This window comes from Triturus cristatus, chromosome 1_2 (genome assembly GCF_964204655.1).
Source record: "Triturus cristatus chromosome 1_2, aTriCri1.1, whole genome shotgun sequence".
NCBI classification, from domain to species: Eukaryota; Metazoa; Chordata; class Amphibia; order Caudata; family Salamandridae; genus Triturus; species Triturus cristatus.
The window spans coordinates 328,977,243-329,114,513 of record NC_140580.1 but is presented as its reverse complement, the minus strand read 5'-3'; the positions used below and the strand labels follow the sequence as shown (position 1 = coordinate 329,114,513).

Here is a 137,271-nt window from a genome sequence, read left to right as displayed (position 1 = left end):
GAGAAATTTGGGTCTGGATATTATTGGACCATTTTCTGTCTTGCCTCGACAAGAAGCTTTTGGGATTGTTCTAATTAATTACTTTTCTAAGTGGTCCAAAGTCAAGATGGTAAAGGATGTCACCTCAGAAAAAGTAATAGAATGTTTAGATGAAGTTTTTGTAGGGAAGGTATTCCCCAAGAAATCATTTCTGACAATAGGCCTCAATTCGTTAGTAGCAAGATAGAGTTTTTTTTTCAGACATGTGGAATTATGCATAAGAAAATTGCAGTATTCCACCCAGAGGCAAGCTGTCAAGTTGAAAGGTTTGACCGTTTTATAAAGGAGGCTATTCAATTATCAGTGAAGAGTGGTTTAAATTGGAGAAATGCTTTAGTCTATGTTATTGGCATATAGAACTTCTCCTAATTCTGTGACTTTAGTCAGTCCTTTTGAATTACTGAGGGGACGCACACCCAATACCAAGCTAGTTCCTTTGTGGCTGAAGAAGAAGCAGAGCAAGCTAAGTGACTTTACTGATGTTGATTATGAAAAGGTTCGGTGCAGGGTTGAGGAATATAAAGAAAAGATGAAGCAAGATATGAAAAAGAAGCAAGGGTCTGTTAGCAAACAGGTGGTTGAGGTTTGATCTATGGTGTGCATCAAGAGGAAAAATGTGGTGGGCAAAGGTTTTCCTATGTGGTCAACTCCCAAAATAGTCATTGAAGTTTATTAAAATGCTGTAATAGTGGATGGAGGAAGTGTATGGAATCTAAACAGAATCTCTTTGTTCAAAGGAGGGACAGTCATCGATGATCATCATGAAAGAAATGTGTTTCTTGACATTAAGGAACAAGACTGCACCAAAGTTTTGGACACGTGTTCTGCAAGGAATACTTGTGGTCCTCCTAGGTGCATGCGTTCTCGTCACCCTCCTGCCAGATTCCAGGATTATGTCATGTGTTAGAATATATTTTGTTTTATATACATGATGTTGTTATTCCCTATTATGTATTTCTCTCTCTCTTCCTTTTCTTGGTTTCCTTGTTTTTTTGTGTGGTTTTTTTAAGGGTGAAGGTGTGTTGAGTGCACACGAGCATTATCTACCTCGTGTGTCCTCGTCTCGTGCTGTTGGTGAGCATTAGCGCAACGCGGTGTGTTGCGCTCATGGTCATTCATAATGTCATTGTGGTTGTTCTGCTCTCGTGGGGGAGAATGTTATGATTAGAAATGTCGGGTGGGTGAAGATAGGGTCTACAACCAACTGTATGTTCATTCGGTAACTGGCTTTTGAAGAGAACATTTCTCCTGCAATAAAGTCGATCTTCAACTACAATCCAGAGTCTGTAATTACTTGCAATGCCCAAAGGGAATTCGTCTTTGGGACACCTTCCTACAAATGGGTTGGCCGGTTGTGCTTGTCTTGGATGGGGCCCAGGCTGGTCTATTACCTGGGGCAGCTGATTCTGGGCCGTAGCCATTGAGGCGGGGTCTGGATCACCTTTGGGATCCGGGAGACACGAGCAATGTTGTGAGGTCTGTTCCTGTTGGACGGGCGGGGATGCTATGCAGGTCTTGGCACCTAAAATAGGTGGGCATCTATAGTCGTTATGTTGCACAATGTTTGTCTGAGGGTGGGGGGCTTCTTTGTTCATGTTTGTGCAGTGGTGGCAATTGAACGCAGTACGCTGGGGGGTTGGAGGGTGCCAAAATGTCCTGATGATGGGGGGTGATTTTAGGCGTCTGACCTGGAATGTCAGAGGCTTAGTCTCCTACATGAAAAGATACAGGGTGCTAACCTTCCTGAACTGTCATGGGATTAGTATAGCCTCTTTGCAAGAAACACATCTGATGACGCTGGGGCTGGGCGACTGGCGGAAATGGAGAGGTAAGATTTTCCATTCCTCCTTTTCTACGTGCGCTAGGGGGGTACTCATCTGGGTGGCCTGGGCACTTCTTCATTCTCCTTGATATATGTTGAAGCTGATGTAAAGGGCTGGTATGTGATCCCGCATTGGGCACTGGACAGGAAGAACATATCCATGCTTAGTACGTATGCCCCGAATGCAGATGACCCACGTTTTTGGTGGGGCAGGAGGTGGACATGCCCGTTTTCTGGTTCGGGAGATTTAACTGTGTACGTGACAGGGGTCTAGAATGCGTACCTCTCAGGGAGGGCACAAAACCCCTCATGACCGAAATGCTTAGAGGAGTTATGGACAATCTGGGTCTTGTGGACATATGACATACACTCCATCTCACGCAGCGGGCTTATATGTGCTACTCCCTGACCCATAACACACACAGCTGGATGGATAGGATTCTAGTGGGAGGACTTCTGGTGGCAGAAGGCATGGGTGTAACTAACCTGGCTAGGTTGCTTTTGGATCATCTGCCGTTCTGCTGCATCTTGGAGTGGGGGGACTGGCACAGAGGCGAGTGGCATTGGAGAATACCGGCGTAGATATTCGCAGACCTGGTGGGGAGGAAAGCGCTGTCCCAATACCTGCAGGATTATATGGACATTAACTGGGGCACAATGGCACATAGAGCAACAGAATTGGAGGCGCTGAAAGCTGTGCAGCAAGGGACATGTATGGGTCTAACCTGTGATGTACGGCAGCAACTTCAGGCTGAGCTACAGACAGAGGAAACTGATCTAGCCGTGCTGCAGGCGAGGTACTGGACAGATCCCAAATACATAGGAAACAGAAGTGGAAAGGCACATAGCAGATATATGGGACAGACGGGATAAATATACTTTGAGACAATACAGACAACAACTGCACAGGGACAGAGGCAAGTCAGCAGGCTGGTAGCTTGGATCCCGCACAGGGAGCATGCATCATCCCCAACAACTCAACTGGTGACCCCAGACGGTGCAAGTGTGACTCCTAGGGTGGGCATTGGTCCGCATTTCAGGGACATCTTGAGCACAAGTACAGGGAAGACCCCGGGTAGCTCTGGACCATTATACATTTTTCTTGGAAGGTCTGGGTCTTCCAAGACTTGAGGAGTCCACAGCTGAAGATCTAGGTTCTGCCGCTGAGCTTGAGGAATTGTGTGCGGCCTTGCGTATGTTGCCTTGGGTCATGTCTCTAGGAGGGGACGGGTTCCTGGTGGAGTTTTTTTTCAGAAGTTCTCTGCTGTGGTCATGCAGGGCCTGCTTGAGGTTTTCCTTGAGGCGCAGGAGACAGGGTTACTTCCACCCATCAGAGTGGGGGACATCTGATTGTTACTTAAACCAGGAGGGGATAAGACTGATCCTGTGGAATATAGACAGCTTACTATGATTAATTCCACCATGAAGGTCCTGTGCACGCTGTTGGCCAACCACTTGAACCCCATTATGGCCAGCCTGGTTCACGACGACCAATGCAGGTTTATCCTGGGTCGTAACACCTGGATGAATCTCAGGAGTTTTTCGCATGTAATGCATGAGGTTGAGCATTGTAGGGATGAAATGGCCTTGGTCACGGTTGACCTGGAAAAGGCCATTGACCCTCTTGATTCGGGTTATCTGTTTGAGGTTCTGCAGGTCACGGGCTTCAGTCGCCAGGCTCAGTGCTGGATTTGGTTCCTTTATACTGAGCCTAGTGCCAGTGTGCAAGTGGGACAGTATGTGTTGGAGAGCTGGGTTTTGGGCAGGGGTAAGAGACAGGGTTCCCCTTTGTCCCTGCTCCTTTTCGCGCTTGTGATGGAGCCCATGGCAGTGTGAGCTAGGCAGGAGCTGCGGGACTGAGGCATAAAGTTGGGTGACATACGGCATTTTGTATCGTTATATCCCGTGCACATGCAGCATGGTGCGTGCTGACTGGAGACTCTAGACAGCTGTGAGAAACGTATGTTGGTGGCGATAGTTGATATTGGGCAGCTTTCAGCAATGTTTATGGAGTGAGCAGGGGCCCCCCGATATAGCAACGTTCGTAGTAAGGCAGACCGCAAGAATCTGGCAAAGACTTAACACTGTGGTGTTGAGGCGCGCCCCCTTTCCCCATGAGTTGCCGGTGTGGATACCAGCATCGATCTGACAGATGGCTGAAAATATGTCCTTTCTGGCTGTGGGCTGTTAGAGGATATATACCCAAATGAGCACTTTATCTCATTTGAGGATGGAGGGCAGAGTTTGCACTGGGGCTTGGTCACTTTCTGCACTTCCCCAGATTGTCAGAGTTGGTCAGGCAGACCTGGGCCACCTTTCCAGCAGCGCCGGTGGCGTCTGACACTCTGGGGATCTTACGGTCCTGTGGGCTGGGTAGGCATCTAATATCCTTGCCATATAAAGCTTTAAGAGCGTATGCAGTGGCCAGCCGGTTGCATGCTGGGAAGCATGGGAAAAGGATCTGGGGGCACCCATGGAGGATGGGGACTGAGCACACGTTTGCGCGCTCACGCAGTCTATATCAAGTAACGCCCACGTCAAATTGATCTATTACAACTTTTTGCATCACACTTGCCTGACTCCCATGACTCTTCGGAGGATATCTCAGACTCGGTCTGATCTCTGCTCCGTTGTGGATCTCAGGGATCTGACTTCCTGCATCTGGCCTGGGACTGTCATGCAGTAAAGGATTTTTGGGTGCGGGCGGTGGGTGAACTCACTGGGGTTACTTCATTACAGGCTGTGGTAACACCGCAATGCTGTTTATTGGGGGATATTAGAAGGCCTAAAAGTCGCAAGATGGCACATAACTTCTTGCAGCTGGCGATGGTTTTTGCTAGGTGTAGGATGGCCATCAGCTGGATCGGTCGGTGCATTCCTGAGAAAGAATATCGGCATAAAGATGTGGGGGAATGGATGATAGCAGAAGAAATTCATATGAAACTTAGCAGGAGGGATTATAAGGCAGGAGATGATATCCTTCTGTGGCGGGATCTGGGCGAAAGGTTCTTGGCCCTGGATACTGATTTAGGAAGTGATGATAGCGATGGCTACGAACATTAGCCCTTTGCTGGATGGGGCCACCGAGTAAGGTGTGGGTAGGCTTCTGAGTGGCTAGGATGTGAGCTTGTTTTTCTTTCCTTGGGAACAGAATGAGACTGACAATTGCATTATGGGCACTGTTCATTTACCTACCTGGTGAGTACTGTGATTATTGTTATTTCTGCTGCAAAGTTGTTTTATATGAAAATGAAAAATAAAGATTAAAAAAAAAACATTGTTCCTGACAGACATGCAAGATTGATGATCTGGTAGTGGCAGAAATAACTAGATTCAGACAAGCAGAAAGATAGGAGGCAGGAAGCCATTTCAAAGAAACACAGCACGTTTACTGCTTCCTGCAAACAAGAGAAATAATTGAAAAAACACGTACTCTTGTGGGGTGCCTCACACAAAAGGAAATAAGAGTTCCCAGAAAGCAAGTACTCAGTCAGTCAGTCAATTTACTTTATTCAATACTTATAGTATAAGATCATAAAAGTATAAAAGAAGATACAGTTTAAAAACATCTATACAAAAAAGCAAATTATATACATAGAGGGATAAAAAGATAATTGCATCATAACAAACACCATTAGAGAACAATTTATAAAAGCCAGCTGATAGGATCAGTTTAAAATTAATTCTCAGTTATTGTGCAATCTCCTAATTTTTCGTGAATGGATTAAAAAGGACGCCACGGAAATACAAACCATAGGACATTGTTTAAAACAGTATTTACGCATCAAGGGCAGAATAAATCTTTTACGTGGTTCTGCATAAAATTTGCAAAAAAAAGAGAATCTGTAGATTTGATCGTGCAGAAACACCATCGCATGGACAGGATGGTAATTCATTTATGGAATAAATTCCAGCTGGATGGGCCAACATACATGGAATAAAATTAAAATGAAACCTAATTAGAAAAAATCCGTGACCTGAATTTTTCACAGTAAAAATGTAGGCTGTTGGCCCTTCCTGTAACATTGGGCTTTCTAAATATGCTTTGACCGATACTTTTATACAGTTTGCTTTCAATCTTACTTCAGCCCTTAATTTCAGAAAACGTGATTTTATCTCCCTTTTAGAGAACTTCAAACAGTCCCTCGGGACAGCAAATAAGTGTTCTAAACCTAAGGAGGCAAGAGTAGATTTAATATAGGAGATCCATGGAATATTATGGGCATTTTCCAGGGATAGGCAGTCTTCAATTAGCTTTTGGGTGATATGGATAGATTCCCTTCTCCATATAGAATGCCACAACATTATTGGGGCCAAGGCAATTGTGTCGGTCAGATATGGAACATCCAATTCTGCATGGGCAATACAATTGGAGCAGCTTACTGGGAGGCTCACTAGTTTTTACCAAAATGTGTCCTCTATGGTCTGTAAGGCAGAGGGGTTGATATATCCCCAAATGCCTGCCCCGTAAGTTGCTACCGTCACTGATTTTGCTGCGTAAACCTTTTTTGCCATGTTAGTGGGTTTTACCACCAATTTTTTAATAAATGAGTGGAAAGCAATAATGGTTCTCTCTAGTGATAAACCCCTAGTAGCAAGCATATTTATCCATGAAAGTTGCCTATCAAACGTTACACCTAAATAGGAGAAGGTATCAGAATGGGATATTTTCTGGCCAGATATATGGAAGTTTGGAACCTTCCTGTTTTTGCGGCCAGTAATTAAAATTAATGACTTGGCCTCATTAGTTTTTAGTCCTAGTTTTTGCATATAAGTTACATAGACGTCTAGTAACTTATGAAGGGCAAGGCCCGTGCGGGCAATAAGCACTGAGTCATCAGCATACAGGAGAATTGGGGTGCAAACGTTGTTAATTTTAGGAACGTCTGGTATTGAGTACAGTAGGGCAGATTCCACCCCATTGGTGTAAATAGAGAAAAGTAATGGGGCGAGCACACAACCCTGCCGGACCCCCCTATTAACTGGAAATGTCCTGGTGCATTCCCCATCCCTCCCGTATCTGACGTAGGCCATGGCTGATGAGTAGAGCTGCCTAATAAAAGATCAAATACACTCCTCTATGCCCATTTCTTCCATTATCCTCCAAAGATGTTGATGTGCCACGCAGTCAAATGCTGCAGACAAGTCCATAAATGCCAAGTATAATCTATCAGATTTTACTTGAGAGTACTTGGCGATTAATAGGCTTAAATTAAGACACTGGTCCTGAGAGCCCACTCCCTTTTTGAAGCCATATTGGACCGGAATTAAGACCTTATTATTGGCTGCCCACTCCTCTAGTCTGTTTAAAAAGACCCTTCCCATTAGTTTTGCTGTGCTATCTAGCAACGATATTGGCCTATAGTTTTTGGCCTCTGCTTTGTCCCCTTTCTTGTAGATTGGAACTAAGATAGACTTCTTCCATGAGTCTGGTGGGCCACCTTAGATATTACATGAAAGACATTTGTCAGCACAGGACCCCATAAGTCCTGCTGATCAATGAAGAAATCTATAGGGGTACAATCCGGTCCAGGCGCTTTGTTGCCAGAGCACTGCATAATGGCTTCTCTTATCTCCTGATGATCAAAGATCAGGGGAGAAGTACTAGGGTCACACATAGGTAAAAACTGCAGTTTCGCCCCCTCCATATTAGGATCAAATATACTGGAAAAACATGTGACCCATGATTACTCGTCTATGTGACCGTCCAATGTTAATGCTGATGCTGGTTTGAGGAAAGGGGCGTTAATAATACTCCAGAAATCCCTAGGATTTTTGGAAGTGGCAGCTAGATGGAGTTGTTCCCATGCTTCTTCCTTTAGGGATTTCATTCTGATCTTCCTGGCCTCATTATATTGGAAACTGCATGTTTTTACTAGGGCCATATCTCTGGTATTTAACCCAAGGACCTGATGCAGGGCTCTTAGGGACTTAGGGGTCGATTATGATGGTGGAAGGACTGCCACCGCCAGCCATGCGGTGGCAGTCCTTCCGTACGCTGACCGCAACTTTCCCCCCGTTAAATTAGGATGGCGGGGGGAATCTCACCACGACCGTGGCTATCGCAAAGACCGCCCGCCACGGAACCGCCACAGGCAATCCTCCAGATTGCCTGGCGGAGCGGTCAAATAGCCAAATTCCGATGAAGGCTGGCGGGGATTGGCTTTGGGGGCCCGTTGCGGACCCCCCTTGTGTTGGGGGAGGCCAGGGTACACTTTCTCACAGCACTACGTGGTAGGCACCGTTTGGTGCCTGCCACGTAGTGCTGTGAAATGCACAACATGGCATGCTGTCAGCAGCAACCGCCGCAATGTTAAGATGCAGGATCCGACTGCCACGGTGGCAGTTGCATCCTGATCCGGTATGCGGGACCGCTGCATGTATGGTGGATGGTCCCGGTTTATACCAGGATGGCGGACGGACTCCAGTCCGTCCGCCATCCTAATGAGCCCCTTAGTGCAGTATTAGTCAAACCATCCCGGCCCAACTGTTTTAGGGCTCACTTTTTTTCTAAATAGCTGGGATTTGATCTCTGAAAGTATGGAATCAAAAGCCATGATTACCTGTGTTGGGCTTGATGTTGTTTCTAAGCACGTTGTAATGTTATTTTGATTTTTTGCAATTATATTCTGGACAAAAATTGATTTATTTATCATGGCCCATTTTAGGGTAATCCCATTTGTTATAGTTATCGTTGGTTTAAAGTGATTTGCTGCCGCCTCACATGTGTTCCTGCCCAATTCAATTCGGCAGTAATTGCAGTGTGATCACTAAAATTTAGGTACTTAACCTCACAGCTAGAAATGAGTTTTTTAAGGGGTTCGGCTATAATTATATAATCAATTATTGTACCCTGATGTGGAATGCCAAATGTTTTTTGCAGCATTCCAGATGAAATATCAGTCGGGCTCCAAATTTCTAAATTAATAATCACTAGTAATCTATTTAGTGCTTCCCCATAGTGGTTATGATTAAACTTATGTAAGGGGTCACCCTCATCATCATTGAAACCACATGCTGTTGAATTAGAAAAATGACAGCAGTGTACATTAAAATCTCCCAACACAAAATATTTGGGGTATGTTTTGAGGTACTAAGGCAATTAATAATATCATCCTCCAGCTGGTCTACAACCTTTTTCAAATCCCATGTAAAATTGTTATAATAAAAATTAACTAAAAGAATAGTGTCCTCATCTGGGTCTTTTAAGAGCAACAAATGATTAAAAGGAGAGACATTATTATATGACATGACTTCCAGACGTAATGTGTTTCTACGTAGAGTTAAGATCCCTCCCCTGGCTCCACCTGATCTTGATGGAAGGGCAGCAGTATAATAAGAGCGATAACCATGTATGTTAATTGGCCCGGTTTCCCAAGTTTCCTGAAAACAGATTAGGTCATACATAACGACAATATTTATCCAGTCTGGGTTTGACAATTTACTACCCAGGCCAGCAATGTTCCATGACATAAGTGTGATGGATTTTGCCTGGTCATATATAGTGGGTACAGACATATTAGCTTGAGAATCCCGTGTAGATGGTTTTTTAACAGGAGTGAGTAATCTCCTGTTCAAACTATGTCAATCACAATCCTCCAAATCTGATAACACATTGATTGTGTGTGGGAGAGGACACAGGGGAAAGTCCCAAGGAATACTGTGGATGGTTAAATATTGGGAAAGAGGCACAGTCCGGGGCAGGTGGTTGTCGGCCTCGCAATGTAAGGGTGTTGAGTCTGTAGAAATACACCAGTGGTAGTGTGAATATCTGGGCAGGCGGAGTTGGAGCTGTTAGGAGCCGTTGTAATAAGTTATGAACCATATGGGGAGAGTTAAAATTACCCACCACACAGTCACCCTTGAAGCATTTTTCTGAATCCCCTACCCAGCCTACTCTTCTGGCCATTAAGATATGTGACAATGTCGCCCCCTTTACCCCCAGTATATTTGTCAAGCCAGTGACTTGCTTTAAACATCAATTGTTCTTTGGACTCTTTTTGGTACAGGGTAGACTGGGAACATTGGATAATATTACAACATAAGGACAGGCTGCCGGATGCAGTGCTAATTTCATATAATTGTCTTTGTGCTTCTTTTTTCAGATTCAGTCCGTGGGTTCGATCTTTTCCCAGATCTTAGAGGAGGCAGAGACGTGTCCTTAAAATTTCCTTGAGATGTAGAGGCTCTACTACTACATAACTCCAATAACATCTGTAAGTGGTTCAGATACATCGATGATATCCTTGTTTTCTGGGAAGGCGACCAAACCATTTTGGACAACTTTCTAGGGTGGATGAACCAGCTGAACCCACACTTACGATTCAAAATAGGTTTTAGCAGTGAACAGGTCTCGTTCCTAGATGTGAAACTCAATGCAAAGGGTAGCAGGCTGGTCAGCTCACTTTACACTAAACCAACGGATAGAAATAGTCTGTTACACTTTGACAGCGCGCATCCGCGCGCCCTGAGAGAAAACTTACCAATTGGGCAGTTCCTCTGTATACTCAGGAATAGCGCTGATCTAAAAGACTATAAGGAGGAAGCAGAAACACTGTCCAGGAAATTGGAACAAAGGGCCAATCCAAAAAGGATAATTGAAAAAGCCAAAAAATGATCTCGGAATACACCAAGAAAGGCTCTTCTGGAATCCGATCATAAAGAAGAGAAGGATACAGCATACAATTCCTCATCAAATGATCTAAAAAAAAAATCATCAATAAAAAGTGGTCTGTGCTGACATCCAACAAACTAACTTTCGAAAAACCTATGTTTTCATTTAGAAGGAATAGGAGCTTAAGGGATACACTAATACATACCAACTTACAGAGATCCAAAGTAACTCACCAATTGACACTCTGGAATAATCCACCAGTTACGGGTCACTACTGTGTGGATCCTGCACAGAATGCCCCTTCACTGAGCACACCAAAGAGATTGACCTTGGGATGCATTATGCATGGGAACAACAGCCGCATAGTAATTGCAACAGCGACAATGTGATATACCTGATCAAATGTCCATGCCAGCTTATGTATATTGGCATGACTGGAAGGAAAGCGAAGGTGCGCATAAGTGAACATAGGAGCACGGTCAGAAGAGCTGTCACGGCCACCAAACTAACGTCTCACTACCTTGAGAATAAACATACTGACAAAGATATAAGATGGATCATCATTGAGAAAGTCAAGGGAGATGGTGACCTTACCAAGAGATTCCTAGAACGAGAACAACGGTGGGTCTACCGACTAAAGACCCATATCACTGGATTGAATGACTACATACCATGGAATCAACTCAATAGAAAATGATCAATGCTGCAAAAAACAGGACTAGGTAACAAGGGGAGTTAGGCCCAATGGGCCAGGTTCTGACTGGGCCATATATAATTGTGTAACAGGGGGGAAGGCCAGGACCTGTGTTGCTTTGGCGTCTTTAGATTAGCACTAGACCAAACTATTTACTTTCATTTGATCTGGTACATTAGTGAGATAAATCATAAACAAAACATCATAATACCTATACACGAAATATGATTTAGATGCTAAAGGTAACACAAGACTTCTAAACTAATAGTATGTTATGTTTATGATTTATCTCACTAATGTTTGTCTATATTGTGTATCCAAAACACAATGTTGTTGTTAAATGTTTTGTTAACCACATGTACATAAGCTTTTTCTGTATATAGACTTCATTGTCTCTTTCTGTTTTGAGTATGCAACAAAGCTTCAAAAAAGGTTGAAGAAAATGTATAAATAAAGTACCAGATCAAATGAAAGTAAATAGTTTGGTCTAGCGCTAATTTATAGACGCCAAAGCAACACAGGTCCTGGCCTTTCGCCCCTGTAATGCAAAAAACAGGACAGCACGAACCCTGTTCTCCATAGTTAAACCTTTCTAGTTCACATCCATGACTCTGTACCAATTGCAACATCTGTAATTAGATACCTAATGGGGCAACCTTGCTGAATTCCAGAATGGTTTAACATAACAAAACATACGTATTAAAACAGCCACTCACGATTAACCCCTTCGATGCTGCGCAGATTCCGCCGCTGTGCTGACGGAATCTTGCGCGGGCGTGGTCATGACGGAATGGTTCCGTCATGAGCACAGCTCAACCGTGGGTCATGACGGAACCATTCCGTCATGAGCACCGAAGGGGTTAACATTCGTCTTAGACTACAGAGATGCTGGATTTTAAGACACTGTAGTGGCTTCTGCCATCTAAAGGAAACAGACCTGATTTTCAACATAGTTACATTATAATCTAACTGGCCACTTCTACATCACACCAGGTCTCAGCAACGCAAGAATTGGATTTGAATCGGAATTTGATATCCACACGGTATAGCTGACCTTTGTATATAGTCTAGCACACTTCTGTTTTATTGATCTCTACGCGGCACGTACCACCGTACATTACTCACTTCTGGGAATTAAATGTCCCAGAAACGCTTAGGCTACTAACTTGTGCCCTGTGTCCGCATCATAATTATATCATTTAGACACAAATACAATGAAATGTGCCTAGCACCAGTTATGTATTCTTACATGACAATAAGTAGTGTAGAAAGCATTTCTCTGTCATTTGTACTGTTTACGGCAACCTCCAGCCGTTATGTACACAATACAGGGATCTAAATTTCCCAGCGTACCTCACGCTCTACGGCGACCGCGTAGCGTGGCCACTACGTGATCCCCAAGGGGGCGTGTCCAACATTGGCTCTCCCTTGCTATCGCGGGTCTTTTTAAGCTCTCCCCTCCGGTCACTCTTTGCGAAAAGCCTGGGGACCCACGCCAAGCAGGATTCGTAGCGGGGCAGGACCCTTGGAGGTGTGAGTAGTTGTAGGCCTGTGGGCCATTTTGTCAATTTCAGGTACGAGCCTATTTGACTGTAAATCTGGAGGCGTTTACCAGTGACAGTAACCCGGATTTCTATCTCTCGTTTATGTCTCTTGTTATGTCTCCCTTCACATATGCATTTCTCAACATGCTGGGCTATGTATAGCTATCACATAATAGTGTCTGACTACAGGGCTACCCCCATTCACAACGTGAAATACAACCTTTCCCACATCGGGGTAAGGAATGCAGGATGCATGTATTGTATGTATGAAAATCACGGCAATTGGTAGCAGCGTTTTGCTGTTTTGGAGTGGATGACATGTTTGTTACAGAGTGATTTACACGCACAAGGATGCAGATACTGACAGGATGCGACAAATGCCGCCACCACACGATCTTTGATCACATAGTTGAGTGTGGTAAAGTTAAACAGTAATATCCTACACACACCAAATAGGTATGTTGTATGATGTGTTTTGTCACCTTCTTGTAAAAATTACACAGGGGCATTGAGAAGCACATCTCACAATGGGAAGTGGCAGGTTTTCAAGAAATGATACACTATGTCTGGTTTCATTGCTTTTATTTCCACAGATGGAGCTCCAGAAACAATAACATTCTTCTGACAAGAAAAGGAGCAGCTATCTGCCCTTATTAAAATACAGTATAGGGAAATATCCTTAGTATTGTCTGTTCCAGGGAGGATTTTTTCATCGCCCTGAAGAAAGTCCAGCACCCTTCAGGGGCATTGGCGGACTGAAACATGTTGGCACTAGGGTCTTAGGACCATAATATCCTAATCAACCCTTTCATCTCTAAATTTGAACATCCCTGACAGATCCAAGAATAAAGGGAAACTGGAATCTGTCCGCGGATTTTTAATCTTTATTCCCCGTGGCCATTAACTTCTCTAAGAGTTCCCTGAAATACAGTCGAGCCCACCCTGACTTTTAGGCATCAGGGTGACCCGACGATGAAGCATGACACCACTAGGGTGTGTGAGGGTAAATAAAACAAATGATTTGTTTCCTTTCCCACTTCCTAGTGGTTCATTATCCTTAGTTTCACATAGGGACTTCCCATCACTGTTGGATCAGGTTCCATCAAAACAAAAGTCGTGAACACGATTTATGTACTAGAGGAGTACTTTTTGTGGTCTAGTGTTAGCACATGGGAGGGTGTACTCCCTGTTTGAGAGTTCCTCTCTGCCCTTATGGTATTGAGGAAGTTCCCTTTCTCTTTTTGCCTTTTTGTGTACCACGTTTCAAGCAGCGGACAGCTGTGGGGCGTCTCATAATATAAACAATTCCTTACGTAATACTCAGATTTATGTAAAACTGTCAGATCACTTGTGATTACTTGCAGTCACTCACCCACTGCACTTCGCACTATCAGCGACTGCCTCTCCTGCACCCACTGGACAATCACTATGAGTACAACACCAGGACCACTAACAATGTCTGAGACCCTGGGTATAGGATATTCAGATGACATTGCATCTGCTATTATGGCCACCCCGTCATTATTACCGGATACAAACATAAATCAGAGTCTCAATCAGGCACAAAACTGGGATGAGTTGAAAGAGCTCAAGCATGCCCAGAAGAAGATCTTGCTCCATGGAGCAATTATGACGGAATATTTACGAGGGAATGCGGCACCTACAGGTCTTCTAGTTACCAACGCTCCTAGGATTTTCTTGGATGACCCGCTTTTTAAAAAAAGAGTGGTCACTAATCATGTGGTGATGTACATGCGATTGGTTGATCCTCATTATAAACACCGCAAAACGTCTCTCTGAGGCTATCCTGGTTAAGATCAAGACCAGTGAAGACGCACTAATGACAGAAATCAAGATCACCCTCTTCAAGAAGAAATTGGAGGAGGTCAATAAAGAGATTGGGGAACACAAAGACTTCTTGATGCAGAGCAAAGTTAACAAATTACAGAAAGACCTGAAAATATTTGCTCACGAAAAAGTGTGCCTCTACATAAAAGAAAACTATAAAGGCCAAGACAACTCAGATTCAGGATCCTCATACCTGGGAGAATCCAGTAATTCTGAATTAGAACAGGATGGGTGGTCCAGTGATGGCTCGAATAAAAGCTGGAGAGGCAGACCAAGAAGAAGGAACTTCAATCAAGGTTACCCACCACCCCAAATGTACCCATGGCCTAGTCCATTTGGTCCAGTACCGTTCCAGGGGCTTCCCCGGTATCAAGCAGGGCCCTTCTTCCAACCCAACTACAATCAGAATCGTTTTTTAGGACAGGGCAGGAGAAGAGGAAGACGGGTAAGAAGGAACAACACAAACAAAAAAGTCCAATGGGAAGACGAGAGGACACCTGTGAGTACCCGGAGCCAGACCAGAGGCCAACACCCCAGCACCAGTGCAACACGGAACTAGTGGTCAACCTTACGGACCACACTCTGAGCATGGAGGAAATTTCCATCCTTGAAAGGGCCTCGGGTTTGTAACCACAGCATATCTTGATAAATTTCAGATACGCTGTGAATTAAGCAAATTTTTCCGTAAAATTCGTATAAAAACCTTCTTCATGGACAAAGAGAAACCAGTTGAAGACAGTACTCATACCACATAACGCCTCAAATCCAATTTTTCCCCACCAGTGTCCTTTATGCCCCCAGAGGTAATCGCCTTTGAGGAGGGTGTCTCTAAAGATATTGAAGAACTACAACCCAGAAGCGGCACTTACAACAATCTAAGCAAAAAAGAGAGAGAGGCCCTAAAAACCCTGAGCACAAGAACGGACATCATTATTAAACCAGCGGACAAAGGGGGTGCAACAGTAATCCAGATCACTACGGCATACAGAACAGTCTGTAAGAACCTTCTGGCTGACACCAAATATTACATGAAAATTTACAGAAACGAACGGCAAGGCTCAAAAAAACCACTAGCACATTGACTGCCGATGCACTTGACCGGAATTGGATAACGAAAAAGGAACATGATTCCCTCAATCCTGATGACCCCAGAACACCTCTGTTTTATACAATACCCAAAATACACAAAGGCAAACTGTCACCTCCTGGCAGACCTATGCTGTCTGTGATAGGGTCACTTTTAGAACCCCTTTCCAAGTACACTGATTGGTTCCTACGTCCTCTAGTCACACAGAATAGGTCATATGTACAAGATACCAAACATTTGCTCAATCTCCTGACAGATGTTACATATGATCCAGCACATAACATCATGGCGTGCCTAGCCGTGGAAGCACAATATACTAGCATTCCACAAGAGGAAAGCATCCGCGTAGTGGAAGACCTTCTTAAACAGGAAAATTGGGACTGGGATGCCCCGGTTAGCTGGGTGCTCACACTGATGCGCCTAGCACTGACTGAAAACTTTAGCTTTGATGACCAGCTATATCTTCAAGTCCATGGAACTTCGATGGGCAGCACATTTGCGCCAAGCATAGCGTGTCTGTATGTGGGCCAATTAGAAGAACAACACCTTTGGCCCACCAACCCTTACTCCAATAACATCTGTAAGTGGTTCAGATACATCGATTATATCCTTGTTATCTGGGAAGGCAACCAAACCATTTTGGAGAACTTTCCAGGGTGGATGAACCAGCTGAACCCACACTTACGATTCACTATGAGTTTTAGCAGTGAACAAGTCTCGTTCCTAGATGTGAAACTCAATGCAAAGGGTGGCAGGCTGGTCAGCTCACTTTACACTAAACCAACGGATAGAAATAGTCTGTTACACTTTGACAGCACGCACCCGCGCGCCCTGAGAGAAAACTGACCAATTGGGCAATTCCTCCGTATACTCAGGAATTGCACTGATCTAAAAGACTATAAGGACGAAGCAGAAACACTGTCCAGGAAATTGGAACAAAGGGCCAATCCAAAAAGGATTATTGAAAAAGCCAAAAAAAGATCTTAGAATACACCAAGAGAGGCTCTTCTGGAATCCGACCATAAAGAAGAGAAGGGTACGCTTATAAGTGTCACAACATATAATTCCTCGTCAAATGATATAAAAAAATCATCAATAAAAAGTGGTCTGTTCTGACATCCAACAAACTAACTTTCGAAACACCTATGTTTTCATTTAGGAGGAATAGGAGCTTAAGGGATACACTAATACATACCAACTTACAGAGATCCAAAGTAACTCACCAATTGACACTCTGGAATTATCCACCAGTTACGGGTCACTACCCGTGTGGATCCTGCACAGCATGCCCCTTCACTGAGCATACCAAAGAGATTGACCTTGGGATGCATTATGCATGGGAACAATGGTCGCATACTAATTGCAACAGCGACAATGTGATATACCTGATCAAATGCCCATGCCAGCTTATGTATATTGGCATGACTGGAAGGAAAGTGAAGGTGCGCATAAGTGAACATAGGAGCACGGTCAGAAGAGCTGTCACGGCCACCAAACTAACGTCTCACTACCTTGAGAATAAACATACTGACAATGACATAAGGTGGACCATCATTGAGAAAGTCAAGGGAGATGGTGACCTTACCAAGAGACTCCCAGAATGAGAATAACGGTGGGTCTACCGACTAAAGACCCATATCACTGGATTGAATGACTCCATACCATAGATCAACTCAATAGAAAAATTTCATTGCTGCAAAAAACAGGACAACACGAACCCTGTTCTCCATGGTTAAACCTTTCTAGTTCGCATCCATACCTATTGCAACATCTGTAATTAGATACCTAATGGGGCAACCTTGCTGGATTCCAGAATGGTTTAACATAACGAAACACACGTATTAAAACAGCTACTCACGATTAAAATTCGGTCTTAGACTACAGAGAAGCTGGATTTTAAGACACTGTAGTGGCTTCTGCCATCTAAAGGAAACAGACCTGATTCCCATCATAGTTACATTATAATCTAACTGGCCACTTCTACATCACATCAGGCCTCAGCAACGCAAGAATTGGATTTGAATCGGAATTTGATATCCACACGGTATAGCTGACCTTTGTATATAGTCTAGCACACTTCTGTTTTATTGATCTCTACGCGGCATGTACAACCGTAGATTACTCGCTCCTGGGAATTAAATGTCCCAGCACGCTTAGGCTACGAACTTGTGCCCTGTGTCCGCATCATAATTATATCATTTAGACACAAATACAAAGAAATGAGCCTAGCACCGGTCATGTATTCTTACATGACAATAAGTAGTGTAGAAAGCATTTCTCTGTCATTTGTACTGTTTACTGCAATCTCCAGCCGTTATGTACACAATACAGGGAACTAAATTTCCCAGCGTACCTTACGCTCTACGGCGACCGTGTAGCGCGGCCACTACGTGACCCCCGAGGGGGCATGTCCAACACTGGCTCTCCCACGCTATCGCGGGTCTTTTTTAGAACTCCCCTCCGGTCACTCTTTGCGAAAAGCCTGGGGACCAACGCTGAGTAGGATTCGTAGCGGGGCAGGACCCTTGGAGGCTTGAGTAGTTGTGGGCCTGTGGGCCGTTGTGTCAATTTCAGCTACAAGCCTATTTGACTGTAAATCTGGAGGCATTTACCACTGACAGTAACCCGGATTTCAATCTCTCGTTTTTGTCGCTTGTTATGTCTCCCTTCACATATGCATTTCTCAACATGCTGGGCTATGTATAACTATCACATAATAGTGTCTGACTACAGGGCTAACCCCATTCACAACGTGAGGTCCCTCGTGAAATACAACCTTTCCCACATCGGGGTAAGGATTGCAGGATGTATGTATTGTATGTATGAAAATCACGGCGATTGGTAGCAGCGTTTTGCTGTTTTGGAGTGGATGACACGTTTGTTACACAGTGATTTACACGCACAAGGATGCAGATACTGACAGGATACAACAAATGCCCCCACCACACGATCTTTGATCACATAGTTGAGTGTGGTAAAGTTAAACAGTAATATCCTACGCACACCAAATAGTATGATGTGTTTTGTCACCTTCTTGTAAAAATTACACAGGGGCATTAAGAAGCACATCTCACAATGGGAAGTGGCAGGTTTTCAAGAAATGATACACTATGTCTGGTTTCATTGCTTTTATTTCCACAGATGGAGTTCCAGAAACAATAATATTCTTCTCACAAGAAAAGGAGCAGCTAGCTGCCTGTGAGGAGGATCAGGAGCATACGGGTGAACAACCCGATGTTAGTATGCCCAGCTGGATTCCTTACCGTCCCTGCGATGAGGGCGATGAAGCTGGTGGAACTTGGTCCCCGATAACGAAGAATCTTTCCCCCCCCCCACAGTATGCTGGACGCAACCCGAAAGACGTTTCACCCGGAAGCGCCGGATCGAGAGCAACAGAAAAACCCGGAAGTGGGTCCCACTCGCGCGCTAACTGAAAGGAAGTCGGAGTCAGGAGCAGACGCCGGAGGAACCAAGGACGCAGACGAGGAGAATCCAGCCGAAGACTCGGAAGGTCCCGACACCTGGAGCGAGGAGTGGTGGAGCCCCGAGGACACGCACGAGCTGCCACAACTCAGGAGAGTTGTGGCAGACAGCGGTACGTGTAGGGAGCTGCGGGAGTCACAGCGGAGAGAGGAGGGGGGAGGCGGGTTGGGTAATTCGGGAGACATAGAGGAAATCCTTTTCTCTCGTTTTTTTTCCCCTCTTTCCTCTCTCGCCTTCCCGCAATTGTTTTAGAGGTTAGCCTAAAAGACCTCCAGCCAGAATAGAGTTAGCGCACGCGATTCTATCAGATAATCATCTCCTACCCCTGGTTCTTTATCTTAGCACTCACAGAGAAAACCCTCACACGTATTTTATTTACATCACCTGTGGTATCGCCATCTCGCATGCGGTGTGGTGACGGACTTGTTTACTTAATAGACAGGACATGGTCAGTGACCGCTGTTTTTCTTTCTTTGTTTGAGCGTACTCCGGGGACCCCATACCAAGAGAAGTACCGAGAGTTACATCTACCACCTGACGACCCACCTGAAACAGGACCCCTGGAAGATCGCTCCAACGAATTTTCTGTATTGTCTCAAGCCAGAACGTTTGGTTATGGACTTTGCTCAATCTGCTTAAAACCACGTCCTTTCTATCACTGCGGGTTATTAGTTCCAAGCAATAAAAGCCTTGCAATATTCACCCTAAACGGCGTCCTCGCTTCTGTTTCCGACCCTCACTCCGACACTGCCCTTAATAAAATACAGTATAGGGAAATTTTCTTAGTATTGTCTGTTACAGGGAGGATTTTTTCATAGCCCTGAAGAAAGTCCAGCACCCTTCAGGGGCATTGGCGAACTGAAACATATTGGCGCTAGGGTCTTAGGACCATAATATCCTTATCGACCCTTTCCTATCTAAATTGTATTATCCCTGACAGATCCAAGAATAAAGGGAAACTGGGATCTGTTCGCGGATTTTTAATCTTTATTCCCCCTGGCCAATAACTTCTCTAAGAGCTCCCTGAAATACGGTCGAGCCCACCCTGACTCTTAGGCATCAAGGTGACTCGATGATGAAGCATGACACCTCTAGGGTGTGTGAGGGTAAATAAAACAAAAGGATTTGTTTCGTTTCCCACTTCCTAGTGGGTCATTATCCTTAGCTTCACATAGGGACTTCCCATCACTGTTGGATCAGGTGCCATCAAAACAAAAGTGGTGAACACGATTTATGTACTAGAGAAGTACTTTTTGTGGTCTAGTGTTAGCACACAGGAGGGTATACTCCCTGTATGAGAGCTCCTCTCGGCCCTTACGGTATTGAGGAAGTTCTCTTTCTCTTTTTACCTTTTGTGTACCACGAGGCTCTACTACTGTCACTAGCTGGATTTAAAGCCACGGGGTTGGAGCTTTGAGCGGAAGATTGCGACTAAATAGAGGGGGGAATTACAGAAATACCTTCTAAATTGATATTTCTGTTCAGTCTTGATGAGCCCTGATTAGCTAAGCAGTTAGTATGATAGCCAGGATTATGGTCGTTTTTGGTTCCAGCTACAGAGCAAAAAGACTTGATACTAGCCTCAATTCTGGAGAGACTGTCTATCAATGGTTGCAGTAAAGTTATGAATGACTTCTATCTTTAAAATCAAGGATTCTGGAGAAAATGAGGAGAGTGCATTAGAATCTTGGGATACAACAGTCTTCTCTTTTATTAGCTTCCCTCCTCCTCTTTTCTTCTTTAATGGAGGTTCTGATGCGCGGGGGGGGGGACCACCTTTGTTACAGAGTCAGTCAAATTGACACACACACCCATTTCTCCCATGGATAGCCTATGTTCAACAGATAACATCTCTTTGTCCAATACATCAGTGGCTTTTAAAAGAAAGAGTTTAAAGTGTTCGTAGGCTCACCTCCATTATTTAGGATCGTCGGTATGCCTTTCCCCATCTTGTAGTCAGAAACCTATATCTCTGGGCTGCTTCTATCGCACACGTTGGGGGGGGGGGCACAGATGGGCCAGCCCTTGGCCTGTGTGTGTCCCGTGCTGTGGGTGCCCGAAGGTGCCTTTAAGCGCCTCCGGCACGTAGAAGATGGCGTGGCGCCTCCAGGCGCAAGGATCGTCTGGAGATGCAGTCCCCCAACTGTCTCCGTACTGGGAAAGTGCTGGTGCGTGAGAAGGAACAGGCTTGTTAAAGAATAGAAGGAGCCACTCAGAGAGGTGGGAAACAGGCTATGCTCCATGGGAGGAACAAAGACATGCAAAACAGCCTAAAACAAATAAAGCCAGCAAATAGAAAGTAATCAAATGTAAGTTATAAAACACAAAGCCAATGGTACTCACTGGGTGAAATGAATTCTTAGGGAAGCTTTCAGCATGTTGCCAATATGGCTTTGCAACCAGACAGGCTTCAACCTAAAAAAGGACAAGGAGGGGCACAAGCACACCTGTTCCACATTGCTAAATTCACTGAGAAGGCAGCCCAGAGCCCGTGCCCCTCTCAACACCATGTTCACTCCTGTTAGCTATCTCCCACAAGCAAGGGGCTCCAAGCCACGAGCTATGAGGAAAGCTTACAGACAGCGTCAACACCTTCCATCTGCAAACACCACAGTGGCGTTTCCTGAAGAGCTCCGAGTCCAGTAAGCGCACTGCGTCATCACAGTGTTAATTAGGTTGTTTTTACTTTATTCTCTATGTGATTTGTTCTTTGTCTTTTCTACTATCTTGCTGGCCTTCGGTATGTCGGCAAAAGCCATTTTATGGCGAAGCTCTTGAATAATCAGATTTGCCTGTAAAATAACCATTGTCATACTATCTGTATCTCTCATTTTTGTTTTCTATTTGTTTACAAATTTTTATGACATGCTATCTTGTATTTGTGCTTATTTAAGATTCAGAAATCTTGTTAAAACATTTCTCAGCTGTCATTTTTGATCCACCTTCAATACCCTTGGTTTGGGCCCGAAACTGTTTGTCGATTTGCTTACAACTACTACGTGATTCTGATTCTAGGTTATACAAGTACTCTAATTTTTTTTTTAATGACATCACACACAGGTACATTTTTATAGCGATATCGGCATCCTAAATCTTTGATGCAATGGTCCCTGAGTAATTATAGCTTTCTTGCCTCTTACACTAAACAAACCCCCCCCCCCTCCACACCTGCCTGGGCCATGCACGCTGACATGTCTACCATTTTTCACTCAACTATAGCTGGGAACATTGTGTGCACTTGATGTCCTTATTAATTAATTTTTCTTATCATGCTTTATTCGCACCAAGGTTGTTTTCTTTTCGACGCAGAGCATCTCACCGATTCGTACTCCGTGCCTAGGTAAATGGCAATCCTGTGCATTTAGACACAGTATATACTTGAATCTACTTCATTTGTTTCCTACAATTTTTTAGCTATTGTCACTAAAGATAACGGTGTATGGCGCACTTACAAATTTCTGATATTGGAAATTAATTGTACCTTTTCCAATGTTTGCAGTTAGTAATTGATTTCACCCCACTGATGTAGCTAAGCTATGACTAACTCATTTGTCATACCAATGGATACATTTCGAGACAGTACTGACCCTGTCCCACAATTTCTATTCTAGAATAGTGCACAAAATTGTATTTTGAATATAGTCCTGATGATGAAGATACTGCTTAAATTTGGGGTTGAAACACTGAATGTACCTTTGTGTTGGACTGTTGTTTTTATTAATTTAATCTTTGAGGGCTAAGGATTACCATTTGTCATGCTTAATCATACCTTCTGATGGTCACAGCTAAAGCATTTCCATTATTTGAATTACTTCGTTCACACCATTCATAACACCGTAATTATATATTTTGTTCGATTTCTATCTTTGAATAAGATATATTTTTTGTTTCTTGACTTTAAAGTGTGGTTGTGGTCACTGTACGTAGTGGTTATTTCCTAGATATTTGTGATCTTGGTTCCCACATTAATGGATTCCCACAATTTGGTAATATCACATATCAAAGATTGAGAAGGATTTTTTTTCCGTCCAAAGGACTTTGCCCATGGATATTTTTGTAATAGCTTGGTCCACGAAGCACCACTGCTTCTTAGTTCCCTTCTCCCACCATTCGGCCAGGTAGCTTAATTGGGCTCAAAACAGAAAAAGGTATGGTGACTATGCAGTGCTATTTTTATCAGTACTATAAGTACAAATCACTGATACTTAGATTACCAAGATTCTGGCATGCATGGGGGTAGACTCAGGAGAAAAAGAAAGACTAATCTTTTTGGAACAGGAAGCTTCGCTCATATGATGTGACTTGCTTCATCATAGGTAACCTCTCCCCGCCCTGGTAGGAGAAAATCACCAGGGTGGACTCAACCTCCTTGTGGACCCGATGGAGGGAGTTCTTAAATAAGATAGTTTCCCGGACAAAACAGGGGGATCCAGATAAAGTTATAAATACCTAGAGGTAACCGGGTTTTCACCTTTATTAGTGGTAACATCTGGTACATCTAAAACCAACTACGCTATTGAATGAGAGCAGAATGGCTCGGACCATCGTCTAATCGCCAACATGTTTCTGCCCTAATCGAAGTCACCTCTACCGGTCGGGGCGGTAATCAAGGCTATTGATACCCAGAAACCTAGACTAACGAATAATCAATCATAACAATTTTAAATCATGCACTAGATGGACCAAAATGAATCCTACCTAGTCACAGTGCTAGTAAACCCAGAACAATATACAAATAAAAGTCGGGATTTTTATCAACCAGGCATCAAGAAAAGGCACGTTACATGCTGAGGTCAAGGACCTCATTTGTGGGTCGCACTTTAAAAGACATTCGAAAACACAGAACACACATGAACACATGTAAAAGTGACAAACAACATGCACATCGGTTTGATTAGTCCCAATTCTTACCCTCACTAAGGGGATACCCGCCATCTAGTCTGGGGAGGGACAGTGTTCTCTGTGGTCACACACTAATTTAATATGAGACAACCACCAGTACTTATCAGCAATACTCTCTTGTCTGTATATCTCAGCCTGCACATTTATAGTTCACATATAATGCTGCCCCAGTACACTGGGCTTAACAGGAGCAAAAAAGGGAGGAAAAGCTGGTATGGTCACAATTGTAGTGGCCAAATTGTGATAGGGTACTACCTCTACATAGAGCAAACCTCAAAATACCAAAGGCAGATGTCTGCTATGGAGAGGTAATAGTGATTTAACCTCCATAGTACTCATGTCATCAAGAGGTACATTGTGCAGATACACCCATCATCGGTCTTCACCCTGCCGCAGGTGCAATTGCAATGATGGCCAGAGCAGCTACTTGAGGTGGTGGAATGATTAGTTGATTCGTCTCACCTCACTGCCCCATTGCAGTATAGGCATTGTAGTTAGCATGTACACAGCCGGGAGAAGGGGGGGGTACTACTATGCTGAAAAAGGCCTTTGGACTTGGCCTCTATGTAATCTTGCCTCCACGGGGGCCGAATTAAGGTAGCGATGCAGGAGAGAGATATCTTGATACAGCGGTATAGACCATTGTTTCAGCCCAAGGGCAGACAGGATTGCAAAGCTGCTTAAAGTGGTGGTAAATGTAGTCCACTTTCTGCTGCCGTATGTGTGTAGGCCTATCGGTGCTCGTGCCTGCTGTTGCGGCCAAGTAAAATGTGGCTCTAGAGCAGGTATCGTTCCCAGAGCAGTGCCCTATGCGGCCATGAAGACTGTCATCTCCTCGTGTATGCAGGGGTGGTTACTGCACCACTACAGCCCTTAGGAGATTTAGTCCCATGTGCACCTGAGAGCGGCTCCATTCAGAAGATAGTATTGTGGTTAAAAGATAGCCAGCTATATGCCGATGGAGCACTATAGTTATTGCAGCTAAACAGCTTTCTTTACACATATAGCTGCCATGTTTAAAGACCATTGCGTACAGAAAAAGAGGTGGTCACATCTCCGTATTCTGGCATTTCCGTCTATGAACAATTGTAGCTCAAGGAAATCCATTTCACACTTATGATAACGTATTATCAGTTTTACATTAAATATGTTGTCATTCAGTGAGGCATGGTAAGCAAGAAGATCACCCACTGAGCCATTCCAGATGATTAAAATATCATCTATGAATCGCCCGTAAGATATGATGTTATTGGACCAATTCTGGGATTCCGAGTCTCAGGCATGCTCCGCCTCAAACAACCGCATGAACAAGTTGGCGTAAGGCATATTCAAAAGGAACCATTCAGATTAATAACGAGATTGAATGTTAAGCCATTCCCCGGCTAACAATGGATGGTTAAATAGTAATTGTTTAACCATGTATGTATGATTTAGTTGTGTCCGGTTTGGACAAATAAGGAATAAAGCTATTGATGGAGCGCAAAAACCCTAGTAACGGGGAAAACAAACCCCGTACCGGTATCCTCCCCTGCGTCACAGACCCGACGTCACACTAACTCATTCACACATGCAGTCATTGGTGGGGCCCATAACACCAACACTCACACTAACCATTCACTGGTCTGCACGCAGTTGGAGGGATGAACGGTTCGAGTGCTCGACTTGTGAGGGGAACACCTTATAACCTATAGGGAAAGAAAAGTTAATTTACAAAATATACATCAATATCCCTTCCACCTACAGATCTCAATCCTAAACATCAAGGCACTCCTCCCACATGGACCAAATAGTTGGATTGGTTGATGGTGATCTAGAACCAGCTAAAACACATTTCAAGATTTAGATCTTACCCTTCTTAATAAACCGCAAACTCATTTCTTGTTAATCAATATCTGTTTATCTAAAATTTCTTGTAGAGTTAGGTTCGCATTTGGAAAGTTTATATCAAATTTCAAGTAACTCGCAGAACATCATATTTATCTAATCTGGCTATCTGAAGTCCTCTAAGTCATTGGGTCTGCATACTCAAATCTGTCGTAATTCGTCTAAAAGTTCTAAGTTCTTTGCTCAGCACGCTACTGTCTCAAAGGATCGGTAAAGACCAGAGACGTGTAAGCATCTGTCAGTGCCCATAGAATTAGGAAAAGTTTGCAGTCATTAGATAATTGGGCAGCATCCGGACCATCTAGGATTCAGGAAAATGCAGCAGTCACCCTAAGTAGTAGAGTTCGCGTAGCGTCACCGTCGTCGTCGTTGTTGTCATCGGAAAGAACGATTGAGATCCTCTCTATTCTTCCGTGTATTTTTATAATAAAATCAAAGCAAGAAGATACATTTCGTTATTTTAATACGATCGTGATTGGTTGGTTGAGATTGTCCGATGGAATCTTTTCGGGATTTTGGTACAGTTCAAGGGGTGATGTCACAAGTTAATTTAAAGTCAGTCCGTTCGGGTTTACTGTGAAAGTCTATTGTCTTTCGTCTTGGCCGTCATCCCACAGTGTCCTTGCTTTGGTACACGGTGATCAGGGTTCACGACGAGGTCTGGAAGACTTTTTTGCTTGTGCGCACTTCACTCCATGCCTCGTGGGACAGTGGCCACTTCGTCGCGTCAGCGGCCATTTTGGAATTTAGGCCCAAACGCCAACTTAAGCGAAACAAACACAAGAGTAATTAATGCATAGAAATAATAAATCTAATGTTAACCCGTTACTAATCCCTCTATGTGCTTGTATTTATCTAGCGAATAGCAACATTTAAAGCATTTATATTCACCCTTTTGGTCCTCCTCTCGAGCAACATTACAGAGACATCACAAAAGCAACATATATCATGCAGTATTCTATTTATTACATATACTACTGTTAGTATGCGTACGGATTTTAGTCATAAAGGTTATTTAGCCCTGCAATATGCAATCCCACGTGTAATTTGGATATTAGTAATGTTGGTTTAATATTCCTGCAAACTCATTTAATAATATTATAATTAATAGATTATTCAATTAGTATTTTCGTGCAGAATGGGGGAGGTATACAAAATGTTGTACTACCCGCTCCATCAATTCCCCCTTTGGTGATTTTATCACCACACCATTAAAATTTTGTATCAATTTGTCAAGAAAGTTAAATGAATTCTTTTAATTAGTTTACATCTCTGTTTCCCCAATTTCTTCTCTTCTAGCTGTTTTATACATACTTTCTTTCATCTCTTCTAATTCTACTTCTTCAAATTCCCTCTCTTGTCTCTTATTCTGTCTTCTTTTCAAATTTTCTCTTTATTTTCGATCTTTTATGACACAAACAGCCTAATCTTAAAATTAATACTATAAAAATCACACAGGTTAATGGAAATAAGATCCTACCTATAAAGGTACCACCTAAGCTTAATAAGAAATCTTTAATAGAAGAAAGTTTCTTCCCAATCTTTTCCCAAACACTTTCAACCTCCAGTGGTGTAATTTTCTCATGCAATTCAGTTATATTTTTAATGTAGATTTTCAGATCTTTACTTTCGTCAGGAATGTTTGTACAACAATGTTGAACTTTCAGCATTCCACAGACTCCACCCTCTTTTGACAGTAATATATCAAGGGCAAGTCGATTTTGCACTACCATGGCACGCATGGCAGCCATTTCGGTATTTACTAATAAAAATCCTCCAGCGGTGCTTGTTGACAAGCGATCCACTACTGTTGATAGTTTTCTAATTTTGTGTGCATTCAGAGATATTCCCACTGCTGGTATCAATGCTCCAGAAGTGTCTCCTACAATTTCTGACCAAGTTTCTCTCTTTCTATGAGCTAATAGACTACCTAATTTATGTACACCATCTTCTCCTCTTCCCATGTGGAATATCTTTGGGACAACCAGACCTACATAACATGTGCCATAACAATGATCTGGCAAACGATAATATGCCTTGTTCCCACAGATAAAATATAACCCAGGAAAAACTGGATCATTTCCTCCTTTAAATCCCCATCCACCCATGATTCGGTATGTATCATGGCACTCACTGTTACCTACAAAATAATTATCATATGCAGTTTGATTCCTTCCAATACACAACTTTCCTTTCTGAGGCCAATCTAAAGCCATAGTTGGACTAGCTTCTCCCCTCAAGTGTTTTTCCATTTCAACATCCCAGACTGTCTTTTCCTCTTTTCTCTCAGATGCTTTCTTTTGCATTTTCAATCTCCTTTCTTCAACCATATCCAAGAACGTCTTTTCTTCTTTCTTTAAACTGCAAGTCAAATTATTTCTAAAAATATATTCTAATGTTAGTTCTTAAGAAAAATTCACCTAACACCTTTGCAGGCTTTACTTTATTTAATTTGTTAATCGCAGGTACTTGTGAAAATATGTTATCTACATCTGAAAAATAATATTCTAACTTCCCTATTTGGTAAAACAGACTAGCTATTACACTACATGTTATTCCATATGTTACTGGGAGGTGATGGTAGGCCACTCCCTCCGATACAGATGCAGGTAGCTGCATACAAACGTAGCAATCCCTCACATCCATTGTCTTTACATATTCGTACAAAAGTTTTGAAAACACATTGTTAGAGAAATCATTTATAGACCTGTCTTTATGTAGATAGTTTCTATCTATTCTAGTCGGATATACTTTCTGAACCTTCTCTATATTAGTTTTATTCTCACTATGTCCTTCTATTGTGTCTATTGTAACCTTAAATGAAATCAATAATGCTAACACACTCCATAGAAGCATTAGTAATCCTGTACAACAATAACACATTTTGAAAGGAGCAATTTACGGTGGGCTTGGAGGGAAAACATGGCGGCCGCGGGTTAGCGCAGGTCGCGCGTTTCCGAGCAGTACCTCCCTACGAATGCCTTCCTGATTCTTCCTGACTCGTTTCTCCGTTTTCGCGGCGGGCTTGGTGTGTTAGGATTGGCGGGAGCCTTGCTTCTGAAGTTTGTTCCCCTCCGGTTTGCTCCGGTGTTCTGTGGATGTGTGCCGGGGAGAAGCCACCTCTTTCCCCCTGTCTGCTAAGGTGGAGTCGGGCAGCCGTGGAGCTAAGACGCGGCCGCGCAGTGGCGGCTCGTGGATTTTTGAGACGGATCTTCGGCGGCCCCGCAGGAGGGCTAAACGCTGTTAGATGTCGTAAGCACTGCATGGATGAGGCCGGGGGAGACTGCAATCAGGCTGAAGAGTTGGAGACATCAGCCCCAGTCAGCAAGGAAGTAAGTCGGAGCTCCGGTAGGGTCCCAGAAGCTACAGAAGGTAAGACTCTGATACATACGGATGGTGCGGAGAAGGCTCATAATACCTATGATAAGCCTGTCAAAAGTAAACAAACCGGTAGAGGGAAGATAATATTTAAAGGGGACAGAAGCGTACTCCATAAGAAGACCCTCAGTAAAAAAGAGAAAGTAGCAGTTTTGGCAAGGGCGGCTGAGAGGGATAGTGAACAATTTGAAGTGGAAGAAGCCTGGAGGTGCTCCCCGATAGGCGAGGGGGAGCTAAAGAATAGAAGGGCAAGTCGGAGTCAGGAGGGAGAGGATAAGGAAGTACAGAAGCGCGTTAGAGGGAGAACTTCCTTACAGAAAGGGGAAAAGAAACAACAGAGCAATACAGTTCGAACAACTCCCTCCCTGCGCTCCTTCTTTAAGGTCCTACCTCAAGTTTTGGAGATCTGTGCTAATAAGGACACCTTGCCATTCTTTGCTGACCCTTCTCCCGACCCTATGTCTGATATTTTCGATATAAGGCCTTTAGCTTGTGGTGAACAAGCACCCATCCCCCAAGAAGCTAGTACCGTAGTGGCGGGGGCCAGCAGTGGCGTTGTGACATTGAAGGTTATGGAGACAGGCTGTGATCAGAGCACACTGGGGGAACTCGCACAAACACTAGCAGATATGAGGGAGGAGATTAGATCTGATTTCTCAACCTCTAAGTTCAATCAGGCGGAAATAAGAGCTACGTGTGAATCCCTTGAAAAAAAAGTTGATGATCTTGGAGGGCGGATTGAGAATCTGGAGACCTCTGTTGAGGTCTTGAAATTGGGCATGGAGAAAGCCGAGGATAAAATCCACTCCTTACAGAGAGAGGGGGTTGTCCTGAAAGAAAGGGTTGAGTCTCTCGAGAATTTTTCGCGTCGGAACAATCTCCGTCTCCTAAAAATTCCGGAGGGAAAGGAAGGAGGGGATATTAAGTCCTTTGTGATCAACTTGCTAAAAGCCTCTTTGGTTTTCGATGAGGATGTGGAGACTTTAGAGAAAGATATACAGCGGATCCATCGGGACCCATTCCGGTTAAAACCCGGAAGAGATAAACCAAGGAAAATTTTGATCAATTTTCAGACTTACGCCTTGAAGTAGAAGCTATTAAATCTGGCGTTAAAAGAGAAATCGGTCAAGGGTCCTGAGTTCTCCTTTGAGGTGCGATCGGACCTCTCCAAAACCACACTGGACCGTCAGTGGGAGCTTGGCCAAAGAATGGAAAAATTCCGATCATTGGGTGCTACAGTACAGATGAGATTTCCTGCCTTTTTGCGGGTGATGTACAATAATAAAATGCTTAATTTTAGATCTCCCCAGGAGGCAGATGCATGGCTGAACTATACTTTAAGGAGCTCTCAAGGGCGAAGCTAGGTGCTTGGATTTTGAGTTATCGCCTTTTTGAGTTATGGCCATAGTTCCCTCTATAGGTGGGATAATTATGAATAACTATGTAGGGAAAGGTAAAAGGAAAAAAAAAAAAAAGGAAAAATGTTAAGAAATCAATAGTATTTCTATTATGGTCACAGATACTTGGGTGAGGAAAATGAAATTACTAGGGCTTTTGTGTAAAGGGGGAAAAAAAAATAATAATAATAAAAGGTGGAAGATATCTTATTCTAAGCTCTTCAGTCTATGCTCTTCCCCTGTGATGGCATACTTTATGGGGAATCAGAAGGGTAGCTTGTGGATCATGCAGTGGTGGACGAGGGTACTGCTCAATGACGCAAATCTGACAGTCCAACAGGTCAGAGAAAGTAAGGGAGGGTTTTCCAGGGGGGGGGGGTGGTGGAAAGGGGTGGTTGGGGATGGGATTAAATCAAAAATTCTCATTTGTCAGATCTCTTTAAGACTAAGATGTCCCCAAATTTGGCTGAAATTTCAAACAATCCTTAATCGTGCACAGCAAGTTAGATGGAAGGGATGGTTAGCGTGCTTGGGTGGTGGTGGGTAGCTACTTGTGGTTATGGCTGTTGTACAGTATTTATCCTGGAATGTTAATGGTCTGCGCGTGAGGAGCAGAAGAGATCGTATTTTCCAGTATTTGAGAGATTCCCCCGCGCAGATTATTGTCATTCAGGAATCACATCTTCTTAGGACTGAGGCCTCTGAAATTCTGGGAAAACAGAGATGGATCGATAAATTTATATCCACGGACCATAATGCAAATATACGTGGGATCATTATCATCTTTAAAAAATCAGTGAAAGTGCAAATTTTGGGTCATAAAGAAGATCAAAGTGGTAGGTGGATTATAACTCGAATCCTGGTACATGGGCGGGTCTACACACTAGTAGGATATTATGGGCCCAATCAAGATGATCCCTATTATTTGGATTGTATAAGAAACCATTTGGTTACATCTCAGGACCCTATAATATGGATGGGAGATTTCAATATTGTCATCAATACCAAATTAGATAAATCAAGTAGTTCCAGAGCCCAAGTTCTATCTAACTCCAGACAAACATTAATCTCAATTATGACGCAGTTGGGGCTAGCAGATATTTGGAGAGAGCGATCGGGAAACAAACTGGGGGTTTCCTTTCGGAACTTTAAATATAAGCATAAATCCAGAATAGATTATGCATTATTTAGTTTTTCACTTAATAATTCGTTGATCTCAATAAACTATCTCCTGTCTCACTTGTCTGATCATTCGGCCATTTCATTTTCTTTAAGAGGTGATCAGCAGCCTAGATATGCTACGTGGTCCTTCGACCGTACGATATTACTAGATGATGATGAAATCAAGCATTTAGCAGATGAAAGTAAAATCTTTCTGGAGATAAATTTGGATTCTGCTGTAATAACTACGGTGTGGGAGGCACTGAAAGCATTTCTTAGAGGCGTCATTACTAACAGAGCCTCTTATAGGCGGAGGATATATAGGGAGAAGCTTACAGCTTTAGAAGCTGAGATGAAGGTAATAGAACAAAATCTTGGCCTCTCTATGGGCTCAGTTGCTGAGCAAGATAGGCTCTTGGATCTTAAGAATCAGATGGAATTTATCCTTCAAGAGAGAGTTACAAGGAGGTGGGAGGCGAGTAAACTTGCCCAGTTTGAGTTAGGGGAAGTTGCAGGAAAGTTGCTGGCCTGGAAAGTGAAAGCAGATCAGGCTAAAAACTATATTAGAGAGATAAAAGTGGAAGGCGAGACAGGCCTTAGATCCTCTAATTTAGACATAGGCAACGCTTTCCTGGAATTTTTTAGGGATATCTATAAAGAGGACATCGTTGAGGACCAGGATGCAAGAGATTTTTGGCTGGGGGAAATACTTCTGCCAACTTTCACCGAGATTCAAAGCAAATACTTGGAGAAGGAAATCTCAGAGGCCGAAGTCATCACAGCCATAGATTCACTTAAAAAGGGGAAGGCAGCAGGTCCCGATTGCTTACCTGGTGAGATCTTCCGGGCGCTTTCACCAACCTTGGTCTCAACGCTTACGGCCCTCTTTAATGAGATCTTGATCAAGGGCAAGACTCCTCCTAAGTCATGGAATGAGGCAACCATTGTGCTGATACTTAAGCCAGGCAAAAACCCATGTGAGTGCGGTTCATATCGGCCAATCTCACTCCTCAATAGTGATTATAAAATCTTTGCAACTATCTTGTCAGCAAGATTAGGGAGTGTAATTGGGTCTATCATACACCAAGATCAGAAGGGATTCATTAAGGGGCGACAACTGGCTGAGTTGACAAGGGAGCTGGTTGGCGCAATTGATATCGCCACTGCTTTTTCCATCTCCTTGGCAACCCTTACGTTGGATGCTACTAAAGCGTTTGACAGGGTTAATTGGAGTTACCTGGACGCGGTTCTGAAGAAATTTAACTTTGGTGAACATTTTTGCCGTACTATCTCTCTGTTGTACGGAGCACCATCTGCTAGACTATTAATTAATGGAGTCTTGACAGAGCCTTTTACTATTATGAGAGGAACTAGGCAGGGCTGCCCTCTCTCTCCCTTACTCTTCGATCTGTATATAGAACCTTTTGCGCAGGTTCTGAGAACTGACGCGAATATCCCATCATTTAGATTCGAGGGGTGGGAGAGGAGGGTCGCTCTGTATGCAGATGATATTCTTATTTTAACATCTGACCCGGGTCTAGCATTCCCAACGGTTATTAAAAGGGCTGAGGAATTTGGCCGTTTTTCTGGGTATGAAATTAACCCTGGAGAAACAGAAATTATGGCATGGAACATCGCCAGTGAACATCTGAAGACGACTTCCTCTATGAGATACCTTGGCATTTGGATAACACAAGATATTGAAAATATCGCACAAAGCAATATGGACCGGGTATTTAAGGATTGTCGGAAGCTTTTAAAATCATGGGCCCATCTCCAACTTTCTATCATTGGGAGGGTAAATCTCATTAAAATGTCTATTCTGCCCAAATACATATTTCTCTTTAATACTATCCCTTTGGTTTTTGACTCTAAAATTTTGAATAGATGTCAGAAAGAGATAAATTATTTTATTTGGAACTATAGAACTACCAGGCTTGCATGGAAAAAGCTGAGGAGGAGAAGAGAGAAGGGGGGGCTGACACTCCCAGACCTAGAATATTACGCTTGGGCTTTTATGTTTTCGTATTCAAGGATGCTCTTGAAGTCTCCATCTAATATTTCATTGGGGCTAATGTATAACGCAATGCTAGTTGGTGCGGACCTACCATTAGATGGTTTTTTGTTTAAATATGGAGACCAAAAATTCTTCAAAAAGGTGAAATTAAAAATCTTAAAATCTTTGGCTAAGGCCTGGGCATCGGTTAGGAAGAACCTGGGGCTCTCTTATTATTCCAACTATGCACCAATCTGGGACTCCCCAGGCCTACCGGCCTGGCTGAAAGACCGATTGGCCACACCTTTGAGGGATGCAGGAATTGTAAGGTGGGAGGAACTTCTGTTAGAAGGTGATATTATATCTTGGGACGATTTGCAGGGTAAGGTCGGATCAGGATTGGCAAGATTAAAGTATATACAACTTGTAAGCTGGGTCAGGGCTCTTGGCGAAAAAGTGGTTCCTTTGGGGGCTATTAGCAACTTGGAACAACTACTGGTAGAGCGGCAAAGGGGAGGTAAAGAGGTTACCTTGTGGTACTGGAGTTTGCTCGAAGATATCGACGGCGAATTCACCCTCCCTGGAGATCTTTGGGGAGAAGATTTGGACTATCATTGCAAAGAGGACTGGATTAAATCTTTTTCCATACTATACAAAATTGTGAAACCTGCATGGTTTAGACGGAATCATCTTTTCACAGTACATCGGGCCTACCTCTCCCCGTTAAGGCTTTCAAAGTACCAGCAAAATAAAAAGTGCAATAAATGCAATCTTTCCAATGCATCGGATATTCATATGTTCAAAGACTGCCCCTTTATCGCCCGGTATTGGGATGAAGTAATAACATCGCTGAATTCCATTCTAGATGCCAACCTGATTCTTACCTTGCCATTAATAGTTTTTGGCTTAGACCCCAATATCACGGGCCAGGCCAGACTCTTTTTATTCTATGCAATACTCCTGGCTAGAAGACAAATTTGTAAAGTCTGGGTTGACCCATCTGTGCCTCAGCATGCTGGCTGGTTGACGTCCCTGATTGAGACATCAAAGGTGGACTTAGCCAGGCCACGTAACAAAGGTAATCGAGCATTCTGGGACATTTTGATTAATCGCAGATAGGGCGCCGGGGTTTTTTTTTTTTTTTCCCGGGTCCAATGATTATGCCTAAATAAACTCCAAGGATCTAGGGTCTCCAATCTCCGGTTTTTCTCCATTTAGATCCTATAGCTGGTATTAAATCCAGTCGGGATGTGTCTCCTTTTTCTGGCTTATCATCATCCGCCAACATGTCATCGTGCTTAGGCTCGGTTGAGGAATTAATCATGTCTTCTACCGGAGGGCACGCTAGGTGGTTGGTGTACGCAGAGAATGAGGGATATGGCAAATGAGGACAAAAAAAAAAGAAATAAAAAGAAAAAAAAAAAAACAATAACACATTTTAAACCATCTTTTTAGAAATACACATTTAGCTTTTCGACTTTCTGTGTTTGCCATTTTTGCAAATGATCAGTGTCTTTTGACTTAACCTCTTCTACTTCACAACTAGTTTTGTCTAACCGAAGGCTCTAAGCACCTACTTGGTTCTATCAGTTATGTCTTTTCCTGTATTCTATTTTCTTTCCATTAGCAGCTCTTTCGTCTTGTTCAGTTTGGCATATGATCGTCTTTCACTTTTCTCTCATAATCTTGATACAGAACTTCCTGAACATCCGTCTCTTCTCCAATATCGGACAAGATAACTCTCAGGATTTCCGATTCTTCGTCTTCCTCAACCACTTCTGGTACAGTCACCTCTGGATTTTCTTGACTATCCGCCTTTTCTTTTATTTCAGGCAGGGCCACATATGACCATTCTGGTGACTTATACTTCTGGTTGGGCTTTCTTGTTCTTTTGTTTTCGTCTGCTGTAGTTATTTTCTCATTTTTGATTTTTCTTGACTTGATACTTCATTCACCTGCTCTGCTCTTGGTGAATTCACTTGTGTCGATATCTTAATCTCTTTAACTTGTTAGGCCAGATTTAATCTCTTGCTGATCTTTTCGATTTATTTCCTTTATCATTCTTTTCAGCTCTCCATGCTCTTTTTCTCAGGACTCGACCTTCTGGTACTTCCTCATCACTTTCCTCTGATTCTGTTTCAACTTGCTTTTTGCTTTCAGCTGTTCTTCTTTCCACTACTTCTTTTAATTTCCCTACTTCTGTCCCTCCTCGTGTTTCTTGCACAATATCTTCCTGCTGACTAACTGTCCCTTCTCCTAACTGGATGTTGGAATTCCCTACAACTCCTCGGGGGTCTTCCGCAAGAATCTTTCCCTCACTTTCTGTATCTGGCACCTGTTCATCTATTTTTGTTACTTCAGGTGGAATTTCTCTCAGTTTTTCATCAGGAATTTCCTTATCAATAACTTCTTTGATTGTCTCTTCACTGCTTTTCTCTTTTCCAGAGCATACCGGTATCTGTTCAGTCTCTGAGTCAGAAATCTGCAATCTTCTTCTCAGGGGAATATTCTCCAGGGCAAATGTCAAGTTTGCCTCTATCTCCCCCCTTTCAGGATTTTCTCTTGTTCTTACTTCTTCAGTATCCGATTCAGAGCTACTTTCTGACTCGTCATAATATTCTCTTTCTTGATTATCCACTGGATTTGGGATTCTCAATGTGTGACTAGCATGGATCCATTTCTTGATCCCAGCACACTTCACAGCTGTTGTTGTAGTCAAAATCACTTGTCGTGGTTTTCCCCAACGTGGGACTAGACAGTTCCTTCTTCTGTGTACTTTGATTCTCACCCAGTCTCCTGGGCTCAGATCATGAGCTTGCTTCTTTTCAAGGGTGGTGGCATCCGATCCAACCTGATGAAACACAGAATGAACTGCGTCAGCCAGCCCCTTACAGTAATCCAACACCAAGTCATCAGATATAGGCAACAGCTTGTTGACTGGTATGAATACATGGGGCATTGCTCTTCCCATGATAATTTCATGTGGACTCAAACCTGTGGTTCTATCTGGAATTGCTCTAATAGTCATGAGTACAGAGGCAAGACATCGGGCCATTTCAAACCTGTGGCTAAACACATTTTTCTCAATCGTTTTTTAATAGTGCCATTCATTTGTTCGACCACACCAGAAGCCTCTGGGCCATAGGCACAATGTAGTTTCTATTGTACATTCAATGCTTCACAAATCAATTTCATGATCTCATTATGGAAATGCTTTCCTCTATCTGATTCAACTGTAACTGGGAACCCGAATCTAGGGATGAATTCCCTCAAGAGCAGTTTTGCTACTGTAATTCCATCACTCCTTCTTGTGGGATATGCTTCTACCCAGCTAGAAAACAAGCAGACCATTACTAGAACATACCTCAACCTATTACAGGGCGGCATCTCAATGAAATCAATCTGCATTCTGGTGAAAGGCCCTCCTTCTCGACCTATCATTCCTAAGCTTACCACTGTTTTTCTTCCAGGATTGAACTGCTGACATATAAGGCATCTTTGACAAAGACTCTCAGCTACAAGTCTAAATTTTGCATTGTACCACGTTTGCTTCAAGGACCGAATCATCGCGTCCCTCCCTATGTGTCCCTGTCCATGATACATCCGTGCCATGGCAGACACCATGCTATCAGGCATGACTGGTCTTCCATCTTGATAAACCCACACATGATCTGTTTTCCTTGGTGCACATCCTGCTTTTACCCACTGTCTCATTTCCTCATCTCCTGCTTCTTCCTGCAATTGCCTCACTTCTTCCCAGGTACCCACAATGTTAGTAAACATTAGAGGTAAAGAATTCATCTCCCTCTCTTTAGCCTTGTTTACTGAGTTCTGATTTCGAGCACAATATTGGGCCATATCGTTGGCATATTTGTTTCCGACCGCGATATAATCAGCGGTTTGCACATGAGCAGCACACTTCACAACAGCCAATTGCTTTGGCAGCTGTATCGCCTCAAGCAACTTTCCAACCACTTCAGCATTCTTTATAGGAGTTCCACTTGAAGTCAGAAATCCTCTCTGCAGCCATATCTGGCCGAAGTCATGCACCACATCAAAATTATACTGACTATCAGTTATCACAGTCACTCTCACATTCTTTCCGATCTTGCATGCTCTAGTTAAGGCTACAAGTTCAGCAACCTGGGCCGATTTTACTCCCTTCAGGTAAGAACCTTCCATTACTGCTGCAACTGTGCATACTGCATATGCTGCAATCAGATTTCCTTCATCTGTTCTCAAACATGACCCATCTACAAACATCACAAAGTCACTCTCAGACAAAGGTACATCTTTTATATCAGGACGTGGTTTGGTACAGAAATCCAATACATCCAAACAATCATGTTCCACTTCGTCCCTGACTTCAACATTCTCAGCATGAGATAATAGCGTAGAAGGATTCACATTCAGGCATCTCACAAGGCTCACATTCATTGCACCTAATATGACTTTCTCATACTTAGTCAGCCGACTATGTGTCATGAACTGAGTGCGACTCCTTGTTAAAAGGATTGCCACATCATGAGGTACAAACACTTGCACAGGATATCCCATCACAATTCCCTCACTCTGTTCGAGACTTTTACAAGTAGCAGCTACTGCTTTCAAACAACCTGGCAAGGCGACAGCTACAGGGTCTAGCATAGCTGAAAAATATGCAATTGGTCTTCTCAATTTTCCAAGTTTGTGTATCAATACAGAGAGTGCACATCCATTCCTTTCACTGCAGTACAGCTCGAGCTCCTTATCATAGTCAGGCATTCCTAACGCTGGCACTTCACACAAACTGTCTCTCAATTTCTTAAATGCTGCTAGTTCTTCCCTATCTAAGTCAATGGGATCTCTCACATCACTTCTCGTCAGGCGTACCAAAGGTTTTGCGATCAGGGAAAAGTTACTTATCCACTGACGACAATATTCAACCATTCCAAGAAACATTCTCACTTCTCTTTGTGTCATTGGGGCTCTCATTCCTTTTATTATCCTGATTCTGTCTGTTGTTATCTTCCTTAGTCCTTTTTCAATTTTGTGACCTAAATATTGTACTTCTTTCTGACAAAATTGCAATTTCGATGGTGACACTTTAAGTCCTCCATCTGCCAAATGATTTACCAATGCTATGGTGTCCATTACACAAGCTTCTCGAGTTTTCGATGCCACAAGCAGGTCATCGATATACTGGACTAGCACTGAGTTCGCGGGCATTTCAAAATCTTCCAAAGACTTTTTCAATATCTGATTAAATATCGAGGGGCTTTCGGTATACCCCTGTGGGATTCGGCATCAAGCCAAAATACGTTCGCCAAAACGAAACGCAAAAATTAGCTGGCTATCATGGTGCAACGGGATGGAAAAGAAAGCGTGACATAAATCAATTACTGTGTACCATTCTGCATCACGAGGAATCTGATACAAAATCACAGATGGATTTGGTACAATAGGACAGCATGACACAACAATTTTGTTTATCTTTCTCAAATCCTGTACTATCCTGAACTTTCCATAAGGCTTTTTCAGTCCCATAATTGGTAAATTACATGGACTACTCATTATTTCTCTCAAAATTCTTTGTTTAAACATTTTCTCAATTAAAGGGGTAACTCCTTCAAATATTTCAGGTGTCAATTTATATTGAGGAACATTTGGGTAACTTATTTCTTCTTTTACTGTTACTTTTACGGGATCCACATTTCTCCTCAATCCTACATCTTCTCCTGTGAAATCCCAGACTTCTGCTTTCACTGTCTGTTTCAATTCTTTTGGTAATTCGTCAGGGTTGAATACAGCATAGGCTTCAGTAACCTCAGTTTCCATATTAGCCATAGTCATTTTATACAATACATCTTCATCAGGGGTCTCAAATGCTATACCATCAGGGGTACAAAATATGGTGGAATTCATTTTGCACAATAGGTCTCTTCCTAATAAATTTACAGGACTTGAATCCCACACGACAAAACGGTGCATTTCGGAAAATTTCCCTATATTGACCTTTACTGTTTCTGTGAGATACGTTTTGATCTGTCTGTTGGATACTCCAACCACTTGGATTGTTTCATCCGAGAGAGGAAGATTCTTAACATCAGCTGACCTAACAGTTGATCGAGTAGCACCAGTATCTACCAGGAAAGTAATATTTTCGCCATTTACCTTTCCATCCACAAAAGGGCCTGTCTGGTCTAATTCTAGAGTTGCGCCAAGTACGCACTCTTCTTCCTCCCTTCGGCACTGTCAATAACCTTCTTCTAACTCACTCTCATTGCGTTGTAGCCAATACTGCGAAACAGCGCTAGCGCGCGGCAGCTTAGTTACCTGTTTTTCGTTGTAGAATCCTGTCTCATTAGTGTATTTCTGTGAGTTTACGCTCTGTGGAATAGGCAGTTTTGGCACCTGATTCTGTTGGGTAACAACCTGCTGCTGTCGCTGCGGTTGACCACTCACCTCTTTCTGCACCTGCGGATTCAATGATGCATTATCACCATTAGTATTCAGGGGAAATTTACGCTGGATTTCCAGTGCCCTATTCTTCCGCAATTATGACATGGCCATTTCTTTTTGGCTTCCTCAATATTGAATTGTCCCTTTCCTTTTCCGGCATTAAATCTATGTTTTGGTCCTGCACTATTTGCTTGTTCAATCAACTGAGCTTCCTGTCTTTCTGCTACTTTTACTTGTGCCCACATAGCTTTTTCTTTTAATTTACGCTGTTTGGCTTCAATTTCATTACTAAAATACTTTGCATGTCTCAGTACTTCATCTATATTCTTGTTTTGCCAATCCACTGTATGCTGCTTAATCATTTCTCTAATTTCAGGTCGTAGACCATATACAAATCTGTATACAAAATGACTTAAATCCTTTTCACTCAAATTTTCGTCACCACTAAACTGCTTAAAGGCAAGGATTAACCTTTCATAGTAGGCATGCACTGACTCCTTAGCTTCTTGATGAGTTTGGTCAATTTTTACCCAATTAGTCTCTTTGGGAGGTACTTTGTTTTTCAAAAAGGTAATTACTTGTTCATATTTTTTCATCACCTCCGGATCAGGGGCACCTGTCTTTGGATCTCTAGAGTATTCTTTTGTAGGCCAGTCTATTACAATTTTACACTCTGTCCATAAATCTGCTGGTACTATTATGTCAAATAGGCTATTCAAATCAATCCACAAAACTTTTGATAATTTTACAAATCTGTCCACTTGTCTATACCACTCGACTGGCTTTTCGCGTAGTCGAGGGAAATCATTTGTAAATGACAAAATATCTTGCCTAGTCCAAGGAACATGTACATATCCTCTTCCTGGAATTTCTCTCATAGGGTATTCTGTCACCTTTTCTTTTTCTCTTACGGGGAAAGCTGCAAATGTTTTCTCTGAGGCATCATCTTGTTTTCTAAACCACCTACGTCTCCCTTTATCCACATCTCCCCATTTTCTTAACAAAATGATTATGTCTTTAATCTGGATTATCCGTCCTGTGGTGTTCAAATTTTCAATATCTTTCTCAGTAAAATTTACTCGATATGGTTTTTGCAAAGCTTTTACCTTTTCAATGTCTATACCCATTTCATTTGCTACTTCCTCTAGTCTCTCAGGTAGATTCTTTGCTCTCCAAGTTATACTTTTGCACAAAAAGAGTAATTCTTCATCCTGATAGGATTTTAATTTTTCTGTGGGGCTAGTCCCTACTATTAACTCTCCTTAGTTTGGCCACATCTATAGATTGAGATTCTCTGTCTTTTCTCTGCAAGCTCCTTAACCACTCACTTAATTCCTCTGAAGTAGGACCTACTGTTTCATTACCTCGTTCTAAGTCTCTTGGGGTTTCTGATACGGAATCTGTAGTCATTATTAGTCTTTCAACTAAACCTGGATTTGCTATCAAATTTTTAGGCGTACTCTGCTCTGATGTACTTACTGTTTGTCTCCATGGGTTCTCGTCTGAATGTATCCTCTCTGTCTGTTTATTACTGTTATAAGGAACCGTTAAACAATGTTCATTATCTTTTCGTTTATCAAAACTAGGCATTACTGGACCTATGGTTACGGGAACAGTTACGGCTTCTAAGTTTTTAGTCAACTCCCTTTTCGGTTAACTCTAAAGTGGTTTTTGCTAATTCTGCTGAATTTTCACTACTTACCTTACTATCCTGTGTTCTCTCTATTTCTCTGAAATAATGATTTCTCCCTAACTCTTGGGGTACTGGTTCAGTCTTAATGATTCACAAAGTCTCTCTCATTGGGGCACTTGGTGTCAACATGTCTGAATCTGGTTGATACGGGGGTGGATTTTTATAAAACATGTCGTCAAGAACATCATCCTCTGATTCATTCACTCCATACCCTCCTGATTCTATATTATGTCTCTTTTCCGTACATTTTCTACCACTGACTTCTTCAACATGTCTCACAGGACACAAACCATCAGTCATATTTGCATTTCGCCATCTCCTCATTCTGTCATCATGATTCTCCTGTCCATGTGATCTACCAAACATGTACCTATATCTTCCGCCACTCCTCTGTCTTTCTCTGTCATGCATCTCATCTTCCCATTCTGTCAATGCTTCAAACTGTGTTGGTCTAGGTCTCGGTTCTAGATTTATCATTCTCTCTCTCTAATTTCTCAAAACCGCTAAATTAAATGAACCATGCTCTGGAAATGCCAAAACTCCATCATCTTTCGTATACTTCGCCCAATTGTCCAACCAAATACAAGTATGATATCCGTATTTCGCAACCATAAAGGATGCAGGCGATTTCGGTGGTGGAAGCAACTGTCCCTCTCTAATCACAATCGGTTTGTCCTTTTTAAATAATGTCTTGATTTTTTCCAAACCAGGACTTTTTCTCTTTCTCTGGTGGATTGTAATACATCATTTTGTCTTCCGTGTATCGCTAGTTTTTTCCTTCGACTATTCTGTTGTTTTAACCGATAGTAGCGCGACTCACACTAACGCACCAATCCGGAGCGTCTATGTCACTTCTGCAATTCTCCAATCCCAGCGCAATTCACACTAATGCACCAATCAGCAGCGTCTACGTCACCCTGTAATTTTCCACTCCTAGCGCGGCATACACTAACACACCAATCAGAGGAGTCTATGTTTTTTACTGACTAGCAAATCCCAGCGCGGTCTTTCTGACGTCAGCTTTTCTCGCTTCTGCAGCTCCTGCTCCTGCTCTTGCTGACCCCTCCTTTACAAAATTTATCGGTAAACCTTTTCTTATGTTCTTCTGACTTACAAATCAGTTATAGCGACATAAAAACACCACCATTGTCTGTTTCGCTAATCAAAGAATAGTCAATGACCTTTTTCACAAGAATTCCGTCTTTCCCGAGAGCAGCGCTTGCCTCTGCCCTACTACGGAATCGTTACTTCCGTTGATAAAGTAGCACATCCCTCTACTTCACCCTTCTAGCAAGCATCAGCTAACCATTTCTCCAGAATTAAGACACCTAGTTGGAGACGTAATGCTCCTGAGAAATAAAACCAGAGTTTCACAATTAACCTGAATGCAATTTCATTCACGCACTTTCATACAGAAAATGTAGTACATTCACACAGAATTCTGTCTTTCCCGAGAACAGCGAACAGTCTGTCCTACTACAGAATTATGACATTCATTAATAAAGTAGCACTTCCCTCTACTTTATCCTTCTAACAAGCTTAGGGAACACCTTTCCAGTGATAAGCGTAATCAGAGCTCCTTTTGGACTCCTGGTACCTAAGACCAAAATTTCACAGGTGACCTTCGATACCATACATTTCTCTCATACAGAAAATGTCCCTAATGGCAACACACGACAATGTTACCGAATCAAACCCAGACAATGCGTCGTGCAACTCCAATCGTCACACGTTTTTCCTGTGTACCTACAGGGCAACAACAATTCCGTCTTTCCCGAGAGCAGTGCTTACCTCTGTTCTATTACGGAACCGTTACAAACTTCCGACTTCCTACATCCCAGAAGCCGTCAAACAACATAGAACTCGACGTGACTCAACATAGAGTGTTAATACATAAACCAATACTAATCAATAATCAATAAGCAATTTACAAGCAATAATCACCAAACCAAAACAATATAACCATCCTCTTGCCACCAGAAAACTGATGGAGTGCAAAAACCCTAGTAATGGGGAAAACAAACCCCGTACCGGTATCCTCCCCTGCGTCACAGACCCGATGTCACACTAACTCATTCACACATGCAGTCATTGGTGGGGTCCATAACACCAACACTCACACTAACCATTCACCGGTCTGCACGCAGTTGGAGGGATGAGCGGTTCGAGCGCTCGACATGTGAGGGGAACACCTTATAACCTATAGGGAAAGAAAAGTTAATTTACAAAATATACATCAATATCCCTTCCACCTACAGATCTCAATCCTAAACATCAAGGCACTCCTCCCACATGGTCAATGGACCAAATAGTTGGATTGGTTGATGGTGATCTAGAACCAGCTAAAACACATTTCAAGATTTAGATCTTATCCTTCTTAATAAACCACAAACTCATTTCTTGTTAATCAATATCTGTTTATCTAAAATTTCTTGTAGAGTTAGGTTCGCATTTGGAAAGTTTATATCAAATTTCAAGTAAATCGCAGAACATCATATTTACCTAATCTGGCTATCTGAAGTCCTCTAAGTCATTGGGTCTGCATAGTCAAGTCTGTCGTCATTCGTCTAAAAGTTCAAAGTTCTTTGCTCAGCACGCTACTGTCTCAAAGGATCGGTTAAGATCAGAGACGTGCAAGCATCTGTCAGAGCCCATAGAATTAGGAAAAGTTTGCAGTCATCAGATAATTGGGCAGCATCCGGACCATCTAGGATGCAGGAAAATGCAGCAGTCACCCTAAGTAGTAGAGTTCGCGTAGCATCACCGTCGTTGTCATCGGAAAGAACGATTGAGATCCTCTCTATTCTACTGTGTATTTTTATAATAAAATCAAAGCAAGAAGATACATTTCGTTATTTTAATACGGTCGTGATTGGTTGGTTGAGATTGTCCGATGGAATCTTTTCGGGATTTTGGTACAGTTCAAAGGGTGATGTCACAAGTTCATTTAAAGTCAGTCTGTTCTGGTTTACTGTGAAAGTCTATTGTCTTTCGTCTTGGCCATCCTCTCACAGTGTCCTTGCTTTGGTACACGGAGATCAGGGTTCACGACGAGGTCTGGAAGAGTTTGTCGCTTCTGCGCACTTCACTCCATGCCTCGTGGGGCAGTGGCCACTTCGTCGTGTCGCGTCAGCGGCCGTTTTGGAATTCAGGCCGAAACGCCAACTTAAGCGAAACAAACACAAAAGAATAATTAATGCATAGAAATAATAAATCTAATGTTAACCCCTTACTAATCCCTCTATGTGCTTGTATTTATCTAGCATATAGCAACATTTAAAGCATTTATATTCACCCTTTTGGTCCTCCTCTCGAGCAACATTACAGAGACATCACAAAAGCAACATATATCATGCAGTATTCTATTTATTACATATAGTACTGTTAGTATGCGTACGGATTTTAGTCATAAAGGTTATTTAGCCATGCAATATGCAATCCCACGTTTAATTTGGATATTAGTAAGGTTGGTTTAATATTCATGCAAACTCATTTAATAATATTATAATTAATAGATCATTCAATTAGTATTTTCATGCCGAATGGGGGAGGTATACAAAATGTTGTACTACCCGCTCCATCAATATCACTGAGTGATGTGATTTTTTTCACATTACGTAGGATGTTTAAAGATGGCTGACATGGGATGACCAATTTGCACTGGAATGGGCTCTGAATTAAATACATAGATCATCTTTTATTCAAGAGGTCCCATAATGTTGTACCTGGAGTGAGTTAAAACAAGAGAATTTCATGACATGAAGAGCAGGAAATGTAACATAAAGTGCGCTTATTTAATTGGGTTTTAGTGATGGTCAATAAGAAACATATGAAAACAAACGTGTACTTGAACAGTCCAAGATGGCAGTCACAGTTGGTCTGTTAGAGTCCTGACTTGGCAGCACAGGTGAAGCCAATTTTGGGGGATTTTTAAATGGCAATTTCCCAACAGTACTTTTTTGGCCGGCTTGAATCAGAAGTATGTGAATATCCGACCGATTGAACTAATATAAACACTCTTTCTTGTAGGTGGGGAGCCGTTCAATTATGTGCAGCAGGGGAAGACTTATCTCTGGGTTAAAACATGCACTTAACGCAGTAAGTTATGATTTATGACAGGAATGAAATTAAGATGTGATGCAATACGTTGCTCACGAGTATTAAAGAAATTGATGTGCCTGAAAAGCAAGGATGTTATTTTGCACTGGCGCCAACTTAAATGGGGTAATTTTCAATACTATATGCTGATTGGAGTTAGTAGCATGCAAGACATAAATTTCACATGTCCTTGTTATGACAAGCCAAACTAATATAAATAGTCTTTCTTGGGGGTGTGGAAGTTTTACCTCTGGGTGAAAAAAGTGGACTTAAGGTGGGAACTTATGTGTGGTACATGTGGGGAAGGCTTTGTTTCACTTGATGTATGTACAAGAATGGAACCAAAATGTGATGCAACACGTTGCTCACGAGTTTTAAAGAAATTGATGTACCTGAAAAGTTATGTTTTGCATCTTGCATTTGTATGAATGTAACGGAGTAACAGGAAATGGAAAGGGGCTCTCTATGATAAACTGAGGATCACAAATAGCTGGTGTAACATTTCGGTTTTGGGTTTAGTGCAAGCTGTTTATAGATGTAGAGTGGACTTTTGAGCACTAATGGATTGTTTGACCTTATAGAATCGGGAGGACTCTGCCTGATGCAATATAGAAACTAAGGAAGATTTAAATATCAGATCAAAACAAATGGAAAGCAATTGGATTTGTGGATTTCAATGCCATTACACCTTAAGACATAGACGAAATTGTCAGCAATAAAGGTATTCATGACTCATATCCAGTGATCAAGCAATTGGGTTTAAGGAAGATTGTCTAGTGATATATAGAACAGTATAGTGATGATGATTATATGTTTTTTTAGGATAAAAAGAAATACAAGTGTGATCTATCGAAATTGAGAACTGTGTAGCCTTGAAATTGGATGAGGTGATGCTGGTGGTTATGCAATTGCATAGAGCATTCCATTCTTTCAATACCAAAAGCAAAAAGATCATATAAAGGTATGGTGTAAATTTGTAACTCCTCTGTTGTTGGATTGTGGACAAAATAAGTAACTGTACTATGTCAATACAAATGTATAAATATAAAATGTGATTATACATATAAGAAATCTGAAACTGATTGGTGCACAGAGAGAAAATGTTATGTTAATTTGATATGTCAACTATTATAGTATGTATTTGGAGTGGTGTATTAGAGGCCACATTATATCATCAAATCTGATCAGGGGATTGATTTGAAGGGTTGTTTTTCGCAATTTAAATTTGTGATGGGTGTTTGCTAATTTATTTGGAATTTTAAATTTAGTGTATTTTATGTGTGTTTTGTAGCCCTGAAGTAGTCTGTATGGACGAAACTTGTTGGCTAGGACTAGAAGGAAATTATTTGAAAGAATTATCAATAAAGAAATTAACGAAGAAGTAGGAGTCTGTGCATTATATAATACTTTATTGTTGATATTCATCAATGAATCTATTTGTCAACCATTTTGAACATATATTTGATGTTGTGCTGAGTCAATAGTGTAATTAAGTTTGTGAGGAGTTCCTCTTGTGTGAAAGGGAGAGAGGTTTGACCTTTCTGACCTGTGCATTTCAGGAACACTATTTTTTAATGATTACCCATGCGTGCGATAGGTGGTGCATGTATTGCTCCAAACCCGTCTTTTCTGTAAATTACTTACTATGACCAAATGCATATTATGCTATTATTAGTTATGAGAAAAAAGAGTTGTGGTTAATAAATATATAAGCGGCTGTACGTTGAAGGAGCACTCTACTTTTTACAGTTCCACCACTTTATTACACATATCGCTGCCATAGGAGACAATTGCGTATGGAAAAAAAGATGGCCACAGCCCAGTTATAATGGCCAGTGTAGTAGTATGAACAAATGCATGTTATGCTATTCTCAGTGAGTTGTAAGAAGAGGGGAGTGGTGCACCTCTTTAAATGTTCCCTGCTACTAAATGCAAAGAGATACCAACTCGGAGGGCCATAAGTAGGGGTAGTGTACGTGGAGTAACCAGTATGTAATTTGAGTAGCAGAAAGTTGTACCCTGTTATTCCCTACAAAGACCAAAAATGGAAAAAGGCAAAACCACCATATTCAGGACAGGTGTACACTGTAAGAGTGTATATATTACTTGTGAAATACTCTTACAATGTACACCTCTATTCTTCTCTCTCTATATCTCTATAGAATGGTTCTAATTTATGCACCTTAGTCAAAGTGATCAGTAGGATCAGCAGGTAATCAAGAAAAAATGTTTTACAATTGGGGTAGATTGGCTATAATTCAAACCCTTAATAAGAATATTGTCTACCTTTACAGCCCTGAAGAAGCATCTGTTAGGCCGCGAATCACGTGTTGTGTGTGGTTACAATAATCCTTCGAAGAACAATATAAAGGAATACTCACAAGAGTTAACAATTAATTTCTTAGGGCTATGAAGTTTAGATGGCTCTGCAACAATCATTCACTATTTTAAATATTAATTAACCTGTTGAAGTTTTGATTGGAATACGATCATCATAACCTGCTCTATGAATGGACAGTAAATATAGATTTTTTCTCATTAATAATAATAGTGGTATTTTTTTAACTACATAACTTCGTATTCATAAGCATGCTAAACTGTCATATTCATTACTGTGATGATAGTTTTAAGTACCCCATTGGACTCTAACTTTTTAGAAATTAGTGGCTTGGACTGTTGCTCTATGAACCTTCGATTTGCTCCCATTCTGCATCCAATTCTTGTTGGACAGGTCTCATTAGATGTCTACAAAAGGGAACTAGGCCTATACATTATGACATGAGGCCTAACAAGATTTGTGTGGTCTGACAGTGAGTGAATGTTTTTCAGACAAACTCTTTGCCATGGCTTGGAGCTTTACTATCCTCTCCTTAGATGGAAGCGCCTTAGCTGACCAAGTGAGACCCAAGTTCTGGAAGAAATTGATGCTGCTGTATAGAGAAGTTTTTGCTCTTCCATTGATACAGTTCTAAACCAGTTGTCCAAGTATGGGTATACTTGGTGAAATTGTCACTTGAGAAAGGCTGTGAATGGTGGAAGGCACTTGGTGAAAATCTGAGGTGCTGATTTGAGTATGAAAGGGAGAACAATGAATTAATAATGATGTCCTACAACAAAAAGCAGAGATATTTCCTGTGTTTCTGGTGGATGGGTATGTAGAAATATGCCTCCTAAGATCTAAGGACGCCAGTTAATCACCCTCTTTTGTCATCAAGAGGACCTCCTGAAGTGTGACCTTCCTAAAAGTTTGATTCTTCAGGTACTTGTTTAACTGTCTGAGGTGCAGGATTAGTCTCTACTGTCCCATCTTCTTCCCTATTAAACGGAGTAAAACCCCAGATTCATTTACCATTTGGGAACTTTTTCTATTGCTCCCCTGAGAAGGAGAAGTAGAATTTCCTGTTGCAGCTCCCTCAAATGGCGATGATGTTCTTTATTGGGCAGGCAGACAGTAGGTCTTTGAATAAATTCCAATGTATGACCTGTGTGAACAATTTGCCTCACCCATTTGTCTGCTATTATGGACTCACATGTGAGGCAAAAAGGGAAATGCTCTCCTCTATCTTCTGTGTTCAGGATGGCAGACGGGGCACAGTCATCGAGTCAAGATCCTTTTTAGCTTTTGTTATTACGTGGTTGAGAAGAGCTTCCCTTTTGGCATGATGACTTTTCATATCCTTGCCTTTGATTGCGATTGGAGGATAGATCCTTGGTGCAAAGATTTGCTAAGCGCCTACAATATAGAGACTACGATGTTCCAGAGAGGAGACATTTTGCCACAAGATCTGGCTCTTGGACAATTGCTGGGTTCCATGGGGTTGTTATGTGTAAATGGGAGAAAGGGAGCTGATCGGCCGGCCAGGCGCACATTTATGATAGGTCAGCAACCTTGCTCGATAGACTACGTGTTTACACATGCTTGGAGCTTTGAACTAATTAAGCACTTTGAAGTAGTAAGAGTGTAAGGTAGTGATCATTACCCTCTGATGACAAAATTATATGTAAAAAGTGGTAATCAGAGAGAGACGGTTCTTCAAGTACATGTGGACTACCCAAAGCGGCTTACAACCCGTATTTCAGAAGAGCATATTACAAAATTAAGTGCTATCCAGCAGACTCTCTCATTAGTAAAATCTCCATCTGAGGACCATAAGGCCTGGTATGAAAACACAATAAGTCAATTGGTAGAATGCCTAAGGGTAAAAATTAAATGTGGTAAACCCGGGGCAACCAGTAAAAACAGACCCCAAACTAATAACAGACCATGGTTTGATGAGGAATGCCGCAAAGTAAAAGCTTGTATTAGGCAAAAGGAAAGAAGACAAAGAGTAAGGTATAACGAGGAACTGTTATCTACCCTCCAGAAACTAAGGACAAAATATAAAACAATTATTAGGAATAAAAAAAGAACTTATAAAGACAGTTGCTGGGCTAGCTTGCTAGCGGTAATTGAAGCCAAAAATATGAAAGGTTTCTGGAAGTTGGTACAAGAAAGTTCTGGTAAAGTATTAAGGTCCCTGCAGTGTTCGGTCCCCGAAGATAAATGGGTGGATTATCTGGGGGAAATTTATGGGAAATGGCCATTGTTAGATAAAGCAAGAATAATAGCATGGCCAGGTGTGAGGGAAGAAATAAAAGAATACTTTACCGCCAGCCACATTAGGAAAAGATTAACTAGTCTAAACTTAACCCGTACAGCTGGCCCAGATAATCAGCCGGCAGTAACTATAAAAACTAAGCCGAAGTGGTGGTCAGAGTTCTTTGCGAATATGTTCCAGGGGATCCTTAATACAGGGATTGTGCCAAATAATTGGAAAGGAGCTATCGTAAGGCCAATCCATCAAAAAGGAGACGTAAATGCCCCAAAGAATTACAGATTAATAAACCTTATAGACATAGGTGAAAAAGTCTTCGCCAAAGTAATCTCTGGATTACTTAAGAACTGGGTGGAAGAAAATCTGATTGTGCCCCCAGAACAGGGAGGGTTTAAAGAGGGACACAACGGTAGACCACTGCTTTGCTCTCTGGTCCATTGCGCAGAAGGCAATCGAGCAGAGGGGAAATCTGTTTTGCTATTTCGTGGACTTCCCTGCAGCATTTGATTTAGAGGACAGGGATTAGCTGTGGGAGACCTTGATAGGGTATAACATCCCAGGGGACATAGTGGGCCTGATTCAAGTACAGCATACTGAAAATTGGGCCCAGATAATCCTAGATGTAGAGGGGAGTTTATCCCGAAAAATCTAAATTGGTAATGGGCTGAGGCAGGGGTGCGTACTGGCCCACATTCTTTTTTCCCTGTTTATTGCTGACTTGCCCCGAACTCTTGGTAATGCAGGAGGAGCAAGCCCGAAGCAAGACGGGAAACATATTTCATGTTTACTTTATGGCGATGACCTGGTAATTATGGACCAGACGGAGATTGGCTTACAAAGAAAATTAAACAAGTTTAATGAATACTGCCATGTCAAAAAACTTTCCATTAACATGGATAAGACAAAGATCTTATGCTTTGGTAGAAGAAAAACAGGGTTCTCTTGGTTTCTGTATACCGAAAAGTTGGAAACGGTAACAGAATACAGATACCGGGGGATGTGGTTCGAGAGAAGCCTGCAATGCAATACCCATCTTGACGCACTAAAACTGATTGGCTTCAGTGAAGGGATTAAAAAGATTTAATAGTGTGTATGGCGAAATGTCCGATAGACCGGTCCTAAATGCATACTCAGCAATGGTACCACCTCAATTTTAGTATGGCGCAGAGGTACTCTATTTGAGTGGAAAAATGGGTTGGACGTAGAGGAGGGAAACACACTGAAAAATCTTTTCTCCCTGCCTAAATCGTCAATGGTACAGGCAGTGAGGCTAGAATTGGGTATCACCTCATGGGGTATAACAGCTTGCATGGCTCTATTACGTTTCTGGCAGCGCTTTGGATCGGGAGAAGGTAAAAAAATCTCACAATGGTGCAGAAACGAGATTGTAAACAGTGAGCTAATGTGGGCAAAAGAGACCAGAGCCACTATTAATAAGGTGTGTTGTATGATAAAGCTTACGCTGTGCCCCCAATCCCTCCAATTTAAGATCGATAAGAGGGAACTTAGGATCCTGGGAAAAGAAATCTCTCGACTACAGGACCAAGATTACCTCTTGAGGAAAAGCTCAGTTCTCCATATGGCCTTATCGTGGCAAAATGAACAACACTTTCCTTATATTGACAGGTTACCTAGCAGCTCGTTAAGGCGAGAACTGTTAAGGGTAAGAATTGGGGTAAATCCATGCTATGCGAATAAAGGGGAAAAAAGATCTATGATTAACAGTAAGGGAAAATGCATCTGTACTTTAGGAACAACATGTGATATCATACATATACTACTGAATTGTCAGAAGGTTTTAGAAATCCGAAGAGAGTTTTTATGTTCGATTTTTTAAAAATATGATATTAAAAATAGGTCGCAAGCAGTAAACCTTTTAGTGGAAATGATTAATTTAGACATTGCTTGTGCCATGGAAAAATATATTTAAAAAGTTAAAGAGTTCCTTAAATGTAATGAGTCTGGAACAGTTTATTTTTATAAGCTTACGTGGCGAATGAGCCAGAAAAGGGTAAAAGTAATGCGGAAGAGAACATATGAATTCTTTCTTTTTTTAAATTTATTTTTATGAGATTAAGAATGAATTGTGATTTTAAGAAGTTTCAAAAATAATTTTAAAATATTTAGAGGACTTTTGGCCGAAATAATTTGTCTTGAATATAGAGATATTACCTTCTGCATAGTTTATAAATTGCATGTACAGTTGTTGAACCTAATGGACTGTATTTGTGATTGTAGGATGTTATGTTATTCTGCTACTTTTATCTATGTATTTTTAACGAATGTTATGTAGTCTCTTTTGTATACGTTCATGGTTGTAAAAGACCGAATAAAGTTTCTATTGAACTGAACTGATTGGAGGTTTATCCCTGGTCATAGCTAGATTGTCCCAGATGATAATATGTTAAGCCTCAGACTCCATACTGGTTGAATCCTCCTATGTAATTATCAGATTTATGTGACCCATGAAAACTGGATAAACCAGACCTATAGGACTCTAAGAGACCTAATGCCTTTGTTTTATCTGTCTGTTTTAAGCCTTGAAGGGCCTCATCCACATGCTTTCAAAACTAGGTGAGGTCATCGAAAGGCATGTCCAGGATTTTTTACTGAACTTCAGATGGAAGACTATCGATCTCAACTAGCCTTGTCTTCTCAAAACAGCTCCTCCTACAAGCTGGCAAAACCCTGTGTTGATGATTACATTGCTGAATCAACTATGGCTGCTGAAGTAATTTCTCCCTCTTTGAGGACAGCTTTAGCAGTCTTCTATTAATCTTCTGGGATGAGATAATGTAATGGTGCAATGTCATGCCACATCTGATGTCCTGGAATTGTAAGCGTGTTGGTCGCGTTTCTATTATTTGCTGACATTGAACTAATTCTTCGGCCTACATTGTCTAACATCTACTATCCCTGTCTGGAAGGCAAGAAGAAGGTACAATGGAGTTTTTAGATCTCCTCTGCGTAGCCGAAGGTATTACAGAGTCAGAATCAGACAAGCTGAATCAGGGTCTTTATATTTATTTTCCACACGATATTACCACTGGAACAGTTTCATGTGCCTACATTAGCTTTAGCGCTTCAGGCTAAACAAAATTCAAGATTGGTATGGTTTTTATTGACTTTCGTGGATGTTTGTTAAAATCATAAAGGAAATCTTGCTGTTCAATTGATTTCATTGGCAGGTTGAATTCCTTGGCAACCTGTTAAAATATACGATCTTCGATAAGGTGGGCAGCAGGCGTAGTTGAGAATAGAAGTATTTATTAAGTAAAAGCGAGGAAGAACAGCCCAGCCACTCAAGAGAATCAGGTTCTGGGACAATTTGAAAACATACATTCCAAAACCAGCAGAGGCTGATAAAGATTCTGGAACCATAACGGATTATGTCAATAGAAGGAGAGGTGGAGGCACATTACCACACATTTCCCTTACTAACAGGAAAACAAACAAAAGAATAAGTTACTAAGCAGCATAAAATCAAGGTACAAGTTAAGCACAAAAACGAGAAAGAGAGTAAATAACAATTAAGCATACATGAAAAATTCCACTACACATAGTCTTGTAAATATGAAGGAGGACGTGTTGATCTTTCAGACCTTCTCCTCAAAACAATGTCTGGTTTGCTACCAGCCTCACCACCAACATCCTCAGAATCATTGTCAAAACCCAACCTCCTTCCCTTGCACACAACAAGATTCCACACTCTGTGATCAGAAGTTGACAGCATAGCGAAACAATTTAATAACCTTCAGGGGTTTTGTAAACTTGAAACCAGTGGCACACCAACCAGGTTTTTTTATTACAACAGTATCACCCACAGCAACCTTAGTGTTCTTGACTGTATGCCTTAAATCATATTGCATCTTGCTTTTCAAACATTTCTCATCTTCTCTTATTTTCCAATCCTGCAAATGCGAGTCAACACGTTTGCAAGAAAGATATTTATTCACCCATGAATGTTCTAAGAAGGTATCAGGCTGCCTTCCATGAAAAAGAAGAAAAGGAGTTTTACCCATGGTCGTTTGAGGAGTAAATCTGTAAGTTCCAACCCTTTTTAACACCTCCTCTTTCCAATTGAGACAATTATTCTTTGCCAACAAAATTGTCTCCTTCAAGACACTATTAAACCTCTCAACAGTTCCATTTAACTCAGGATGGTAAAGAGCACTTTTCTTATGAGTAACACCACACCCCAACAGAAATTCCTCCATTTCTTTCGAGACAAGCTGTACTCCATAATCAGTAAGCAGTGGCTCAGGTAACCCTTCCCTGATGAACAAATCCTTAAGAAAATTGATTACAATTTTGGTGTATACCACTCTAGAGAAACAAAGCTCTGGCCACCTGGAGTAAAGATCCATGACAACTATGACATAAGTGTCGAGGTCATTACCTAGAATGTCCAAGGCAATGTCCTTCCATGGACCACTTGGGTGTGTGCGTGTTACAATGGGTTGTGTTCTAGTCTTCATGCTTTTCTCATTGAAACAATATTGTACACACTCTCTCACAAGACCTTCACTCTGTAAGTCTGTACCAGGCCACCAATAATTAGAACGTAACCTTTCCTTGGTTTTAGAAATGCCTAAATGAGATTTATGCGCCAGTTCCATTAATTTTCCATGTAAGGTGACAGGTGGTACTAATCTATGCCCTCCCAACAGTAACCCTTCACTAGAGGACAGTTGATCCCTCACACACCAAAACTCATTATAGGATGCTCCACCTTGATCTCTATTGGACCAACCAAAGCAAATGAGATTCATAACATTCTGAAGAACTTCATCCTCCCGACAAGCTTCATGCCAACGCTCGCGTGAGATAGTTTCATAGACAATTTCACGAACTAAACCAGACAACTTGTTGAGAAAAGAATCATTCTGTTCAGCAACAGAACAAGGATCACCATTAGTTATGGGAACTAATCTAGAAATTGTATCAGTGACCACATTATTAGAACCAGGAATGTCCTTCACACAAAAGTCATAGACTCGTAGACTTACAACCCATTTTGAAATCCTAGGTGAAATATTATCAATACCCTTGCTGGAAAAAACCTCACATAAAGGTTTGTGATCAGTCTTGATCAAGAAGGTGGTGCCCCACAAAAACTTCTTCAACTTTCTAATCGCCCAATCAACGGCAAGAGCTTCTCTCTCGATGACTGAATATCTAGTTTCCACCCCCCTCAGACTCCTGGAGATGAACATTATGGTGTTCTCTGGACCAAAACCCCCTTGGTACAAAACACCAGCCAATGCTTTGAAACTGGCATCTGTGACAATGATAGAAGGTTTGCACGGATCAAAATTACGTAGTTTAGGTGCCTGAGAAAGCTTATCCTTTATTTGGCGTAACTCACTCTCACACTCATCATTCCAGTCAAACTTAGCCCCCTTTTTTAACAAGTTCCTAACATTGTACATGGTCTCAGCAAAGTGTTTTAAAAATGTGTTGTAGTACTCTGCCATCCCTAAAAAACGTAAAAGTTCTTCTTTAGAAGCTGGAGAGGTTAAGTTCCTGATAGTATCAACCAGTTCAGATTTGGGTACCACACCATCACAAGTTACAGAGTGATGGTGAAGAATTGGAACAAAACTAAACTAAGTTTGCGTGTGTGTTGTGTAAGTAGAAGCTTAAAACATGACCATTAAATGCATTAAACCACAGATGTAAAGAACAGATGACACTAAGTAAGGCTGTGCGTGTCAGCGAAATATAATAGTAACTTTCTTGCACCAAACTGACACACAGAGGATAATCTTAGAAAGGGATGTAAAGCTGTGTGTGTCAGCGTTGATTTGAAATGACACCCAACATTGCTGTTTGTATCAGCGAAACGGTGATTAGTAGCCTCCACGGTATCAATTGACACACAGTGAGAAAGCTGTGTGTATAAGCAAGTTGACCGCAGCATTAAAAAAAAAACATGCAGCTGGATGTGCCAACAATAAGTTTAAATGACACACCAAAATGTCTCTATGGTATTAATAGATCTGAGAAAAATGTAGGATCCGTGTGTGTCAACGTTGATTCTAAAAGACTCCCAGAACTGCTGTGTGTATCAGTGAAATCGTGATCAGTAGCTTCCACGATGTTGGTAGACACACATTGAAAAAGCTGTGTGTGTCAGCGATTTGACCGCAGAATAAAGAAAGCAAACAGCTGAATGAGATTTAAATGACACACCGGGGTGCTGTGTGTGTCAGCGAAGCTATAATTAACAGCCTTCAGCCTACTTGTTGACACGCAGTAAGAAAGCTGTACGCATCAGCGAGAAGATTGCAGGACTTCTATTATGACGGAGCCTTAACATCAGCGCTTGACAACCCCAAGGTAACCAAGGAAGCTTCAATGCCAAAGTATCTATAGCAACAAACGTGAACCACAACTTGAAGGTTGCACAATGGAGACGTGACGTGATGATGGTGTCTTGAGACACAGTGGAATCCGGAGACAACAAAGAGGTGAAACGCAGAGGGATTCCCTTAGATGCAATCATCAGAGGATTCTACCGCTCGTGCAAACCATGGGAGGCGGGTGAAAGCTCGAGCGTCTTCAACTGGTAAGAGCTCGAGAATCTTGAATGTTAATAAACATAAAGTTAATTAAATCGGGCGTAGAGAAAAGGCCTCAAAATAAAGTTAAAATTTGTCTAACCCAAGCGATGCAATAATTCTGACATACGTGCGACGCGGAGCAGGAGAGTCCTCTTTTAAATCTTCTTTCCGTCTTCCCCAGTGTTGCTACAGAAGAGTGGGTACTCCAAAAGACTGAGAAGTTGGGTTAGTCGAGATGAATGGATCAAAAGGGGGCAGCAAGCATCTCAAAAATAAAGCAGTCTTCTTTTTTGGAAATGTTGAAGAATAAGGAGTTGAGCTGTTCTTAGTTCCTGATCCAGCGCGAGACCGGAGAAAAAGAGGAATTTATATATATACACAACTATCCTCCCTGAGTTGCAGACCCAACGTCACACTAGCTCATTCACACATGCAGTCATCAGTGGGGCCCATAACACCAACACTCACACGTTTCCACTCACGAGTCTGCACACAGGATGTTGCAACACACCGGATAGGGACTCGGAGAACACTGACTCGGCGCGCTCGAGCAACGTAGACTTCCGAGAAAAAACTACGCATCCCATGATCCTCGGCGTGGTGACGTCATAACGCGCGCGAGGCATTTCCTTGAAAACACTTCCAGGGCAGCGGAACGCTGCCGCTTACTTTATCCTTGAGGAGTCGTACTGCGTTCAGGAGGCTGGTAAGGGTGCCGTGAGCACCGCATCTTCGTTCCTACCTTTTGGTCAGTACCATGCTCATAGCCTACGGGTGGCAGTCTAGGGGTTTCCGCGCTACCTGTGGGATTGCTCCGTTGGCGGAACCAAATGCCGGTTCCTTGCGGAGCAACCTCTTCAGCGGGTCCTACGTCCCGGCTTACAAACACCCAGAGAGAAACCCGTGGAACCGCGGGGTTCTCCTTGATCGCTTGCTCCCGTCGTCCTTCCTTGATCTGTGGAGGGGGGCAAGCCACTTTACTCCTTTTTCCCTGTTGGCGAGCTGCCTTCGGCTCTTGCAGGGGAAAGATACTTCCTGATACTAAAGGGGCCGGCTAGCCCAAACTCGTTTACCCTGTTGGCGAACCGCCATCGGTTCATGCAGGGAAAACGCTTATGGTTTTCTCTTAACAAACGCTGTCACTAATACTTCACCACCAGGAACCATTGGCGGCTTTAACGTCTTATTGTTTGATTGTGTTATGCAACCTACATGAGCCTCTGGAGATAGAGGGGAACTATCCTTGATGGCAAAGGATAGAAACGCTGTTTCAAGCGGTCTGGCACATAAATAGTTCCTGTGTTTGAACGCAGCCTTTACCCAAGATGTATTGGGAGTAAGGCCTGACTAGTTTATCTGCTATTGCTGGTACCTGTACAAAATTCATGAAAGTCATGTTGGTCTCTTTGTGTGTCCTGTAGCAAGGGTATTGTGAGTGGGCAGAGGACGGCTCTTCCGCACCCCTGTCTCGGCTAACAGGATTGTTTCCATGGTATGTAGTAAGAGCCTGTGTGCCACCTCATTGTTGATGTTACAAGGTATTGCGCAGATTGCTGACTGTAGTATTCTTTCACCAGATTGTGCTACAGACTACGACAGCCAATAACCTTGCAGAATAGATGAGGCGTTTTTTTCTTTCTTTACAGGTACTTCTCTCAGAACTCGGGTTGTTCTTACAGTGGGGTCAGGGTAGGATAGGAAAGAACGGTATAAATGCTCTATTGGTTTATATAACTGTTTTGTTGTCTTTCCAGGTCTCCCTCCATGCTGTCCCCTTCCTTTCCTTCCCCCACTTGACCACTCCATGGAGTCTGTGTATATATACGTTCAGACCTTGGTGGTGTCGAGGGGTGGACCATTCTAAGCAACGTATGATCCTGAGGATTCCCGGCCACAACACAGGAGGGATGATGAAATTACACAGGACATGTGGGGGGGTACCTTATAACCTATAGAGAAGAAAAAGTTATTTTACAGAATATACATTAACATTCGCCACCTATAGATTCCTAATCTCAAACATCAAGGCACTCCACCCACTTGGTCGACGGACCAATTAATTGGATTGGTTGATGGTGATTTAGAACCAGCTAAAACACATTTTAAGACTCAGAATCCTTTATTCTCTTTAACGAAAAAAACACAAACTCATAATTTCTGTTAATCAATATTTGTTTATCTAAAATTTGCTTGCAATTAATATTAGCATTTGTTTCATCAAAAGTTTTTAGAATTTCTAGATCAATTAATTCAAATCGCAGGACATTATATTTACCTATTCTTGCTATCTGGATTTTCTCTAATTCATTGGCTCTGCATAACCGAATTAGCTGTTAAACTGTCCAAATAAAGCAGGCCAAACCTCAAAGTCCGAAAGTTCTTTGCTCAGCACGTTACAGTCCCAAAGGTCTCCATAGGACCAGAAATCGTGCATCTGTCATCGCCAGCAAAAACGTCAGGAATTCGGAACAATCCGGAACAACAGCAACCAGTCAAGACCAACCCCCTCCCTATTCTACTACTCTTTTTATAATAAATTTTGGGATGACATGAAATATTTTTAGGCAGAGAAAGTTTGTGATTGGCTGATCGAAAACGTCCTATTTTTACTTATTTAAGTTCTCATGGATTTTGCTGGTTCACTTCCGTAGATGACATAGTCCTTATGTTACAATGTTTTGGGTTTACTTGTATGATCCACTTGTTCATTTTAAACTGGTTTTTACTGTCCGCGGGTTTGGCAGTCCACCAAGATCCTATCCTTGACCGAGGACATTGGGTGCTCGGGTCTTTTAGGAAGTTCACGGAGCCATCCGAGTCCGCGCAGTAGGTATCGCGCTCACGGGACGGTGGCCACTTCTGAACTCGATTTTCGACTCCATTTTGTGGTAGGCCTAAATGCTAACTTAAGCGAAACAAACATAAAAGAATAATTAAAACAAAGAAATGATGATTCTAATGTTATACCCTCCCTAATCCCTTTATGTATTAGTATTTTCCTAGCATATAGCCACATTTAAAGCGATAATATTTACCTTTAGGATCCAATCAGGAATGCAAACATCACGTAAGCAACATAAATCATGCGATATCTAATTACCACATATACTACTATTAATATGCATACGTATTTTAGTTATTTGAGTTATTTTTCCATGCAAACAGCAATTTCCTACGTGTAATTTGTGTATGCAAAAGGTTAAATTAGTATAACATACCAAACCATTAGTAAAATTATAATCAGTAAGTTATATAGTTAGTCTTTTCATGCAAAATAGAGGAGGTATATAAAATGTTGTTCTACCTGCTCCATCAATCCCCCCTTTGGTGATTTTTAACATCACCACACTAACCTTAAATTTGAAAAATTTAGTAAATAGAAATGAATTCAGTTCTCTTAATATTTTGTTAGATCACATTACTGTTTCACCTGTCACTTCTTCTCTTGTTTTTCTATACATATTCTCTCTCCACTCTTCTAATGCTACTTCTTCGAATTCTCTTTCTTTCCTTTCTGTCTCTCTTTTCTTTACAGTTTCTCTTTTTATGTTATTTCGTCATTTTCTTCTTTTGCTACATAGACATCCTAATCTCAAAATTAATACTAAAATAATCACACATGTTACTGGAAATAATATCTTACCAATAAAGCTACTACCTAGTTTTAGTAAAAAGTTCTTAATAGTAGAAAACTTTTTAGCAATCTTTTCCCAAATACCTTCAGCCTCCAGTGGAACAATCTCCTCATGCAAATCAGTTATATTCTTAATATACGTCGTCAAATCTTGACTTTCGTCAGGAATGTAAGTACAACAATGTTGAACTTTCAGCATTCCACAGACTCCACCTTCTTTTGCCAAAATTATATCAAGGGCAAGTCGATTTTGCATTACCATGGCTCGCATGGCAACCATTTCAGTATTTACCAATAAAAATCCTCCAGCGGTGCTTGTTGACAAGCGATCCACTACTGTTGATAATTTTCTAATTTTATCTGCATTCAGAGATATTCCCACTGCTGGTATCAATGCTCCAAAAATGTCTCCTACAATTTCTGACCAAGATTCTCTTCTCCTTCGTGTTAGTTGTCTACCTATCTCATGTGCACCATCTTTTCCTCTTCCCACATGAAATATCTTTGGGAAAACCAGGCCTAGATAACATGTGCCATACCAGTGATCTGGCAATCGATAATATGCTTTGTTCCCGCAGATAAAATATAATCCAGGAAAAACTGGATCATTTCCTCCTTTAAATCCCCATCCACCCATGATTCTATAAGTATCATGGCAATCACTTGTACCTACAAAGTAATTATCATATGCAGTTTGATTCCTTCTGATACACAACTTCCCTTTCTGAGGCCAATCTAAAGCCATTGTTGGACTAACTTCTCCTTTCAAATGTTTTTCTCTTTCGACATCCCAGACTGTCTTTTCTTCTTCTCCCTCCGGTACCTTCTTTTGCATTTTCAATCTCCTTTCTTCTACCATATCTAAAAAAGTGTTCTCCTCCTTCTTTAAACTACAAGTTAGATTGTTTCTAAATATTGACTCTAATGTTAATTCTTTAGTTTCGAAGAAGAAAATTCACCTAACACTTTAGCAGGTTTTACTTTATTCAGCTTGTTGACTACAGGTATTTGTGAAAATATATTATCTACATCTGAAAAATAATATTCTAATTTCCCTATTTTGTAAAACAAACTTGCTAATACACTACAGGTTATTCCATATGTCACTGGGAGGTGATGATATGTCACTCCCTCAGATACAGATGCAGGCAACTGCATGCAGACGTAACAATCCCTCACATCCATCGTCTTCACATATTCGTATAATAATTTTGAAAAAACATTGTTAGAAAAATCAGTTATGGACCAATCTTTATGTAAACAATTTCTATCTATTTTAGTCAGATAAATCTTTTGAATCTTTTCTACATTAGTCTTATTCTCGCTATGTCCTTCTATTGTTTCTAATGTGACCTTAAATGAAACCATTAAAACTAACGCACTCCACAGAAGCATTAGTAATCCTGTACAACAACAACACATTTTGAACCATCTTCTAAGGAACACACATTTAGATTTTCTACTTTCTGTGTTTGCCATTTTCGAAGAATGATCAGTGTCTTTTGACTTAGCCTCTTCTACTTCACAACTAGTTTTGTCTAACCCAAGGCTCTAAGCACCTATTTGGTTCTTTCAGTTTTATGTCTTTTCCGGTAAATTATTGTTTCTTCCTTTAGAGCACTTTTGGTCTCTTCAGTTTGGCATTTGATCGTCTTTTACTTTTCTTTCACAATCTTGATGCAAAATTTCCTGAACATCCATCTCTTCTCCGATGTCGGACAAGGTAACTCTCAGGATTTCCGAATCTTCGTCTTCCTCAACCACTTCTGGTACAGTCACCTCTTGATCCCCTTGGCTGTCTGCCTCTTCTTTTACTTCAGGCAGTGCCACATATGACCGTTCGGGTGACTTATACTTCTGGTTAGGTTTTCTCGTTCTCTTACTTCCTTCTGCTGGTGTTTGTTCCATGTCTTTTGATTTCTCTTGGCTAGACACTTCATTCACCTGTTCAGCTCTAGATGAATTTACTTGTGTCAATCTGTATCTTAATCTCTTTATCTTGTTTGGCCAAATTTCATCTCTTGCTGGCCTTTTTAACTTACTTCCTTTTACATTTATCTCAGTTCTCCATGCTCTTTTTCTCAGGACTCGACCCTCTGGTACTTCTTCATCACTGTCCTCTGATTCAGTTCCAACTTGACCTTTACTTTCAGTAGTCTTTCTTTCCACCACTTCCTTTTTCTTACCTACTTCTGTCCCTCCTCGTGGTTCTTCCACACAATCTTCCTGCTGACTAACTGTCCCTTCTTCTACCTGGATGTGTGATTTCCCTACAACTCCTCGGGGGTCTTCCGCAAAAATCTTTCCCTCACTCTCTGTATCTGGTACCTTACCATCTATTTTTGTTATTTCAGGTGGAATTTATCTTGAATTTTCATTCGGAACTTCTTTATCAAGAATTTCTTTGACAGTCTCTTCACTGTTTTTATTTTCACTCTTATGTGCTTGTACTGGTTCAGTGTCCGATTCTGAGCTGGTGTCAGAAATCTGCAATTTTCTTCTTAAAGGAAGATTCTCTGGTGCGATAACTGGATTCGGTTCTAACTCTCCCCTTTCAGGAGTTTGTCTTGTTCTTATTTCTTCAGTATCTGATTCAGAACTTGCATCTGATTCTTCAAAGTATTCTCCTTCCTTGTTATCCACTGGATTTGGAATTCGCAAGGTTTGACTAGCATGAATCCAGTTCTTTACTCCTGCACATTTTACAGCTGTTGTCGTGGTCAGAATCACCTGATGTGGTTTTCCCCAACGTGGGACCAAACAGTTTTGTCTTCTGTGCACTTTTATTCTCACCCAGTCTCCTGGGCTCAAATCATGAGCTGGCTTCTTTTCAAGAGTGGTGGCATCCGATCCAACCTGATGGAACACAGAAGGAACGGAATCAGCCAACCCCTTGCAATAATCCAACACCAAGTCATCAGATATAGGCAATAGCTTGTTGACTGGTATGAAAACATGTCGCATTGCTCTTCCCATGACAATTTCATGGGGACTCAAACCTGTATTCCTATCTGGAATAGATCTAATAGTCATGAGTACCAGAGGCAAGACATCAGGCCATTTCAAACCTGTGGCTAAACACATTTTTCCCAGTCTGTTTTTAATGGTGCCATTTACTTGTTCCACCACACCAGAAGCCTCTGGGCGATAGGCACAATGTAGTTTCTGTTGTACATTCAATGCTTCACAAAATAATTTCATGATTTCATTATGGAAATGTTTTCCTCTATCTGACTCAATCGTAACTGGAAAACCAAACCTAGGAATGAACTCTCTCAATAATAGCTTGGCTACTGTAATTCCATCACTTCTTCTTGTTGGGTATGCTTCCACCCATCGGGAGAACAGACAAACCATCACTAGAACATACCTTAACCTGTTACAGGGAGGCATTTCAATGAAGTCAATCTGCGTTCTGGTGAAAGGCCCTCCTTCTCAACCTATCGTTCCTAAACTTACCACTGTTTTTCTTCCAGGATTGTATTGCTGACATATAAGACATCTTTGACAAAGGCTTTCAGCTACAAGTCTGAATTTTGCATTATACCATGTCTGTTTGAAAAGTCTGATCATAGCATCTCCTCCTACATATGCTTGTCCATGATACATCCGTGTCATGGCAGAAACCATGCTATCAGGCATAACTGGTCTTCCATCCCGATAAACCCACACATGATCTGTTTCCCATGGTGCACATCCTGCTTTTACCCACTGTCTCATTTCCTCATCTCCTGCTTCTTCCTGCAACTGCCTCACTTCTTCCCATGTATTCACAGTGTTAGTAAATAACAAGGGACATGAATTCATTTCTCTTTCTCTTCCCCGATTCACAGAGTTCTGATTTTGTGAGCAATATTGAGCCATATCGTTGGCAAATTGGTTACCAGCTGAAATGTAGTCATTTGACTTAGAATGGGCCGCACATTTTACCACAGCTAACTGTTTAGGCAGCTGTATTGCCTCAAGCAATTTTCCAACCACTTCAGCATTCCTTATAGGAGTTCCACTCGATGTGAAAACCCTCTTTGGGACCAGATTTGCCCAAAGTCATGCACTACACCAAAGCCGTATTGACTATCGGTTATCATGGTCACCCTCACATTTTTTCCCAACTTACATGCTCTTGTTAATGCATAAAGTGCAGCAACCTGGGCTGATTTTACTCCTTTTAGGCAAGATGCTTCCAAGCTGCTACCGTACATACTGCATACGCTGCACTCAGAATTCCCTCATCCGTTCTCAAGCATGATCCATCCACGAACATCACATAGTCACTTTCTGTCAAAGGTACATCTTTTATATCAGGACGTGGTTTGCAAAAATCAAGCACTTCCAAACAGTCATGATCCACATCGTCTCTGACTTCCACATTCTCAGCATCAGGCAGTAACGTTGAAGGATTCACATTCAGACATCTCACAAGGCTCACATTCGTTGCACCTAGGATGACTTTCTCATATTTAGTCAGACGACTATGCGACATGAACTGAGTGCGGCTCCTTGTTAAAAGGATTGCCACATCATGAGGTACAAACACTTGCACAGGATATCCCATCACAATTCCTTCACAATGTTCCAGACTTTTACAAGTGGCTGCTACAGCTTTCAAACAACCAGGCAATGCTACAGCTACAGGGTCTGATATAGCTGAAAAATATGCAATTGGTCTCCTCAATTTTCCATGTTTTTGTATTAACACAGAAAGTGCACATCCATTTATTTTGCTGCAATAGAGTTCAAATTCTTTCTCATAGTCAGGCATGCCAAGTGCTGGTGCTTCACACAAACCATCTCTCAATTGTTTAAAAGCCGTCAACACTTCTTTATTTAATTCAATGGGATCTTTTACATCACTTCTTGTCAAGCAATCAGGGAAAAGTTACTTATCCACTGACAATATCCAACCATTCCAAGAAACATTCTCACTTCTCTTTGAGCCACTGGAGCTCTCATTCCTTTTATTATTTTGATTCTATCTGCAGTTACTTTTCTCAGTCCTTTTTCAATTTTGTGTCCAAAATATTGTACTTCTTTTTGACAGAATTGCAATTTCAATGGGGATACTTTAAGTCCTCCATCTGACAAGTGATTCAACAATGCAATGGTATCCACTACACAAGCTTCTCGAGTTCTCGATGCCACAAGCAGGTCATCGATATAGTGGACCAAAACCGAACATTCAGGCATTTTTAAATCTTCTAGGGACTTTTTCAATATCTGCTTGAATATTGAGGGACCCCTGTGGGATTCGGCACCATGCCAAAATACGTTCGCCAAACCGGAACGCAAAAATCTGTTGGCTGTCAGGGTGCAATGGAATCGAAAAGAAAGCATGACACAGATCAATTACTGTGTACCTTTCTGCATCATGAGGAATCTGATACAAAATCACAGATGGATTTGGTACAATGGGACAACATGATACAACGATTTTATTTATTTTTCTGAGGTCTTGTACTATTCTAAAAGTTCCGTTAGGCTTTTTCAGGCCCATAATTGGTGAATTACATGGACTGCTCATTATTTCCTTCAAAATACCTCGTTCAATCATTCTGTCTATTATAGGAGTGACACCTGCAATTATCTTGGGTGTCAATTTGTACTGTGGAATGTTTGGGTAACTTACTCGTTCCTTTACAGCAACTTTTACGGGATCTACATCTTTCATTAATCCCACATCTTCTCCTGTGAAATCCCATACCTCCGTTTTTACTGTCTTTTTCACTACTTGAGGCAATTCCTTGGGGTCAAATACAGCAAATGCCTCGGTAATCTCAGGTTCCATATTAGCCATTGTCATTTTATACAGTACATCCTCATCAGGAGTCTCAAATGCTATACCATCTGGAGTACAAAATATTGTGCAATTCATTTTGCACAGCAAATCTCTCCCTAACAAATTTACAGGGCTTGAATCGCACAAAACAAAACGGTGCATTTCAGAAAATTTCACTATGTTAACTGTAACTGGTTCAGTGAGATACGTTTTTATCTGTCTGTTGGATACTCCAACTACTTGGATTGTTTCGTCCGAGAGAGGAAGATTTTTAACATCAGCTGACCTAACAGTTGGTCCTGTCTGGTCTACTTCTAGAGTCGCACCAAGTACGCACTCCTCTTCCTCCCCTCGGCACCGTCAATAACTTTCTTCTGACTCACTCTCATCGCGTTGTAGCCAATACTGCGAAACAGCACTAGCGCGCGGCAGCTTAGTTACCTGTTCTTCGTTGTAGAATCCTGTCTCATTACTGTATTTCTGAGGATTTACACTCTGTGGAAAAGGCGGTTTTGGCGCCTGATTCTGTTGGGCAACAACCTGCTGCTGTCGCTGCGGTTGACAACTCTCCTCATTCTGCACCTGTGAATTCAATGATGCATTATCGCCATTAGCACTTGGGGGACATTTACACTCGGTTTTCCAATGCCCTATTCTTCCGCAATTATGACATGGCCATTTCTTTTTGGCTTCATCTAGATTAATTTGTCCTTTCCCTTTTCTAATATTAAGTTTTTGTCTCATAACGTACCATTTGCCTGTTCAATCAATTGAGATTCCTGTCTCTCTGCCACTTTTACTTGAGCCCACATGGCTTTTTCTTTTAATTTATGCTGCTTTGCTTCAATTTCATCACTAAAATATTTTGCATGTCTCAGTACTTCATCTATCTTTTTATTTTGCCAATCTACTGTATGCTGTTTAATCATTTCACTTACTTCAGGTCGTAACCCATACACAAATCGATATACAAAATGACTCAAATCTTTCTCACTCGAATTTTCATCACCACTATACTGTTTAAAGGCAAGTATCAACCTTTCGTAATAAGCATGTACGGATTCCTTTGCTTCTTGATGAGTTCTATCATTCTTTACCCAATCAGTTTCTTTAGGAGGTACTTTATTTTTCAGAAAGGTAATTACTTGTTCATATTTTCTCATTACTTCTGGATCAGGGGCACCTGTTTTTGGATCTCTAGGGTATTCTTGTGTAGGCCAACTTATTGTAATTTTACATTCTGTCCATAGATCTGCTGGTACAATTATGTTAAATAGGCTATTCAAATCAATCCATAATACTTTTGATAATTTTACAAACCTGTCTACCTGCCTATACCACTCCACTGGCTTCTCGCGCAGTCGTGGAAAATCATTGGTAAATGACAAAATATCTTGTCTGGTCCATGTACATAGCCTCCACCTGGAATCTCTCTCATGGGACATTCAGTTACTACCTTTTCTTTTTTTCTTACAGGGTATGGTGCAAACGTTTTATCTGTTCTATCATCTCGTTTTTGAAATCATCTACTTTTCCATTTGTCTACATCGCCCCATTTTCTTAGTAAAATAATTAAGTCTTTAATCTGAGTTGTTCGTCCTGTAGTATTCAAATTTTCAATATCCTTTTCAGAAAAATCTACTCTATGGTTTTTGTAATGACTTTACCTTTTCGAAGTCAATACCCATTTCATTTGCTACTTCTTCTAATCTTTCATGTAAATTTCTCGCTCTCCACGTTATACTTTTGCATAGAAACATTAATTCCTCATCCTAATAGGTTTTTAATTTTTCCGTAGGAATAGTCCCTACTATTTATTTTTCTAACACTATTTTTAATTTGGACACATCTAAAGGTCTAAGCTCAGTATCTTTTTGCTGTAGACTTCTTAGCCAGTCACTTAATTCATCAGAAGTAGGACCTACAGGAATCATTTAGTTTTGTGTTTGTTCTAAACTTTTTGGTGATCCTGGTACTGACTCTGTCGTCATTATTACTCTATTTGCTAGACTCTGATTTACTGTCAAATTTTTAGGAGTACTCTGTTCAGACATTCCTACCGTTTGTCCCCATGAATTTTCTCTTGTATCTCTTTTTTGTATTTCATTTTCTCTGTTACTGTTATAAGGAATCGTCAGACAATGCTCACTATCCTTTTGTTTATCAAAAATCGGCATTACAGGTCCTATTGTTACAGGAACAGTTACAGCTTCCATATTTTGAGTTAATTCCCTAATCTTCTCAGTTAACTCTAAAGTAGTTCTGGCTAATACAGCTGAATTGTCATTTGCCATTTTACTAGGTTGAGTATTTTCTGTTTCTCTGACAGGATTATTTCTTCCTACCTCATGTGGTACTGTTTCAAATTTTATATTCTGTGGTGATTGTTTTACTTGGGCACTTGGTGTCAATAATGTAGAATTTGGTTGATACGGGGTGGATTTTTATAAAACATGTCCTCAAAAACATCATCCTCCGACTCATGCACACCATACTTATAACCTTCTGATCCTGTATTATTTCTCTTTTCTGCACATTTTCTACTAATAGTCTCTTCAACTTTTCTCATAGGAAACAACCTATCAGTCATATTTGCACTTCGCCATCTCTTCATTCTATCATCATGATTCTCTTGTCCATATGATCTACCAAACATTTATCTGTACCTTCCGCCACTCCGTTGCCGTTCTCTGTCATACATCTCATCTTCCCATTCTGTCAAGGCTTCAAACTTTGTAGGTCTAGGTCTCGGTTCTAGTTTCATCATTATTTCTCTCAAATTTCTCAAAACCGCTAAATTAAATGAACCATGTTCCGGAAATGCTAAAACTCCATCATCTTTTGTATACTTTGCCCAATTGTCTAACCATATACATGTATGATAACCCTATTTCGCAACCATAAAGGATGCAGGTGATTTCGCTGGAGGAAGCAACTGTCCCTCTCTAGTCATAATCGGTTTGTCCTTTTTAAATAAATTCTCGATTTTACCGAACCAGGACTTTTTCTCTTTCTCTGGTGGATCGTAATACATAATGTTCTCTTTTCTGTATCGCTAGATTTCTTCTACGACTATTTTGTTTGTTTTATCCAATCGTAGCGCGACTCACACTAATGCACCAATCCGGGGCGTCTACGTCACCCTGTAATTCTCCACTCCTAGCGCGGCGCACACCAACGCACCAATCGCGAGCGTCTACGTCCCTTACTGACTAACCAATGCCAGCGCGGTCTTTCTGATGTCAGCTTTTCTTGCTACTCCTGCTTCAGCTGACCCCTCCTTTACAAAATTTATCAGCAAACCTTTTTATATTCACTTTTTTACTAAACTTCTGTTAGTAATGACATAAAAACGCCACCATTATCTGTTTCGCTAACAAAAGGATAGTCTTGACCTTTTTCACAAGAATTCCGTCTTTCCCGAGAGCAGCGAACAATCTGCCCTACTACGGAATCATTACATCCGTTGATAAAGTTGCACTTCCCTCTACTTTACCCTTCTAGCGAGCATTAGTTAACCGTTTCTCTAGAAATAAAACACCTGTTGGAGACCCAATGCTCCTGCGAATTAAAACCAGAGTTTCACAATTAACCTGAATGCTATTTCATTTACACACATTCATACGGAAAATGTAGTTCATTCACACAGAATCCTGTCTTTCCCGAGAGCAGCGGACAATCTGCCTTACTACAGGATTATTACACTCGTTAATAAAGTAGCACTTCCCTCTACTTTATCCTTCTAACAAGCTTAGGGAACACCTATTACCTTTCCAGTGATAAGCGTAATCAGAGTGCCTTTTGGACTCCTGGTACTTAAGACCAAAATTTCACAGGTGGCCTTCTCTACCCATACACTTCTTTCACACAGAAAATATCCCTAATGGCAACACACGACGATGTTACCAAATCGAACCCAGACAATGTGTCGTGCAACTTCAATCGTCACACGTTTTCCCCGTGTACCTACAGGGCACAATAATTCTGTCTTTCCCGACAGCAGCGAACAATCTGCCCTTCTACGGAATCATTACAAGCTTCTGACTTCCTACATCCCAGAAGTCGTCAAACAACATAGAACGCGACACGACTCAACATAGTGTTAATACATAAATCAATACTTATCCAACATCCACAATCAATAATCAATAGGAAAATCAATAAACAATAATCAAATCTATAAGCAATAATCACCAAACCAATGCAATAAAACCATCATTCTGCTACCAGAAAAACTAATCCAGCGCGAGACCGGAGAAAAAGAGGAATTTATATATATACACAACTATCCTCCCTGAGTCGCAGACCCAACGTCACACTAGCTCATTCACACATGCAGTCATCGGTGGGGCCCATAACACCAACACTCATACGTTTCCACTCACGAGTCTGCACACACGAGGGATGATGATATCGCGCTGGACATGTGGGGGTGGGTACCTTATAACCTATAGAGAAGAAAAAGTTATTTTACAGAATATACATTAACATTCGCCACCTATAGATTCCTAATCTCAAACATCAAGGCACTCCACCCACTTGGTCGACGGACCAATTAGTTGGATTGGTTGATGGTGATTTAGAACGAGCTAAAACACATTTTAAGACTCAGAATCCTTTATTCTCTTTAACGAAAAACCACAAACTCATAATTTCTGTTAATCAATATTTGTTTATCTAAATTTTGCTTGCAATTAATATTAGCATTTGTTTCATCAAAAGTTTTTAGAATTTCTAGATCAATTATTTCAAATCGCAGGACATTATATTTACCTATTCTTGCTATCTGGATTTTCTCTAATTCATTGGCCCTGCATAACCGAATTAGCCGTTAAATTGTCCAAATAAAGTAGGCCAAAGCTCAAAGTCCGAAAGTTCTTTCCTCAGCACGCTACAGTCCCAAAGATCTCCATAGGACCTGAAATCGTGCAAACATCTGTCATCGCCAGCATAAACGTCAGGAAATCTGAACAATCTGGAACAACAGCAACCAGACAAGACCAAGCCCCTCCCTATTCTACTACTCTTTTTATAATAAATTTCGGGATAACATGAAACATTTTTAGGCGGAGAAAATCTGTGATTGGCTGATCGAAAACGTCCGATTTTTACTTATTTAAGTTCTCATGGATTTTGCTGGTTCACTTCCGTAGATGACATAGTCCTTATGTTACAATGTTTTGGGTTTACTTGTATGATCCAATTGTTCATTTTAAACCGGTTTTTACTGTCCGGGGGTTTGGCAGTCCACCAATATCCTATCCTTGACCGAGGACATTGGGTGCTCGGGTCTTTTAGGAAGTTCACGGAGCCATCCGAGTCTGCGCAGTAGGTATCGCGCTCACGGGACGGTGGCCACTTCTGAACTCGATTTTCGACTCCATTTTGTGGTAGGCCCAAATGCTAACTTAAGCAAAACAAACATAAAAGAATAATTAAAACAAAGAAATGATGATTCTAATGTTATACCCTCACTAATCCCTTTATGTATTAGTATTTTCCTAGCATATAGCGACATTTAAAGCGATAATATTTACCTTTAGGATCCTATCAGGAATGCAAACATCACGTAAGCAACATAAATCATGCGATATCTAATAACCACATATACTACTGCTAATATGCGTATGTATTTTAGTTATTTGAGTTATTTTTCCATGCAAACAGCAATTTCCGACGTGTAATTTGTGTATGCAAAAGGTTAAATTAGTATAACATACCAAACCATTAGTAAAATTATAATCAGTAAGTTATATAGTTAGCCTTTTCATGCAAAATAGAGGAGGTATACAAAATTTTGTTCTACCTGCTCCCATTCTATTATCACATCCTCATCGCCAATGTTAAAATGTACGATCTTCAATAAGGTGGGCAGCAGGCATAGTTGAGAATAGAGTATTTATTAAGTAAAAGTGAGGAAGAACAGCCCAGCCACCCAAGAGAGTCAGCTTCTGGGACCGTTTGAAAACATACATTCCATGACCTGCACAGGCTGATAAAGATTCTGGAACCATAACAGATGATGTCAATAGAAGGAGAGGTGGAGGCACATTACCCCACAACCCTTTCCATTAATAAATGAAAATGGGATTTATCATCTGATGCGTTTAGTAGGTTATTATCTTCTTTGGGAATAACAAGGTAATCTCCATTTATTGATACCACTGTCATCTTAATGCGTAAGTTCCCCTTCCTCCTCAGGCTAGATACAATTGATCCTATTGTTGTCCTCCTTGTCTTCAGGAGTTTGTGGGACAAGAGTTTTATCGACTGGTCTTGGTGATGTTTCCCTTGAGGGTGGAGGAGGCAGTGCCGGTGAAGGTAGGAGAGGTGGTATATCTAGTATGGTCAGAGGTAGGGTTGCTGGAGGAACAGATACAGCAGGTGTCACATGTTGAAAAGGCTGACCCGTAGGTTGCTGTGGTGGCAGTCTTTCGAAAGTGTTGTAAAGTAGATAAGAAGGCCACAGGACATTGGACCACTTATTGCTCCCTGCTCTATTGAGTAGGGCCATATAAGCATGAATAATGAGGAATATAATATTCCCGGTAGTCATATTTGTGGTAAGGTTCATCCTCATTTATTCCGTACTTAAAATATGGGATGTAGCGTACATCCAAGTGTGTTAGATTGTATGCTGTTTGTGATGTGAGGTCACTTGCATCTTCATCTTGCACTGACTCCAGACTTTGGGAAGGTAGAGAAAATGTCCTGCAAATACTGCCTTTGAAGGTATCGCTGTCAACAGTGTTCCTGATCTCGATGGTGTTGTTGTTGCCGTCGTCCAGGGTTACGTGGTCGAAAACATTTTAAATCGAAGCTATTAGTATTGACAACAGCTGTAAGGGAGACATCCACTCTCGTCATCGTCAAAGTCTTTTTATGGTTATCGTCGAAGAAGTGCTTTACGGTTGGTCATCATGTGAGTGACATTTTTGCGCAGTGTTTTGCGTAGACTGAGAATTTTCTTTTCTAGAGTGTTTTACAGCTTTAGGTTGTGTATGAGAGAAGGTGGCTGCTAACACTGTACAAAATAAATTAAGTCCAGGATACTGTATAAGCCTCCTTTTTTAAGCTGGCTTTGTGGAACTGCTTGGTGAGGCACTTTTCACAGAATCTTCCCATGAAGAAGGTGCATCCCCCTTAGAGGGGGGACATTTTCCTTATCTAGTAGATATAGTGTCAACCTTCTTACTCAGTCATTCAGGGTCTTAGAGGTAAAGGTCTTACAAATGTCACAACATCAAACCTTCTGATCAGGATAAAGGCAATAAATGCAGTGTGAATGAGGATCATCAGTGCAAATCTTCTTTTGCTTACAGGAAGAACAGGATTTGAAGAGCGATTTCCTCTCTGTCAGCCATGGTGACAGTACGTGACAACCAATTGCAATACAAATGGTCTACCTAGCCCTGTAAGTAGTAAGGTTCCCTAAAGACAACTCACAGTACTATGGAAGCTTAAGATAGGGATGGATCAGACCCAGGGTAGAACAGAAAAGTATCATGTTTGAGTCACTGAAAGGGTAGAGCAGAGCTCTGACTGGGGACTCCTCACAGGTGATGTGCAGGAGAAATCAGAGCTATGGAGAGCTGATGCGTCCAGCTCATTGGCTGAAGTTCAGCTTGCTTCAGATAAGATGGATGTGCTACTAAATAAGCACTGTTGTTTCAGGTCTCTGCCATTGTTAACACTGTTCTACTGTTATTTAAATTTACAAAGGATTCCCAGCCTGATGATGGGGAATGATTCAAGAATGTGAATATACAAAGGAGCCAATGTTGGAAAACTCCTCCTCTCTCTGGTATCCCAAAAAGTCCAAAAGTTTAGCAGGGTGGCAAATCTTTCCTGGTTGTCTGCACTGAGAATCCTTGCGCATTTCGAGAGGAAGTTAAGAAAGTTAGATTATCTGACTAGGAGCAATGTACAGGGGGCAGAGGATGAGGCCATTTTGCTGACTACCTACTTGATATGTCTCATAGGTTGCAGTGATTGTTTCTTCTTAAGTGATTTATCTCAATTGGAGGTTGCAAGTGTGCTGGTATTCTCTGTCTATATCATCACTGCTGTCCAACCAGATCCCTTCCATTGCTTTACTTAACTTTTCATAATCGGGTCCCACCTTCTCTTTTTTCTCTCTCTCTCCCATCCCTTAAAATTACTCCACGAGGCACATTAATAAAGACTCTTTAGAATAATTCACTGCAAAAAAGTCCTAACAAAAATTGTGATAACCCTGGCACGACGCAAAGTCAGCCCAGGTTTGGCTAAATAGAAAAAATATTTTTTATTCTTATGTACATTTATAAATACAGTGTATCACTCTGTAACCTTAAGTATCTGACCTGCACTTCTATGCAAATGATTTAAACATAAAACTATTGATGTCCCTTATGAATGCACTTTAATGGAATTGCTCAAAGTCATGGAGCCTGTTGTTATTTAACATCCATATGGTATTAGGATAAGTATTTGGAGATCAACATTAAAGCTAAAAGTGTTATGTAGGGAGGCATTCACAAACTGAAATGAGCTGTGATTGGGAAGCTAGGTCACCTATTTCCAAATGGAACCTTTATTTCTAGTACCACTGTCATGAATTGGGTGGGGGCGTGGGGCACACAGATGTTCTTGTAACAGTTAAGAAAGTTCTTCTGAACTACTATATTGTAGAAGCCAATAACGTCTTTGAGTCAACTACTTTATATTATTCTTTATTACTATTACTTTAGATTCGAACGAAAATAATCTCTTCAAGTTGCAGGAACCACAATAAGATACTGTGTGTTTTGCTAGCCCAAGCAAACATTTATATAAATCAATTTGAAGTAATCTATATTTTGAATCCATAAATAAAGCAGAAGGAACTAACCTGGTGGTGATTTCATATCAACGATATTTTATGAATCATGGAAGGAAGGAAGATACAACTATTCTACTCAGCAGTGAATCAGTGTAATCCAAATATTAAATTCACTCTGAATAGAAGAAAACCACAAATTAATTACTTAGATATGAAAGAGAAAAATCGAGAGAAAAAAATCAAAACAACTGTATAGGGTTAAAAAATATGTCTTTTGAACCGACAACTTACCATAAGAGAAAAATAATCAATGTAGTATTATATAGTCAAATAATCAGAATTAAAAAAAAAATATTGAGCCTCAAATATTTATCCAAACAAGGCGAAAATAGATTTTTATTTTCAGGGAAAGAGGATTTGAACTGCAAATACTGATCACAACACAAAACAGTGCCAAGGAACATAAGTGGGTTGAATCTCCTAGAAATAAAATGAAAAACACAAATAATCAACCTTTATAAGTAACTACTCAACATCGTCTAAACAAATTAAACAAGTAATGTTGCAACGCTGGAAACAATTTACTAAAAACAATTAAAACACTATTTTCAGAGAAACCAATGTTTGTGTGTATGAGTGATACAACTTCATAGAATATTTGATAAAAGCATAAAAATGTGTTAAAGAAAAAATACAATTCACACTAAGAAACAAAGAGGAACATTCCTTTGCTTATCAAGCAGGAATCAAAATAACTTCGCGAATTGAGATAACTTACATCACCTGTACACACGAAAAGCATTCAGAATAACATGATTTTGTATTTGTGAGAGTACTTTTGTTATACACACCATAAAATGCATTAGTGGAAGTTGAAATATAGCAAAATAAGGAAAAATGAAATATTTCAAATTATAAATGGAGTTCAACAACTGATTACGAGAAGGAGACAGTGACGTTTTATTGTGCCAATCGAACAGGATAAATCAATCCGATCCTATCTCCCTAAAAGGGATTCTTGAAATGAAAAATTTAACAATTTTCTAAATAAAAATGTGGATCGAATTTCCTGCACACACAACAGTATCAAATCAAAATGTTAAAGGTCATGCAACAATAAAATACCTTGTTGATGTTATAGAACAAACGAGCACATTTAGTACTGTACACAGCTTGTAGTGTCTGTCCACTCAGAAGCTGAAATCGTGATTTTGAAATTCATTTCACTCATTTTATCAGCCTTAGCCAGACATAAAAAGCCTGTATATTATGCAGTTCTTCCCAATTAGTGAGATTCATAAAGATGATGTTGCATGGGATTCAGAAAGGAGCATATGAGCGGACAAAATGCTCATTGTTTCAAACGGACACACAAGTTTTATAAATCATCACCCAAGGTGTACAGCTGGCGAGAAACAAATCTCCTGGGTACTATGTTAAAGTCAGAAGAACATGGTGACCACACATTCTAGACTTGTCAAGGCAGCCTTAGTTTTCAAGGACTGTTATGGTATCCCAAAACTTTCCAATAAATCAAATACTGGGTCTAATGGCAGAAGATAGAGTCAAGTACACATTAGTTAAAATGCTGTCCATGCTCACAGTTCCACCAGTACTCTTTCTACATCACACAGTTGTGAAAGGTTATTTTGGCTGCTGCTCTGCCTCACGTCACTCAAGTAGTGTTGTAGGTATATTTATGTTGGGAAGAATCTGCATCTGAGGGGACTTTAAAAATACAGGCTAACAAGTATTTCTCTTGGTTTGGTCCTAGCATGGAGCAGCTATTCAGTAAAACAAGATTTTTTTACATTTTCATCTGACAGCTTTTAACAGTGTGTTTTGTAATTCTAATAGACATACCCGTTCTAAAAAAGCAGGGAGGATAGTTTAGTCAGATGAATGCATTCCACTGATATATGTGGCGATCTGCACATTATGTTTTGAAATCCTGGCAATCATCCTTACATCCTTCTCTCTGAGGTCGATAAATGGAGTACCCTTTAAATTGGATGACTGTAGCACTTGCTATTTTCAGGACATAGAAACAGCAAGAAAGCAGCAGGAAGCACTTTATAAAAAACCAAATATTGTAAAGTTTTTACTGACTCTCAGCAGGGACACCTCTATCATACTTAAGGGGGCAATAACAAGATTCCCATTGTGCATCTATTATTAATCACCAGGGAACAAGTTGTACTGTGTGCAATACATAATTATTTTTTTAACAGATTTATATTAAGCTTTTGAGCATACATTTGTGTAATTCTTACCAAGTTATAACGTTATTACGAGATGGGGATATTAAGTCATGTTCAAAGAAATTACAATTGCATGTCTAAAGGCAGAATAGTGTTTTGTGCTATTAGTTTAATTCCTTTATCACCCTCTGTCACTTAGTAAGTGCTCTGCAAGCTACGTCATATTCAATCCTCCTAGTTCCTTTCTATTTAAACTAAACATTTAGTAAAGGGGATGTCTAAACATTATACAACTATCCGTTTCTGCCCCTCCCCTCCCTCTTCTCCCCCCAGGCGTGTTGTGTGCAGGTAATCTCTTATTTTCCTAATTCGGGATGTATAGCCATTTGCTACTCTAACTGTCGTTATGAACCCAGGGCTTGTGTCTCATCAGTCAGAGGAATTGTTACCGTTGTGTATCTGCTCCCCTGTTTCTCATCCATTGGTGTCTAATTTATGGGGCTCAACTTTCACCTTCATGGGCTTCCCCTTCTAGGTCCTCTTCTGCCTCATTCTCTGGATTCTTCAATTATTCTGCCAACGCTGCCCATGCTCTAGATGTCTCCAGAGTTCTTTCACTCCCTGATTTCTTGGCTACTTGCAACCTTACAGTCCACTCAAATTCTGCCCATTTTATGAATTATTTTTTCCATCTAAGTATGTTAGGGCTCTCTCTTGATTTCCGGTGACTGGTAATATCTCTTTTTGCCATTACCAGGCCGAGGTCCTGGAACCTACTTGTCACTTTATTTTTAGCTGTATCGGGGAATCAGTGCAGCAGACAATCCCCAGGTGTTACTGCCACTTCTTTTTCCATCACATCTGCTAAGGTTGTAGCTACTTCTTCCCAGAAATTCTCCAGGTTTGGGCAGCTCCAGAACATATGTAGGAATTCTACTCCTTTTACATTGCAACTTGGGCAAACTGCTGGTTGTGTAATGTGTGCAATACATAATGCCATTATTATTCTGATTATTGGCCTATACGTTGTGCATTCAAAAGACGTTATTTTTACTGACTAGCTTAAGCAATTTCCACCCAGAGCTGTCTCTTATTGTGCTATACAGAATTTGTATAGTTTTATTTGGAAAACGGTTTGCATTCAAATATATCTGTCCAGCTCCTGCTAACTTGTGGATTAAACTAGCATGTAACCTAGGAGGATTGCAGGCCATCTCTTGGTTTACTACAATGTTAATTTACCCTGAAATCCCACCTGCCTTTCACTTAAAGAACAGGAAAATGTTATCTTGTTCAAGTCTTCCAACAGTTTGAAACTGCATTCTAGTCAAAATTTGGGAATAGCCAAGAGAGATTTGTAAAAATAAAAATAAAAGAGAAATGTATTTTCTTACTAACTTGCATTGGTGTCACATACATTTATGGGGCAGAAAGCTTAGAGAGGAGAGAAGGGGGTGTTGTAGCCCTTTGTTAGTACTGTGCTGGTGCAATTGGTAAATCTAGTAGGCGACGGTGGAAAGGAGGGCATGCCAGTCCCACGAGAATACTGATCCTAGAATTAAGACCATGCTAGGCAGTTTATTGTCAGTCTTTACACAATAATTATCTACCCATCCTGTGATGCAATCCCCAATGGTTAATTGTGCATACAGATTGATTTAAGATCCTCTGTCTGAAAATATGGCCTTAGATTAGACAGATGTCTGGGCTTTAGGAGCTACCCAATAGCATACTTCAACAATCCTAAGGTGTAGTTCTGTGAAATGTATCCATATATTTCTCATTTTAGGCTGGTATTGCTGTTACTGTAGTCCTTTGGCCCTAGATGCAACAGATAATGGGGAAATGGGCTGGAATGTGAGGACAACATGTGGAAATCAGTGTGGAAACATCAATTTGTGTGGTTATTCTCCATTCCAGGCACTGCAACTTGTGATCAGGAGGAATTCCCGTACCCCGAAATTACAAATTCTCAGACCTGCAGCGTTAACAAGCTCCATTCTGAATAGCTGCTCTGGTCCATGTTTTTTTTCTTTACTCGCTAGGACTTATAGTACTCGTTTTATAAACTTTCAACAACAAAAAACGGTCATTTGGTATTTTTTTTCTGGGGGGGGGGGAATGGCCAAAAGCTGGTGAGGGAAAATTAATGTAAAATTGTCCGGATACTTTTGTAACATGGTAACTATCTCTGTTTGTTCTAAAAATGATTCTGTATGATTTAGATAGCTCTCAGATGGGACATGCTCCAGCCTCGCTCAGGTGTAAAGTAGGCAGGCCAGCAGTTCCATGCCCAGAGCAAACAAGGGGGAAGCAAACACCTTATCAGTGCCTCTACATATTACCCACTGTGAGGATGTTAGGAGTCTTGTTCCTACTCTGACCAGTGGCTGTGTATACAATAATTTTATCCATTTCAGTATATTTGGGCCAAGCCCCACTTTCTATAGAACCACAAACTAATATATCCATAGGAGGGTATTGAATGCTTTTTCAATGTCAGTGGTGATGACAACTGATGACATATCATCTCGGCCCACCTGAACCATAACATGGAAGAACTGCCGCATATTATGAGAAGTGCTGTTGGCCGTAACAGATTTCTTTATGTGTTTGATATTTTAGGTTTAAGTACAGAAGGGAAAAAATACCAGATAACACTGCTTTTATCAGTATGTTTACGAGCCCGGGATCAAAAATACAGACCAGGCTGGTTAAAAATAAAAACTCTAGGTGGCAACTCTAGAACATAAATAAATAAATAAAAAAATCCAAGAAAGCAAAAAAAAAAAAAAAAAATAAATGGGTTGGAAAGTTTCTCATGCATTGACCTGGAAAACTTGGCATGACTACATTAGTATGGGAATTTTGGCACGATTAATGCTGAACTTTTTATTTAAGCCCTTAGCATTTATTTCTATGGTTGCAGTCTCCCCAGGGTTGTGGATTTGCAAATAAAGTCGATCTATGACAAAATAAATATTTCATTTATTCCTTTCCAGAGCAGCTTGTTGCTTTTTAGGCAATGTACTTGGAATATAATTCTAAAAACACATTGTATGGCCGTTCCTGTCAAACTCCATGCTCCATAACATTTATCCATATATCACATACATGTCAAGATTTTGGAAGACAAAAGTGGGAGATTTTAAAGCAAATAATCGGCATAATGGACTACTGTTGTGAAGAGCTCTGACACCTTCGGGTATAGTCCGCGCTATATAAAAACGCATTAAATAAAATAAAATAAAATACTCCCATTGACTTCTATTGAAGCAGAGGCAATTTCAGGTGGAAGACAGCCAAAATAAAGAGTCTGACGCATGAATCTGGTCAATTGGCATGTATGCTATATCCAAAATTCCACTCCACACCACACACCAACGTTATCCATCTTTCATTCTCAGGATTCCAGACTCCAGCTCAGACATATAGGGAACAGCGACACAAAGGATACTACAGGCCGCAACTTTTTATTCTTATTTTTTTATACAAAAGTAATGCTTCATCTTGACTGATGCTTTCCAAATAACTTCTACTCTTCACTGACGGTTTTGGTTTCATGGTTAAATCCTTAGTTCGTCACTGACCGACATAACTGGAAATGATATCGCCTTTCTGACACTCTTCCACCACAGACGTCCCTGCTGTATATCCTCTACTAAGAAGGCGGGGCTGCCTTTACTAGCTCCGTGTTTCTATGGTGACGCGCGTGTAATCGCGCCGTCTTCTGAGTCTCCATTATGGTAATGATAATGGAGCGGCCATCTTAGAAGAGTGATGATGTTATGTCGGCATAATTGTGGAAGGCTTATATCACAATAAACATTAGTTTATTGAACAAGAATGACTGGATAATTTGTATTTTATTAAAGTAATTGCTTAAGACATTTTTTTTTAAATGTGTTTAATATTTTCCTAAATATGACTTCTGTTTTAAAATAACGTTTGCATTTTTTGTTATTTCATGAGTTTATCTTTTTTTGGTCATTTCCAGCTTTGTGATTAAGAAGGTACATACCTTCTCTGTGGGCTGCTGTTCTCTCGTCAGCATCTGGGGCACTGTAACCAAACTCAAAGGGCAACACGCAGGGGCACCGACGTCCTATGTGCGAGCGGGCGACTCCTTGTTGCGTCATTGACAGCTAGGAGCCCTGCAAGCGAGGCAGGTACACTTGCTGATCATTCCTATCCACTTCACGTTGAATTCACCCGCAGTCTGGTAATGCGCGGAGAACCTGCAACCTTTCTCCCCTGGTGATTTGTTCTACTACGGATTATACCCACGTACACACGATGATCATTGCCCATCCATAATGGTGATATTTTGCCAGTGACACCCTTACCCTGAGGCATTCACCCATCTCCAGGTTGACGATACTGACCCATCATCATAGGATCGTTTCTGTTCTCGCTTTCAATGGCTAAAGTTAACCATAGAACGTGCAGGTGAGTGCTACTGACAGTGAGTGGAAAATACATGACTAAACAAAATTATAGAAAAACATTTTAACGTGACCAGAACTGAGATCTGCCTAGTTCGTCTTACTTGAACACTGGGTATGACAGTTTATAGTGAGCAAGTGAAAGGGTATTGCGTCTGCTTTGTTTGGGGCAAAGTCGAGAAAGATAAAGAATGCGTTTCTGAACATTCTGGGTGCAGACGTACGTATGTTCAAAATAGAAAGCCCACCGTTATCAAATACGGCAACAGAACCACAAAACAGCACTATTGCAACAAAATACCACATTCCACTAAGAACACGATCGAACGATTACAAAAAAGGCACAGGAGTTACATGTTAACCCTAATAATATTTGTGTTGGCTTTTATATTCCGCAGGACTGTTGGTGTGTTCTGTTCTGTTGTGGTTTTGTATTTTGTTGTATTGGCGATGTGTGTTTGCATCTGCAATAATCGGGGCTTTAAGTGGGATGAAAAAACTGGGGGGGGGGGGAGGGGGGGGGGTCTTTCAAAGCGCCGTGGCCGATGTGATTAAGGGCGTGGTTTAAAAACACGTAATCTGAAAATCTGTGTTTAATATAGTGTGCTGCCTGACTGGTATTTTGCTGCCCCTGTCACTGTATCCCGATATATAATACAAGTAACATTACACCTACAACAAGCCAGGACTATTGGCTTTGTCTATGGTTGTTAGTTGCATGAGAAAAATATGAAAAACAACTATGGCTTTGTTGTTTATAAAGTTGACAATTCTTCAGTTCTGAAATGATGAACATGTGAAAGAACTATAACGAGTCTCTTTGAAGTTATATCAAAGGTAGTGAAGGGTGGCACTGCTGCAGAGTTAAGATTTATTTTTTCACCGAGGGTGAGGGCCAAAATGCTTCCGTGCGCTATTGTATTAATATAGTAATGAAAGGATAAACATCATCCCATGTTAACACTAGCATCAGAACCATTAATATAAATAAGGAAGTAACAATGATCAACAATACAATCGCCTCCGCTCATCTCCCCCAATTTTTAGGAAAACAAAAGCAATATCACTCTAGTCTAGCGGCATATTCTAGCTGGGCCTCTGCAAGGCTGTTCGGCATAACGTCATTAAATGTTACTCGTATTATATTTCTGGATCTATTGGCATGAATTGTATGAACAAAAATAATGAAGCTAGAAAAGAACAAAAAACTTTGGGGGCATATCAACAACAACCGGCGATAATTATCTCTAAGCGCACTTAGCGCTAGGATAATTATCGCTGGCTAGCGTGAATTTTTACCGCTGAGATAGCGTGCTATTAGCAACGCTTATCTCAATAGCGATAAAAATCCTCACGCTAACAGGCTAACGTGAGATTATCGCTGGAAACCCAGCGATAATCTCACGTTACCTTGTTGATAGGGACAGGCAAACTTAGCCATGATATCCTCCTTCCATAGGATATCATGGCTAAGTCTGAAAAATACCAGACGTAAAAAAGCAGCGTTAACCGCGGTTAGCGCTGCTTTTTTTTGTCTCTAACAGCGTTAGCGACATTCTTGATAATAGGAGAAATGTCGCTTAGCGACATTTCTCCTATTATTTTACTCTGGAACGCCCCGTTTGCATCTCATTAGAGATGCAAGGGGAAGCGTAGAGTAAAAGGGTGCTAACATGCAAATTTGCATGTTAGCACCCTGTTGTTGATAGGGCGCTAGTTTTATCTCTGCTTTTTTGGCTTTTAAAGCCAAAAAAGCAGAGATAAAGCCCTTGTTGATATGCCCCTTAGATCTAACTGGAAGTGTCTGTCGTACCAAAACATTCTCTTTACATAATCTCTCTATGGACACGGCGTGTAATCGTATAAAGGATTATCACTGGTGTATATCTAACATGTTTGTGGCGGGGAGGGGCCGCTTGTTTTCCTTGAATGTATTTACCCATGCAAAAAGAAAAACGTCCGGTTTCCACAACAATCAATTAGGGGCCTATAAATACACTCTCGCTTCCTCTCTTGCAGATGGCCACGGGGTCCATTGTAGCCGCTCAGCAGCACATCATAGTGAGCACCCACTGTCCCCGTCCAGCCTACGGGAGTCTCATCCGTGTGAACTTGTATTGCTAATAATAGTGTCTCACAGTGCCACCCTGCCTGCCACAAGGCGTATGCGAGAAGACAGTTATTTCTGCCCTCATCCATTTTGTGGATCTGTGAGAGCCACTGCTTCATGTGTTGTGGTTGTCTAGCCTTCCTGGCCGTTGCAAAGGCCCTCTTAGGCAGAATCAAGCCGAAATTAAGGAATCTGGGAGTTTGCTGATCAATCTTTGGCCCTGCAATCTCACTGAGACGGCATGACCGAATATATCCTGGGGCATCAGTTTTCCAGACACTTCTGATAAAGTTTCTCTCACCTGCGAACAATAATGCATAACTATTAGAGGACAGGTCTACACCATGTGTATAAAATGCACTCCTGGCGCCTGACATCTGGGGCAAATATCTGCTGATCCCAGGTATATACTTGATATTCTTTTCGGTGTCAAATAGTATCTGGCGCAGGCACATCAGTTTTTAATACTTATTTCGGGGATTCCAGTTGAATGTCTTAGAGTATAACAGAATTTTATTCCACTCAGTATCTGCGGGTTGTCTACACAAGGTTCCCTTCCAGTACGACTTTATATCAGTCAGTTCAACCTGCAAAGCAGGTGGTATGGCCCAACTAGATGTCCCACGTCCAACCAAGCAAGCATCACCTATAGAATGGGAGAGACAGGTGACTCCACCTTCCCACATCCCCATGTATCTGAACTGCTCTCAACAGGGCACCATGTGTAAGAAACTGACATGTGCCTTCTTCCCATTGATCTGCAAGAGTATCTTACATATGCAGTGTGCCATTTCAGTACAGGCAGGGCCACCGGAATTATGCAGCAGGAGAGGGCTAAATTATGAGCCAGGGTTGCATAAATTATGCATGCACAAAAGGCAAAGTATGCGGCATAATGTGGCACCTTTTGTAATAGTATTACTTCATTATTTTGTCATTTTTAAACTTGGTAACAATGTCTGGGCATTGGTTGCAGCTCATTAGTACCAGTTTCATATGCAAATATAGCAATAAGCAACAGAAAGGTGACCAGTCCAGCTTGCCAAAGGGCCTTACAATGTGCAGCAACACGTGCCACTGCATTTTTCGTAACTTTTGAACCATTTGCGCTAAAATCTGCAGATTGTGCGGCAGATGATGGATTATGTTGCATATGCGAAAATCCATAATCCTGCAAAAATCGTCTTAGTCATACAGTCACACAATTCCAATGGCCCTGAGTACAGGGCTCCAACCAAGAGTGGCAGTTGTGCAATCTAGTCACCTCCTTGAATTTTGGGAGAAACTAGAGTGGTATCTCTGGTGGGTATCATTTGCAGGACCCGAAGCACCTCCACAATCGTTGCCATCATTTTGTGTTTATTCTCACAGCCCGTGTAATAGGTGCAACACGTTGGGGGAAAATAATGGTACGGCGGTCACTTTTATTTAGTTCTTAGTAGGGGAAAAATTTTATTTTCAATGATTCGTTGCCCATTTGGTACTATTGTAGGTATTTGTGGGACCTAAGAATGCAGGAAAATGGTCCTTTAAGCAAGTAAAATATTAAACAGAAATATATTTTGGTATACATATTTAAGTGTAGTGTATTGAATAGCATTTTAGTAGCTCATTATTGATTCTGAAAATTCAAATGTACATTAATATACAAATGTCTCTAATTTCCTGGCCCGCTGAATTGCCAGCATGGGCTGTGTTTCATATTGCATTCAAAGCTGGCAGCATAGATTGATGGCTCTTGTTCATGCTGTGTTCAGGGTTCTCGGGTTGTGCCTTTATTTCCAATTTATTCCTTTGATGCATTCGGTTCACGTACTGTGTTGAGGGCTGTGTGAAGCAGATGTGCTTGATCCTTAGGCTTTGAAATGGCTTCTAGAAACAGGAAACCTGTTGGCACCAAGGAATAATTTTCAGCTTGTGCTACACAAATCTCCATTCGATCAGATTTGGTTATATATATGTGGATGATGCTATCTTGATGGCACGCATGGGCAATGTCCTTCAGTCACTCCTTGATTATTTTGTATTATTTATGGAGGACTTGGGGTTGAGTGTCAAGTCAAGGAACGTCCTTCAGAATGATTAATGGGACTGTCAAGAAGAAAAGAGGTTCGCACTTTCTTAAAGTAAAACAGATTATGTCACTTGATGACTTCTCCTATTAGGGCCTATTACTTAACTGTCATAATAATTGGAAGCTGCAGGGAGTTTGAAAGAAATACAGAAGCTGTTTTTAGATTTGCCACAAAGTGTGTCTGCCCACACCCTTTTACTCACCCAGCCAGGTATCCCACTATACATTATAATGGTTACCAAGTTAGACCATAGGTTTTTATCAGCAAGTTTTCGCCAGAATATTGTACATTGTTTATTTGCCTTTGCCGATTCAGATGGCATGGGTTGATGTCTTCCACCCTGCCTCAAGTGGTCATTTTTCTGAACAAAACACCTTAAATGTATGTTTCTTCTGAAGCTGATTATCCCTCTCATCAAACATTAAAATTGTGTTCAGTGCAGACCAGCTCTGGTATACCTCCAGCGACTACATATAGAAGTCAGATGTCATTTTGTAGCCAGCTTCCTTGCACATGTTTTGATGATTAGCAACTGTTTTAACAGAGCATAGGTATTTATTCTTTTTACATATTATGTGAACTTTAATTAATGTAAATTATTGTAATGGGTAGGAAAGAGACATTGTTCATATATGCATCCGATTGATGCTTGTATATATCTGAGGCTTGAGGGTCTAGGTTATATCATCCTATAAACTCCCAGCTCTAACAGGTTTAAAACCCGTAATCATTTTAGGAACTGGCATTGTATGTTTAAATTGTGTCGGGTTATAGTGCTAATTATTATAATTAAACAAGTTGATGGCTAGTGTCGTAGAATTACTTGGTTTTACATTTCTTTGTTATATATTGATTGCATTTTAGGGATTTCCTCTACTATAATTGTTGTATTGTGCTTTTATGGTTTTATTGAAACGGAATAAAGTATTTTCAAATGAAAATTAAATGAAATATTCACACCCTTTAGTGTGAAATTTCTTTCTGCTAATGTACTTTTATTGGTCATTATGCATATTTGTTCTTAGCCATTGAGAAATTTTACAAGAGCAAGAAAAGTTTCCAAAGATTAAACAAGCATTTGCAATGCAATAGGTCTCGCAATTACGCGAGTTTGAGCTATTGGCACTGTAAATGACAATGCCTTTTTTTGTTTTGCTTATTAAAACATAAATAAAAGGCATTGTGATTTACAATGCAACAGCTTAAACCCGCGTAACTGCGCGACCTATTGCATTGCAAATGCTTGTTCTTCTACTTGCCCACTGTGTAGACACTAAGTGATATTAATGGTTTATCTACGGAATTGATTTGGGGACCCCAAAGACCATATGGGCTGCAGGAGATGGATGGAAAGGCGCCTGCCCATTTAGCAGCACTAGGAATTTGAATATCGTTTGATAGTGTTGCACCAAGGCTGGGAAGTGTAATGATTCTATAAACATTTTTCGTCTTACATGCTCACGATTTCGGGTACATTATTATAATGTACACAAGTCTCATATAGAAACCTATTTTGTAACGGCGGTTGCCCTAGCTGCTAGACTGCCTTCGAAATTGATAAAAACAGCACAGGTGATGCAAGACAAGAACGCATCCGGTGGGCATTTTGTTTTTGTGCCCAGGAATATGCCCAAAAGTGTAAACAAAAGAAGGGAAGCGCCATGACAGTGCATCTTGACCACTTGTGTGTAAAGCTGCATTTATTGTGTAAAGTTGCTAAATGATGAATACACAGGCAATTGTTTTTTCTTACAAATTACCCACTTAAAAAGCAACTGTAGCTACGTGCTTAAAGCTACACACAAATAAAAGTTGCACCGTTAAAAATCAATAATGGTTTTCTTTGTAATACGCTTTAAACTTTCTTTTAAAATATATTTGCTTACACGTTGGTTTCGTAAGTGTATTCATATATTGTAATGTACTGGCATTTGTTTAGGAAAAAAAGGAGACTGCAAGTCTGCTATAGTGTGAAACATTAGCACGTTTCGCCACTTGCGAAAGAAAACCAGGACAAGCTAATTCAGTTCCAATAAGCCTTGTAGTAAAGATCGTAATCTTTTGTTCTGCAGCATCTGTGAGATGCAAATCAGCACACAGCAGGATACTAAGCTTGTAAAACAAACTGTAGGTCACTGCTGAAGTAAGGGGTAAAAGGAAAATAAATAAATAGTTAAGGATAACTAAACAAAAGTCTCGTAAGATTAACATATATCATATCCTGTCATCGAAGTTGGATCATTGTCAACCAAAAGATAATAACGTGAATCATTTTAGTTCTGTTAAATAATTCAAAAATATTATCTTGTGTTTAATGATGACGCCATACACATTCACATAGCTCTTGTGAGCTTATCCCTCACCATGATGTAGATTCGCGCCAGGCACAAACATCTGTTTTGCATTAGGAGAATGTCCTGTAATCTCCTCGACTATACAGATGAAGACCCCTTTACATTCTATATAGTATGCCTGTCTTGAAGGTCTTACAATGTTTTGTGGAATAAAAGGAGCGCATCTTTTATTTTTTTCCTGACGTTTGACTGACTCTGCCATGTGGTGGACTATCATTACAGCCTGTGCTGACAATTAAGTGCTGGCGCTGAACAAAAGAAACCACCTACTCAAATTAAGCACTGGATCAAAGCTGACCAAGCTCTGCAGCTTCCATATGCATACTATATAACGACTGAGGCGTCCGAATGTCAGCAGACTCCTTCCCAGGGCGCCCGTTTTCATTGGCCTCGAAGCCCGGAGCCCGAATTTCCAGTTTTACCCCCGTGTGATGCTTTCCCAGGCACTTGATACAAGTGCCTGCCCTGTTTACGCTCTGTGTGCCTGGCGGACCTGCTATTACAACAAGAACAGAAGTAGGTCTGTACAGTGACACCTTTTGTTTTACTTTTGGCACCTCTATTTCCCACACCTTGAGATCGGATTTTGTAGACTTTTTTGGGCTCATAGTAACTTTCCATTGTGTTTCCGGGACTTTCCATGCTATATAAATGCTATTCACATTGGAGCCTAAAGAACGTTATTAAATCAAATGTTTTTAATGCTCAGAAGATCCCTATTTAAATGGCATTTCATCATCCAGTCGAGCATGGCAAAGTATGTACACCTCAAGAAGCCTGAAACTTGATTACGCCCAATGAGCAAGTATTAAAAGTACACAGGTTTACAACACCCTGAACAACTAATACAAAACAAGCATTTGCAATGCAATAGGTTTTGCATTTCCGAGAGTTTGACCTATTGGCATTGTAAATGACAGTGGCTTTTATTAATTGTCATTTAAAATGCCAATAGCTCAAAGTCTGGCAAACACGAGACCTACTGCATTGTAAATGTGTGTTACTACAGTGGCAGCCGAGGAAAGCATGCCTACAGGAAGTCAAACATCAATTGCCACACGTTCTGACTAGGTGCAGCTCTGTTGCTCTGAAGAGATTGGCCCCTGTGCCCTGCCCCCTCCCTGTAGCATCGGCCAAACAGCCGGCACACAAAATGAAAATGGCGTGCCCTGCAGTTAAACAGATATAATGTTAAACAAGGGTCATCGAAGGAACTGTCCAAATATTAAACAGAAAGTGAAACACTTACTTGCAAGTGATGCCTGTCACAGCGGTTGGATTTCGTAGTGGGAGGCGGAGGCCTCTTCACTGGGCTCGTCACTGATGATGTTCACAGAGGAGCTGGAGAACAGGGTTCGAGCCTCGGCATGGGCTGCATTATTTAAGTATTAAAAGATAAAAGCGATCTCGGGGTGGGGAGAGTCCAATTAAAAAAATAATACACATGGAGGGGGAGACAGATACAATTTAAAAAAAACACAGTTGAGATGGACAAATGTAGCATCTGAAACCAATTACATCAAACGGTGCGAGGTGGTGGCTCAACAAATAACGCTGCTGACTTTGGAGCAGGAAAACAGGGTTCGAGCCTTGGCGTGGGCTGCATCATTTAAGTGTAATTTAATTATGAATAAATTAAACATAATTAAATAAACAGGGTCGGGTAAGTGCAGGAACCTGCCAGATGTGGAAATGCCAGCAGCAAAGTAAACAAGCGGCGCGAAACTGAAAGTGATCGCAATCGCGATAAAACATCAAAGCGGCCGAGCGGCCGCGAAAGTGAAAGACTACGAGTGCTTTCAGGCTGCCAAATGGTGCGCGCGCCCGGCTCACATGCACAGCAGTTGGCGGCCTGAAAGCACTCGTTTGCACTTCCAAAAGTGCTTACTATAAGTCTCGCCAGAGCAGCGCTAAAGCGCTGTCTCAGGCGAGACCTAAAAACAAGATGAAATATTCCAAATGCTACACATTTTTGGGCGTGCACTTCTTTAAATGACTTGACACAACCATGTCCGTAAGACATTATTTTCTCTGATGTTTTGAAAAAGAAACATGATCAATGGCCCCTGCTATCTTTCAGAGTGTGATTGGCTTGATAGCTTAAACAATGATAACACTGATCATCCTAAGCCCCCTAACTAGATTCCCTTTTCAATATCTTTAGGACTTACCTCTTGAAAGATCTAGTGGACTTACCAAGAATTTACAATAGGCTTACAGCCTGCTCATTACTTACCATTGTTTGGCTTTATTATCACTGTCATTTTGCTTGCTTCTCATTTGGTTGCTTGCCTTACGTTTATTGAGTTTGCCCCTCCCCTGGAGCATGACCTTTTTACTAACCTTTTTTTGGATGTCTTGTATCCTTTCACTGCTCACTTTTAGGGAAATACTTTTTTCTTTTTGGTTAAGCACTCCGTTAGATTGCATGTGTTTTTCCAGCTCTCTCTCGCCTGTGCTTCTTCTAACCCCTGTTGCTCTCTCACATATGTGCTGCTTTCTGTCTCTGTCTTGTTCTTCTCCTCTGCTAAGCCCCCCACGCTCCATGTTGCTCTTTTTCTTTTGTGCTTCTTTCCTCCCCACCCACTCTGCTTTATTTTTTCCAGCTTCTTATTCAATGGTTGTCTTCCTCTTTTTTTATTTGCCCCTTTTTTGGAGTATAGCCTCTTTATGTTCCTTTTGATTGGCTGACTTGTATCCTTCCACTGCTCACATTTAGTGAAATATTGTTTTCTTTTTCATTCAGCACTCCATGAGAGTGCATGTGTTTACTGTCTCTTCCTCATGTGCGGTTCCCACCCCATACCAGTTTGAGCTGTGGTGCGCCCTACTCCTCCCAGCTTGTCTTTAAAAACACAGCAAAGGTATATTTTTGCTGGGGTATTGCTGAAGAGCACACTTTAAGGGTTGTTTTTGTTTTATCTGCTTCATTCAATATATTACATTAAAGTGTAAGCTTTCACACACAAAGGATTTTATGGTGCTAAGGAAGGGTTATCTGCTGCACTCACTTAGCCGACCTTCTAGTGCATTTTGGAAACAGAAGTGCAAATTAATCATTCTGATGCTGCAATAGTCGGACGCTATTTCCATAGGTATTATTTATTGAGATTCATTGTGGCATACACACAAAGGGCCGTATTACGATTTTTCAGCAGAGTGGTGGCGCGGCGGTGCAAACCACTGCTCCGCCGAAGTTCACTGCTACCCGCCCACCAGATTACTACTTTTCAGTGGTCTGGAGGGCGTACGGCTTGGCGGTTCCCCCTGCGGTACCCTTTCAAAGGCCCCGCAATGGGAACGCCTCACAAAGTTCCTGCACGGTAAGGACTCGAAAGTCCATGCCATGCAGGAACCTATGTGCATGCACACGGGGAGGGCACATGTTATACACCCCTGTGTGCATCCACATACGGTTTTGTCTCCGCCAGGGTTTTTCATGCTGACGGAACCCTCATGAAAAGCCTAGCTGAGAGGTAACTCGCAATATGCTTGGCGGGACTGCCAAGCATATTGCAGCCTCTGACCGCCGCTCCTACGGCAGGGAATGGCGGTTCCATGGCAGAGCCAGCAGTCCAAGGGTGATCCTGCTGCCCAATTCAGAATCGGGCGGTCGGACCGCCGGTGCAGCGGTTGCTGGATCAGGTACTGCCGCGCACCAAGAGTCTGGTGGTCCTCGGACTGCAGGATTCATAATAGGGCCCAAAGTGTCTAGAGGTGTTTAGGATGGACTCAAAAATGACCCAGGTAGAATTACTGCTAGGGGATTCATTAGCAGACACATCAGCATCAGATAAAATGCATTAAAAAAATACAATTACATTTCCCCACCACTGAAGGACCAAGAGTTTTCTGCCACAACCTGCAGAGAACCATATACATTATCTCATACAAAGGCACTTGTTGGCTTTGTAAGTTACATTTTAATGAGTTACACCATTTATCACTGCTTTCTTTGCAGCAGGCTTTGCCTTATGTTGTGCTATAAACAAAAGAAAAATAACTTTGCACCACCTGCGTAAACAATTGCGTTTAAAAAGAGTGCTGCCACCCAGAAAAGGATGTACTTGTCAGAAATCTGTGCCAGTCAACAACTGGCTTTCTTTAACAACGGCATTGCCGACTGAAATGGGAAACCAGTGAGAAACTTGAAAGAAATTCAAACTATGTAAAAAGTTCATAAAACTCACTTTTTTTCTTCACAGGTGCTAACTTAAATTTTCCATCAGCCAACTGCACTCCCCCTTCTCCAAATAGAGTCCACTAACTGTGTATTTGCTACTGTTGATACCATTTTAGCAAGAGCTCCACTTCCTATGGGGCACCATCTGTGCTCTATAAATAATTAAGTAACTAAACGTTAGTAACTTGCATTGTGGAGGGTACAATGTTTACTGTGCGACAAACTACTATGTTTTTGTGTCCATGGAATTTACAGTTAAAGGGTCCATTATTGACCTTTTTGGATTCTCCTACTGTATTTGCGACAGATGGGTCAGTTACAAGATTGTGATTGTTTCCAGAAGTGGCTGGAAACATTTGACTGTTATGTGAACCTGCTAAGGGAAGGACTTTTGGCCCTGTGTTGAGAGCGGTAGGACCTTAGAAGGACATCATTGAGTCAGGAGTGGTAACTCAGTTGATAACTATTCTCTTGTGCTCATCTTTTTGGGTCTTCGAGAACTGTAATTCCTTTCTAGTTATTGGGCTCACGTCTCTCACAAGCCCATATATCATATATAGAATAGGGGACTGGCATAGCCATGCTCCCACAGGTTGTACCTTTGTTGCCACATTCACATTTTCGGAACTTCTGATCCTGAGAGCAAATAAAATAAAGGGGTTCATATAGTGAATTATAAACAACACACGAGGAAGGAAGGGTATTGACGCATCTCTGATATTTTAAGCATTGTACCAGGTCTGAATGCCATGTAATTGAAAGGAGAAAGCCCAGTCACGCAAACACAAGAAGATGATGGACGGAGTGCTGAAACTTTTCAGACACTCACCCCCAGTCACAGATCTTGGTTGAATCTATCATTGTTCTTTAGCTCACTTCGCCACCTCAGTTCAGACCCAGCTATATGCAAATCAGTCTTGACCCTGTGCCTCATGGGTACAGTCCAGCTTGAACTGCCAAGCCAGGTCTTCACTGAAACAGAAACAAGCATTCTGGGACCGAATCGGGGTAACACCCTTCATCTGCCAGGCTAGCTTGAATCCAGTGGTAAAGTGAGCAAGGGACCCACGTCTGGGCATACCCTGCCAACTTAGGGTGAATAAAGCAAACACAAAAAGATGATGGACGGAGTGCTGAAACTTTTCAGACACTCACCCCCAGTCACAGATCTTGGTTGAATCTATCATTGTTCTTTAGCTCACTTCGCCACCTCAGTTCAGACCCAGCTATATGCAAATCAGTCTTGACCCTGTGCCTCATGGGAACAGTCCAGCCCGAACTGCCAAGCCAGGTCTTCCCTGGACCGGAAACAAGCATCCTGGGACCGGTTTCGGAGTAACACCCTTCATCAGCCAGGCTAGCTCGAATCCAGTCACGGTCTTTGAAAATGGCGGACTTTTGAAAGCACGAATCCGATGAGCAGTTCCCCTACAGTGAAAACCTGTGTGTTTTAAGGAAGAAGTTTATAGGTGAATTCTTCGTGCAGAATTCACTGTTGCACATATCCTGTCAAGGAATTTGCATGCATTGCTTACTTGCACACCACACTGCTGTAAAACCACTTGGTTGTCCAATGTAGTCTGGGATAGGGGTTTTTAATCCCCCGCGTCAATTCTCCTTTTGGGCTGACACATACTGGATCCATGAGTCGGGAAGCACCCCATTTTGCGTCAGTGGCATCCAGCATTGCAACTGCAAGACTGCCGGAGGACCTCCTGGCCTTGCCGCAACAGCTGCTACTGTTGATACCGTTATGGCAAGAGCTCTGCTTCCCATGAAGTCTGTCCTTTGTAAATACTTAGATCACTAAAAAATTAGTAACTTGCGTGGCAGTGGGCAGAATGGTGAATGCAGAATACTATGTTTCTCTATTGCTTCAGTGAATTCACAGCTAGAATTTAGGGATATTCCCAAAATAAAGATAGGGGCACATGATCGAAATAATCAAATTATTAAAGAAAAACAAAAACCTGTACAGTATGTGGACAGATTGTATTTGGAAGAGTACTCTTAAAACTAGAGATAAAGAAATGACTGGATGAGAGCTGGGGTGAGAGAAGGAAAGAGTAGCATTGGTTTATCATATTACAGTGAATGGGTAGTGAATTCAGAGGATGGCTTCCCTGAGGAAGTGGTAGAAACAACTTGTCGGGAACTTAGAATCTAGCTTATGAGTTTGTGAGATTGTAATTTTGCCTTGGCACATATCTCCCAGTATCTACGGTGTTCAACCTAAATCACTTGTTTTTCCTGTTTTTGTCTTAGTTTACTGGATCTACCATGGGAGGATGTTCTGTTCCCACGAATCTTGGACTACCTGCCAATTGATCAACTTGTGCGTTTACAAAGGGTCAGCAAGTCTTTCCAGTCTCTCGTCCAGCTTTATCTGAGAAACTGCCACTGCTTCGACTCCACTCAGGTATCACATTACCATGGTTATCCACTTTATACCATATGTCTGCTTCTGAGGTGGGCTCATTACCTTTGCTATCTGCTTCTTTGGAGGGTAGGAAGGAGAGATGAAAAATTGTGATTGCTTAGGTAAGTTGTAAATAATGTGTATTCAGATGCAGATCAAGGTTAAAGGGATGGGTTTGAAATGGACATATTTTCAAGGCAGTAGTGTTGTAAGATAAGAACGATCCTCCTTAAGGCAAATTCAAGGGGAGAGAATGCTAATTAAGGTTTTATAATTTAACCTGTAGAATGGTAACAGTTGAAGTGTCCTTCATATAATTGAAACTTTAATTCCTGCTAGCTAGGACATTTTGGATTCAATAAAACAAATATTTAGAGAGCATGCTGAAGGACAAGTGTTCTCCGTTAAAGAACTGTGATCCCAGGACACTGGGGAAATAACTTTAATATATATTAATTTTAGTGGAGTCTTAAAAGCCTGCTGCAGTATAGGTTATTCGGATGGAAGTTCTCAATTGGGAATCGTGAATGGATTTGACAGACATTGGTAGTAACATGTCTGCACCCTTGTAGGTTTGACCCAGAACCAGTGTTTTTTGTTCCATTCGAGCCTACCATTTGTATGCTTCATGTGCTTACTTTTACCCCTCTGGATCCTACTTCTGTAGGCATGCCTTTGTGTCAAATGTATAGAGTACTATGTATTTGTCTTTCTCACTCTTCCGCATTTCAGTATTTATCATGGTTTATATCGGTTTCAGTTGTTGGGATCTATAGATTGTTTCAAAAAGCATTTCATTTAATAATAATTTTAAAGTGATAATTCCAGTTTCCTTAAACCCCCTATAATGTTTGCAAAGAAAACACCAGCCACTCCACATATCAGAGGACTCATATAAAAGCAAAAGTAAAACCTTTTGATAAATAACACTTTAAATTGGCATTTTCAACAGGGAGAATGTTGAGTAAATAGACTGAGGAACATCAAGCCCTGAGTGGTGGTCTATCTATGGTGTAGTTCAAGATCCCTTGCAGGTAACACAGGGGGGTAAACGTTCCATCTATTCAGCTTATAAAATGAAAAATACATCGTCCAGGTACATCATGGTGTTCCTCAATGCACATTCCTTATGACATTTTGAATGTGTTATTGCGATACCCTCCAAATTAAAATGAGTACAACCAAAAATCCTCCACCAAATCTACTACACGCGAATCTACTACACGCGAATAACTATGCACCGACTAGGTCGGACAGACACACCACACTGCCGGAGACAGTGTGACCTACTAGGCACATTCGACCACACACTATGGGACTGCCCAGGAATCACACCTTACTGGGAGGCGCTCATGCACACGATTTCACAGGTTGGTGGGGCTGCTGTCCTGCTGGAGCCGAAGAGATGATACTCAATATTTGGGAGCCTACAGATCTGAACCACATGACTCAAGACTGGGCGACGTTAGGTATGGTGATAGCGAAACGAAATATAGCACAACACTGGGGAACGGGGAATACTCCTACCTATTGCCAATGGTGCTGTCAAATGGATACCGTAATGGTAGCAGAGAAAGCAGTCTATGTGCATAGAGGGTGCCCCAAGAAATGGACACAGGTATGGGGAAAATGGAATGCTTTCCGGGGCAACATCTGTGAGCCCCCTCAGGAGGAGCCAATGTCAGATGTCAGTGAATAAAGGATCAGGGCCAAAGATAAAGCGACGTCTACAATAACACTCTGTAGCTATGTTGTCAATGAAAAAGGGACATAGAAATGATGAACAGTATGGAAATTTACACAAACAATGTATGACTTTTGAATACACCGTGTATGTATCATTAAACTTGAATGTTATGCAATGAATACTACCAGTTACAACATGCCAATAAAAAATGTATTAAAAACAACACATTTAAGATGTGTTTAAGTTTGCAGTAAACTGGCGACTATTTTGTACTGTTAAATGTAATGCGACAATAAATGTGAGTAAACTAGAGTAAGTAGGGACAAGCGGATCATAATTGCTCAGTTGTAGTGAGTCTAGGTGAGTAATGGAATGTTCGAAAACAAAGAGAGAGGGACCCCACGCCAAGAGAGAGGGGTACCTAATAAGACCGTGGTCAAAAAGAAAGATCTCCCTTGGGACTCAGAATATCACCAGTCTTTCAAACCTACAGAATTCACACCAACAGGATGAGAAATGGCATCAACGAAGCAAACCAATTACTTAAAAGCAAATTTATTACAAATTAATCAAGGAATATCACATTAAGTCAAAATGTTATACATATACATAAAAAGGTAAACTGTTTACCAGATTTTAAAACAAAGAATAAAACTTCCTTTGAAGAGCAGTAACACATAAAATTAAATCACAATAAATCTACATATACGATACAAAATTGGGAAAGAAAGCACAGGACAAATAATCCTATTCGGACACAGGAAATCGTTAACTCGCAGATTGATCAGTTCTAACCACAGTAGATTTCAGTCACAGTGTACATGGCATAGAACCGTTATCATTGCAAATTTTCAACAATTTCCTTCTATAAGAGCATCGACGCGTTTCGGTAGGCCACACATTACAGCCAACACCTTCCTCAGGATTAGTTGTAGATCCCAATTCTAATATTATTAAAATAATTATGGAGACATAGGAGAATCACAGTCTCTCTTGTCCAAGTTGAATCCAATGTTCAGCGTTTCAGTGCCGTCACAAATCTTATATCTTCATTAGATTTATTTTTCGTAGTTATTCAATCATCTATTTTTCATAAGTGTCCTCATCTGGATCGAGATACTGCAGATTTATTGCCGACTGCTTGTGTTCAGTCCATACGGATCCTTTATCATCTGATCTGAAGGAATCCACTTTGCGGAGGCGGTCGGACCCAAATAAGGGAGTCTCTTGATCCCAGTTTTGGGACGAACTCATCGTTACCGACCTCTTGATACATAACGGAAACATTTTTAAGAGATCATTCGGGAGACTAAATGGTATCTCTCAGGATTGATACACATACAACAAATAAATGATAAAGGATCCGTATGGACTGAACACAAGCAGTCGGCAATAAATCTGCAGTATCTCGATCCAGATGAGGACACTTATGAAAAATAGACAATTGAATAACTACGAAAAATAAATCTAATGAAGATATAAGATTTGTGACGGCACTGAAACGCTGAACATTGGATTCAACTTGGACAAGAGAGACTGTGATTCTCCTATGTCTCCATAATTATTTTAATAATATTAGAATTGGGATCTACAACTAATCCTGAGGAAGGTGTTGGCTGTAATGTGTGGCCTACCGAAACGCGTCGATGCTCTTATAGAAGGAAATTGTTGAAAATTTGCAATGATAACGGTTCTATGCCATGTACACTGTGACTGAAATCTACTGTGGTTAGAACTGATCAATCTGCGAGTTAACGATTTCCTGTGTCCGAATAGGATTATTTGTCCTGTGCTTTCTTTCCCAATTTTGTATCGTATATGTAGATTTATTGTGATTTAATTTTATGTGTTACTGCTCTTCAAAGGAAGTTTTATTCTTTGTTTTAAAATCTGGTAAACAGTTTACCTTTTTATGTATATGTATAACATTTTGACTTAATGTGATATTCCTTGATTAATTTGTAATAAATTTGCTTTTAAGTAATTGGTTTGCTTCGTTGATGCCATTTCTCATCCTGTTGGTGTGAATTCTGTATGTTTGAAAGACTGGTGATATTCTGAGTCCCAAGAGTAATGGAATGTACCAACTACGGAATAATACTGGAAGTGAATTCGGGCATCTCTTCCATAGGTTTCACTTGCATGGAGAACTGAAATGTGTTGTCACTACTTCTGAAATACAAATTAACCGACGGGCAACTATAAATGATCGCTCTTAGGTGCACTTTCAGCCTACGTCTCTAGCTTCCATTTTATTGTACTATCGTGCAGGACATTTTGCGTGTTGGATCCGGTATGTAGGTGAAACAAAAAGCGCTGTGCTTCTAGGGCGAAGTGATGCAAATGCATTTGCCCCTGCAGTTATTTCCCTGGTAAATCAGCTTTTCTGGGTCACCTACAGTGCCATACCTCTTTTTGGCCTCTTCTTACATCATTTTTGGTTGTATCTCTATTACTATGCACTAGTTTGGGCATCTGTTTTTATCAAATCATCTTGAATGATTAGCATGCTGTATGGCTCTGTGTTGAAATAAGAGACATTTTGTGTTTACTGCTTCTTAGTTTCTGACTTTCTATTTTTATATCAGATAGGTTCACACTTGCCTAAAGCTGCATTCTGTAACATGCTGAAGGAGAACGAGGTGCTGCACCGACTGAACCTCCAGAGCTGCTCTGAGTGGCTGACCGACCGGGAGCTTCTTCCTGTTGTGGGCCAGAACCATCACCTCTTGAGCATCAACTTGAACAACTGTCTTCTTCTGAGCCGGCAGTCGCTGGTGGCCATATGTCTAAGCTGCCCTCACCTTCAAAACATTTCTATGGCCCACTGTGAGTGGGTAGATGGCCTTTCTTTGCGTAGCCTAGCTGACCACTGCAAGGACTTGGAGTCGATTGATGTGACTGCATGTCGTCAGCTAAAGGACGAGGTAGTGTGCTACTTGGCACAGAACAGTTGCAAGCTAAAATCCCTCTCCCTCGCAGTGAATGCCAACATTACAGATGTTGCAGTGCACGAAGTAGCCAAATGCTGCAGGGATCTGGAACATCTAGACCTGACTGGCTGCCTGAGGGTCAAGAACGAATCTATCAGGTACCTCGATATGAATCACACACATTTGTTTCTTATAGACCAGGGTTAAGATTACAGCCACTTTACTATTACTACTACTGCTACTTGCTGTTTTCATATTTCCTAGTCTTTGCAAGCAACAACTAGCTACATGTAAATTTCACAACTGCACGCCTAACCTATTCATGTAATGAATTTATGAAATAGCATCTTGTGTACCTAGACAGGCCTAGCTAACTCCAGTTGAATTCCTTTAGCCCCCAGGCAGTGCATGCATACCAACTTACCATTTAGACTGGGAAAACCAAACAGGTGGTGTCCTATGAGTCTCTCTCAAACTTACCTGAAAGGGAACCAAGTTAGGAACCAACATTACCAGCCAGGGACCACTGTTCATTTCTTTGGTTCCCCTCACCCGTTCCAAAAAGATGTCATACAACAAATCTGTACCGGTACTTATAAGGTTTTATTTCAGAGCCAATGATTTCTACGTCACTACGCTCTACTCCACTACACTGTATGCTAGTCCACTCTAATCTACTTTGCACCACTATATTCTGTGCCACTGCTCTCTATCCCACTGTACTATGCACCACTGCACTCTACACCACTCCAGTCTAGGCCATTCCACTCTACTCTGCACAACTCCACTGTATTCCACTCTACTCTGCAATACTGCACTCAATGCCACTGCACTCTGCCCCACTACTCTATGCCACTGCACTCTACCCTGCACCACTCCACTCTACGCCACTTCACTCTACTCTGAAATAATCTCCTCTATGCCACTTCACTCTACGCCACTCTACACCACTCCACTCTACTGTACTCTGCACCACTATACTCTACGCCATTGTTCTGTGCTAATATACTCTACTCCACTTTACGCAAAACCAATGCACTCTAAGCCACTGCACTCTATCCCCTACTACTCTGCACGCTATGCCTCTATACTCTACTCTATGCCACTTCACGCTATGCCACTGCACCATTGCGCTCTATGTCACTGTACTCTCCTCTGAAACCATCTACACTATGCCACTGCACTTTACACAACTGCGCTCTAAGCCGTTCTACTTCATTCTGCGCCACTCCACTCATTGAAATCTACAACACTGCAGTCTACTCTGCACCACTCTACTATACATCACTGCACTCTACGCCAGTGCAGTCTACCACACTTTACTACTCTGTGTTCCCTAATAATAAAGGCTCTTGTCCGTGGATTACTCGGAGGTTATTTAATTTTTATTTCTAGAATCTCTGGAGCCCTATGTTGAGCAGCACCACCTTATTATGAGCTCACTTTTACCCTTTTGGGTTAAGGTTGAAACCACCAGGTTGGCACTGTCCTAACTCAGTGGGCGGACTGGCCAATGATAAAGCATACCACAAATATGTGAATGAGGCCTTAAACACCTGGGTGTTCAGGAAGACTGGCATAGTCAGAATTTGGGAAATTCCCCTTGATGTACATATGAGCTTCTACAGTTGAGTAAATTGAGTGGAGGCTGTAGGGCAAGGATTTGGTCCTCCACCTCTCTTGTGTGTGGTTATATCTCTTCAAATAACCTGTTGGGCAACTTCATAGGTATATTGTTAAAAATGTCACACGTCCTCTAAGACATGTCCATGTTCTGCCAATATTACCATAAAATGTTATCAGCTTCCATGTGATAAATTTGTTTGCTCATGTACCTAAATGTTAAAAAATGATGGGTTAGGTTATTCCCATCAGAATGGCTTCTTATTGGACTTGTGCATGATTTCATCAAAGTTACATCAAAGTTACAATTATTCTGGAGATGTTCCCAAATTCATCCAATTCAGCAATCATCAGGGTAAGCCTTTGGTCAACATGCAATATGATTAAATGCATATCATCCCCATACAGTGACATTGTGTGTATGCTACCCTTTCTGATAATACCATGTTTTTGCCCATGGAGTGTACCACCTTTGCATAGGGTTCCATAATCAAGGCAAATATTAATGGAGACAGTGTGCATTTTTGCAGTTTGCCATTATTAAGTATTATTCTAATAATATGTCTCAGTCCGGACTCTTAAATTAGGTGTACAATAGCATCAACCATGTCCTTTTAATCTCTCCTATTCCTGATCGACCTAGTGTAGCAGAAATATATTTCCAGGTTACTGTGTTGAATGCTTTCTCAAAATCTCTTGCCACTACTAGTAGTGTAGTTTATGTGTCTGGACTATTTTTTCAACATGTAAAACAAGCACTGTATATTCAAGACAGTATTACGACCTGGTACTCTGCTCTGATTTGTCAGTGCATGGCAGTTTGTTAAGTATACCATTCACTGTGGCGTTCCTAAGAATAATATAATTCATGGGCAAGGGTATGTAAGAGCATACTGTTTGCAGATCTCTATCTAGTTTGGGAAGTAATACATATCAATGCCTCTCTTTTGAAAGAAGGGATATAACTTCAGCACTGTAGCCGCTTATAATTCTGGAAGCTTTGGTGCCACTATGTCTACATTTGTACTATAGAATTAAATGGGTTGGCAGCTGTTCCAAAAGTTTTCCTTTTAGATAGATCAGGAATTGCTTTCTCTACCTCTAGAAGTCAGTGGTTTATCCAACTGTTCTACTTGATCTGGGGCACAGGGTCTGTATTTTCCTTGTCTGGGAAATCTTCCAGCTACCCAGGTGTAGCCTGGTCTTTTGCCCCCTATAACATTGAATAATCACAAAATGTCTAATTAATAAATATCATACTGTGTGTGCTTTGTCTTCCCTCCACTGTCCCAGACACTTCTTATTGGAATTCCTTTAGACTCTGATTTAAACAGCCAGTCTAACAAACTCCCTTCTTTATATTGTTCCCTGTGTTTGTTTGTCATATAGGGTCTATAAACAAACAACACAATCTTTACAGTGCTTTAGCATGTCTTTCTTTCAGTTCAGTAAACTGATTGTCCCCTCTGCCTCTCTGAGCTATTGCCTTCTTCAGGCTGTACATTTGCATTTCAAGTGTATCTGATTCCTTAACTATGTCCATTCATGATTCATAGACTGTTGATATGCAGTGCTCTGTAATCACCACCTTGAATGCCTCACATTCCTATAAAGTGCTAAGCGCTGTATCTTCATTATTCCTAAAGAAGTGCCAAATCTCGTATTCCAAGATGGCTACATGTGGAACAGTTGCTTTCTGTACACTTTATTGGAATCCCTATAACAATGAATTATGATCTGGTATACTTCTACATAGGTACTCTGTTTGCAGAACTGAAGCATGTAGTGATGTAGAACTATATATCTTTTCTAATCTGCCATGTAAGTCATGGATTGGTAAGGAGTATGGCTACTATCTGGCATCTAGGTTGAGCAGGAACCAACCACATCCCAGTTACCTGCCCATTTCTCTATAGCTAGCTCTGTTCTAACCACTGACGAAGGGGGTATGGGAGGGTAGGACCTAGATTTAAGCACCTCACTTACTCCATTATAGTCTCCACGAAATGTGTTTTTTAAAAAATTTTTACAAACTGCCTCGTCAACTGCTTTAGGAATCAAATTTGATCAGTGTTTGGAGCATATATACTGTCAAGTAAAAAGTCTATTCCATAGAACTTGCCCAATACAACAACATAGCATCCTGGTCCGATATAGTTTGGTAAGCTGGGAAAGGCAATCCTGGTCTTATCCATGTTGATGCTCCCGGGGCATACTCTGAGTACCCAGTGTTAAACCGCAGCCCTGACATTTCAGTGCAAGTCACACTTCTCTCTGTGTGTCTCCTGTAGCAAAGCTATGTGTGACCTGCTCTTCTTGTAAAGGGTGTATATTTTAAATATTTTACATGCCCTTAATAGCCACAGAAGTGTATTTAAGGTTCAAGGTTGTTCTTCAGCGTTTTTCAATCTTGGTTATATTGCTGGTCGTATTCTTGTCTTAGTACTGACGAACATTCTTCTCTCGACCACGTACCACCTCAAGCATCAGAGTACCAGGTCATTGCAACTGTCACATTGACTTATCCCCCATGACCTGTGTAAACTGATCCCCAATTGTAGCACCTTGCCTCAAACACAACAAAAACCAATGACAAGACAGCCTGACAGCCTTCAGCATTTTGAAATATAGATATGCAGGTGGGTTATCCTCCCTGCTCACCAGTCCCCCTGCTGGTAACATTTACACATCAACAGGAAGGTTCAGTGAGCATTCAGATCAAATAATTGGTGGATCTCTTGGATGTCGAAACGTGAACCAGGAAACCTAGCAGCACATCTCTCTAGAGTGGCCCTGTAAATAAACTATCTATATAAAAAGGTCTAGAGACCATTCACAAGCTTGGGTAGAGAAGTCTTTATCTCATGGATCAAACCGATTATGTTCATATATTTCACATCATTAGTCAAGGGCATAATCTTAAATTTGTAATGTGTGGGAGTTGATTATTCTCCCTGCTCTTGGCTATGGAAGACTCCTTTATGTAGGATGTAAAAGACACTCGCATTAACTTATAGATGATAATTTTCGGTCATGCAGAAGGCTAGAAATTACTCCACCCAGTGGCAGTACAAAAAAGTACTGGAACTGAGGCATTGTCAGGAATACATTTCATAAAGAATTCAGAGACCAACAAAGGAACGCAGTTCATCTTTTTCTTTTGAGATAGGACACTCTTCTGCAGCCTAGACTAAACCGGGTCTAGGTTTTATCCCCTCATTGGATATTACATTAATCAAAAATTCAATTTTCTTTTCTATAACCCACATTTGTTTTCTTTATCACTACTCTCAGCAAAATATTAAGCACTTTGTGTAAGCCTTGATCATGCTCCTGCAAACTCCTTGCAAAGACTAGAATATTATTTTGGAATACGCCAACACCTTCCACACTATTCAGAAGATCGCATTATTCTTTGAAATCCCAGTGCTGCTGATGCCTACCCAAATAGCATGCCACCATATCATATTATGCCAGCTGTGCAATTGAAAGCAATGAAATGCCTGGAACCGTCTTCCAAATCAACCTAGTGGTATGTGGAAGCCAAATCCTTTTTGAAAACCATTCCGTACCATCTAGCATTTCTCATAATTCGTTGATTATTGGTAGAGTATTAGAATTCACCCAGATCACTGTATTGAGGCTGTGTAAACCATTGCATATTCTCGTATTCTTCTTATGCTTACTGTTGGACCCGGCCTCGTGGCGTGGTCCTGACTTCCCTGGGGTTGGGCCCGTTCCCCGCCCTGGCCTCCACGGGCCACCCGTTCGAGCCGCACGATGTCGCATACACCTCGGGGCTCCACCATTTTGTTGCCTGCCACGTGACCCTGCACACCAGTCCACCTGACTCCGCTCAACCCGGCCTCGGCCCCAGCGAGGCCCAGACATTGAGGCACCAAGAACTGGCCAGGGGGTATCACGTGAACACCTCATCGCCCTGGTGGAGGGCGGTATCGATGGGACCCCCAACCGTCCCAACACACCGAGGTGCGATCGGCCTCCATCTCTCCTGGGCCCGGCGCCTCTCCTGCTGGGCGTCTGGCCGCTCCCAACCCGGCCTCTCCGCCCCTCCGGGCGCAAGGGTCCGGACTTCAAAGGGCTCCAGGCCTATATCTGGGGCGACCCCGCAACAGACCGGCAGTTGTATCCCGGAGTCGAGAGCCCTGCTGATTGAATCGCGGCCGACCCTACGGAGAAGAACTCTTGCTTGAAACCACCACGAGCCCTGCAGACTGCGTCGCGGCTCCTTCTTGCTGAAACCTTGAAGCCCCCCGGAACATCGGGGCCCTGCTGACGCTGTCGCGGCCCAACTTCGCTGAAACCTCCCTCGGAGCCCTGCTGACGACGTCGCGGCTCGAGCTGAGCAGAAACCATCTTGAGAGCCCCGCTGACCTGGTCGCGGCTCTCCACGAACTGAACGCCAGAGCCCTGCTGACGCCGTCGCGGCTCGACCCCTCCGAGTTCCGGAGGCCCTCCAGCTTGAGGATAAGAACTGGGCCCCAGGTACCGTCGTACCAAGCTCCTGCCAAAGACTGTCCCGCTACCCCTTCCCTTCTAAAGAGACACTGAGACTTTTGTGGATCCCTTGATCCCTTTTCGTGTAAATATTGATCCCGTAACCTTTAAGTGCTGATAAAGAATTGCTCGTCTTGAGACAACCTCCTTGAGTCCTGTGTGGTGGTGTTACTGTGCTAGTACATAATAGGAGAAGGATCTCCCAGGAGGCTTCTCTGCCGCGCTCGGCTACTTCGTACAGTGTGGGGGCCCCCCCCCCTGAGTGGTCTCGCCGACTTCTCGGGGTCCGCCTTCCAACACTTACGAGCTACTACTAAAGGCGATAACCGCTCTACAGGTTCTATCACACCTTTCTCATATGATAGCAACAATTCTTTCTCCAGATCACTCCTCAAACTGAATGAGACTGCTCATACCTTATGCTTTTCTGGGGCAGCATTTTCTTTCACTTTGATCTGATGTATAAACCCTCTCATCTTACCTAGTTCATTTGAAAAAAACACCAGGGAATTCACGGATGAGATCATCAAAGCAGATTGATCTTTGATGACCCAGACCTGTTTCTTTGTGCCTGGCCTTAGGAACAATCCCAAACAGTCCTGATGAAACCACCCCAAGATAGTTAGGTCTCTGAAGTCAACGTAAAGTTTCCCCTGGATTCTATGCCCTTTGAATTCAAGTAAATCTTCAGTGTAGCCAGTGGCGTAACAATAGCTCCCGCAGCCCCCTCACTGTGTTGGGACCCCTGAGCTTCAGGGGACCCCCTCCCGTGCTGTGCACGGACGGGCCTAAGATCTTCTGACTGGGTCTGAAGCATGGGACCCCCCTTCATGCACTTTGCGGGGGGCCCCCGCAAGTTTCGTTACGCCACTGAATGTGGCGTTACAAATCTATTTTCCTCCCTTTATAGGAGACCGAGGATCTATTCAGAGAAAGCAGCACTTTATTCCCTCATGTTTCCAGAAAAAGATCTTTAGTAATCATAGTGATCCTGGCGCCATTATCCACTAATAAAAGTAAACTGTTGTCACCCACATTAACATCCATGTAAGACTCTAGTATTCCAAAGGATCGCCTTATGTGACAACTTCTTTGGTAACTACCAACACCTTGTCTTGAAATTCTTGATGGGGATGTTGGCTTGCGTGAAATGAAACTTCATGTTCAATAACACTTGTTACTTTTGATTGAATGCCACTTGAACTCTGACACACGTTGGCAAAATGCCCCAATGTGGAACACAATCTATATTTTACGGTTCTATCTGGAAACAGCTTACTACCTTTCATCATGCAGCAAAATAAATGTTGAGTTGCTTAAAATTTTTTTTCATTAGGTTTGATCCCTCCCACCGTGTTATTATTATGTACTGCTGCAATGATCTCACCTAGCAATTCATTCAATTCTTTTATTGGAATTTGAGATAATTCCATGCTCTTTTCTACTTTAATAGCCTCCTCCAAAGTGGATTTACTCATAATAAGTAATTTCTGTTGTGTACTCCTGTCATACCAATGACCAATATACTGATGCTTAACTAATTGATCAGTAAAATTATTAAATGAACATTCAGAAATTTGTCTCCGTAAAGCAGTGACATACAAATCAGCACTTTCATCCTGTTTTTGGACCTTTTGAAAAATCTATGGCATAACACAGACTTGTTTGTACATCAAACCTTTGTTCCAGTTTTTTCTCCGCCCTTATGGTATTTACCCATCTCTTCTCCCTCAGCCAGGGCTAAATCTGGATTGTGTTTGAATATGTCTCCACCCTCAAACCATAAGCAGGGTAACAAATTGAATGTTTTCCTTTCAGGTCTGAACCATGAAGCACCAATCCCTAAATACATTTGAAAGGCAGAATTTGTTGGCTGGGTGTTTCCAAAAATGGCAGTGGTGGATTAACAGACACTGTGTATTAGATACCGCTTAAATACCACAGGAGGGAAGAAATACAATATAGCAAAATATTTATTGACCAAGTTATTTACCTATTGTAACACTGTTTCTGGTAGTGACTGTCTAACCACAGAGTCCTTACCTTTTGAATATCCTCAGGCGTAATTTGCTTAATAAATCCAGTGTGTGCTGACAGGTGATGTCAAGCATCATCGTTCTATCTTCTGTCTCTCCACACCAAGTCGGAGTGGCGTCTGGACCAGTATATAATCCATGCCTGCTCATGCTGACATCGCTTTCTTTCTGAACTCTGTCTGTGTCGATGGTTGTAGAGCCTAGCGAAACTAATGTGAAACAGTGTGCAGAACTTTTGAGATGCAATCTTAAGATTGGACTGAATGAAACATTCCACAGAACAGGGAGGAGAGGTGAGGAATCTGCGGTTAGTCTCTTCCTGAAACTGGATTAACGAAGGCAAGTAACTTGTTTTTCTGCTAGAGACTTCTAACCACAGATTCTTCATGTTTTTAACAGATTCCCAAATAGTACGTCTTAGGTGGTGGGTCTGTGGATTTACTCAGACCAAGAAATCCGGCAGGACAGATCAGGCTAAATGCCCCTCCTGCCTGAGTCTGGTTATCCAGGCCATAGTGGCTGGTGAACATGTGGAAGGATGCCCACATACTAGCCTACTAGATGTCCATGATTGGCACCTGTATGCTAGCACTGCGGTAGCAATCTTTGCCCTGGCAGAGTGAGCACGCAAACCTTCCATTGTACCAACTTCTTCAAGCCTACACAGTTGTTGTAGAAAGACGTGTGGCTTCCAAAATGATTCTGACTACTTCAAGAGAAAGATCGAATGTTGGTTGTAACTGAGATCCTCCCGAAGAGGCAGTCGTATTGGAAGACATGCGCTCATGGCCATAAGTTCTCCTAGTGTTGTGTGGAGCCACTTGGGTGACTTTGACTCGGTCTCTTCATATTCCTGAGTATTTTGGGTAGGAGAGGGAGGGGCAGAAAAGTGTATAGGAATCCCGAGCCCCAATAGAGGTGAAAGGCATCTCTTAAAGGAAACTGCCTTGTGAACTCCAACCTACAAAATCTTGGACACTGCTCTCACTGCAGTGGAAAATAGATCGAGCCAGGGTTCTCCCGCTTTTGGAAGACGCACTGTAACACCTGTGAGTGTAACTGCCATTCGTGATTCGCTAGACAACATTGGCTGAGTTTGTCTGCTCTGGCATTTAAAGATCCCGCCAGGTGCTGTGCTATCAGGGAAATATCCTGTGCTGTCAGACATTTCCAGAGACAAAGAGCCTCCTGACATCAAGGCACACAACACAACTCCACCCTTTTTGTTGCAAAACAACATGCCGGTTGTGTTTTCTGTGAGAACCTGCACCTGTTCCACTTAGATGGTCGGGAGAAACGCCTTCAGCGCCAAGCGAATTCTTCACAACTCCAGAAGGTTGATGTGGAAGCAAGCCTCCGCCGGAGATCAAAGTCCCGTGGTATCTTCCTCTCCCAGATGACCTTCCCAATCCACTAATGCATCCGTCACAACAGTCATTTGTGGGTGGAGCAGGGAGAGCGGTCTACCGCCGGTCCAATTATGGTTAAACCTCGACTGCAGATGTTTCATAAGCTTCTCTGACACCTGGATGGAATCTGACAGATTTCCTTGGTGCTGAGCCCACTGAGATTTGTGTTCCTGTTGCAGATCCTGCATGTGCCACCTGGCATGGTCCACAAGTAGGATGCAAGAGGCCCAGAAGCCTCAGTGCTGACCTCAATGAGACCTACGCTTCAGTTTGAAACATCGGAATTATAGCTCAAATGTCCTGGACTCTTTCAGCCAAAGGGATGGCTCTGAAGACCAAGATGTCCAGTATAGGTCAAATGAATAGGAGTCATTGTAAAGGAGTCAGGTGTGACTTTAGCACATGTATAAAAAAAAAACCAATGATGTCAACAGATTGGCCATCGTCTGGAGGTGGGTCAAAACTGTTTGAGGCAAATCCGCTTTCAGTAGTCATTCATCGAGATATGGGAAGACTAGTATTCCCAACCTCTGCAGATGGGCATTGATCACTGCCATCGCCTTTGTGAACACCTGAGGTGCACTAGTAAGCCCACAGGTGAGCACAGAAAATGTAAAATGCTCCTGATCCCACCTGAAACTGCAGAAAACGCCTGTGGGACTGTAGGACGGGAATATGGAAATATGTGTCTCGCAAGTCCAGCGCTACCATTCAACCTCCTGGATCAAGGGCAGACAGAACTTGGGCCAGGGTAGCATCTTCAGCTTGTCTTTCTTGAGATAGAATTTCAGAGGGACGAAGATCTAAGATGGGTTGAGGGCCTCCATCCTTTTTCAGCATCAGAGAGTAATGGGAGTCACAACTAGTCACAATATCTGAAACCAGTACCATCTCTATTGCTTCCTTGGCTATGCAAGCTAAAACTTCTCCTTAGAGTATAGACAAGATTTCCCCGGGAGATTATATGTTGTGGGTGATATGTTTGGAGGAAAGGAAGGGTAGGAAGTAACCTTGTTCCACAATCTGGGCCACCCATTTATCTCAGTGATACTCTTTCAACCAGCCGATTGTGTGTTATCAAGGTTCAATGACAAGGGGTTTGGGGTGGCTGTAGAAGGGGGATCTGTGGTCGGAGCAGAACGTTGCCCCTGGGAGCCTGAACGCCATCGACTAGCTCCCTGACCTCTTCCCCCTGGGGGATTGAAAGGTCTGTTGTTAATGAAAGGAATACTGCAGTTGTTTTTGCAGATAGCCCCTTTTAAAACATTGACAAGGGCGTTGTTGAGGAATCTGTCTTGTTGGTGATGCTAAGCTCAAAGAATAGGCAGTGTCCTTTTACTCACTGAACCTTTTAAAGGCAGAATTGCCTTTTGCCCCAAACTGCCTACAGCCGTCAAAGGGCATGTCCATAAGCGAGTATTGAACTTCAGTGGAGAAGCCAATGGAGTGAATCCATGCATTCCATCAAAGCGCAATGCTGATGCTGACTGCCCTTCCCATACAGTAGTGTCTAGGCCCAATTTTGCAGCATTCTGACCATCAGAAACCAAACATTGCAAGATCTGACATACTTCCTCAGGGACTGCCGCCAGGACATCACATACTTTATCCCATAATGCACAAGAATGTCTCCCAGGAGGCATGTTGCATTAACCAACCTAAGGGCCAAACTGGTAAAAGATTTTGACTCTGTTGCATGAGGGTCAATGGAAAGGCATTTAGGTTTGTAGGACTCGTAGACGCTTGTGTCACTAGGCTCTCTGGAGTTGGATGTTGTAGTAAAAAAAATCAAAATCTCCCAAGCCAATGTCTTTTTTCCACCTCTCTATTAACTGGAGGGCAAGATTCTGATTTGCCCAAGCGCCACATCCGCACATCTGTAAAGGCCTCATTAAAAGTTAATAAGGGCTTCTGAGAGGACTAAGCTAGGTTCAAAATCTCTGTAAGGAAGATTGTCTTTATCTCCTGAGGAGTTGGGTAAGATCAAGGCTAACTGCCGACCTCCTGCTGACTGTCGGAAAAGATGCAGTCTCTTCAGTGGTAATGACCAGATTAGGAGAAGCCAGATCAATGTCTGAAGAGGAATTGAGTCCATCAAACACATCACTTTGCTCAAAGGGTTGATGTTCTTCATCAAAAATGAACAAGTTTAGTCAGGTTCAGAATAAGCACATGCCCTAGGTCTAGAGCGAGGAGCATGAGCTTCGGTATCCATCAAAACAATTGGATCTTTGACCAGGGTCGAAAACATAATCGCTGCTGATATCGAAGTTAGCGGCGCCATTTGATGCGACCGTGGTTTCTGATGCAGTTCTGAGGATGGAGCCAGAGATGTTGTTCGATCCGGATTCAACGGAGCCAGATCCAGTGATCTTATCGACCCTAGGACAAGGTCAAGAGGCATAGCTGGTGTCAAGTACAAATCGACCAATTGTAAACCAGCTAGGGGTCTCCAGATCCATGGAGCCCGAAGGTATTCTAGTGGGATCCAGTGTGGCACCAGAGATCTTGTCCATAGTCCTATTTTGCTTTTGGAACTGATCCGGTGTTGCCACCCGATCAAATGGAATTTGAAAAGGAATAAACAAGGAAGCCGACTTCATTAGAGGAGAACAGCTCAGAGGCCAAGAGGTGCCAGCTGCGCCATGCAACCCAAACGGTGTGAGTGGTATGACACAGGTGAACCATGCTTAGATTTTTAAAATTGTTATGGTTCTTCTTCTAAAAAACTTAACTTCAATGAAGACTGGTCATGAGAATGACCTCAGGAAAACGTAACCGCCACGCCCAAAATTTTAATTGGGAACGTGTCTTCGACTTTCTCATCTCAACGACCACAAGCATTGCCTTTCGGTCACAGATGGCCTTTTTGTTCATCGTGGCACATGACAAATAAGCAAAAACATCAAGTGTAGCCGATATGAGGATCGGTAACCAACATCAGTTGGGTTCAGTCCTTACAGGGCTTAAAACCTGTAGGTTTAGGTGACATTTTTCCTGCACACTTGCATTTGTTTTAGGGTAAAGTACAAAACGTGTTGAATGACAGTTGAAGCTCCGAATCCGCATTGGTTGGCATGGAGCAAAAGGAACCGACGCCAGCACATCCCAACATCACTTCTGTGTGGGATGGAGAAGGACGAGGTAGAACAAGGCCAAACTACGTGGTGTAATTGCTATACAAATGTTTCCAGATCCAATCTGATGCCTTGGAATATGTAAACAGTGAGGAATCTGTAGTTAGATGTCTCTTTCAGAAAACACTAATTACTTAGAAAATTATCCATCATATATAATGTATAGGGAATGGGTTGGACTCTGTAGTGCCGATATAAATGATTCATACATATATATGTAGTCACAGGCAAAACAGCTGCAATGTAAAGGTGTTTGTGTGTGTGTTGCATTGATTAACCAATTTAGTAATGGTGCGATATAAATATCCATTGAATCAAGGCTTGGTTCAGATTGCTCGTGTGAATGCACTAAAAGGCAGGCCCGAAAATGCTGAGTCCCATGCTTCATTTGCTTCCAAGGATGCGCTGCCAGGAGAGTGAAAGGCCTTGTTCACACTGAGGACGCGCTGTCCAAAGCTCTTACTGTGACCCTGAAAACTAGATCGGCGGCTAGTCATAGACTGGGATCATTTTGCTGGAAAGTTTTCACCACTCATCAAATTACCAGGTAATACATAGATCCTATGAGCAGCGAAAGTAGAGCAGCTTCGTGGGTTCGTGAATAGCAGTGGCTCTTTCCAACTCGTTGCCATATTTTTATTGTAATGAAGTCGACCACAGAAGCCGAGTAGTGTAGACATAAATATTTATTTGTAGATTACACAACCGAGTCACCGAAAGGGGTTGTCAGCTGGATGGACAAGTTCCAGCTAACCACCTGCAGTGCACAGCACTCTACATTCAGAATTGGAAGCCAGAAATTAAAACCTTCCAATATATGATAAATTGTTCTGAAGGAGAATATTATAGTTTACCACCTCTGCCGAGGAGTTGAGGCAATTTGTGGTGAGTAAAACGCAACTCAAGGATTAGTGCTTAATTCAGTGGTTATTGGGATTAGTCTTGTGCTCTCATGAAAAAAAACATTCCTCCCATGTACTCCAGTTTCATGTAGGTAGAATAAATAATTAGGGGTTAGGTGTGATAATTAGGTGGGGTTATGTGAGTTCCTGCAAATAGTTTCTGGAATAAATGACAGGCTAGCGGCAATTAGGTGTGGCTAGATTTCAAGGGTTTGATTTCAAAGGAAAAGTTGTGATCTATGAAATGAAGTGTGGCAATTTGCAGAGATAGAATAACAGAGACTAAGCAGACAGTCATTCATGCAACTTCGAGTAAGCCATACCCAGAGAAAGCAAACATGCAGTGGATGAAAGGTAAGGAGACGTTAATTCGATAGAGAGGTGAGGGAAACAAACAATAGTTTCCAGTCAAGGTCCATTTTCATGCAGGGTTTGATGATGTAAAACTAGAGAGAGAAAACATTATTTGCAAGTGAAGTAGTGTATTGTAGCATTTGTATAGCGCTTACTACCCCTTTGTGGGGCGCTGAAGCGCTTATCCATTCTGATAGCATGCTACATCATGTGGGTGCGTGGTTGGAAATGTGTTGTCTTTCCTTTCAGCTTATGAGGTAAATGTTGCTATGTCGTGCATGCTGATCATTAAGGTGCATATATTGTGTTATGCACCGCTGGGAAGTGAGATTGATGTACGTTTTGTGGTATGCTGGTAGCACTGTTTAGCTCTTCAGTTCCCTTTATTGTGTTAGTAATGTTTATTTTATGTTCTCAATCCTATTTCCCATTCTGGCTGTAACAGGAGGGTGTCCACTCTGACCTTATAGATGTGAAGTAAGTGCCTGGTGTGTAGAGGGAGTGCGAGGGAATCGGAGGCCTGCGGGTGAGATTTTCTGTAGCCCTCCTTAATATGAATACCATTCTGAAACGTCAATTTTATAGATTTATCAAGAAGTACTGTGTTGTAAACATAACTCTATAAACTGAGTAGTGTCCTCATTTAAAGTACTAAAACAGATCTTGGGGTTAAAAAGAAAATGTATGTAAAAATCGTGCAGGTTTGTGATGTGAATTTATTAAAATATTCTACAACTGTGATTTTCCTTTACAGATCTCTTGCGGAATATTGCCCCAAACTGCAGTCTCTGAAGGTGAAACACTGCCATAATGTGACTGAATCAAGTTTGGACATTCTGCGAAAAAGGCACGTGGAAATTGACGTGGAACCTCCACTTCAGCGAGCACTCATTCTGCTTCAAGACATTGTTGGATTTGCACCATTCATTAATTTACAAATCTAATAAGGTGAAATTGAGTTCCTACGCTGCAGTGTTCTAGGTAGAACTGGTTGGGGAGAGAGATCCTTGTCATCATGGACAAGAGGGCCATATTTACTTATACAGAGCCATCATAGGCAGGAAACACAAAGCCTTAGAGGGCTTGATCAACATTTCATATTTATTTGTGATACTTTCAACAAAAAATATTGGACATAAGTTATTAAAAACAACGCAGAAAGTCTGAGTTGATACAGTTTGTCGAAAGAGATGGAAGAAGAAGATTTGTGCTCTCATCTTTGCTATTCATAGAAAGGCCTTTACACTGTGCCCTTGCAGGCTTGTGAAACAGCAACAAGACCTGAGGTATTTTACTATTGTGGACATTGGCTGCTGAAGCAGTGAGTGATTGTGGTTGTTTGTAACAACCACGCAGGCGTTAATCAAGCCTGCCATAATAACGCGGACCGAACAACAAATACGTCTTACAATGGAAGTCATTACAACGACTTGCCTTAGGGAAAGCGCTGGAGTCGAAATAGTATAATTTACTATTCCAACTACAGTCTGTACAACGATAGGGAAAATGTTAGACCAAAAGTCCAATATCAATCCAACGACACTTTCCTAAATGCAAGTCGTTCTAACGACTTGCGTGATAAAGGAATGCGTTGTAAAGACGCATCCGTGGTTTGGACCACGCTGGTAAGGCACAGCGTGGTGTGAGCTGCAGTAGAAAGTCTCTTTCCCGTGATTATTGGTAGAGGTGAGTGGTCCAGCTATGAAATCGTATATATTAATCCACCAACATTGTAGGAAAAAGGGTCCCACTCTGATCACCAAACAGTATATTTTATGGGAAGGAACCTGTTTTTATCAGCGATCTTAAGATGGACTTTAATTGACTACACAAACCAATAGTCCGTATTGCACTTCTGAAACTGTACTGCAATTAGTGTTGCGCTCCAAAAACTTTATGGTAAAGGAACAAGCACTTTAACAATAAATGAAAGTATGTTTCATCCCAATGTGGATCGCCATATATACAGTCATGTTCATCACGCCAGACCCAAGATCGTGCTGATTAGAAGGATGCTGGACTATATAAATTTGTAGTGAACATGAAGTGTAGATGTGTTTTGGCTTTTGATCAATGACATTTTGTTGAATAAAGTGCTTGCAGTGCCTGCATCTGCAAACATTTCCAAAACTGTGAGGCCTGGCTCTTACTGCAGTAATTCTATGTGTGTCTTTTGTCCTACGTTTGTTGACAGGTTATGGTGAATCTTGAGGAAATGTATAACATTTTGATCAATCAAAGTATTGGTACCAAAGTGTGTCAAACCTGGGAGTGAGTGCTGTTTTTAAATTAATTGGACTATGGACGAAAATCAGAATTGATCTACGGTATACATGTGTTGGAGTAGTTATTTTAATGCTCCAAGTTGGCCAACTGCCCATTGTCATTAATGACAATCAAAATAATAAACCCAACCTTCAGTCGTCTGTAAAGCAGCTATTTGCTACAGGTTGCACCAAACATTAGGACATGTTTTCTAATTTTACATAAAATACAATGGAGCAGCCATCCTCGATAGAACAAGATGGATTGTAAGGACTTTTAATGACATTCAGGGTCAGCCTGTGCCTGGTGCACAGAGAGAGGCTATAGTTCTGCACCAAGTACTTGAGATACATAACCCCTAGATGCCAACATTACGGGACTCAGTGCCAAGCTTCAATGAATAAATCGGCTCCCACACAGATTACAAAGATTATTTTAGTAAAATGGGTATGATGTTTAGTTGATTTAGCAATAGCAAACAAGCACTACAAAAAGATATTGTACATATTTTAAACACTTACACTTCAAACATTCTGTAGCAATTTCTATGAAACTGGATAGAAAAATATTAATATAACAAATTTATGATAAAAAATCAGCTCATTTTCGATTCAGAACAATGCACATTCAGTTGCCTTCTGTCGTGGGATAAACCTAACCATTCTGATAGACACCTAACCATTCTGATAGACACAGTGTGTCTCTCCTTCAGTATTTCTATTATATTTCCTATAATAAGTTCATAGGAGACAATCTTGCACTTAGAAGGAACGGGTAAGGTAAAATAAAGCGTTGAAGTGATTAAGTACATTAATTACTTATTCATTCTCTGTTCTTTATTCCCATTTGACAAGATCACCATAAACACAGCATTTGGATACTGATGATGCCTCCTAGCTCCTAAATTACTCAGATCAGTGCCTTGTGAAAGAGAGCATTCTCCATGTGTATTTATAAAAGTTGTTAAGCACTGCTTCCTAGGCTCTTTATGGTAAGTCAGTATAGATGCAAGAAATGTGTCAAGGTTTCCTTCCAATCAGAACATGAGCATTTTTTGTCATGTCTCCCCACCCCAACCCTAGCTGTTTTTGCCGCGAGGTGTAGCAGACCTATACTACACCTCTGATACAAATTGTGAGCCTGTTATTAATCGTTCTTAAATATTTTTCTCCGTCAAGATTCAGTTCAACATTATAATGGAACTGCATTTGTGAACATGTTTACTCATTTCGTTGCTCAGTTACCAGAGCCTCAAGGCATCATAGAGACTATCGTTATTGTAATTCGACTTGCCTAACTACTAAGGGTTAATGCATGACCATCATTATATTGATCTTCCTAATCATAATACTTGCATATCCGAGCAACTGAATTGCAGATCTCCTTGATAGTAAAATATGTCCTTGATACCTACAGAATAACCAGCATGTTGGCCTCATATTTGCCTTCTCTGTCACCTAATAATCTTTTAGAAAGAGTTGAAGTTGACCTTGGGAGTGTAATTAATTTCTCAAGATTATTTTCTCCCCAAGAACTAAGTTGGATGTTTTATCAACCTAAATACTTCAGCCCTGTACCCTGCTTCTAATATGGCCTTAGCAATGTAAATCTGTCCCTTTTTCACAACAAAACCTGCAATTTATGATGACTGTTGAATTAGGGTCCTTATAGCTGTAGCTTTCATATACATAATAATGATTAGTTGGAGGTGATTCTACTTATCGATAGTATTAATCCTTTTCAGGAACCCATGTATACTAGATGTCTGTCATCCTCCTAGATTGTCAGCTACCGTTGACAGGAGCATCAAGTATCTTGCCCATAGCATTTATTAGAAATCCTGGTCTATGTTTGGATAATAGTAAACTCTTTTGTTTTCTAACTATAGGGAATCATTTAGGAGTCTACCAAGATTGTGAAACAGCAACTCTTAATGCAGTGGCACTAGCTATTCTGGACAATACCGGAGCCAATAAGACTCTTACATGGACATGGTCCTTCAATGTTTTGGTGATCTGATGGCAAATTCTCCGTGCGTGACCGTGATGGGATCCAGTAGGAGAACACCAAAGGGCTCACTTTGAGTATAAAGGGCCTTCAAAGTCTTTTAGTCTTTACTTCGAGGTAGTTCTGAATGAAATACAAGCACATGGGCGGAGGAATTCGTTGTGCTATTTTGTAAAGAAGGTAGGAAATTAAGTGAAATGCTCTCCATGACGTTATATTAAGATTGTTCTTGGGTGTCTTTCAAACTGGATGCAGTGCGCCAAAACAACTGGGAAGATTCCCTGCAATCACTCTTAGTAAGTTACTCCTGTTTATCCAATTCAAATGTTGACCTTTTCTCAGGTTATTAGGATCCCTTTATGTGTTGTATATGACACTGCTATCTTCTATTACCTCACTTTCCTTTTCTCTCTGTGCTCCAAAAGTAGCACTTTACTTTTTTAGTCATTATCAAACCTTGTGCTCTCATGCTTTGGTCTGGCTTTTAGACATGGTTTAGGGAAAAAAAAACCAGAGCAAATTATTCATCCTTTTGGTATAGACATCCATTAACATAGTGTTCATTACCCTAGGAAGTGACTCCAGTAACTCACTCATAATAGTTAAGTTAATAACCACAGACAACCTCTTTATTGATGGTAGTAGAGCAGTACGTTAGGCATTATGGCACACCAACCTGTTTTTTTCTATAGCATTATGATCCAGGTTTAAATAAGGGGTCGTAATTGTTTTCAGTAGGACACACTGCCATACTTGCAGATTAATTAATATAAAAGTTATAGCAGGTCTGGGTAATAGGTATTCTGATGGAAAGTGATGTTCACTGGATGGTCACATAGGACCCACATCATCGGGGCCAGCTGATTCCCAGACACCGCAGACTCGGCATCTAAAACCAGAGATGGAATTCCTCCAGCTTGATGTACTTGTTTGACTTTATTAAGTATATTTAAATCCACCCCGTGAGGAGCTTAGCACATCACCTTCTGCGATAACCACTGCCCAACCCCAAAAGTAGCAGTATATAAAAGGTCATAGGTAAAAGTGTCAATTCTCTCACCATATGCCATTCCCCTACACAGCATACCTTCTGTTGGTCACTGAAATCTACTTTTGCCCGGACTATTCCATTAGTATAGAGAATTGACACAACTACACCAGTGAAAACGGTTCCATCACTAAGAGTAGCTGCTGTCCATGAATATGTGTTTCATCACACAGTTGGTGTGCATAATGTCTCCAGAGATCAGTCTTCCTTTATTATGGGTAGTTAACATAATTCCCCAACATGGCAGACTCGTGCATCACTCTGTTACTGATGACCAAGCCCTCTCCAAAGGCATAATGTTCCATTACTGTGGCTTGATGACATCACTGGTCGACCTGTCCCTTCATGCTGTGAATCTGAATTCATTCCCTAGCAAAGGGCAGATGGTTGCATCCTAAAGACACCCTGCAAGAGGTAGGTGGCACTAACCATCCCAGAGGAACAATTTAAATCACTGAAGCCACCCAGCAACATAGATGTGGGGAGGACAGAATGTTCTGTCTCTTTGTGTATCGAAGCCTGTCATCCAAATTGAAAAAGTTATATCACTGTGGATAGCTAAAATGACGGGTGCACAATCACTATATAAAATTCCCTACATTGATGTACAATTATATAGGAGTCACAGTATTGATATTCACCACTAATGGGAACATTGCTACATAAAATAAAGTAAATATAAAAGTAAGTATTATGGTAGAGGATAGTGTTGATTTTAAGATCAGGGTAAGGCAGGTGTCTTAGGGTTACAGTAAAGGTTAAGGTGAGGTTTTGAGTTAGGTTTATGGCTAGGTAGGTTATGCTTCATTTATAGGATTTTGGGTTAGGATTAAAGTTAGAGTGAGGGCTACAGTTTAAGGTTAGGTAAGTGGGTAAATAAACTTCCTTTGACACAGTCAACCATCCCACCCTCATTCACACCCTGGAGTATTGAATTCACTGGCAATGTCCTTTACTGATTCTCCTCCTACCTTTCCGAATGACACCAGTTTGGTGACATGACCACCTCCTCGTCACAAAAGAACCCTATCACTAGTGGAGCCCCCTAGCATTCCATACTGTCACCTTCATCCTTTACATGGAACCACTTGGTTTTCTATTCACATATAACAGCAGCAAGATCTACCAGTATGCAGATGATGCACAACTCTACTTGAAATTCTCATCTGCTTCAGACATCCAACAGCTCAATCACTGCTTGCTCATCGTCCAGACTGGGATGTCAAGTGCCTACCTGAAGTTCCGTCCAACCAAGACAGTATTCATGTTATTTGGCAAGAACAAACAGGCTACTTTACCAACCTGGCTCAATGACGTGAACCCTGACAGCTGTGAACCCCAACTTTCACTGAGTACCAAGCCACTTGGATTCACTAACCTCCCCCTCAAAAAACACATTGCCAAAAAAAAGCCACAACGACTGACTAGTACCAGCTCTCAATTCTTTAAAAAAAAAAATCAAACCATTTCTTCCTCAAAGTAACTTCAGATCTGCAGCTCAAGCCCTCGTGCTCTTGCATCTGGATGGTTGTAATGCCCTACTCCATGGGCTTCCGGACTGCACAGTGGCTTTGGGGCATTCTGTATGCCACAGGATGTCTCATTAGAGGCCAGAAGAAATATCACCCCTATCCTGGTTGGCTCCCCTTGCCAACCTGCACCATCTTTAAAATCAGCTGCATTATTTGCAAAGCCATTATGGCCAGCACCCCATTTTATCTTGCAAACAGATTCTCAGCACACACTGCCAGGACACCATTAGACTGCAGAGTAAGAAGCAAGCAAAGAAAAAAACGAAACAGCATGCCTTTTCCTTCTTTGCACCCTGGATCTACAACAACGTTCCATATCCTTCAGGGCAGCCCCAACACCCATCTAATTTACGAGATAGTTAAATACTCTCCTCTTTAAAGATCAATACATCACAATGTATTAACCATCTACGACCCAGCCTCCTCTACTTGTCGTGAATCCCCCCCCACCAAGTCAGACTTTTATAACTCTCTTTCTTGTTTTAGAACATGATATAAAAACAGTGCAAACTAATCATCAGCTGTAGAACCAAACACAGCAGACTTTATAGAAAGTTTAGCCTATAAAGTACGTAGTACATAGAGAGTGCATAAATTAAACATGCATTGCGAGATGTGGCATTAGACTGTATGTCATATCACCTTGTTCTAAGATCCACAGGCCCCACACCTTAATTCATTTCCATTTGCAGCCCTTCCATTTGTAAACCAATTTTTCAGCCCTTGTCCGAAAATACATGACTCTCGACCATTCCTTCCGAAATGGAGGTTCTGCCTGCTGCCAATGTCTGTCAGTGTCCCTCTCAGCTACTAAAACGCCCATGCTGGCTAAGATTTGGTGGGCCCTAGTCTCCAGCCAGCCCTTCTTTATTCCTAGTGGGGCTACCTTTGGATCTGTGACCACTGGGAACTGTAAAACGTCTCCAAAGGAGGTGTAAATTCCCCTCCAATAACGCTCTATGAAGGGACAAGACCATGTCACATTGTATAGAGACCCTTGTGGGGCATGACACGTTGTACACTCAATAGTCTATTCGGACTATAGTAGATTCTATGTAAGTAACTGAATTGGGTTAGTCGCATGTTCGAGGGGATGGCCAGTGTCCAGGCTGCCAACTGGGCCTCCTGCCATTTGTCATCTCCCATTTCCCTGACATCTAGATCCCAGGCCTTTCACAAGCCTTTGAGAAGATTAGGGTCATTAAGCTGAAGGGACAAATACAGTCTTGATATGCCTTTCCTGCCCAATGCCTCCATGGTCAGTTGGCATCAAGGGGGTTATAGTCTGGCCCGTCATGTAGAGCGTCTCGATATATCTATGGCATGGGGAAACTCTTGCCTACCTGCTGGGGGACTCATCGCCCTGCTACTCGGTGCTGCTGACGACGTTCTTGGGCCTCCACCTCCTTCTGCTGTGTTCCTCCCCCGCCGCCGCTTCTGCATCCCGCGGCCGAGAGCGGGTGGAGACTACAGCCCCCAGACTCCATTGCGGGCCCTGACGGCACATACGCGCCCGGAGGCGCACAAAAGTCCGCGGCTCCCTCCGCATCGCGGGACGCGCGCGGGCTCAGCCGAGCTTAGCCCGGGCAAAGGGCGGGCCCTCTTAGGCCCTCAGAGGCCGTAGGAGGTCGGGTCGGGACTGCCCTCTGTGAGTTGTCTATGACTTTGTACGCTATTTGTTGAAGTTTATGGGGGCTCGCGATCGTTTGTGTATTCATTAGTGGGTACTACAACTGTGAGGGTCTGTTGCTTTTTCTTCATCGTGTTAATATGTCTAAAGGGTCTTCTAAAGCATGTTTAAGGGTTGCGGGTACGGGGACTCTGGACAGCTATCTAAAACAGGCAGAATCAGCCATTGTGAAAGAAATTGCTTCGGTTGAACGCAGACTGTCGTTAGAACCCATTAGAACTTCCATCCCCTTATTACCTATAGTGGAATGTACCCCAAATACCCCAAATACCGTCCCTTTGGATGATGTGCACCCCTGTGAGACCCTGAATGGGGCATGCGTTAATGATAGCCTCACAATTGTCCCAGCACCCCTACTTACTATTAGCCCTGCCCTTCCCCCAGCGGCGGTCCGCACAAGACAATTAAGGACCAGACCAGATGTCAATACTGGTGGCGGCAAAACCGTTACGGGGAAAAGAAAGGCTAAGAATAACCCCCAGGGTAGTCGTAAACCAGCAAAATTATTAAAATCTAGTATTCATGCATCTGGGTTGGACCATATTACCACTAATGTTTTCCCCCAAATTAGCGAGCCTATGGGAGAGCGTTTGAATGATTGTATTAATTTGGGCACGGATAACATTAGTGATAAACCCATGTTAGATTTTTTAACGATCCTGGATGCGCGACTCAAATTATTTATCTTGCCTTTAACAGCTGCCTTGAAACGCATTGAGGATCGTTTAAATATCTTTGAATCACAATTTAACAATAAGGTTCCCAAAACAGTTACAAGTACCCAGGTAGTTGATTCATTAAGTGCAGCTACTGCCTCAGCCAATAATTTGCTGGACTCTATGATTACCCCACTTCAACAAGCTGCACCTCTTACCACTACTTTAGCAACAGGTTTAAATATTCCACCCCTAGTATCAAATGCTACGGGAACAACCCACGGGGTGGTTAAGGGCTCACCATTTTTAAAGGGGAGGTCGGGTTTTTTATCAAATTGTGACAGGAGGGACTCGCTGCATTTACCAGTGGAGGCTTGCCCTCATACTATAAATTTGGCCAACGTTCCAAAACTAGAGGGGGGTAAAAGGGAACATTGGACCTCCTTGAAAAATAAGGCTATTCATTTCTTATCTAATAAAACTGTTTTGGGGCACCATCTTGATAGTAATTTCTTGATGATCAGAAGGGTTCCTTGGGTAGGTAAGACAAACAAGAGCTTAGAGGGTGATTGTATCGTCATAAGTTTCAGATCACCAAGGTTGGTCGACGATATATTGAGACAGGCTGGTTCCCTAAGAATCCAGAGGGAGTACGTTAATGTTCTTCCCTTGGGTTTTTTTTATCCCCCATTTCAGGCAGAGTTATTGTTAAATGACCCTCCCAGGAGATTCGGTTTCAATGATTATGTCGTCCCAGTTTCTAATAGATTTGATGCTCTTTCAAATTTAGACGAAAATGAGTGACTAGGGTCTTCGGTTGAACCCCATATTCCTGACACCCGGGCTGCTGGTGCCGCAGAAATTATATCGGCACCAGTGGATCTTAAGTTTGTTGAACCCATTTATGGGTCACCGGGTGCTTTTATAAGAATGATTACTTGGAATATAGCAGGCTTAAAAAATAAAATCGATGACCCAGCATGGAGAGATTTTATAGGCTCAGGTCAAATTATAAGTCTACAAGAAACTTGGGATGTAGGGAATACTCTATCCATTGATGGATTCAGAAGTTTTTTTTTATCAGCAGAACCCTCTAACATGGGGGAGGGCAAAAGGCGGGTTGGTCACCTTAATTTCCGCTAGTATTCCCGGCATACAGACCCAAATAGATACGGGATCGCGGAACTGTTTGGCTGTACAAATCTCCCTGAGAGGGGGAGGTGTTCTTTTAATTGTCAATTTTTATAACTCATATGATAGAGTTACCACAACTGTTCACCTCGCTGCATTAACTCGTTTTTTGGCCGAGTACAAGGTCGTTAATAAAAACGATTGTTTCATTATAATTATGGGAGATTTTAATATCCACGGCTGTTCAGAGAATTGTTCGTCCTCTGATCCTTTAGGCCCGCTAGAGCAAGGCGAAGCTCACTTTGAGCATTCTGCTCAGGGTGATCTTCTCGAGTTAATTTTAGCAGACTATGGTTTGATACACCCCTCTATGATGGCTGAGGAAATCCCTACTTTTAAAGGGAATGGTAAACATTCGGTCATTGATTATATTTTTATTAGCGCTACACTTGGTGATAGCATCCATGATTATCTGGCAATCTGGTCACATTTTAGCGACCATAATCCTGTGGCCCTTAGCATTTCGGACATTTTTCCATCGCCTACTATAGCCCAGGAAAAGACAGATAAATCCCATATTCGCCCCACTGATCAGAATCGTAGGATCTGATGGAATAAAGTAATCCCGGGCGACTTTCATACCAATTTAAGTAGGAAGGTAGGTCCTGAGATGAATATATGTTTGGACCTGGATGCTGGGAATCAGGAAGTGTTAGACAATCTGTTCCCAAATCGCTTCGGACCTTAGATGTCCAGCCAAGGGGAAGGTTAATACTGAGCTCGGCTGGTTCGACAAAAACTGCTCTTTGGCGAACAGAAGGCTGAAGGCTGCCCTAAACTGTAAACCAGTAAATAGGGCCATTATCGCCTCGCTAAGGAAGGAATATGACAAAGCTCTGAAAACTAGAAAGCAGAAGATTAGAGAGGATGCATGGGAGGAATTATTGTCCGTGGATGTCCTTAGAAACAGCGCTAAATTTTGGTCTATGGTGAACAAACCTTATTTTCGTGACGCATGTAATGGCCAATTAGATTGTTGCATCGAGGAAGAGTTGTGGAGCTCTCATTTTAAGTCAGTCTATGAAGGGGTAAACAATGGGGTGTCGATTATGCCGCCCCCCACTGTAAACCCATATACTTTAACGGTCTCTAAGATCGAGGTGGCTCAGGCCATAGAGAAGATGACGAGCAATAAGGCTCCGGGCCCTGATGGTGTTCCGGCAGATCTTTTCAAGTCAGATCTTGAGACCTGGTCCATAGCTTTAATGAATGTTTTTAACAGGGTATGTGTCACAGGTATACCGGACACTTGGTCCGAATCTGTTATTATACCCATTTTTAAAAAAGGTTGCAGGGGGGATCCTAGTTGCTACCGCCCTATCTCCCTTATTGATTCAGCAGTTAAAGTCCTGGGGCGCGTAATTTTGGGGAAACCCACAGCTTGGTTGGAGGATACTGACACCCTTTCATGTTTACAATATGGGTTCAGAAAGGGCCGTGGTACCATAGATCAAAGCCTGAACCTATATTTATTAATAGGCAAATATACCATTGCCAAGAAAGGGACGTTACATCTCGCCTTTATGGACCTGTCCTCGGTGCTTGATCGAGTTAATCGGTCGAAGCTGTGGGGCCTGCTCCTTAAATGTGGCATTGACGAAAATATTGTATTCTTCCTGGCTGACCTACATAGGGATCTCTCCGCTACTGTTAGATACGATCGCCTGGGTAACTGCACAGGCAGGATCAGAATCACAAATGGTGTTAGACAGGGCTGTATTTTAGCCCCCCTGCTTTTTACGTTATATATTAACGACTTAGGTGCTGTCCTAACTAAATCGTGCAAGGATATTCCGAGAGCCGGCAAGTATTCTATTCCGGCATTATTATATGCTGATGATGCCGCCTTGTTAGCACGTACAGCCGTGGGTTTGCAACGCCTCTTGGACTCATTCGCAAATTTTATGAAAGCACTCGATCTTAGTGTGAATTTCCCCAAATCACATGTTATGATCATAGGCTGTAAACCAAAGAAAGCTAAGATTATGCACTGCGAAGGGCATGTCCTATCCCGGGTTACCAGATTTCCATATTTGGGGGTTATTTTTGATGAAAAGTACACCTGGTCCCCTCAAATAACAGCTAAACGTAATGCCTTTGTTAGGTCCACCCTAGCCGTTTTGGATTTTGGACATAAGCTGGGGGTGAAGCCAATCCAGGCTATGTTGAACATTTACGTTGCCAAATGTACTTCTATAGCAATGTATGGGGCTGATTTATGGGGATTTAAAGATGTTAAGGCTTTACAAGTGGTTGAAGATAAGTTTTTAAAATCTATCTTATGTTTACCTCAGTCAACCCCCGCTTATATTGTTCATCAGGAATGCGGGATGGACTACTTAGCGGATCGCATTGCTTTAGCCCCTCTGTTAAATAGGATTACAACTTGGTTAAACCCGGATTTGGATTTAAATCATGAGATTTTAAAGGACTGTCTATCTCTTGAGCATGGTAATGCAATCCCTTGGTTGAATTATGTTAAGAATCTCACCAGAGATTTAGGCCGTCCTGAATTATTTGATTATCCAAGTAATCTTATCAAGGGGGATCTGAAATGGGTGAAAGTAGCTCATAAACAAAGGGTAATCTTTGAAAGGGAAGAAAAGGAGCTACTCAAACCGTCAGTAAGGGCTCATCAACTGTTAATCACCTCCTGCAGTATTGGACCCTACTTGGTCACTGTTAATAACATGAATCATCGCTTTTTATTGACCAAGTTTAGACTGAATAAATTTCACCTCCTGTTTACTGAATCCCCAGGGTGGATGAAGGAGAGGGACCTTGGGATCTGTTCTTGTGACGGTTTCTCTATTTTTTTTTTTTTATTTTTTTTTTAAAGATTTTATTGTGCATAAAAGGGTTACAAACACGGGCCTACAACCACCAGGGCCGGCCGCTAGTAGTCAAAGTGTTCCAGCATATCAGAAAACAATGGCTGGCCCACAGGGGCTCCGCACTATCACAGTAAATCAGACTGCACATAAAGGAAATCAGAATACACACTTTTAGTATAAATAAACAAAAAAGAAAAATACAAAAATACAACAAACAAGGCGAAACGACTTATGAAGGGCGGCGAACACCAGCCGGGGGAGTCAACACCCAACCACCCGAGGGCGGTCAATAAAAGAAGACCTGAGAGGGAGGGGGGGGGCAACGAGAGAACCAAATCTGTACTCCGAAGTACGAGATGCACAAGGAACCCTCAAGGATCAGGGGGACGAGGCAACCCCGGACGTATCTACCAAAGGGGGAGCACAGATAGACCCACGATACGCGTTCCACTGCCCCCAAATTTTACCCCAAGCCCCCGGTTTATCACGGGCCACATACACCGTTTTCTCCCTGAACATGCACCAGTCCATGTTTTCCTTCCAGACGGACACGGTGGGAGGCCGCTGGGAACCCCAAAGCTGAGCAATATCTCTCTTTGCAATCATGTTCCCCAAGGCCGCCCACCGAGCCTGAGCCGCATTGCAGTCATTGGGCTCCCATACATTCAGCACACAACGACGCACCTCCGGCAGCAGAGCGACCCCGGTGACTCGTCTCATAATATCATGCACCCGGCGCCAGTATTCCGCCACCTCGCGGCATTCCCATAGGATATGGAGAAAAGTAGCACTGAGCCCGCAGCCACGCTTACAGAGTCCGTCGTCTGAAAACCCCATCGAGACCAGGCAGGGGCCCGTCACATATACACGATGGAGAATCTTAAGCTGGACCAGGCGGAGACGGGCCGGGATGGCCACCTCCTTAGGGGATGACAGTGCAGTCTGCCAGTCCTCATCGTCCAGCTCCACCCCATCTCCCGTCCATGCCTCCCGAAGACGCACCAAGAGGTCAGCCCGATTGTTTATCAGTTTTTTGTAAATCAGGGAGATAGTACTGTCGGGGACGTGACCGTCGAGTATGCGGTCCTCGAGAGGCGAAGAAGAAGGGACCGTGGTCCCCTCCCCAAAGACCGAAAGCAGGGCGTGCCAGACCTGTGCATAACGGAAGAACTCTCTGTCACTAAGCTCATACTCGCGCTGAAGCGCCGCGAAGGATTTAACCGCACCTTTAACCCACAGGTCCCCCACTCTGCTGATGCCGATCGTATCCCAGCGCTCGAAGCCTTTCGTTGTCCAGAGGCTTCCCAAGCGGTCTGAGTCGAATAGAGGAGTGGCGCACATTAAACGCTCACTCCAGCCCATCGCAACGTTAGCCGCCTTCCATACACGGACCGCAATCCTGGTAGGGCCCGTAAGGGCCCCACCAGCAGACCGCGAGTAAAGCGCTCTGTTATAGTTACCGCCGGGGAGCAGGAATTTATCCATCTCATATGCCGGGTTCGAACCAGGAGCGTACGTAGCATGATTAATGGCAGACAGCTGGGAGGCCCAATAGTACCGTCTAATATCAGGAAGCGCGATGCCCCCGTCATACCAGGAAAGAGTCAGCTTGGCCAACGCGATACGCGATCGCCCGTCCCAAACCAGTCTCCTCTGCAAACTCTCCACCTCCCTAAAGTAGGCCGCAGGAATGACATCGAAGAAGTTCTGGAGTGCATAAAGGAATCTGGGAAGGGACATCACTTTAAACAGCGCCGCGCGACCAAGCGGAGACAAGGGCAGCTTACACCACCGAGCCGTGTCTGCCCTCAAACGCCGGAGTGGAGACAGGAGATTCTGCTCATAGCGGACCGCCGGATCCAACGAAACGTACACCCCCAGGTATTTAAAGCCGGACTGAGATATTTGGAGCGGAAGCCGAGGCGGCAAGAGAGGAAGACCACCAGAGATAGGATACACACAAGATTTGGACCAGTTGATTATCAGACCCGAGTTTTTCCCGAAGGAAGTAAGGACATCAAAGAGAACATTGAGCGACTTCCGCGGTGAGGTGAGATACAAGAGAATATCATCCGCGTACAATGAAACCCGATCCTCGAAGCCCGGGGCCCACCGGAGCCCTCTAATCGAGGGCTCCCAACGGAGCCAGGCAGCGAGCGGCTCCAGGGCGAGAGCAAAGAGCAGCGGGGACAACGGGCACCCCTGTCTAGTTCCCCTCCCGAGAGCGAAAGGCCGAGAAACCCGCCCATTGACAACCACCTGAGCCATTGGTCCAGCATAAAGGAGCTTCACCCAGCCAAGGAACCCCTCCCCAAACCCAAACTTCGCCAAGACGGCCCAAAGAAATGGCCATTCAATGGTATCAAAGGCCATCGTGGCGTCTAGGGAAACCAATATGGCCGGTTCAGCCAAGTACTCAGCCCTAGCAAGGACGCCGTGCAGACGCCGTAAGTTGAGAGCGGTATTACGATGTGGGATGAAGCCACATTGATCCGGATGTATCAAGTCACATATAACGCTCAGCAAGCGATTAGCGAGGACCTTAGCAAGTATTTTGGGTTCGGCATTCAGCAGGGAAATAGGCCTATAGGAGGCACAGCGGTCACGTGGCTTACCCTCCTTGGGAATCACTACTATAGTAGCCAGACGCTGGTCGTCAGGAAGGGAACCCCTCTCGAGCGATTCCTGAAACATATGACGGAGGAAAGGCGCGATTTTATCCGGGCGCAACTTATATAGTTCAATCGGCAGGCCATTGGGGCCCATAGCCTTGCCCGAGCGGAGGGAGCGAATCGCAGTAGCTATCTCTTCGACAGACAAAGGGGCATCCATCAGCTCGCGGTCCTCGACGGATAAGCCGGGCAGGGCAATATCCCGAAGCAGAAGACGAGAGTCGTCCTCATCTCTATCGGACACCGGGGAGTACACTGCACGGAGGTGGTCAGCAAAACACTCAACAATCTCACCAGGCTCAGTCACACACACTCCATCCGACACCCGAAGCTCCGGGACCACACGATTCACTCTCTCCTTCTTGTCCAACCAGGCAATCAGCTTACCCGCCTTGTCTCCGGCGTCATACAACCTGCCCTGCTGCTCCCTATATATAGTCTTGGCAGCATCAGTGACGAGAGACTTATATTCAAACTGCTTCAGGCTGAGGGCATGCAGCCCATCCGGGGTGACACCCGCCTCCAAGGCTGCCTCCAGCCCCGATATTTCAGTCTCCAGCGTCACAACCGCCTCTCTCTTGACCCTCTTGGCCTCCACTATCTGGGACAGGGCATGCCCGCGGAGCACTGCTTTGAAAGCTTCCCACAGGGACACCGAGGACAACACCGACCCCTCATTCTCAGAAAAATATTGATCAATCGACTTAATCAGGTTATCACGGATCTTGGGGTCTCGCAGGTACCAAGGGTTAATAGGAGCGATCCGCCCAGCGGACCGCGACCCGGTGTCAAAAAGCAACCACAGTGGGGAATGATCAGAAATACCCCTGGCCAGGTGTTTGACCTCTCGAATCCGAGCAGCCTGGGCCGCGGGCATAAGGAAATAGTCCAGTCTGGAGAGACTCCCATGGGCCCCAGAGTGAAAGGTGTACTGACACTGTGTCGGATGCATTAACCTCCAACAGTCCACCAGACCGAAGGTCTCCAGGAGCCCGCCCAGCCACGCCTGGGCAGCAGGGAGGGCCCTGGGCGGATGACGGTCCAGGTCACCCGAGACAACCGAATTAAAGTCCCCACCCATAAGCAAAAGACTGTCAGGAAGCCCAAGCAACATACGACCCAAGTCTGAGAAGGTGGAGTTCTGGAGGCCCGGGGGAACATAGACCGAGATCAAGGAAAGGGACTGCCCCTCCCACCTCCCAGTCAGAGCCACATAGCGCCCTCTATCGTCTGGGACCACCCTGGTGATCTCCAACGGAAGTGAAGCTCGCAAGAGAATGCCCACCCCTCTTGAACCAGTGGTGAAACCAGAGTGGGCCACAAGTCGATATCCCCCCCTGTTCATAGCCCGACAAACATTGCCAACCAGATGCGTCTCCTGTAAGAACACCACATCAGGAGTCAGACGACGCAGATATTGCAGCACAACACCCAGTTTGATAGGGTCCCCCAATCCATTGACGTTCCAAGACATCAATCTCAACCCGTCCCCCCCATCCCATCCAGTAGATCAAGGGCCCCCTAGCAAAGAGCTCAACACCCAAGGATGAACCATAGCCAATACTTCGCCTTGAAAACAAAAAACACAAATGCAAACAACCCCACCCACCCACCAACCCCCCCCCCCCCCCCCCCCAACTCCAACACCCCCCACCCTGCACCCCTGCGGTCCAAAAAACCACCCCAACTTGCAGTGTGCCTGTCGCCCTACAAACCCCATTCTACGAAAAGACCCCGGAGGAGGGAAGGGACCCGTCCCCGCCCGCTCCCCACACACAACATAGTGAAACTAAATGCACAAAAGAAGTAGAACCCAGCCGAACAGTACAACCTGGCAGAGTCCGGGACCATAAGTCACTCCAAAGGAGACCCACCACCCTCGGTACCGGCAGAGGGCCCAGTCCGGTCACCCCGGTCTGGCAGCGAATCCAGCCAGTCACTCACAGTCACAGGAGAGTCAAAAAAGGTAGTCCGATCTTCATGTTCCACTCGGAGCCTTGCAGGATAAAGCGTAGAGTACTTGAGACCGAGGTCCCGGAGCCGCCGCTTCACCCCCTGGAAGCCCATCCGCTGTTTCTGGACAAGTTGGGTGAAGTCCGGGAAAAAGTTAATGGACGAGTTCTCATGTCGGACCGTGCCATGAACCCGTGAGGCCTGCAGAATCGCGTCTCGGTCTCTGTAATGGAAAAGTCTCGCAACGATAGGCCTCGGGGGGGCACCCGGTCGCGGCCGGCCACCTGGGACTCGATGGGCCCGCTCCACAGCGAAAAACTTACTCAGGCCAGCGGGAGCAAGATGTTCGAGGATGAGCTCCTCGACCAGGAGATCAACCGGGCGGTTATCGGAGGTCTCCGGAACGCCTATGACGCGGATGTTATTGCGGCGGGCCCGTCCCTTGAAGTCTTCCAGCCGCCGGGCCATCAGATCATTGGCCGACTTGTGATCGCCGAGAGAGGCCTGCAGGTCCGACACGTCCGTACCAAGGGAGGACGTCCGCACATCCAGCGATTGAACCCTCTCGTTGGTCTTAGAGAGATCCGCCCGGATTAGGGTAATGTCAATGGCCACCGTGTCGATTTTACGGGCCAAGGCCTCGTACTGTGTAGCGATGGTCTCTCTGATGCCCTTAATGGCGCCCATGATGTCCTGCAGGGACAGATCCGGAGAAACGGACGGGCCACCACTGGTGTCCTCCGGGGGGACATTGGCTGTCCCGGGGGGTCCTTTACCCTGAGTGTAGCGGTCCATGTTGTTCGTCTGGACCGGTCCCCCACGTAGGGATGTCTTGGTCTTACGCCTCTCGGGGTCTCCCTTGCCTCCCATGAGAACCTCGATCGCCGAAGGGGACCACCGAGGAAGCGTCGAGGTGGCACAGGCCAGGCAGACGCATGTCGCACCACAGGCCGCAATATAGCGGAGCGAAGGGACCACCGTCAATGAGCACACTGGCAGCAGACGAAGCCACCGGCATCAAGCGAAGGCAAAATGGAAGCCCAGTCGCACCAAGCAAGTCCACAGTCCAGCCCCTCAAAGACCAAAAGTGAAACCGAAAGTGATGTGACGGCCACTGGCACCGCTCCGCTGCCGTTGTTGTTCAACTACGCCCCGGCTCCACAGATCACCCTTGCATCGGGCACAGCCGTAGGGTGGGCCTCAAAAGTTCAAACCACCATAACTCCGGATTGCCAGGTCCGATTTGATTTCCGAAAGGAGTTTAGTGTTCAGCCAGCATTCGTCTCCCAGATTCCATCAACCGAGTCAGGATAGATTCAGGATAAATTCCGAGGAGCAGCGAGGGTCCGGGGAGCCCTGTGCTCACGCGACCATCTTGGATGCGCGCTAGGCTCCTCCCCGACGGTTTCTCTATTAAAGGTACAGTGCATTTTGTTTTCTTTTGCAAACACTTGTCCCCTATCCGCAAAAAAATTATCATCCCCCTTATTAAAGATAAAGGATTTAGGCAGGTTAAACCTACTCTTTTATATTTACAACTGTTGGGTTCTACATGGGAGATAGTTAATATCGCTAATTTCTTGGCAATTGCAATGAGATTAAGGAAGAAAATCACTTGGTTATAAAACATAAGGGGGTAAACCCACGAGTTGAAATCATGTACTGTATATCATTTTTATCATATTTGTAGTGTCCATTGTAAATGTTATTTATATTGTACGTTTTCTTATCTGTACGCTTTTATGGTTTTTGCTATGAACCGAATAAAGTAATCTTGACTGACTGACTGACTGACTGACTGACTATGGCATCACGCAGCTGACGGTACCATCCCAAAGAGGCGTTTGTGTGGTGAGTTTGTCGGGCCATTTTATGTGACTAAGGGCTGCATGCCAGCTGAGGAAAGGCAACCTATTGACCTGAGGAAGTGAATGCAGAGGGGTGGTCCCCATACAATAAATCTAAAATACTAGATATCTCAAGGGTAGTCAACTCCTGACCCTATGAGGAGTCTTGTTGGTCCCTAAACAGCCAGTTCCCTATCAATACCACTTGGGATGCCCAGTGATAGGGGTGAAGATCTGCAAGCCCCAGACCCACCCCATGAGGGTTGGCAGCACACGCTAAGAAAAAGAAACCCTGGGTATTTTGCCCACCCAGAAAAAGCGGGATACCAAAGCCTGGCGATCCTGGAACAAAACAGGCAGGACAACTAATGGCTGGTTTTGTAGAATGCATAAGAACGGAGAAAGAACGACCACTTTATACAATGTCAGTCTCTTCATCATGTTTAACAGCAATGATACCCGTGATTCCAGGTCTCTACGTGTCTGGAGTAGGATAGGCATTATATTTATGCTTCCGGCTGGGAAAGAGTCACACATGTATTAAAAGGTATCCTCAGTCGTCTTGTATTGTTGAAAAGGTACGTCGATTAGGTGTACATTTGTAGATTTGCTTCATTTCATAAGCCGTCTGGAGGCCTCCCCCTAAACTTGGAGTATATGCAGTAGTGTGTCCTGCGGATGCTGCAGTTAAAAAAGCATGTCATCGTCATATATTGCCACTCTATCCTCCATACCTCCAGCTGGTCAACAAAAGCCTTGTAACTGTGTGTCTCTTATAAGCCACTCTGCTAATGGCTCCATCACCAGTGCAAATAATAATGGAGACAGAGGGTCGCCCTACCTTGTGCCGTGCCGAAAAGTGAAGGAGGAAGAGATCACTCCATTGAATTTAACCAGTACCAGCAGGATATTATAAAGGGCGGATACCGTTGATATAAATCTAGGGCCAACATTGATCTTGTGGAGAAGTTGAAACTGAAAGCGCCTGTGCACATTATTGAATGCTTTTCTGTTGTCTATTAAGAGAAGTGCCGCCAGGCCCTGTAGTTCTTCCAGGTGTGTCAGAGCCACATGGAGCCTCCATATACAAAGTCTCTTTGCATAAAGCCATTTTGGTCTTCATGGACTAAAGATCCCACCTCTAAAGGCAACCGGGATGCCAACAACTTGGCCAAGAGTTTAACCTCAACTTTAAGGAGTGATATAGGTCAGTACAAGGCACAGTTATGAGGAGTGTTATTCGGTTTGAAGATAACTGAAATTATTGTGCAGTGGAAGTCAGGCAATTTAACCGCACACCAAGTTATAAAGATTGAGAAAATTGGGGAGTCAGTAAAGAGGAAAACCTCTTAAAATTTGTTTTCCTGAGGGTGAGGCCATTATCACCAACCTCATCTCCTCCAGTGTTGGGTTGGGCGTCCAACGGCTCGGGGGGGGGGGGGGTTATCTTTTATTATGGGTTAGAGTTGCTTTAGTAAGGGGCGGGGGTTGTTCACGCTAAATAAGCAGAGTAGTTGGCACGTACTTCAGAAATCTCCTGGGCCTTGCAGACCATGTGCCCTTTAGATGTGTAAAGTGAGGGGATTATAGGATTATCCTAATCCCTTCCTCTTTTTGAACTAGCTATATAGAACTTTGCTGGCCTTATTTTCCTGTCCATATATAAGGAACTTGGACATGTTTACCGTAGCTAATAGCTTATGCCTGAGGATCATATATAGCTCCTCAGGGAGCGCCTGGGTTTCTTACGATCAACTTGAGGCCAATGCATGCTTGAGAGGGAGGATCTGTGTCTCCAATTTCTTGATCTCCTGTTCCTTGTTTCTTACTTTGCCCCTTACCAGGGAGAGGGCCTTTCCTGTACCACCGTTTTGAATGCTTCTCAAAAGGTAATCAGAGTGGACTCTAAAAGTGTATTAATATTGAAGTATTCTTCACAAACTGTTTCTATGAACCCAGTTGCTTTCATCCACCAGGTGTTTTTCTGCCGATGGCCTTGGAGCCTCTTATGGAAATATTGAAGTTCATTGCAATCAGGGAGTGGTCCAAGAAGCCTTGAGGAAGAATGTGAACATATTTGCTTAAAATTGATATACAAAGGTGGGATAAATAGGTAGTCGATTCTTGAGTTATAGTTATCTGTAATGCGCGTATTGTCAATGGTCCGGGTCCCAGGCACGCAACACGTTATTCAGAGCCATAGAAGCCACCCACTTTGCCAGGGACTGAGGTCTATTAGCTGTTGTGCATGAGTCTCTGTTCAGGGTGTTATCAACCAGTGCGTTGCAGGGTCCCTCAACAACCAGATTCCCCTGTGCAGCATGGCGCAGTTCAGCTGCTGATGCTTGAAATGTACTGGCTACCAGCGAGGGGGTAGTATAGACACCGCAGAGCGTTCACAGGGATCCCTCCAATTTCCCTGTACTATAACAAACCTACCCAGATAGTTAGGACATGTCTTGGTGAAGGCAAGGCAAAATGGTCTATGCAGCATTGCCACCACCCCTCTAGCGAAGCCCTTAGCAAAGCCTGTGTGATATACTCTAGAGCAACCATATTTTCTCCAGGAAAGAGCATCTGGTTCCCAGGAGATGCGTTTCATGGATCAGGATAACTTCAGGTGCATGCCTTTTAACAGGTTGTATGAGGGAACATCGCATTTCGTTGCAACGCATGCCTTTACAACGCATGCCTTTACCACGCATGCTTTTACAACATATTTTGTTGTGAAGCATGCCCTCTGTCCTCAAGCCAGTCCCCGAACCTTTCCCACCGACCCTTTTTTTAAATACCCAACCCCTGCCCTAATCCCTAAAAATAGTCCCCTGCACGACCCCCCACTGCCCCTGCCCTTTAAAAAAAAAATACCCTACCCTGCCCTAAGACCTAAATCTAGACCCAGCGCGACCCCCACTTAAAAAAAATACCCGACCCCTGCCCTAATCCCTAGAAATACACTCCTGCACTACCCCACTTCCTCCGCCCTTTCAAAAAAAAAATCCAAAACCCTGTCCTGAGGCCTAAATCTAGTACCCAGCGTGACCCACACCGCCCCTGCCCTTTTACAAAATGCCCGACCCTGCCCTATGCCCGAAATCCAGAACACAGCATGACCCCCACAACCCCTGCCCTAATCACAAAATAAAAAAACCTGCGTGACCCCCACCGCCCCCTGCCCTTTAAAAAAATACCCCTTACCCTAACAGGAGGACGACAAGGCATTCTTGTGAGGCACTGCACAGGTCATCAAGAGGAAGCGGATGGATCTCTTTGCTCCTCTAATGACGCCAATAGCTTTGACCACGCAGGTGCTTTTACCACTGTTACCAGCACATGCCCTCCCCACATACGTTGTAAAACAAAATGTGTGGGGAAGGCACTGCATTGTAACAGTATATGCATGGTAACGGCTGCGTGGTAAAGGCCCTGCGTGGAAACAGCTTCGTTGTATTGGCTGTTTTCCCTTTTAACATATGTCAGGACTGCCCCTCATTTGATTATATTTAGGAGCCCATGAACGTTTCATGATATGATTTTCATCTGACCACACGTGTTAAATGGCATCTCTGCATAAAACAAATTTGGATTTGAATCTTCTTAGTGCCCAAGTTAACCATACAACACCATTAATATGAGAAGAAACAATCTGTATACCTTCTACCCCCCACCCTATACTTTCACCTCAGAAGGAACCCTTTCCCAACTTAATGGTAACATTTAACAAGACGAGCAAAC

The 137,271-nt window shown here is 42.4% G+C and overlaps 1 protein-coding gene across 1 annotated transcript; it reads left to right on the top strand.

The window, feature by feature from the left end:
• Positions 1 to 81,763: 81,763 nt before the first annotated feature.
• Positions 81,764 to 115,997, top strand: FBXL15 (F-box and leucine rich repeat protein 15). The gene is made up of 4 exons (XM_085603911.1): positions 81,764 to 82,105; positions 95,089 to 95,242; positions 99,518 to 100,020; positions 114,596 to 115,997. Exons 1-4 carry the CDS (start codon positions 82,077 to 82,079, stop codon positions 114,783 to 114,785), a joined length of 876 nt encoding a protein of 291 aa, XP_085460037.1. The 5' UTR covers positions 81,764 to 82,076; the 3' UTR covers positions 114,786 to 115,997.
• The last annotated feature ends 21,274 nt before the right edge of the window (positions 115,998 to 137,271 follow it).

Excerpts from the sequence above, each read along its gene's own strand:
- FBXL15 (XM_085603911.1), top strand. The coding sequence starts at position 82,077 with ATGGCTAAAGTTAACCATAGAACGTGCAG. Across the intron at positions 82,106-95,088 it reads GTTAACCATAGAACGTGCAG|TTTACTGGATCTACCATGGG; the intron begins GTGAGTGCTACT and ends TTTTTGTCTTAG. Across the intron at positions 95,243-99,517 it reads ACTGCTTCGACTCCACTCAG|ATAGGTTCACACTTGCCTAA; the intron begins GTATCACATTAC and ends TTTTTATATCAG.